This window comes from Azolla caroliniana, unplaced genomic scaffold (genome assembly GCF_043228905.1).
Source record: "Azolla caroliniana isolate FFs.n. ecotype wild unplaced genomic scaffold, voAzoCaro1.0.p SCAF_9, whole genome shotgun sequence".
NCBI lineage: Eukaryota > Viridiplantae > Streptophyta > Polypodiopsida > Salviniales > Salviniaceae > Azolla > Azolla caroliniana.
The window spans coordinates 236,637-380,815 of record NW_028230444.1 but is presented as its reverse complement, the minus strand read 5'-3'; the positions used below and the strand labels follow the sequence as shown (position 1 = coordinate 380,815).

At 39.1% G+C, this 144,179-nt stretch overlaps 9 protein-coding genes, 1 long non-coding RNA gene and 1 other non-coding gene across 17 annotated transcripts; 4 read left to right on the top strand and 7 right to left on the bottom strand.

Moving 5' to 3' along the window:
- Window positions 1-26,921: 26,921 nt before the first annotated feature.
- On the bottom strand, window positions 26,922-29,960 carry LOC147859685 (glutathione S-transferase DHAR2-like). The gene is made up of 6 exons (XM_087324843.1): window positions 29,804-29,960; window positions 29,244-29,337; window positions 28,814-28,975; window positions 28,320-28,437; window positions 27,570-27,710; window positions 26,922-27,133 (listed from the first exon to the last, which is right to left on the bottom strand). The coding sequence occupies exons 1-6, from the start codon at window positions 29,931-29,933 to the stop codon at window positions 27,017-27,019; spliced, it is 762 nt and encodes a 253-aa protein (XP_087180969.1). The 5' UTR covers window positions 29,934-29,960; the 3' UTR covers window positions 26,922-27,016.
- A 1,632-nt stretch (window positions 29,961-31,592) lies between these two features.
- Window positions 31,593-37,501, bottom strand: LOC147859683 (heterogeneous nuclear ribonucleoprotein Q-like). Its single transcript, XM_087324400.1, has 8 exons — window positions 36,830-37,501; window positions 35,501-35,617; window positions 35,265-35,405; window positions 33,871-34,056; window positions 33,567-33,774; window positions 32,764-32,948; window positions 32,295-32,380; window positions 31,593-32,033 (listed from the first exon to the last, which is right to left on the bottom strand). The coding sequence occupies exons 1-8, from the start codon at window positions 37,445-37,447 to the stop codon at window positions 31,904-31,906; spliced, it is 1,671 nt and encodes a 556-aa protein (XP_087180526.1). The 5' UTR covers window positions 37,448-37,501; the 3' UTR covers window positions 31,593-31,903.
- Window positions 32,389-32,859, top strand: LOC147859684 (uncharacterized). Its single transcript, XR_015530225.1, has 2 exons — window positions 32,389-32,674; window positions 32,707-32,859. It is a non-coding gene; the product is annotated as an uncharacterized LOC147859684 (long non-coding RNA).
- A 5,294-nt stretch (window positions 37,502-42,795) lies between the features above and the next one.
- On the bottom strand, window positions 42,796-46,564 carry LOC147859682 (GDSL esterase/lipase At3g26430-like). The gene is made up of 5 exons (XM_087324780.1): window positions 45,931-46,564; window positions 45,592-45,807; window positions 44,027-44,193; window positions 43,534-43,804; window positions 42,796-43,217 (listed from the first exon to the last, which is right to left on the bottom strand). Exons 1-5 carry the CDS (start codon window positions 46,229-46,231, stop codon window positions 42,952-42,954), a joined length of 1,221 nt encoding a protein of 406 aa, XP_087180906.1. The 5' UTR covers window positions 46,232-46,564; the 3' UTR covers window positions 42,796-42,951.
- Window positions 46,565-54,317: 7,753 nt separating this feature from the next.
- Window positions 54,318-57,505, top strand: LOC147859681 (putative protein phosphatase 2C 64). Of its 2 annotated transcripts, none has more exons than XM_087324203.1 (6): window positions 54,318-54,826; window positions 55,348-55,626; window positions 55,705-55,825; window positions 56,254-56,477; window positions 56,635-56,835; window positions 56,940-57,505. In XM_087324203.1, the coding sequence occupies exons 1-5, from the start codon at window positions 54,464-54,466 to the stop codon at window positions 56,818-56,820; spliced, it is 1,173 nt and encodes a 390-aa protein (XP_087180329.1). In that variant the 5' UTR covers window positions 54,318-54,463; the 3' UTR covers window positions 56,821-56,835; window positions 56,940-57,505. The 2 variants fall into 2 exon arrangements, with proteins under 2 accessions (XP_087180329.1, XP_087180330.1); XM_087324204.1 differs by having other exon boundaries at window positions 54,684-54,826; window positions 55,361-55,626.
- A 2,159-nt stretch (window positions 57,506-59,664) lies between these two features.
- On the bottom strand, window positions 59,665-61,885 carry LOC147859680 (beta-arabinofuranosyltransferase RAY1-like). Its single transcript, XM_087324202.1, has one exon. The coding sequence runs from the start codon at window positions 61,831-61,833 to the stop codon at window positions 59,665-59,667; it is 2,169 nt and encodes a 722-aa protein (XP_087180328.1). The 5' UTR covers window positions 61,834-61,885.
- Window positions 61,886-65,186: 3,301 nt separating this feature from the next.
- On the bottom strand, window positions 65,187-65,289 carry LOC147859679 (U6 spliceosomal RNA). Its single transcript, XR_015530302.1, has one exon. It is a non-coding gene; the product is annotated as a U6 spliceosomal RNA (small nuclear RNA).
- Window positions 65,290-87,735: 22,446 nt separating this feature from the next.
- LOC147859678 (beta-arabinofuranosyltransferase RAY1-like) lies at window positions 87,736-90,153 on the top strand. Its single transcript, XM_087324877.1, has one exon. The coding sequence runs from the start codon at window positions 87,751-87,753 to the stop codon at window positions 90,103-90,105; it is 2,355 nt and encodes a 784-aa protein (XP_087181003.1). The 5' UTR covers window positions 87,736-87,750; the 3' UTR covers window positions 90,106-90,153.
- Window positions 90,154-99,024: 8,871 nt separating this feature from the next.
- Window positions 99,025-101,673, bottom strand: LOC147859677 (uncharacterized). Its single transcript, XM_087325148.1, has 3 exons — window positions 101,263-101,673; window positions 100,761-101,036; window positions 99,025-100,289 (listed from the first exon to the last, which is right to left on the bottom strand). Exons 1-3 carry the CDS (start codon window positions 101,620-101,622, stop codon window positions 99,111-99,113), a joined length of 1,815 nt encoding a protein of 604 aa, XP_087181274.1. The 5' UTR covers window positions 101,623-101,673; the 3' UTR covers window positions 99,025-99,110.
- Window positions 101,674-127,808: 26,135 nt separating this feature from the next.
- Window positions 127,809-129,823, top strand: LOC147859676 (10-deacetylbaccatin III 10-O-acetyltransferase-like). Its single transcript, XM_087324962.1, has 2 exons — window positions 127,809-128,452; window positions 128,612-129,823. The coding sequence occupies exons 1-2, from the start codon at window positions 127,979-127,981 to the stop codon at window positions 129,539-129,541; spliced, it is 1,404 nt and encodes a 467-aa protein (XP_087181088.1). The 5' UTR covers window positions 127,809-127,978; the 3' UTR covers window positions 129,542-129,823.
- Window positions 129,824-135,251: 5,428 nt separating this feature from the next.
- On the bottom strand, window positions 135,252-139,402 carry LOC147859675 (uncharacterized). Of its 6 annotated transcripts, none has more exons than XM_087324800.1 (3): window positions 138,606-139,266; window positions 136,443-136,541; window positions 135,252-136,361 (listed from the first exon to the last, which is right to left on the bottom strand). In XM_087324800.1, the coding sequence occupies exons 1-3, from the start codon at window positions 138,781-138,783 to the stop codon at window positions 135,460-135,462; spliced, it is 1,179 nt and encodes a 392-aa protein (XP_087180926.1). In that variant the 5' UTR covers window positions 138,784-139,266; the 3' UTR covers window positions 135,252-135,459. The 6 variants fall into 6 exon arrangements, 5 of the variants coding, with proteins under 5 accessions (XP_087180926.1, XP_087180925.1, XP_087180924.1 ...); XM_087324799.1 differs by having other exon boundaries at window positions 136,443-136,553; window positions 138,606-139,265; XM_087324798.1 differs by having other exon boundaries at window positions 135,252-136,541; window positions 138,606-139,263.
- Between the last annotated feature and the right edge of the window lie 4,777 nt (window positions 139,403-144,179).

The following is a 144,179-nucleotide window of genomic DNA, read 5'->3' as shown; positions in this document are numbered from 1 at the left end:
TACCAACCCAAAATTGGTGGCCATGTGAGTTCTCATCAACCGGCGTTGCAATCAACATCCCCGCGGTGAGCTCTTGCAAATTTCCTTGCCATCTAGCTTCAGCTACTTTGGTCATCCTTGGTCCCACATAAATGTCTCTTTGTTGTGGATGGACCAAGCTGTCATTAATCGCATTTACTAGTTGCTCCGGACTTCTATTTACGCGATCATGTTGCAACAACCATGTGAATGGCGTTTCCAAATTCCAATTATCAACAGATACACAATTGTCTATAATTTCTTTCTGATCACTATAAAATACATCCCACCATGATGTGTCTTGTTGTGCGGCATATTTCTTGGCGGCCTCAATATGCTTTCTTTTTTCTTCTAAGGCTTGGAGCCATGACCGTTTTTGTTCTGATACCAAGTCGCTCTGCAACTGTCCTTTCTTCTCAATTGGCATTTGCTTAGCTCCATGGACAATTGTACTCGGCATACAAAGTAATAACTGGCAACCACCTTTAGGTTCCCATGTTGTAGAAGATGAATATTGTTTGGCATACAAAAGTGTAGAACCACTTATTCCATTTTTCTTTATCAAAAAAATGTGATTGAAACTTATATTGTTTAACTGAGCAAGCACTTTAACATTCCCACCACCCCCATCTAATATATATCTCTTAAAGTCATATACCTCCTTCAAGTGTAACACTTTTGGGCGTGGTGTATAAGCATCACAAATGACATCAAATAGTTTAGGTAAAGTGAAAGCATCATGCCGAGACAACTGTCTGGAGAATGTGCTAAACATCTGATCTATATGGTCATGTGTGTGGCCAACCAAAAGGAAATTGACTTTCACTTTCCTAAACAATTCTAGGTTGACCAACATACTTAGATAGCCAAATACAGTTGAATTTTTGTTCTCTCTAGCAGTATTGTCCAATTGAATGTATAGAACAGGGGGGAAAGGTTGTCCCCAAGACATCAAAACTCGGTGAATCACTGTAACTGTTAGGTTAGGGTCATTGTGAACATTGGGGTAAGTAATGAAGACGTGAGGTCGAACAGACCTATTATAAGCCAAGCATCCCACCAAGTGCATTTGAACAAGGCACTCATCATTGACATCTTTGGGGAGCCTCCGCATATGCGGCAAGCATGTCTTCTTCTGGTCCATGCCATCTATCATTAAGCACATGTATTGTTCGGGCCTCTTCAAACACTTCTCTCTATGATGCATCGCCTTCCTTCCTTCTAAGGATTGTGCCTCACGATGCTCTTGTAGTAACTTCTTACTTGTATCCTTTTCCATTGATGTCTTTGCACCTTTAGCCAAACTTTTAAGATTTGCACAAATGGAGCAATACCCCATACGTACTTTACGAGGAATAATAACATTTGAAAACCGAGCTCTCCATAATCTTGTGAATTGGCTATATGTGATCGACTTATTAGGTGAGCCCAGCATATAAGATCGATAGACATCATAAACTTCCCGACGTGTATAATTATCAGAAAGATGCATCCTACCTGTAGTGGGCATTACTTCACAATTTAACTAAAAGTAAGTTTTCATCCAGCCAATAGCTAGTCTTCCAATTGCACCTTTCATACTTGGAACCTCTTTACAATTGAGCATCTGATCTCCGCTAAGTAGACGTTGTTGTACTCTATGTAGCCGCATGTTACTAACACATAACGCAATTTTGAATGCAACTCTACATATCTGTTGCGCATGGAAGATATAATACTCGAATGATACTTTGATCCCCGTACATTTGTCAGATACTAGTTGCATATGTGACCCGAGGTAAGTGTCTTGCTCATCACCGGTCATCGAAAAATAGTATCGCCTTAATTCTCGCAACTTTGATTTTCCAATCATAGACATACAACCACGGGCACAACATATTTTGTTGACATCAAATCCAATCTGTTTATCTGATGTCACCAAGCTAAATCTAGCTAAACGAATTCTTCGTGGGATTCTTCTAATATGCATAGGGCTCCCAGATTTCTCTTCCTGCATAGAGGTTGGTGTAACCTTGTTACAGTCTAATTCTTTGCTGTGACCATCACCAATGTTATTCAATGTTTCCTGGGCACTTCCTTCATTCTCGGTATCTTTATTAATATCGTATTCTTCAATAGAGAACTCTTCACATGTGTCATTATTTACATTCCCTGTAGATGAGCTCAGACAATATTCTTCGATAGAATATGGTGAGTCGGTCGACAGACAATATTCTTCAATCGAATATGGTGACTCTGATGACAAACAATACTCTTCAGTAGAAAACGATAGGTCTGATGACAAACAATATTCTTCAATTGAGAACGGTGAATCTTCACTCATGGCTTAAGGTCTAGATAGGGCTCTCTAAGTTATGGGCTTAGGGGAAAGAAAAAAACTAATAAGCTCCTCTCTAAACATATACTCCTCTCTAAACATAAACTTCTCTCTAAACAAAAGCCAAATCAATAGAATGTCTATATTATGTAATATTCTATTAATACAATACATCAAAAAATTATTTTTAATAAAGTAATTGTACTTAAAATATCAATTATTATATAAACTAGATCTATATAAAGTTAAATCAAGTAACATATAAAACTAATCATTAACAAGCCATGAATATGTTGGATTAATGTTAAAATCATTGGCTAATTAATGGCACCCATTTTGATATAGAACGTCTCACTCATTGGTTCTTTAATGCTCACCATTTTAAATATTAGACTTATCAATCATTGGTTAATTTATGCCCACATCTTTAATACACAACATTTGAGAGTCATAAAAATTGTTGGTTTTAGTAATCAATCATTGGTACATTCATGAACCTCTATCATTGTCTCATTCATAACCTTTGAAGTCATTGTAGGTTGTTATGACTATAAAAGATTGATCAATATGGTAGTTTGACTTTGTAATCATTAATACAATCATAAGTTTCTCTAGTTAATGTGACTATGGTTACCAACTAACTATCCTCAAAGTTACCAACCTTGGTTAAGGTGACTATGGTTACTTTAACCAATGTGTTCAATCCCTATAAATAGGAAGACCTCGTCATATTTCACTCACCAGAGCGTACAGAGCACACAGAACGTAGAGAGCACACAAAGCACACAAAGCACACAGAGCACAAAGCACGAAAGCGCGATCTCCGCCTCCACTTCCACACGATCAAACATGTCTTCAAAGAGAATCGAGCGCGAGGACTCCAGGTAGGCCTCTGACACTGTGGACATTTTTGTAAATATGTTTCGTTTCTCAAGAACTCGATACGCCGTATCGAGTTCATGTATACAATACAAATATTTATACATGAACTCGATACGGCGTATCGAGTTCATAATTTAATTTTGCTTTTTATACAGGAACTCGATACGCCGTATCGAGTTCATGTTTAAAGTGTAGGTTTTAAACAGGAACTTGATACGCCGTATCGAGTTACGCCGTATCGAGTTCGTGTTTAAAGTGTAGGTTTTAAACACGAACTCGATACGGCGTATCGAGTTCGTGTTTAAAGTTTGGATTTTAAAAAGGAACTCGATACGGCGTATCGAGTTCGTGTTTAAAACCTACACTTTAAACAGGAACTCGACGTATCAAGTTCCTGTTTAAAGTGCAGGTTTTAAACACGAACTCGATACGCCGTATCGAGTTCCTGTTTAAAATCCAAACTTTAAACACGAACTCGATACGCCGTATCGAGTTCCTGTTTAAAGTTTAGGTTTTAAATACGAACTCGATACGGCGTATCGAGTTCCTGTTTAAAGTGTAGGTTTTAAAGAGGACCTCGATACGCCGTATCGAGTTCCTGTATATAAGAAGGCTTTGAGAGAGAAAAATTGTATTTTTGGGGTAACAAATAATTTTGGGATGGAAAAGTTATCAAATTGTCTGGCAAAATCAGTCTTTTTATGTTGGCTTTCCTTACTTTTAAAAAAAAACATGCTCTAATTATAGGTGTTTTATGACCTACTTTAGCTTAAAATAGTAGAAAATGATCCACAAATTGCCTTTACAATAGCAAATTCTCGTCAATATAGGCTTGGAATCTATATAAGTCATACCTACTATTTAAAAGAATATATAACCCTTTTTACTTATTACGATATATATTTTCTAGGTTGAATAGCCCTGCCTATAATAGATTTTTTAATATAGGACTGCTCCTGGGAACTGTTCTTCATGTTAATATACAACCTTAATCTACGTGACTACCTAACTTATGTTTTTGCATATACTTTCTTAAATAGGTCGTTTGAAAACCTGTCGGACCGACCGGTGAAGAAAATAAAGCTTCGCATACAAGGTAGCTCCTGAGACCATGAAGAGAGGAAAAAAGCTTCTCTTTAACGAAGAGACAAAATCTCAGCCACATAGTGATGTTAGCCAAAAGAAACTTGTCGCCGCAACTGGAGGTGAAGACCTTCCTGACCGAGATCTAACGGACAAGGAATGGTGTATGCAATATGTCGACTCAAAGAAAAAAGTCGTATTGTATATAGCAAAGAAGAAGGGTGAGGGGCAACTTGGAAAGGAAACCCCATTTATGTATGGCCGTATTCTACGATTTGACTACGAAGATGCAGATTCGGCCAACATATTGGTAATGATAGAGTGCTCCAAGGGGGTACGTAAAGTGTTCCTTTCAGAAGACCTTTTAGTAAAAGAATCTTGTGGGCCAGAAGTGTTCAAAAAAGCACTTGATAGCTCACAAAACCTTATTGTTACCTTGAGGCCTTATATACAAGGCCATGTAACTCTAAGAGATGAAGTGCCCTCCCCATTGAAGCCAACAAAAAAGGTTTCCAAAGTCCAGTCAAGACCAGCAAAGAAGAAGACAACGAAAATGTCGGATACGGATTCAACAAGTGAAAACGAAGAGGAGGATAATAAGGGGACGCTAGGAGCTGAGCTAGCCTCGGGTGTTTTGTCATCCGAGCAGAATAAAATAAGGAGAGAGTTAATGCAACGGAAGCTGGTCAGGAAAGGGCAAGTATTTAATTTACCTATAACACACATCCATCGGCCCCCTATTGATGAAAAAACAGGTCGAAGACCACTTGAGATTAGAGAGCCTCACCGCATGCATGTTCAAAATCTCAAGAAAAAAATGAAAATTAATCCTCATGCCACTGTGGTGCCTTTTATTGTTATGGTAGATCCTGAAGAATGTGAAACCATTGAAGATTTTGATATTAGAAAACATGATCAATATAATTATTTTGTCATTGGTGGATCGCATTCAGCAGAGGCACGTCGGCAACTTGTGAGAGAACATCCAACCACTTTCTTCTTCAAGTATGCCGAGTGCAAAATTTATGTTGGGCTCACAACCGAAGAGGCTAAGCTGTTGGCATGGGACCATAATAATGATAATGACTATAGGTAGAAAATGTCGTCCATTGAGCGTATACGGTTCTTCCACCACGAGTATTTAGATGTGAAACAAAAGTTTGGTGTGAAGTTACATCCAGGCCTTCGACGTCAATGTCTGCATGAAGTCGGCATTGTGGTAGATGATAATGTTAGGTCCGATGGTCTTCGAAAGTATGAGTCTTGGTTTCAATTGGCGTTTAGAGATGGAGAAGTATGGGACCTACAAGATCAAATCTTCTCAATGTGGGAGAATAAGGAGGTAAAGGGTCAACGACAAAAGAAATGTAGGGTTGACCCTCAACTAGAGTTAAAGTCACAAGCCGCCAAGAAAATTGACTTGACAATTGAAGAAGCGGCAGATGACATGAAGTTGTCTCTATGGAGAGCGATGCAAGGTATTAAGGACGAGCAGCTTCTTGTGTCGGTTTTGTCAAGGGTTGTGGCAAAAGATTTAAGCCTTGAAGAAATGGTCACTGAGTTCAATAAGTAAGTCCCTCAAATACTGAAATTGTAGTCTATCTAGTGTAATTCAATGTTCTAATCTTGATTTCTAATTTTACAGTCATAAGGTGTACATGAAGATCCAAGAAGTTATGATGAAACAACTTGGATGTATAACTTGGGAACAAGTGACCGAGGATTATCCTCTAACGTCTTCGTATAAGGCGTTATCAGAGTATTTTATTGCATTCAAGGATTGGGTTAGTATTCATGTTTTTTCATTACCCTTTCATCATATGTAGAGCTTGTATAATAATACCTAATGTCCTATTGCTTCTATTAGAAACCGTGTCGAGGCAAGAAACAAGGAGAAGTTAAGGATATACACGATTTCCCTACATCCTTCATTGCACATCTCGAACGAGCCAGAAAAGAAAAGGATCGTCGCTTAGTCAAGGCGTACGAAATGGAGGAAGATGGCTCCTTTAAAAAATTTAGCCACAAAAAAGATATTACAAGAGATCTTTACTACAATGTGGTTTGCGGTGATGTCATCGACTTGATCCAGAAGGTGCCAAAGAAGGAATATACGCTAATGATTGCGGATATTCCTTACGGATTTTGAATGGTTGGGTCATCATACGACGATGAACCGTTTAGGTTTAAACAATTGGAGAAGATGGTCAAGGATTTCGCTGAGCTAACGACCGCATCCTTGTGGCGAATAGTTGTCTTTCATAGTATGGACCAAGGGTACTCGGTAGCTCAAGCTTTGAGATCTCGTTGCCATGGCATTGAGAACCTTGCATGGTAAGGATTATTTATAGGTGTCTTTCACTATATTGCATTTCTTAAGGTTGTTGAATCTATTCTTAACTCGATGTATTATTTTTTATAGGATCAAGAGCAATGTAAATAGAGGGCCAACTTTTCGGTTCGTTAATGCCATTGAATACATAACGGTTGGCTACTTCGATGAAATTAAGAAACAGAGAATCAAAGAGCATTCTAATGAAGTGGGAGGTTCAAATCTGTTGGTATATCCAGCAGTGACTCGGAAATTGCGACATGTCACCACGACAGAACGGGGACTTGTCAACCCATACCAAAAACCTCAACGACTTATGATGCGCTTGATCGAGATGTTTTCTGTCGAAGGAGACTGGATATTAGATCTCTTTTCTGGCACAGGTATTTCTCGAACTAGGGTAACGATCTTGAGATAACTAATCACTTTTTCTTCGTTTGACAACTAAATCTTCTTGTTACTTACATCACAAGAACTACGTCAGCATGTGCATTGAAGCTGTTTAGAAATACAGTTGCATTGGAGAAGGACGAGGACCAAGTTATATTTATTAATATGCGGATTAAGGCTTTGTGGGAGTGCCCAGACCAGGATGAGGAGGTCGGTGCAAAGAACCTCGCCAATACAGAAAGGTTTCAACCTGCTTCGCGAGAGCCTATTCCTCCGTTAGCCGGCGAACCGGGGGAGCTAATAGAGCTTGATGATGAGCTTATAGAAGATATTTCGTTGGCTCGGCTAACAGGGGAAACCAATGCACGTATAGCCGAAGACAGTTCTACACAAGATGATGAAGAAAATGACGTTGATGAATTGATTGCTATGTAATAGACTCTATGAAGAATATGACACTGACGATTTGTTAAGATTTCACATTATTAATACAAATATTGGGTTTTACCTAGTGGATTCTATTCTTTATAATCTTCTATATGTTTCAATTTTATTTTTATATACTTGATTAGTAGATTTATGACATTGGTTTCACCGCGTGCATAGTTGACTACCAAACTTATGGAGAAACATGAACTAGTTTAAATGGAGGCTGATTTTGGTCCAAGCTAACCTTAACAGAACATGGCCCTATAATTGTTGCCATGACTGTCCATGTTGTTATTATGGATCTTTGTCTTCTATTGTTAAAACTATTATGTTTCTATTCCATTGCTGCTTAGATTGTGTAGTGTGTTGATAATGGTTCCAGATGCGTTATCGTTCGGAGTTTGATCTTGTGTGAATCACCTAAGCAATAGAGTAGACCAATTTTAAATACAAGTATGAAAGCCTAATAGGTTTGTTATTTCCACGACATTATCCTAAAGTTCACTGCCTTACATTGTGCACAATTATATACACATATGGTTTGATCTCATATGAACAAACTGAGGAATAAATTAGATCAACTTTAAATACAAGTATTGAATACTTTAATAAGTTAGTTATTCCAATCACTTATCCTAATGTGCACTATCCTACATTTTCCACAATTACATACATGCACGTATGGGTCAAAGTATAAATTATATCTCATTTTATTAGTATGGATACAAGTACACCTCATATTTTTGTAAAACTTACCTAATTAATATAAGTCTTTAAGTTAGTGTTTCCCTTGTCGCACAGTAGTGCCATATTGAGCCATAGTTGAACTTTATTATGCCTACATTAACTTATCAACATGTCTAAACTTGCATGATTTCTAATGATCTCCACTCGTAGATCTATCATGTATTTTTATATTTGCAAATTCTCATCAAGTTGAGGAACATGTGATACTAGTGCATCCAATTTTTGTAGAGAGGGTGTATTTGCTTCATTTTAAGAAGATTCTACAAGTGGAATGCGCAATCCTTCCACTTGTGAACGCGAACGTGTTCTTGCTCATTTTTCTCCATCCTCTGTCTTAAGCCTTCTCTGCCTTCTCTTCTATACTCTCTACTTTCTTCTCTGTGTGTTCTAGTTCCTTCTCTCATTCCATGGTCTCTCCGTCACTATCTCCATTTCTTTGTCTCTGTCGTCTACCGGCCACTTGTGACCGTTGGTTGTCGTCGCTCCTCTATCTGTCGCCGATACTATCCGGCCCGTTGTTTTGGCGTCAGTTGTCCAGCCTTTCTGGGCGCATTTCAGCCACTCCGACCATTCCGGCTGCATTTCGGCCATTTCTGTGCATTTCAGCCGCCTCGACCGCAACCGGCTCCTTTCCGGTGGCTGCCCTTGTTTTGCCGTCATCATCGTTGTTCCGACTGCTCTTTGATTGCTTGTCCTTCTGGTCCTGCATCCGCGGTTGTCTCCATCTACATATTGGTGTATCTCCTTCCGACCGGTTGTCGTCTCTGTCCATCTATGCCTCGTTTGTTGTTGTGTGTGTCTGTTTGGCCCTTCGTTTCAGCGTCATCTCCGATCCGGTCGTCGATTGTTCAGCCACCGCCATCGCTCTGGCCGGTTCCGTCTCTGTTTGGGCCTATCTGGCCACTCCGGCCACTGGTCGGCTATTCCGGTCGCTTTGGCCGCTCCTCGGCTCTCGGTTGCTCCGGCTGCCTCCGTTACGGACTCCATCACTGTCTATGTCGGTTTCGTCGTCGTCCGACACCGTCCGTCATCCTGGCGGCCTGTTTGCTTCCCTGACCTTGTCCGGCCCTCCGGCCGCTCCGACTGCTGTCGGTTGGTGATGACCGTTCCTGAAGCCTCTCTCATCTTCGTCGGCCCTATCCGGCCGGTCTGCAGTCGCGTGGCCGGTCTGTTCAGTCGTCATCCGATTGTCAGCCGTTGATATCTGACGGTTGTCTCTCCGTCCGTCGCTTTTCGGCGTCACTGTTGCTGTTTCGGCTTTGTCTACTCTGACGACCGCCCGGCCATTATGGCCGCTTCGGTGCCAACCAACTCTTGTTCTGGTTCCAACTTTTTCCGATCCCGCACATCTTGCTGGCCCACGCTCCACACATTGCGTCTTCCTCCGCAGTCTCCTTGGAACATGCACACGTTGCTGCTAACCGCACATTTGCACATTGTCATTTCCATTCTCGCACACTCATGTAATGCCATCCTTTTGCAACTTGTTTTGCAACTTCCTCTCATGCATTGACACCGTTTTTGTACATCTTGGCCAACATTTCTCGGACATTTAGGGCAAAAATAGACCACACAAAACATTCACATATAGAGATTAATTTGTTGTAGAATTGTGCAGTAGTCAATCTTGTCAATCTTCCATTTCTGATTTCTTCCGCCTTTTGCTGCATATCGCCATCATTACCCGGACATCTCTTACATATCATCATCACTATGCCTCACATTATCGCGTATCATTCTTCGACTCCGTCTCCAAAGGGGGGTCGCCATAGTGGTCGCCAAAAGGTGTTGTATGTTTTAGGGCTAGGGTTAAGGACGATGATAATCATGATAAAGATAGACATGGTGGTTATGATGATGATGGAGAGTATGGGATTGATGGCGAGAGAGATCATGTGCATTGAGAAGCATTGCGGGGTGGGGGGTGGTGCCTAGAATGGCTCCACCCCCCTCCCAAGGGGGTTCAACGTTAAGGGGAGGGAAGAGAGAGAGAGAGAGAGATGAAAAGAGAGATAGATAGAGAGAAATGATTCATTTTTCATTCATTCCCCATAAGGGGGTTAAATAGTACAAGAGGGGGTAGATACAAAGGGGTGTAAACCCCCTAGAGCATTCATACTGGACACTCACTCATACCTCCTCATATCCATCCACATGCACACACATGTGCATGTGTTCACATACGTATCGACTCACAATTACATTTATGCCCCCTACACATACACAACAGCATTATGATAACATTCGACCCTCGCTCATCACACTTGACTCTCCGTACATCTCGTACGAGGTAACAGTACTGACCATGATGCGGAGTCGAATGGAGAATTCGATTTCGGTTCACCGGCTGAAGAAGCTGAGGGAAGCATGGAGAAGGCCAAGACTCGGAAGTGGTCCAATGTGGTGAGAGGCCTGAAGCCGGAAGTCGAATCGGAGAGTACCGATTCGGACAAGAGCTGGAACGAGTCGGAGACAGCTGACTCGGATCAACAGATGGATCTGGACGAGTCGGATCGACTGAAGGCCAATGGGACACGGTCACAGCGGAAGTCGATGCCATCGTGGGAGAACCGATGGATCGGCAAGTGCCGAAGTCACAACAACGTGAGTGCTGAGATGGGCCTATTGGGCAGACATGCCGACCGAGAGGGTCGAGGCGCGCAGAACCAAAGGGGTCGCGGCAAACGGGACCGGACTGGACGAGGAGCGCGAGCAAGGTGGAGTGACGCCAGGAGAAGTCGGTTGGAAGAACCGACTGCCACAGAGGTTGACACTACGACCCCACCTCAGGTTGAGCTTGAGGGGGAGTGTTGAGCGGCAAGCTCAACCGTAGCTGGATCGGCTGAATAAGCCGGAGCCGGTAAGCGAGACGGATCGGGCGAAACGGATCGGTAGTACGGTGAGCAACCGAACCGGCAAGCAGTGGAGGCCGGGTGCAATCCGTAACCGGAAGTCCAATCGGAAGCCTAGTATAGGATAGACTACTAGGTAGCTATAGTCTCGTAGTAAGTGTTAGATGCTCGTGTGAGCATTGAAGTACATGGTACTTCTGTCAGTCCCAAGAGGACTTGTATAAATAGTGCTACTTAGCACAGTGTGTGTACAGAGTTTTGATATAATTTTGAAATTGTGTTCTGCTCTCTCTGTCTCTCTCACTCTCTCTCTGTCTCTGTGTGTGTGTGTTGTTCTCTGTTTTACGCTTCCGCAAACACTTACGTTCTCATTTTGAAACCCTAAATCGATTTAAAGGTACATTCTACTTCTTATATCATTTTATTAATAGTAAATATGCCAAGAGGAGTAAAAGCCAATGATGATGTGATTGAAAGCCCAAACAATAAAATGCATACTTTGTCAATGGAAAAGATCGCAACTATGTATATCTCATTGCAAGAGACAGTGATGCATATGCAAAGCGAAATGTATGCTTGCAAGGAGAGGGAATTAACTCTTCAACATACACTGGAAATGCAAAAGTTAGAGATTAAAGCTTTGCGTGAAGAACTACATGCAATGAAGAACATGACTATTCAAATGCAAGATAATAGGATGCCTGAAATAGAAAGAAAAATGTTGAGTCTTGAAGCAGAAAAAGAGATTTTAGTGAAAGCAAATGCCGAAATAAAATCTACAATTGAAGGGAAGGAAGATGTGATCATGACAAGGTGGAAAGATGTTCTCTTGAAAGAAACACCAAAAATCACGCAAAGACATTCTAATACCATGGATGTGTTAGATGCAAAGGAGCAATATGAAATCGAAAGAAGAAAGAATAATATTGTCATTAGAGGTATGCAAGAGAATGAAATAGAGAATGCATTATCTCTTGGACAAAATATTTATGAAATTCTTTGAAGATCACTTTGCTATGTGAGATGTTATTGTATATGCCGCACATAGGGTTGGCAAAAAGCAATGTGTTTAAAGTTGGTTCTCTATCTCCGGACTCAGACCACAAGCCATTGTACTTAGAGCTTGCAATTCCACATTCCACTAGATGTCGTGGAGTGAAAGACGAAAAGAGATGTATCATCCGACTGTGCTACGAAAAAGCTAAGATGTATGCAAAGGAAGTGGAGAACCATTTGTTAAATTTTTCTCGATGTTAAAGAAAATTGGCAACATTTGAAGGATATAATCCTTAAGGTTGGATATCAATGCTTTAAGAGACATGTGGGTGAGCATAAGGTGTGTAGTTTTCCATGTAATTCTTGGTTCGACGATGAATGTAAGATGTATCTCAAATGGTTTAAGTCCATAGAAGGGGGAAATGAAAAAATTGTTGCATGGCACATATACAAGAAAGTAGTGAGGAGAAAGAAAAGAAGATATTTCCAAATGCAAGAGATGAAAAAGAAAAACTTGTTTAAGCTCAAACCAAAATTAGCATGGGGACAACTCAAGGGTAAGAAAGAAGATGTGAAAGGTCACTTTACAAATGAAGAGATGCTAGACTATGTACAAAGGTTATATATGCATGAAGGTGTGACTCCTATGGTTGAGAAAATTGAAACTCCATGCACTACATGTATCGATATTGATGATGTCAATAAGGGAATAAAGAAGATGGCAAGTGGGAAAGCAGTAGATTCAACCTACGTCTCAAGTGAGCTTTTAAAATAGACAATGCCACACACTGATCGTTGGATAATGACAATTTTAGAGCAAGCTATAAAACAAGGATTTCCAAATGATTGGCATATGAATTGGATTAAACCAATATTTAAAGCCAGAGATAGGAATCAAGTATCAAATTATGGTACAATAATGGTGAGCTCAACTATTGCTAGATTATATAGCACTATTATGGAGCAAAAGATAAGCATATGGGCTGAGAGTACAAGCAAAAGAGCACTTGGGCAAGCCAGATTTAGACCAAAACACTCCACCGTGGATCATTTGGTCACATTAAGAGTAATCATGGAAGAGAGTCGACTACAAGGAAAAACACTTTATTGTTGTTTTGTTGATTTCAAGAAAGCTTTTGATATTGTACCACAAAGTGAGCTTTGGAATAGAATGGTAGACATTGACATGATGCCATTAGCGTACCAAGTTGCGGTTGCACGCCTATATGAACAAGTTAAATGCCAACTAAAAATGGATAGTGGGTTCTCAAAGCACTTCTTAAGTAACATGGGGGTCAAGCAAGGATGTCCACTGTCATAATATGGCAATACTTGAACCCATGACCTTATGTTACATGGTTCAAGCTCTTGACCATTAGACTATATGTTGTAATATAAAGGATATTATTTTCATTAGGTTTTACTCTAGAAAATTAATGTATATTCCAAATTTCTCTGGAACATTCTAGAAACTTTAGGAGTACTCCTGAGAACACTATAAAAGGAGGCACAAGGGCCTGACATTATATCGAACCAAATCGGTTCAACGCCAATCTTAAGCCTCCTAGCTACTATTGTATATTCCCTTAACATAATATATATCTTTTGTGATCTTCATTTTCTCTCTCTCACTCACTCACTCTCTCCTTCTCTCGAGAGTTCTACACCTCCCTTAGTACTAATGCTCATCTTTTAGTACTAATTCCTTCTCTGTTTTAGTACTGTTCTTGATAGTACTTCTCTGTCTTAGTAGTGCTCCTGACAGTTTGAACCAATTTTTCTCTCCTTCCTTCTCTTCCCTTATCTTCTTACTTCTCTCTCCCTTCATACTAATATCTTATTCCTCTTTTCTCTCATACTATGACCATTGTTAGCGCTCAAGAATATCAATCCGTTTTCTCAGAGCTGCAATGCTTGAAAGAGAAGTTCCTTGCTTTGGAACAAGAAAATCAATGGTTGTTGGGGGATCTTCAACCAATCTCCTTAGAAAAGCAGCAGACACAACAATAGCATGGGGAGCTAGTGGTACGCGTGCAACAACTCGAAGCAACCTTAGTAGTGATGCAACAACAAGGACCCAGTACGCAAGGGATTCATAAAGAACCCAAGATTGGCCTTCCCATGAAATTCGATGGAACACGATCGCAGTTTAGAGGATTCCTTAATCAGGTACGATTAGTCATTCAAATGCATCCTTCTCGATATCCCACCGATGCATCACGACTGGGACTAGTAAGCACTCTACTTAGTGGCACGACTTTGGCATGGTTTGCCCCCCTGTTAGAAAAAAACTCTCCCTTGTTAAATAATTTCGAAGAGTTTATTACCAAGTTTAAAGCTTGTTTTGGAGATACCGACAGTGTTAGAACAACAATCAACAAAATGTGAAGATTGCGCCAAGGTGAGCGGCCGACCTCAGCTTATGCTGCGGATTTCCGTCTTCTCGCCACCGATATTCCCTGGGATGACCAAACACTAATGGAGCAATTTCGTTTTGGCCTATGTAATGGTGTTAAAGATTTACTCTTAACTTTCCCCGAGGAGCCAAAGTCATTGACAAAAGCAATCAGTTGTGCGGTGCGATGCGATAATCGCCTCTTCGAACGACATTCGGAACGTCAGTTCCAAATGCCACGGACAAGATCGGAGCCCACCTACGCTTCAATCGTAGCAAAGCCTTTCCCAAGGGAGTCATTCAATACGTCTCCAACAAATTCTCCGACTCCAATGGAAATCGACACCACACGTCGCCGCGGACCACTATCGGAAGAAGAAAAGCAGCGATGCAGAGCAAATCGATTATGTCTTTATTGTGGTGGACCGAGGCATATTGCAGTGAACTGCCCCCATTGGCTGAAAAGGCAGGTAAATCAAATAACCGTTAGTACTAATAGTATTAAACCCGAGTCTATTCCTCTAGGTGTGTCTGATAGTCCTAATAGCCCAAGCCTTTCAAACAAATTTGAAATCCTTAGTCAACTAGAAGAAGAGTTAAACGATTAAGTCCAACCAAAATAGGAGTTGTTTGGTTGGACAACCCTAGATCTGTGCAACCCATTAGTGGTTCCATTTCCTCTAAGCAAGCTAGCAATGTGATGCAAACTTTGCAAATGACTTCCAACAACTGGAATCAATCAATATATTCCAATGTGTTGTAGACCAGCAAATTCCCGTACATACCAAAAACATTATGACACTACTCTCCTAATCCCCACATGAAATTCAGCTTCATCCCTCGACACCATCGTCACTCACCCTTGAAAAAAATCGAAAATGTGCTTTGTTTTCCACATCAACCGTCTCTTCTTTTACCACCAAAGTCCTACACAAACAAAAATAGAGCGAATATGTTGTCCTCATCCCCTCATGAAATTTTGCTTCAACCGCGGACACCACCATCACTCATCCTTACAATTTAAATAGAAAATTTGCTTTAGTGACCACATCAACCATCTCGTTGTATACCACGAAGGTCTTGTACCTACAAAAAACAAAATGAGACTACTCTCTTGATCCCCTCATGCTTCATCCCCCGACACCATCGTCACTCATCCTTGTGAACAGTTGAAAATTGCTTCGTTTTCCACATCAACCATCGTCTCTCCATTTACCAACAAAATCTTGTATAGACAAAAAACAGAATGAGTCTACTCTCCTCATCCCCTCATGAAAATATGCTTCAGCCTTTACCACCATCTTCACTCATCCTTATCAAAAATAGGAGATATTCTACATTATTCACATTAATCGTCTCTCTGATTAACACCGGAATCTTCGACCGTCTCACCAAATCGACCAATATTGATCAATAAGGAGTACTAATTAATGTTGACCTCCATCTTAAGTCATGTTGTATGCAATAAGAACGGTGTCGGTGGCGGAAACAACCAACGAGGTGGAACATAGTTCCAATTAACATCATCACCTGCATCCAACATAATAGGAATAGCTGACCAGACTCTTCAAATTCTCCTTCTTTTCCAGTTAGTTATAGTTCCATAACCCTTGTAACAATTCCCCTTTAACCGTATTTACCAATAATTCCCAGAAAGACTTAACTTGATCCACAACATTAGTTTGTTCCGCATTATATTTTTTGGAACACCTCGCTCTCCAAATAATCCATAAGGCTAAAGAGGAAATAATCTTCCAAACATAACATTGAGAGAAGAACTTGATTCCCTACAAAGAGCTTGAAGTAGCGTACACCTAAAAGCTTTTCACATGTAAAGTCAACAAAGAATTATGATGATGATAAAAAACCGTTTGTTGAGCCAACGTTCCCCAATGCGAAGATAGCTTACCTATACTTATGACCTAAAAGCCTAAGAATATGAAACCAAAAACATTTGGCCGCAACACATTCCCAAAAAACATGATGCAATGTCTCTGATGCAAACCCACACATAACACACACGATCGATCAGGCACTGGTTCCCACAATAAAGCTCCTACTGGGAATGCATAATGAATCATCAACCATAAAAAATGCAATACCTTGTTCATACATTTAAGTGACCACAACTGTTTCCAAAACTTCAACATATGAGAAGAGGACACACTACCTTCCTCCCAATACTTTTTCCCCGCATGACGGACTCTATCTAATTCAACAAAAGGTTTCTACCCAACGCCATAGAATATGTGAAGAATAGAAGAACTTTCGTTTGTGAAGTGTCAGACCTGGACATCTTCCAACCATTATTAGACGGATCCCACTGCAGATCATCAATTGGGCTAGAGTGTAAAACCCACATATGAGATGAGTAATTAGCAATTAATGGATTAGGATCTATAAATATTTTTTTATCTAATCTAGCAATTACTCGCACTGGCAGCAGCTTAGCAGAAGACATAATTGGAGACTACTCCACTAATAACAACCTATCATTATCTAGAACTTCATAAAAATAGAGACTGCCATTTTGATGATATAAACAAGCTCTTACAAGTATATTATATGTCGAAAACATACCATACCAAATCTGAAAATGATCAAATTGCAAAGTTGGCGTTGTTACCTGATACATCGTTGAGACTTGAGAGAGCATAATATTTACCCCTCTGAAATTAGACACCCTATTTTTTGGTCTTGCACTAAAGTCTACAAAAAATTTACCCAATCAGCAACCGTACGGGTTGGGCCACTATCCATTGCAACCCAAGATAACCTAGGCCGTAAACCCAAAACACATGCAACTTCATCAATAAATAAAGGATTCCATAACAACGGTTGATGTATGAATTGATGAAAAGTTTTTGGTGGCAAGAAAACAAGTGCTAGACGAATACTTTCCCATGCCCAGTGAATTCCATTAAAAAAATGTAAAGACACAGCCATCAACTTAGGCTGCGGAAAATCTGAGTTAAAGAACCATCTAAGACTATCACGTCATTGACCACTTACCGATGACTTAAATTTATATAAATGACAAATCCTTAACTCCTCCACTAGCAATAAACTCCTAACAACATGTTTAACAAGTAATGCTTTACTTTGCATAAAAGGATCAATCAAACTTAAACCTCCTTTCTGTTTAGGCTGTATAAGAACCGACCAAGCCACCTTTGCTATAGTATTGTCTACAATAGCATTTCCCCAAATAAAATTCTGCACTAGGTGTTGAACTTTAAGCATTACTAACCTAGAAAATAGCCATGTAGACGTATTAACCAAATGGAGGACAAAAGCACTAAATTAGTAACAACTACACGTCCGGCTAGGGATAACTTTTCCCTATTCCAGTATATTAGCTTATTCCTTAATCTTAACAACAAGGACACAAGCATATCTTCTACATTTAATCCCAACCCCACTCTACATCCTAAATACCTAATCGAGTGCCCTTTCGATATCCACGTGCATCCTAAGGTAGGTACATTCAATGGTAGATCTCCCGAAGCCACCCAAAAACCTGATGATTTATTCCAAGTAATCAGTGCACCCGATGCATTTGAGAAGTCATCCACAGTTTTTTGGTCCTACAACAAGTTAAATTGTGATGCATGAACATAAAGAGTTGTGTCATCAGTAAACTCACAGTCCACGCCAATAGATTCTGCAAATGGTAGTGCTAAACCTTTGATATTAACATCTTGAGAATTTAAATGTACAAAAAATGTTTCAGTTGTACTAGTAAAAATAGAAAAGGAGCAAGTGGATATCCTTGCCTTACCGATCTTGAAATAGAGAATCACCTACCAACATCCCCTGCAAATAAAAGTGAACTATGTGCATTACGATATAATGTTGAAACACCTCGTATCCATTTGTTTGGAAAGCTCATCCTAGGCAAAGTGCTCTCCATAAAATCCCAATACACTCTATCATAAGCTTTTTCAAAATCTAGAAATAACATTGCCAAAACTTGCTTATGCAATTTAGCAAAGGCCACCATTTCCCAAAAAAGCATAATTTTATACTTCGCTCTTGTATAAAACCAATCTGAGAATCATGAATCAATTCAGAAAGATAAGGTTGTAAATGTCTAGCTATCGTTTTTGCTAATATCTTATAAATAACATTTAGCAAAGTAATTGGCCTCCAATGACGAAGCTCCTCTAACTGACCACTTGATTTGGGAATCATGTATATTGAACCCTCATTCCATTATTGTGGCATATTTCCAAAATCTAAATTTTTTTGATAAGCTTTGGTTAGTGCCTCACCTATCAAATCCCAATATTGTATATACCACTGAACCCCCAACCCATCCAATCCAGGAAAACGTCCTTTGCTAGGGCCTTTGTTGCTTTAAGAATCTCTTGAGGACTGAGTGGTTGTAAAAGGCATTCTGAAAGTTTTACAAACACTCAATGTTGAATCCTTGACCATATAATATCCCGTTTAAACAAATCATCTCCAAAAAAGGATCTAGCCTTCAACAAATTATCGTAATAATCAGAGGTTATTTGACGCATCTTACTAGGATCGTTGGTATAAGAGCCGCCGGGACATTTTAAATGGGAGATCCTAACAATCGACTTATGGTGATTATGCATTGCAAAGAACAATTTATTTACTTTATTTCCCGACTCTGCCCATTCAGAAGATATATCACGGTAAGTAAATTTAGTGGAAACCTTTTCTAATTCCAATATCTTATTCCCTAATTGTATCACTCTAGAACTTGTATAAGTCGAATATGGCCTTCTCTCTTGAAAATGTTGTAAGGACCTCAATCCCCTACGAAGTCTTCCTATTTTAGTGAAAGACGCATAAAATACTTGTTTGGCCTTATACTGGAAGAGTTGTTGTATTTCAGTAATAGGTTTCTTAACACTAGATAATGCGTAGTCATAAGAATAGTCGTACTTATTCCAAATATTATACAGAATAGGAACACAATCTTGTCTAAGAAACACATGATTCGGAATTCTAAATCTAGAAGTTTTATAGTGCTCCTGCAAGACTATAACTAAATGAAGTGGTGCATGATAAGAAAAGGAAAAGGAAGGTAAAATTCCAATGGAGCCTCATTTGTCTGATATAAACTTATCAGCATAGAATATCTAACCTAGACAAATTGGTATGTAACTCTCTTCTATTTGATGTGGTGTATGCTAAAGAATCCTGCAACATTACAAATGAAGACACATGCCACAAATCCATTAATCCCAAAGAAAAAACAACCATTCCCATTCATATAATTCTGAACCAACTAGTGTATGTGACCTTCTGCCTAACCTATCACACACATCCTCCATATATTAAAGTCACCCGCAATCACCCAATGGTCCACATTAGGTAACTGTGAAAGTATGCTCTTCCATAATATCGTTCTATCTCTTGCATTATTAGGTGCATAAATATTCAATAGACCCCACTTCTTCAAGCCTATTTGAAAATTTACATATTGACCTCGACCACATGACAAAACTCCATAATGTAAGAAGGAGAACAACCAAGTATCATTTATTGCTATGCAAAGTCCCGCTTTCAAACTATTATTTCTCAAAGTACTTATTGAGCAACATTGGGATCAAGAAAGAGTTCTCCCACACTGTTTGACATATATTGATTAACTAGAAGAAGTAGCAAACCAAGTTGTGAAAAAAGAAGGATTGGATGGTCCAAAACTCATGTAAGAGCTTATTTTTATACCCCTATATGTCAATGATGTTGTATTATTCTCATATACTTTTGGATGACATGCAACACATAATTTATGTATTAGATTTTTTTTGTCAAATGAATTTACTAGTTCTTAATGTCAAGAAAACAAAAATGATGTCAATAATGACAATACAAGCAAGAGCGCTACACCACGTTTACATAGAAGGGTGAACCAATATAAGTTGTACAAAAACACCTTTGCATTCACAAGTGGAAGGATTGCGCATTCCACTTATAGATTCCTTTTATAATCTTGCGATTTTAGACAATTTCCAAAAACTTGATACACTAGTATCACATGTTTTAAATAGCATGTAAATTTTGCTAATTTTTTGAGATTTAACAAATTTCTAAATGATAATTTCTAAAATTGAATAGTTTAGGGATAATGTTTAAATGTTGATGGTTTGCAGATATGAAATGTAGTTAACTTAAAGAAAATCACAATTATGGTCAACTCAAGGCACAAGTTAAGATTAATGGTTTCACCGTCTTGAGAAGATTAAGGTTACATCTATTGTTAGACTTGAAAATGTTTTAAGTATAAAAGGTAATATTGCAATCCTTAATGTCATCATCTATAAATTAGTGCTCATTAACATCCATAAATTCACAACTCAAGAAATGTAGACAATATTCATAAACAATTTTGATAAATCCACAACTCCTAAAATGTAGACGATATTCATAAATTGTCAAACTTTAGATGTGAACATTAATATATCAATTTGAACATAACACATAGTTATCAAGGTATCTACAATGTTATAATCTCCTTCCTTATAAGAATTCCCCTTCAAAATTTGTGAAGTAAATGGCATTTGCAAAGTTCAATTACCATCAACACAATTATTAATGGTTTTCTTCTAATAAATGAAGCACATATTTACCATAAGGTATCTTGTTGTGCAACATACATCTTTAAAAACCTCTTTTATTTGAAAAACAACAAGAGTTTTAAACATGAACACGATATGTTGTATTGAATTGATGTAAAAAATAGAGTTTTCATCATAACTCTATACAATATATTAAATTCATGTTCAAAGTTTTTTTACCGGATTTAAATAATAATAATAATAATAAATTAAGCTTGAGTTCATTGAAAAACCAGATTTTTCATCACAATTCAATACAATGTATCGAGTTCATGTTTAAAGTAATTTTTTCTAATTTTAAAAAAAACATTTTCAATTTGTTTCAATTTTTTTTTTTTTTTTCAAATTTTTTTTGTTTCTTTTTGTTTCTTTTAATTTCTTTTATTTTTTTTATTTTTTTATTTTTTATGGAAAAAATAATAATTTTAAACATGAACTTGATACATTGTATCGACTTGTGATAAAAACTCAGGTTTTTACATCACTTATTAAAGCTCAAAAACAAAATTCTAAGACAGAGACGAAATTAGTACTAAGAGAGAAATATTAGTACTAAGAATAATTTAAGGTGTAGAACACTTGAGAAAAGAAGAGAGAGAGAGAGTGAGAGAGAGAGAGGGACTGAGAGGGAATGATGATGACATGAGTTAATCTACGACGTATCGAGTTCATGTTGAAAGTGTTATTTCCGATTTATTTTTTTAAAATAATTACATTTTTTCCTATTTTATTTTGGTATTTTGTTTTTTTCTCTAAAAAGCTTTGAGCTTTAATAAGTGAGGAAAATAATATTTTATGTATTACAATGTATTGTCTAATGGTCAAGAGCTTGACTCATGTAGCATAATGTCATGGGTTCAAGTCCTACATATCACGACATGAACTCGATACGCCTTTTCAACATGAACTCGATACGGCGTATCGAGTTCATGTTTAAAGTCTAACTTTTTTACATGAACTCGATATGGCGTATCGAGTTCATGTTTAAAGTTTTATTTCCGATTTATTTTTTTAAATAATTACATTTTTCCTATTTTATTTTGGTATTTTGTTTTTTTTTCTAAAAAACTTTAAGATTTAATAAGTGATGAAAATAATATTTTATTTATTACAATGTATGGTCTAATGGTTAAGAGCTCCACCCATGTAGCCCAATGTTAAGGGTTCGAATCCTAGCATATCATATCATCAACTAAGCTAACATTTTTACATGAACTCGATACGCCGTATCGAGTTCATGTTGAAAAGCTAACTTTTTTACATGAACTCGATACGGCGTATCGAGTTCATGTTTAAAGTTTTATTTCGGATTTTTTTTTTAAAATAATTACATTTTTTCCTATTTTATTATGGTGTTTTGTTTGTTTTCTAAAAACAAATTAAGCTTTAATAAGTGATAAAAATAATAGTTTATATATTACAATGTATGGTCTAATGGTCAAGAGTCCCACCCATGTAGCAGAAGGTCATGGGTTCGAGTCTTACTATATCATGTCATGAACTAAGATAACTTTTTTACATGAACTCGATACCCCTTTTAAACATGAACTCGATACGCCGTATCGAGTTCATGTTGAAAAGCTAACTTTTTTACATGAACTCGATACGGTGTATCGAGTTCATGTTTAAAGTTTTATTTCAGATTTTTTTTTTAAAATAATTACATTTTTTCCTATTTTATTATGGTGTTTTGTTTTTTTTCTAAAAATAAATTAAGCTTTAATAAATGATAAAAATAATAATATATGTATTATAATGCATGGTCTAATGGTCAAGAGCTCCACCCATGTAGCAGAAGGTCATGGGTTCGAGTCCTACCATATCATGACATATAAAAAAGTTAGCTTTTTTACAAGAACTCGATACTAACTTTTTTACATGAACCCGATACGGCGTATCAAGTTCATGTTGAAAAGCTAACTTTTTTACATGAACCCGACACGGTGTATCGAGTTCATGTTTAAAGTTTTATTTCGGATTTTTTTTTAAAAATAATTACATTTTTTCCTATTTTATTATGGTGTTTTGTTTTTTTTCTAAAACAAAATTAAGAGCTTGACCCATGTAACATAAGGTCATGGGTTCGAGTCCTAACATATCATCACATGAAAAGTTTAATTTTGGATTTTTTTAAAAAAATAATTACATTTTTTTCTATTTTATTTTGGTACTTTGTTTTTTTTCTAAAACAAAATTGAGCTTTAATAAGTGATGAAAAAACCAGAGCTTTTATCACAAGTTGATACAATGTATCAAATTGATGTTTAAAAAATAAAACAAAATCAATAAAAAACTATAAAAAATTGAAAAAAATTGAAACAAAATTGAAAACAATTAGAAAAAATTACTTTAAGCATGAACTCAATACATTATATCGAATTGTGATGAAAATTATGGTTTTCTAGATGAACTCAAGCACAATTTATTATTATTATTATTATTATTTAAATCTAGTAAAAAAAACTTTGAGCAAGAATTCAATACATTGTATGGAATTATGATGAAAACTCTATTTTTTACATCAACTCGATATAACATATCGACTTAATGTTTAAAATCTTGTTGTTTTTTAGATAAAAGAGGTTTTTTAAACATGAACTTGAATCGTACTAAAATCTTTGTTTTTACAAGAGAAAAAGATGCATATCGATAGTGCAAACAAGTATGCTGTACAATAAGATACTTTATGGTAAACATGTGCATCATTGATTAACAAAAAACTATTAATAATTGTGTTGATGGTAATTGAACCTTGCAAATGCCATTTACACGGTCCATAAAGTGTTCGTGTGGTTCTCAATCACTACTTAATGTTGATCTTTATAGTTGGAACGAATGATGACAACACAAGCATAACTCAGGTGACAAGGAAACTTGCAAGAAGTCAAGGTGGGGATATTAATAGCTACACATGTAGATGGCCATGACCTAGGGTACCAATTCTGCATTGGTAAAGTTTTGGACGTGATGATGCATAAAACCTTTGTAATACATCTATCATTGACATTAATGAGGTGGATATCATTATGTATGACTTTACACAAATAAAAGTTGGATGTATAAGGACAACAACGATATGCATAATAAAAGAGATATTAGCAAGTCTAGAAGATATCTCAGATTGAAGACGAAGAAGATTTATTGCACAAAATTTGGAGATACCATTTGGTGAAGACAATGATTTGATTGGTACATTAGAAGATGAGGAGGAAGAGTCACAATTGTATATTATCTATAGTAGTGATTCTCATGAAAAGAATGATGATAGTCATGCAGATAACTCCCAAATGTATTTGTTGTGCAACTATATGTAACAAATTTAGACAACATTTTATCGAATGGAATAAAAACGTTCATTGTTTTGAAATATTCTACTTTGATTTCTTTAAGATCTAAAAACTTATTAGTTGTCATTTTTCTTTAAAAATCCACAAAGTTACTTTTCATATTTTACCCAAATTTGGCATTTTTCAATTTTACCAAATGGTGAAAATTTCAACTTTTTCATCAAGTTTTGGAGAACATGTGATACTAGTATCAAGATGTTTTTTGAAATGGCAAAAAAACCCCCAAAATCAAACAGAATATTCCTTATCCTTCCACTTGTGCGCGATCCTTCCACTTGTGAACGCAAACGTGTTCAAAGCTATCCTATCGACAATGGAATATAGATATGAGTCTAGACTTCAAGTGGGTTGGATAGGAATGTCCCTTGTTTACATATTGTCTCATCAACAAATAGCTGGAATATATGCTATGCGTCTAGACTTCATGTGGGTTGGATAGGAATGTCCCTTGTTTACATACAAATGGATGGGAAGTGGATCGATGTTATTCAATTCTATGGTGGTGCAAGTGTTACTTTATGGAACGGAATATTACTTTGCAAATGCTAACCCTTAAGATTGGCCCACCCAGTACAAGGTAAAAATACCAGGACATATCCAACTTGCATCTTACTGCCCCCATGAACTTTGTCCCCCGAAGAGCCTTAACACATATTTGAACTCACTCACACAAGGTGTTGAAGTAGCATAATGGAATTATCACCCAAGTATGAAAATATGCAAAATTGCTATGAAAACCAAGTGCCGGATGAGTATCACTTCTCGCATGCTCAACATGATAATTTAAGTGTCATACTCAAATTTCCACAGAGATGGATGAGCACATTTTTTTACATAGAATTTACCCCAAAGAGTAGTAACCCCCCTTCTTAGGAAGGAAGGACATACAATAGCATATTTTTATTTGGTCGCATACTCAAAATTGAACTTCTTGTGGTTGATTATATTCTTTTCTATCTCTCACATGTCTTATCTTATATTCAAGGAAGAATTCCAACTCCAAAATTAGGACATGTAAGGAAAACATGTCGATGTTATATCCCAAGTGGTTTAGAGAGATGTTGGTGTTCCAAAGAAATACTGCTTGAGCACATATTTCAAAAAGAAGTGCATTATTTCTTTGTTCAAAGGAGATGCAAATGTAGGTAGTGGAGGACATGTTTCAAAACGTTGTTTGTTTTGTTCTTTGCAAAAGTCAGTACTAGAGTGACATTGTGCCACAAACAGTGATGGAAAGTTGTGTGGACATAAGGCAACATTATTGTAAAACGTTGGAATGATGAGATGGAACCACCCACATTGAAATGACAATGACTTTGATGAAGCACTCACATATTATGTATCAACCTTTGAAATGAATGATTGATTGTGTTGGGCGATACATAATATGGTTTCATAGGTCCAAGGAATTCTACTGTCATTCATAGTCCATGAAACTATTTACAAAACATCCATTCATAATAGACAGCATCAACATCTTGATAAATGCCAACTATAGGTACATCCTCATAAGTTGAGTCACTAGTGTTCTTAAGTCTTGTGCCAATACCTAGGACAAGAAAGGAGATTATCAAACATTCAACTGATCTCAAAGAATGTCAACATTGAAAAGCATTGATATCCAGAAAAGCATTGAAAACCTCACCTCTAGATTCCCAAAAAGTGGATTTGGATTATCTCGCAACACTTACATTGTTAAACAAGGTTCTACATTAATAGATTTGAATCAAAATGCTTATATCTATCTATAATGAGGAGCTCCCATGACAAGAATTTCCAATGGTGTGGCTTTCAAAGCAAGAAAGCTCATACATGGAGAATCAACACAATAACTAAGACACCAAGATCAAGATTTTATGGACCTTTGCAATGGAGTATGGTGACAAAAGAAAGTTCCGAAAGGCCAAACAATGAATAGAAAATGTTAACCTTACACGCAACAGAGCTAATTAACTTGCATGAGCAAAAACCATAATATAGAAGACAAAATATATAATATAGAAGTATTAAGTATTATATTGGAAGTGCATTATTACTTAAAGCATGTCCCAAAGTTACAAAGATTATTAGGTCATTGCCAACAAATATTAGCATATATTAGTCCAACCATAAAGATTATTAGGTCATTGCCGACAAATGTACACATAAAATGAATATAATTTAGCATGTATTAGTCCAACCATTAAGAAGCAATAAAGACTTATCACCAAGTTACAAAGTTTCATATAGAGGTTTAAGACACATGATCTGTGCATTGTGGGATGGCATATAGGAAATCTATGCCTTTAAACTACACCAGATTATTAGGTCATTGCCAACAAATGTACACATAAAACAAATATTAGCATACATTAGTCCAACCATAAAGATTATTAGGTCATTGCCAACAAATGTACACATAAAATGAATATAATTTAGCATGTATTAGTCCAACCATTAAGAAGCTATAAAGACTTATCACCAAGTTACAAAGTTTCATATAGAGGTTTAAGAAACATGATCTTGTGCATTGTGGGATGGCATATAGGAAATCTATGCCTCTACACTAAACCATATCTGTGCCTACCATTGTTTTTAGTTTCTTCTTTAACTTACTAAAAATGTACAACTACTTCAGCTCTTATGGCCTTTAGGATGATTGCATGAGCGGGACTCTCTCTGGTAGTGAGAGCTTTTTCTGCCATGAAAATATTATATCATTGTCGGGGCTATCCGTTCTCTTAAAGCTTGGTCGATTCTCCATCAACTACATCGAATATAAATAGATCATGTCAATAAGATCCATTCCTTGAGCTTTATGCTCAAATCGACGGCCATACAAATTATCGTAAATATATAGCGCCATATCAATCCATTCCAACATTTTCCTTTATATCAAAATAATAATAATAAACCACTTTATGCTCATTCCAATGCCATACTCATTATGTTAGATATGTACTGCTATATGAATTAATTAAGTAATAATTAGTTATCTAAGGCCACATGAATTAATTAAGTAATAATTAGTTAAAATAAGGCCATATGAATTAATTAAGTAATCAAAATAAATACTTAAGAGGCCATGTGAATTAAGTAAAAGAAAATTATTGACAACCAAATACTTTGGCAACAATTGGAGACTATACATTGAACAAACAACATAGTGCTTGCTTTCTTCAAGAGAATTTGTTTTTACTTACATCAATGTATTGCAAGACTGACGTCAATTCCGTGGGGATATTGAAATCCATGAAGTGGAGCAAGAGAGTTCGAGCATGACGCAACTTGGGAGCAAAATCAAAATCTATATCAGTGGGTTTATCTCCTGCCATGTATGGGCCCTACACAAGCCATGAAGTGCCATTATATAAGAATGTAAGTGTCAGCAACATCAACTATGGTTATAAACTTGATGTTCAATAATACTTCCAAGCAAGAGATGTCAAATGAACCACCACCATACGACAAAGAGCAAAACATGGTTTGAAAACTACTCTTAATTGTGCATACCAAGCCCAGTCAACTATTTCATGGATTAAGCATCCCTAACCTAGGATTACATTTTTCTAATATCTCTAGTCTGACCAATTATTGAATTGGCATACCATTTTGTTGATGAGTCTTAACATGCTTCAATGTCAACACACCTACCCTAGATAACATATTTGACTATCTCTTGTCAGTACTTATTATTGGCATGCCATACCACTTTGGTGCCAAAGTATCAGAATGCTTCAACATCAATATGTGAGGTTAACAATTTACAACAAATGATGGAAAGTGCATATTCTATTAAATTTAAGTACATATATTTCTATACCAAAGGCTAGGAAAGGAAATACATACATAACAATTTACAGCAAATGATGGAATGTGCATATACTATTAAAATTAAGTACATAATTCTATACCAAATGCTAGTCCAAAGGATAGGAATGCGAAATACATACATTCTTCTTAAGGTGTTCATTGACCTCCTGCAAAGCATGTTCATAGGCTTTCCCAGCCGGATCGTCCTTATTTTTACTCTTCAACCAATCCTTTAAGGACCCAAATTGTTTTTGTATCCTAATTTCATCAAAGCAACACTAGAAATGAGGATTGGTTTTATTTTTACTCTTCAACCAATCCTTTAAGGACCCAAATTGTTTTTGTATCCTAATTTCATCAAAGCAACACTAGAAATGAGGATTGGTTTTGTATCCTAAACATCAGACAACTAAATCTTATCATGTAATGAAAGCAAGATTTGCAATACTGACGTTAGTTTAAAGTTTTAGAGTGTTGAAATCTCGAGAACGATATTTTGGTAAATCCTATTAAGAACTTTAGCTGCATTTCACATAATCCATGTGGACAAAAGACAAGTGTGTGTGCATGCGTGTGTGTGAAGCTTACTAGATTTAAAAATAAGAAACGAAAAAGCTTGCGAGACAAATTTTACATTTGTTTTGCTCTCTCTTTGATGTCTTGTGGGGTTTTGAAAGGCTTTGATTCTTCCACATATTTAGAGCAAAGGTGGTCGATAATTGCTTCTGAATCTTGAATCCACGTTTCCCCATCTCGTAAGACAGGCAATAAACCTGATGAGTTTTTATCCAAGAACCTATTATGCAATATCAAAACGACAATATATAAGTTGAGCTCTATTAACATGAATCAAGAAACACAATTGAATCTAACATAGAATTGGCCCTAAGTGAACAGTAACATTTAATTTAAAGCAAGGAATAAAGCGTTATTGTAAGACAAGAACATCCAACTTAAATTCGCACATGATCATTAATAACATAAGATAAGGATAAATTCTTAGCAATTTTGTCTCATGATCAAGATATGGAGATGATCGAAAAAATAGGATCCACCGTCTTTACCATTTTGGTTTCTCGACAGTCTGATCAATGTATGTTGCAACATAGGGAAGCCGTCTCTCCTCCAATGCAATGAGCACCTTTTGAGAAAAGGGACCTAACATGGAAATACGAAAAATTCCCGAAAGAGGCCATGATTCATTAAAACATGATTTCTTTAGCAAACATATTTCTATCGATCTAACATGGAAATACAACAAATTTCCGAAAATAAGCCATCATTAAAACATGATTTCTTTAGCAAACATATTTCTACCGGATCACCACACTTTTCCACTACTACAATTCTCGAAAAAGTTTGCTATATTATTGTTTCACTACAAGATCATTTTCTCGCGATCGTTCTAATTATAGCATTAACTCATTAGAATTCAATTATGCCAAGTGGCTCAAGGACTCAAAGATCAAAGACACATGGCAAACCAATTTACCTAAAAAAACATGGCGTGGTGACCATTTTAACACTTGAAATCATTTACTCATAGCACGGCTAGAATCGATTTGGAAACAATCACGATTCCAATAAAGAAAACGAAGAAACTAGGAAAGAGTGTATTACATACAAGGTCCCTTGGATTCACTTGGGCTACCGCTACCCGGGAAGGCGACGCCAAATGCCTGGAGGGACGGGAGTTCCCGAACATTGCTCAATGTGGACCTCCCAGGGACGGTGGTGGTCGATGGGGGCTCCATCTCGCTAGTAGCCGCTCGCGTCGCACCTGCCATGTTACAAATTTATTGTATCTTTAAAATAATTACTACTGTTGATTTACCCCTCTTTAATTGATCCTGATACTTCGTTCTTGATCGATCGATCGATCGATCCTATCTTCCCTCGCTGTTCTTCTTCAGATTCTTTGTCTTTCTTGTTGATTGAGAATAGATAAAGAAGAATCGGTCACTCTAGAATGGAAAAGCAATTGACACTTGCCTACTTATATGCCTGCCACGCATCCATGCCTGCATGCACGCATGTATATATGCTTCTCCATGTATTCTGGATCGAGTATACATGTCTTCACCCCATATGTAATGATGTGATCATGATTCATCCAAATGTTTGGAATCTTACTATGTTAAGACTCACTGTGATTTGTGATGATCCCCAATGACAACAATAGATACGATAGGTTGCATTTGAGGGAAACTTTATAAATTAAATGCTTTATCTCATATCTTGGCCACAAAATCATAGGAACATCCTACCAATGCAATATCAGAGTGGATACTACGTGATGATGCGACCGATGCTCTAGAGCTTGTGTCAAAAGAGGTTTGCTACAATAAGTTGTTTCTGTGGATTTCCATATTCAAGATATACGTTTCTCTAGGGGTATATACAAACTTCCATTTACAGAAACATAAGAATCATTGGTAGAATTAATCTATCTATGGCTTCATCATCTCAAGGAAAACAGAACATTGAAGAGTATAGCTGCATCATTCGATATGAGCATGAACATGCTAGCTAGATTTGCATGCCTATTGATAGTTAGAAATCAGGATGTTGGATTGAAAACAATCATGCAATTCAATTCCGAAAGTTTTCTTCCAATGCATAATTTGATAAACAATATGTTAATGTCGCTCATAAAATCACGAAGATTAATTTACTTGATATACAACATTTTAATTTAGCTCATAGGACCACAAGGGTTAATTTACTTGAGACACAATATGTTAATTTTGCTTAAAGGACAAAAGAGGGCTGTGCCAACAAGACACCAATTAACTTCTTCTGATTTCTAGAATTTCTTATTCATTATGCCTTTTACAGTTTACCAATAAATTGGATTGGTTCTTCTAGAATCAAAGGTCCAAATTGCCTACTCACGAAATAATAAACATTAATATTTGCCAAGGGAATTTCTTGGGAGAGAATGGAAGTTGCAAGTTATTCAAATAAATACCATGGTCAACTGTTTTCTTGTATGTGCAACCACCAATGGATATCTTAGGCAAATGTCACTTTACTCACATTACTGCAATTATACTAGAGTTTATTTACTCCCATTATGAATTTATACTAGTTACTGCTACGATGTATTTACTCACATTAGTGAAATTTATGAATATATAATACTCGGGTTTATTCACTCACATTATTGAAAATTATCAACAAAATAATAAACTAGAAAATTTAACAGCCATTATATATCTTTCTTTGCCAAGTTCAAGTTCAATGAATTGATATTTATCAATCACGTGATTCTCTTTGTCCATGTTCTGTAGACCCAATTGTATTCCATCTAATGAAGAAAGAAAGATAAAGTGGCCATCACATTGTTTAAACATCTCAATTCAAATAAGCAAACCTTTGGAACACCACTAAAAAAAGCCTTGAACATGGTGTCCTGGATACCGTTGATTTTTAAATGAAATGTGTCCTTAGTACGCAAATACCATTACATATTCCCACTAGTATGTTCCATCCACCATATATGGCTATTCATACTTAACTACAGTTGTAAAAGCAAGTGTGCTTTTTAGATGATTACAATGTTCGCAAATCGGTTTCCCATTGTAGATTGATATCTCCATCTTGTCTCTAACCTGAAAAAATGTTGTTCTTGCTCAAAAAATGTATCTTCGTGAAAGAGCATAGAACAGATGCTTCAAGAGCAACATAGGTTCCATCAAAGATCGCATCATGTATCATGGACTTAATACGGTCGATAACGACGTGAGCCACTACCAGTGGTTCCACTGCTGTGTCTCTGAGATGGAGAACCACGACCCGAACTCCGATGATCTCTATATGGAGCTGGCATTCCTTGAATACCCGACTGTTGCCTACAAGGGCAAAACCCACGATTTATATTGATAAATAATGTGAACATATTGTGCCTCTACACATGAAACATGTGACTGTTAATGGTGTAGAGGCAAACTTATGCTCGATGATGTTGTGGTCCGGACCAACTTCAACTCATAAAGCCAAAGACTGCATAATATGGCTTTGAGATTTTATTGCACAAATATGCTAGCCTTATCAATGGCAATGAAATCCACCAAATCATTTAAATCCAAGATTATCGATATCCTGATACTTACAAGACATATCCCATGCGCCCATCCGGCAAAACCATTGGAACCATAGCCATTCCAGCAGGGGCAGGCCCCCGACCATAAATAACCGGCTGAATTGTCACCAACATATTGAGCATTTATTAGGCAAAAGCACTTTGGAACTCTTAAATAGACATTATGAGCACTTTTCAATTCGTTTATATGGGACTTAATATAGTGATACAAGCACTTTTTGACTCTTTTATAGGGGGCTTAATGGCTAATGTTTGGGTTAAGAACACTTTACAACTCTTCTTTCGGCACTATGTTTGCAATCAATTAATGTTCTGTTAAGAGCACACTTTGGAATTGTCATAGCGCAGCTTTGACATTGTGTTTGTTATAAGCACTTCTGGAAAGCCTTGGTTGAGAGAGAGAGAGAGAGAGAGAGAGAGAGAGAGAGAGAGAGAGATTAATGTTGTGTTGTGTCTTCATATTGAGTAGCAATGCATACCTGTCCATATCCCCGATTTAGGCCAAAACCTAAAGAATCCATCATACCAAGATCGGCATGTCCATAACCTCCACCGATTCTCGACTGATATACTTGTGGCAAAATACCAGCTCCAAAGGGAGTATACATCGGCATCGGTTTCTTTTCATTGTGAGGTCTTGCCAGGCATACTTCAAGCTCCCGATCTAACAAAAAAGAAGTATATTTATTCCATTAAACATTTTTGCATATTTACACCAACGTGCATGGCCCCATGGTTTTTAAAAATAGATAAACTACCCCTTGCTTTTCAATCACTACTTAAATCAACAATATAATTAGTCAAATATTATTTTGGTTGCAATCAGGAACCATTTAACAGAGTACATTTGCTTTTAATTGGCAATTAGTAGGCCCATTTGCTAGTCCAGACTATCAATCCCTAACTAATCAATAGGCATCTTAATCACTCATTAGGTGGCACACTAATAACAAACAGCTTAATATCAATAACTTATTAATCTGAATTAAATATTACTGATGCCTTGTGTGCTAATTAACTTAATTAAAACCGAGGTGTATTTTGGAAATTTTAAAACATTCGAGTGCTCTGGTAATGTTTTGAAAACCAAGGGGCAGCCTAGTAATTCTGGAAAAAAGTTAGATTATTATCTTAGAGTTTTTCCCCCAAAAAAACATGAGTTTGCCTAGAAGTCGACGATTTCCTACCCACCCATCTACAATTACCACAAATGATAAATAAAAGTCCATTAAGAAAGAAAATTAAACAAAATGTCCTACCGATTCCAGATTTATTGTTTTACCTCCTAGTATATATTTATGTGCCTTATCAATGGCTTTCAATGCACCGCTCCTATCGACAAAGTGTATAAACCCGAAATCCCGCTTTGGTTGGCCTGGACGGGATGGTGGTAGAACGACTTTGCTTATCTCTCCATGAGGCTCAAAGAGCTTCATCACTTGCTCTTGAGTAGCGCCTTCCGGAAGATTGCGTATGTATATGACCTTCACCTGACCACCAACAATTTTTCTATTAGTGTAATTAACAGGTATCAAGGATTGAATGGACTTAAATGACTTCAGTGTTATGAAAATATTTTTCCTTACCTGAGACATTGCAGTACTCTCTACAGTGCCTCCAGTTCCTCGTGCATCTGCCCAGTTGACGGTAGGCGTATTCGTTCCGAATTTGAACCCAGGCATAGTGAGCTTCCGCCTCGCATTCTCAGCACAACTATGGTTGTAATACTCAACAAATGCAAATCCTCGGTTTCGCTCACTATTTTGAGGATCCTGAAAACAAGGACAAACATGTTTTAGCCTTGATTATAGATAATAAAACAGAACAATTATACTCATTTGCTGATAGTTACTCTTATTAATCATACTCTCACTCATAACTTATGAGATCACGATAGGGATATATAAGAGACCCAACAAACACAAGCTCATCATATGTTCCACTAAATCTGTGCAAGTACGTGCCAAGGAAGGATCAACCCAAAAGTGCGACTAAGAATAGAGTTGGACAATTATTAGTCCTCCTCTTCTTTCATATGCCCATGGCCAATTTCAGTAATAACGCCAAGTATATAGGAACACATGTCATATGACCTTAACACAATGACATGGCATGCCCCGACATCATCTCATGAGCTGAGGATATGGATTGGACAATATACACATAGCTTTAGAGACAGCATCTGCAACTTTGCAATCAAGAAATTGAATCTTAGAAGAATTCATTATGCATGTAATTTCCCAGTCTACTATGAGATTAAGGAGGACATAATTGTTTCTTTACAGAAGTATCTGGACTTACCCATAGAGTGGGGAGTACAATGATCAAAGATGTATAGCACTCTTCCTTCTAGTGATAAGAATCAATAGAGAGAGCTTGCTGGGTGATTTGACAAACCTTATTGGGTGTACAAACAATATCCCAGCCAAAGTGGATTCATGACCAAGAGTGTGATACGTGCCTTCTGACATCATCAATCAATTATTTCACAAAATAAGAAAGCAATGTATCATGAATGCTGTTTGATCATATATAGTCTTGTAGTGCATTCAAAAAGTACGATACTTTTTTATAGCTAGACACACCAAGAGCTAGAACATCATTGAATGGCATTACAATAAAAATAGAGATGGACAGACAATTTAATGATTCAGAACATCATACTCTTGGTTCTGATGTGTAACTATTCTAGGTTCTCTCTGTTCAGCTCTTGGAAATCTACGATAAAGATGGTTCATGAATAGTAGAAGACATGGGAATGTTCAATGCAAAAAGACATTTTCAAAGAAAGATTGGTAGAATCACAAGAAAATGTAATTGTAAATGATTTCACCATCACTGAACTTTCACATTTTATACCCATCAATGGATACGGTCTCTTCACTCATAAAGAGAATGGCTTTCATCTTAGATATTATTGTTTCACTAAGAAAATTCTACCATAAGTAAAATGCATTAAGAAATTTGTAATACCACATACCATGAGCAGCTCTAAGTTGGTTATTCCAACACCTCTCTCGAGTAAAACTCTCTGAAGTTCATCCTTATCCCAATTCTTCGGCACATTGCCAATGAATAGCTTATTATTTGCTTGCGATGAAGAGAAACGTAGTTTCCGACCCTATTTGATTCAAAGAAAAGTTTGGAAGGAAGAGATAAATAATGAGCCTGGTTCAACACATAGAGACAGAGACTGAGTATTTAATCATGACTTACTTTCAATTCTCGTCCATTCAACGTCTCGATGGCCTTTTCTGCATCTTCTTTACTCGTAAATGTTATGAAAGCAAACCCTTTGTTGTCTCCCTTTTCATTGTCCTTCATCAAACGCAGCTGCTCATGAAAGAAACTTCTTAAGAATCAATGTTTTCAAATAGCAATGTTCAAATAGCAACCATCTTTTCAACCCATAACAACACTTCAATCTACATACTCTTGATCCTTATGAGAAATATTAAATAGTCTAGCAGGACCACCAAAAACACTTTACGCAAAACATATATATTCTTTGTTGCTTTGCTAATTACATACAGTTTAAAGAGCAAGGAAAGATGACCCCATCTTTGAAAACACTGTGAAATACATATACACACACTCTCTCTCTCTAACTAACTATCTATCTATCTATCTTATGGAAATGTTGGATAGTTTAAATGAACAACAGAAAGATGAACCCATCTTCAAAAAAATTATTCAAAATCTATGTACACCATATCAACATTAAATGGCTCAGAAGAAAAAAAAGAAAATTGAAACCACCAAAATTTGTATGCAACATTTAATACTTACAACAATTTCAAAGAGATAAAATTTAAAATGGAACAATGACCATATCTAAAAAAATTCATCACAAAGTGCAAGCCTACATACTTGCTATCCTTACAACACACACATATATATACTCTCTATTCTTACAGCAATATCAAACAATTGTAAAAAGGAAGTTAAAGATGAACTCACTTCAAAATTTTCATCAGAAGATGCAAATCTACGTACTTGCTATCCTCACGATATGCATATATATAACCCTAAAACCTAAACAAAGCCCAGCCCAACAAATGTCACCAGTAGTTGCACAATTATTCTTTATTCTTATGAAATCTATATGCCCTCACTCTTATAAGACAATGCTAATAAGTTTTAAGAGAAGTGAATTATGGACCCAACTCAAAAAAGCTCACCACAAAATGCAAAACCTATATGTACCCTACATATGTCATAAACACTCTCATTCTGTGTATGACAATGTTTAAAAAGTTTGATGACGAAAAACCCACTCCAAAATACTTAGCAAGATTTATATACTCTCCCTCTCCTTATGACAATGTTAAAAAGCAGTCAAAAGACGCAATGAGAAATATGAGCTCATTTCACAAAATCTATATCTACTCTTATGAAATTTACATTTCTCTTGATCCTTACACGTATAAATCTCATGAAATTTACATTTCTCTTGATCCTTATACGACAAAGTTTTAAAAAGCTCCAATGTTCAAAAGACAATTTGTTTAAAACAAGAGCTAGAAAAACATGAACAAACGAAACCTCATAAATGTGGCCACAAGTTCCACAGAGCTCTCTCAAATCATCTTCCACCACATCTTTGGTTATGCCACCAATGAAAACTTCTGAACCGTGAGGTGGACGCGACATCGGGTCTTCTTCTTTATTACTCTCATCTATCACATCTGCATCCACCTCATCTTGAGTATTTACGACTTCTTGTTTGCTAATCACGTCCTCTTTCCGATAGCCCTGTTGAGGTTGGTAAACTTTCTCCTCGGTTCTACCTAATGCTTTCTCATGGATATGATCCATATCAATGCTTTCTTTCTTACCTTCATCTTCCTCTTCGTTGTCTTCTTCTTCTTTCTTGTTATTCCTCTGAACGCATTCCTGTCCGAATGTTTCTCTTTGATACCTGATACCTCTGTCTCTGTTTTCATGTTCATCCTCATCATCTTCTTCAGCCATGTCTAACTCGAGACCTTCTTCTTCTATGTCTATGTCTTCTTGGTCGTCTTCTTGATCCTCTGTTACTTCGATTTCTTCTGGTTTCTGGCCCATTTCTTCGTGATTGATTATATCCTCTTCCTCTTCATCATCGATGATATCCTCCTCCTCTTCTTCGTCTCCGAATTCTACTTGATCCTGATCTGCCATTCTGAGATGAGCTCACGAAATGAGACAAGACACAGAGAGAGAGACACACACAGGAAGGGAAGGGAAGGGGAAGGGAAGAGGGGGGGGCTTTTCCCTATGCCTTCTTTTGCCTTAAAAATACCCCTCCTGGTTGGTTTTCATAATTCCTGAAATTACCCTTCCAAGATGAGCCCATCAAAAACTTCACAAAATTACCCCCCAAAAGATGATTTCACAAAAGAGAGGATAGATAGATTTATATCGCTTTAATTTCCGAGAGAGAGAGAGAGAGAGAGAGAGAGAAGACAAAGTTCCCATACAACATAAGTGTGAAAACTGCCAAATCAACTTTCCTCTTATCCTACATATTTGTTGAGATACTCCAGAAAGCCCATCAAATAAGAAACCATTCCGAAAGTTCCAAATATACCACATGCCCAAGTACCGCAAATAATCAAACACAAACTTATACTCTGGGGATGGTAAAACTGTATCACCGTCAATGAAAACCCATTGAAAAGGTGACAAAACATTTCCAGTTAATGACCCCCACAGTTGTGAGTTACATTTGTGTCGCTTTGTATTGCAACACCTTACAAGGTTGCCCTTGCCACATCGCTACCTTTGACGTAGTTTTGATAGCAAGGTTTTTTTGTATTATCATGTTGTTTTAATATAAACATACATTTACGAGAGAGAGAGAGAGAGAGAGAGAGAGAGAGAGAGAGAGAGAGAGAGAGAGAGAGAGAGAGAGAGAGAGAGAGAGAGAGAGAAGACCTTTTATCACTGCCTTCCGATGCCAAATATGACCTATGAGACCACAAATATAATAGTTTTCATGTAATACATGTGAAAGTGAATCACAGGCCTCGATGTGTCCCAGAATGCAAATGAGAGTGAACACTATGACCATGAGAGGAATTCGCGCAAAGATTTGATTAGCTTGAAAATGTGTGGAAATCATAGTTGAATGTGATCCAAGGCTAAGCATTTATGAAAGTGTGATTTTTAAACCCTTTGACTTGTGTAGGGCATGTGCATAATCCACTAGGCTTACCACCTATGTCCCAACATTGATTTATACTTGTATATATGGTTTGCTATATTAGTTATGTACTTATATATTTGTCTATTATGATTAACAAATGACCATAGCCACATACTCATGTCATTAACACGCATGCACTTGGTTGTGGTGTGCAACTAGTCTAAACTATGGGGCAATTTAATGAGACAATGTTTTGGAGTTATGCATTAGGGAGGGTGGTGAGTGATTTCTAGGAAACAATTTTGTGTGCTCGCCCATGATGAGGGTTGTCTTGTCAAGCAACTCTTGAATTTTGGGGCTTCTTCATTATACCTACCATATAGTTGTTGTGATGGCATGTGAAGGGAGAAAAGTACCTAAGTATCAAGTTTTGCAATAGGTCAATATTCTCGTCAAAGTGACCCCAAAAAAATGTGGGGAAATAACGATTAAGACAACAACAAAATAATAAATGTTTAGAGTAAACCATTGGAACAATAAGGTCAAAGGTTGGAATCGTGATATGGCTATCTAGGGAAAAAGATCGGTTATAACGTGATGCCAATGAAGTGGTAAACATAAACATGTTAGTTAACATTTTATTGGCATTAGGCGCCCATGCGAAGATAAGGTTGATTGCATGCTAAAAGAAAAGGCAATGGTGCAATCTAGAGGAGGCAGCGCTATTTTTATCTAACAAGGAGCTCCCAAGTGCTTTATAACATGCCAACAAAGTTCATCGTTGGACTCGTTGATTTGGTAATTCAAACACCCAAGGTTCAACATTAAATCAAACCCCAGGGTAGTGGATCACGAGGGTGAGTGATAAGCCTACAATGACCAAGATGATGTGGATGTCAATCATAGAATCACCATGTTGAAACTCAAGGATATCCCTAAACACTCGTTTAATATTTATTCTTCATCATCTTTATCTTTCACACTCCATGCAAAAGGGCTAACGATTGTAGAAACTGGATTTACCTTCATTTTACCCCCCTCAAATTTATTCTTACAACCAACTTAGCGTTTTTTTTAAATATATCAACTTCAGACGAAATTGATCTTCGTGTTCTTAGTGTGCCTCGACATAAATGGGGTTTGTGACAAAATATTGGCTCAGAAAACTAACCACCATGAGAAACTTTTCACTCATATTGGCCATAATCTGAAGAGATGCATAATTCAAAGCCATGCTCCCTAGTGAACGCCAATTGTTTAAGTGCCTTGATCATGTTGAGAGAACATAAATGATACATAAGTCTATTGGATCGCTACAATTTTATAATATGCTTGACCCTCATGAATTTCCAACCATCTCTTTTGTGTCTTGTGTTAGGGGGAAGAGATTATGAATGGGTGTTCCATTTTGTCCCTCTTCATGCAAGTTGGTATATTTTTATTACTTTATGTAGGCTACATAATTCTAGACAATGTCTAAGGTGAAGCCAAAGACAACAACTCTCGCCTTAGCTAAGAGTGGCTCATAGGTTTATGTGATTTGTTTAAACCATTCAATATGCTCATATGCATTGTTGATCCCAGTCAAACAAGGGACAACTTACTTATTTGGTTTGACTTGATTTTATTCATGTGATATAGAGAGGGAGTGGGTTGCATCTAGTGGTCCCATACGTTCAACAATGTTTGGACAGGGTAAAGAGTGACAACTAAATTTGGATTAGGTGTGTTAGTCTTTGGGGCCACCATCAACATGTTACTGATGTCTTGGGTCGCTGCTAGATGCCTATTTGTTAGGGATCAACCTCATTAGTTTCTCGTGGTGAATAGAGTTGCCAACCCAATTGAAGTTAGTTATAGTCATGATATGTTTTGGTGTAAAGGAATTTTATCAATTTTTGCATTCAACATTTCTAAACGCATCGGCAAACTAACATAGGACTGTGTGCACTCCACTAAGATGGATTGGATCTCTTCTCACATTTTATTTTGATTTTTCCCTTGGCTAGTTTGGTTAATGATCAATCTCTTTATCTAGTGCCTCAAGAACATTCCATTAGGATGGGGAAGTGTTGAGAATCAAACTCAACCTAAGTCTAGTGTGTGAACACACCTTTCTAAGAATGTATGAACACTCAAAGGTCAAAGGTCACCACTACTTTCTAACATTAACTATGTGTCACAAGTTCATAACTAATGAGTTTCTATATTCCCCGAGTTTCTAGAGAGAGAGTGGGCGTTTTAGTGAGAGAATGTAGAGAGAAGGTGACTTGATATACATATGTAAAGCACCCTCCTCTTGCCTTTATAAAATGGTTGTTGCTAGTTTATTTTCTTACTCCTTGTTAATATACATTTGAGTCTTTTATCTTCTATCTATCTTGTGTCGCTTCTCACACACACACAAACACACATCTAATCTATTCCGGCAAACATAATTACTCTAGGCAATTATTTATAGAAAAGAAACTATCAAATCACAATTCAATTAAATGGCAAGGCCTGGCTTGATAATTGTGGAAAATGCTATCTTAGAGTTAAGTAGGAAAATGATGGCCTTTCCGATAGACCGAAGTCAGTTTCACATACCACATATATGTGTATATAAATGGCAATCAATATAAGCATTTCCTAGCGTACATTGCTCAATTCAAGGGTTGGTGATCGAGGAACCAAGTAAATATTGGTCATTTGGCAGTGAAAAGTTGACATTTATGGTGCACACTAATGATATACCTTGGGTAAGTACATTATTGACCAAATTTGGTGATTGTCTTTACACTAACCTTTGACATATGTTAAAATTTCTTTACTCGCCAAGTAACCTTGATATCTTTGTTTGGATATTCAATCATTACCACATGGATGTTTTATTGATCGAGCTAATTTGGGAGTAGAGATTATGAGTAGGTTACTAAGTTCATGCACTTTACTTATATTGATCATTCCACAATGACCTTATCATAAGTATGGTTGTGTGTGTCACCAAAAGAACAAGGCTCAATTTTTGGGATTGTTGAGAAATGGTAGGAGCATCAAATTAGAAATTTGGACACAAGATCATTTGGTAAAGAGAGACAAACTGTTAGTAACTTAGTAATATAGGTTTAATTATACACCTACTTTGATGATCACACTTGACTTTATCTAAAATGCAAGCCTCCAAGAGAGTGCTAGTTGAAATAATGTGGGCACTGACTACAGTGTTTGCTACACTTATTTTGAAGTCAATAATTTGGAATTTGAGGTTATATGATTTTTCAAAGTTAGTTGGTTCATTGAAGTGCAACATGGCAAACTCGTTGGAAACCATGTTGGCCGATGATGGCCTCATGAAAACAAAAAAAGAAATCACATATAAATCTATATGATTATAAAATTTGTTGGAGTTTTCAAATCGATGGGGCATGTATGCCTTCCACTCTTCATGATCCTTAATTGCTCTCGTAACTATTAGAAGTTATCATGAATGCTCCCTAATCAATGTTTTTAGCCAAAAAAGATATTGGAAGAAGAAGAAGACAATCTTCATTATTACAATCTTATAGATGAAGTTAAAGCAAAAGACGGTTCCTTAATCAAAATTGTCCCGATGACCCAAAATAAATCAATTTGAATCCCTTTCCTCTCTTTTATAGCATTGAACTAGGAGTTTGACCATTTCAAATGATAGATTTAGCCATTTGTTCCCATTTAGATGCTTCACACACAATTTGACCTTCTATAGCATCGATCCCTAAGGTTGGCTATCTCCCAAGAATATAATTACCCTTTTTAATCCCATCCCTCTAGGCCCTCTTTTCTGCATTTTTGTTTTTCCTAATATAAATGCAGCCTTTTCTCCTCTTTAAATGATCAAGCAAGAACCTTATCACTTTTTGCCAATTTGATTGGTTCCAATTTGCCCTTTGTAGACCTTCCAAATGAGTAATTTTTCATGTAAGATTTCAACCTACGACATCCATGTAACAAGCAATATTCCCTAACCAATTGAGCTCTATACAATTAAAATCACTAAATATCATAAGATCATGCATGTTATGTTGAAATGTCTTCTTGGGTCCTACCAAAATGGAAGTGAAATGTGATATTGTCGTGCACAATTAGTCGTCTTGATCAACCATAATTTGATAACTATATGAGACTTCACTTCCTAAATTCTTATGTAAATAAAAACATCACTTCCTAAATTAAGACATGCTCCTATCACTTGCTAGCTAATTGATACATCATTCCACAAAGCATCTCACATGTCCAATACAATGGTAAACATTTACACCATCATGACATGCAATTATGAATAAGAAAATATAAATCCAATGCACACACAAAGACTAAATTGTAAGAATTTTCTTAAAAATATTGCTAACATTGATATAAATAGATGTTAAACCTATTTATCTAAATCAATTTGATATGTATAGAGAGCAAAAATGTTTATGTTGACCGGAAGTCAACACCATTCATTTGATTTTAAATAAATATATTCATTTAGTTGGAGAGCTACCTAACAAATCAATTAGCAAAACTACCACTTTTAAAATGGAAAAATTTGGCACATTTGATTAATGGGAAATGAAGGTTGAAAGAAATTTCCTGAGAAAATTTGGTTGGCTACATATCGATTGGCATTCTCGGTAAAATGAATACCATCCCAACTAACATGGGTAGATGGATCGGTACATGTTGAGCCTGTGACAATTTGGCCTCCTTCGATTTTACTATTAGTACAAGTAACAGTAGAATCATAGTTGTATTGACCTCCACTTCGTCCACAACATGCAGTTGTTGTGTATTGAAATCCTATGTATGACAAAATGGTTGAAGTAAAATAAATTTGATAACGTATAAATAAAGAAAAGTTCAAGGGTAAGTCAAAGTATACTTTTATCAATGAGTTTTTAATAGTTTTATGTCGTAATTATTTGGTAATTTATGTATAGCATAACCATCTAGATTTAGCTTTTCAACTTGGTATGATCTATTTGTAAATGACACACTTTCAACTTGATGTTATCGTAAGTTATTACTTGTATTAATCTAGATAGTCATTTAAAACAACTTAATGCATATTGATTAAACATAAGTTAAACTAGTGAATGTCCCATGATTCGCGTACCATTTGCTGGTCCATTTGCCCAAAGTTGATATTTGATTGAATATACGTCAACATAGATGACAGAAGCTCCATAGAGTTGAGTTTGAAGAAGGAACGATCTATTTCTCAATAGATCATTGAAGTTGGATACAACATTATTAAAGGATATTAAACAACCATTTGCATCTACATCTGTTGGGTTATGAGCAATATTTGCCAAATTTGCCGGATAACATCCCATTGGACCCAAGTTTGTTATCATAAAGAACCTTGCACCCGTAGTGTACAAATACTGCAAATGGAGGTATCATCCATAAGAATGAACATTAACTTTTATGGCAATAAATATTATCTATCTTTCAAGAAGAAAACTTCATTGATATTATGGTCATTAAGTTTGTAATGTGTGTTTTTTTGTTGTAACTTGGTGATTGCAAATAAAAATCCTTGAGCAGTATCAATATGGTCGTAGTAGAAAAAAGGAATGGAATTACAAGTACACTGTTATATATACCTGAATAGTGTTGGCAACAGCATCGACAACTTGAGGGAATATAGAGGATGCTTGATCTAATGGAGTGCCAACGGACAATTGTGCTGTCAAATCGTTTTGGCCCATATCAATTGTGTACAATGCGGATGCAAATGTTGATGGCAAGGGCAAAACATCTTTAAACCAACCTAGACAAAAACATGTTCCTAATTAGAGATATACACACATGAATTTAACATGTGAGAGCTCTAGTTTTCAAAGGAATTATATCAAGGATTATGAAATCTAATAATAAATATCATAAAAAAGAACAAGAGTTAAATTGTTTTATTAGCATACGCCACAGAAAAAAAAGTTATCAATTCATTCCTTGTGTTGTGGAGATATGACACCATTGATGTCTTTAATGATAATTTCCAGCTCATGGTGTAACAAAGTTAATAGTGCATGACATTGTCCAAATTATTTTATTGGTACTAGTTGGTAGTTTCCCTTATCCTATTCCAATAAGGGTGTAATAAATGATACACGATAAGAATGGTGTGGAATGGTTCAAAGATGCATTTCTAGTGAGGTGAATTGTTTCTCATTTGTTGAGATGAATGCTGTTTTTCTTTAGAATTCAAAACTCACCTACATTTTTAGACAATAATAAAGAAAAATTAGTTATCATAAGTCTCAAGATATCGATAGTTGTGCATAAGAATACCACATGCCTTTTTACTTGGCCATGTTCAAGGAAAAATATTCTATATAATTGCATTTAGAAGTGTCTTTAAATTTAAAATGTTTATTCTTGAAAGTGTTTGATACATATAATCAAGCTATTGTGGTGGTCGAAGCTCTCAATCCTTATAGCCTATAGGTATTGATTTATGTTTGCCATGTCTAAAAGCACATTGTAGAAGGATGGAAATATGCCCATTAATTTCAGCCATATTAGATCACGATGATGATTTACGTTCTCGTTTAATGAACATATGGCAACCATATTCTCAAAACATGAAAATGATCTAGGAACTAGTTCTCTTGTGGCATAGGAGCGTCGAGGATTAGAGCATGTGGTTTATAACAATCTAACAAAGACTACTCTTCAAGCTCTTAGGTGATATTTGTTCCAGCAAAACCATGACATGATAACTTAAAGTGGCATGGGTCCTACCTCCCTTTGTACTCTATTGATCCCATGAGGATCAAGGCTAAAGTGATCATGCCACACTATCTATGTCAAGGTAAATTTGGGAAAGGGTTAGGTCCCTTATGGTACGCAAATTAATTGACAAAGAGTTATATTCACACATAGATGTAAACCACCGATTTTTGTGCATGTGTTGTTATACCAAGTGTCCATGAGGGTCTATTCAATGTTGCCATATCCCTTATGTCTCTTACAAACTCCGGCTCGAAAAACATATGCTTCTTACAAACTCCGGCTCGAGAAGCAAAACAAAACATTCAGCTAATGTATGAGAGCCAATCGAGTATGACGTGTATGGGTCTAAAGGTCCATGTGTTTGGGGACATAACCATAGTTACCACATAATTAGTGACACTTGGAGGAGAAGAAGTGGAAGAGGCACACTCACCTTTGGAGAAGAGCTCTAGGGATTTGGATTTGAGCTCACTGAACTGGTTGAGCTGGATTTGGAGGTAGAAGGGGCTGAGCCATCCGTCGGGGCGCGTAAGTCCTCGGCCGGGCTGCAGCACTGATGCCCCGGCACTCGCAAAGTTAGCCCCACTCGTGAAATTCGACCCTATAGCTGCCAGATATGGGTTCAAGTATGGGAATCCCAAGCCCTGTGCTGTGCCCGACCAAAAGATCATCGACACGGTCATGAGGGAACATTAGCTTATGCCCTTCATTCACTTTAGATAAAGACCCCGGATCTCTTTCGAGCATGTATAGAGATTTAAGTATGATTTACCGATGAAATCGATGATGAGCCGGCCATCGCTGAAGCGCCCAGCAGGCTCGTTGAAGGTCGTCTCTCCATTCGGGCGCGAGAGCGAAGGGAATGCCGCCACGAAACCCCCCGTGTCTGAATTCGAATCTCCGAAATTGAAGATGGCCGTGAAAGGGCACATTCCATTGCTATTAGCACTTTCCACAAGATCTCCATTATAGTATTCACCCAACAACATGGTTATTAGCACTATGGATGCCAATGCCATATTAGAATGTATGCATTTACCATTATAATTAGCTGAATTATGATTGGAACCCATGATTAAAGGAATCTCTGGTTCCAATTCAACTTTGTGGGGTATTTTATATAGTAATGCAGAGAAATAGTGAGGATTGGGAGACGATTTGCTTGAAGACCCAACTGGCCCTGGTTTACAAGGCGAACTAGCTGTTAATCACAAAAAGACTTCAGCTAGATTGTCCAAGCAAAGCATTGAGGTAAATAGGTGGGAGATAATTCGATGAATATGGGGGTGATGTTAAATTAATGATGAAATTCGATCAATGATCTATAGAGATGTGAATGGTGAATGCAAATTTGAAGTAAATGATGTGGGAAAGGAGTCTATGACAAGCATCTGACTACAATGAGTTATATTTATCTAATGGAAAGAGGACCAAGGAATGGTGGAGAGCACCCATGCCAATGGCATTGTTTAGACTAGGGCCCACTAAGATTCTGAAGTTTCCTTAATAAAGTAGATTAAGGATCCATTAAGGTGCTAACTAACTTTCATCAATGAAATATTAAGTACGTTATGTACATCCAACATTGCTTACCTAATGACCAGACCATCATTAAGACACACACATACAAATGTAAAGGTGAAGCACTTTTCTTAGTAGTAATAATAATATATTTGCATTGTCCCAACAAAGGTATCACATGTTCTTGCTTCTTATAGTTTATGGTTTAGGAATATACCAGAAATGACCATCTCATATTTTCAATCATCAAAGGTTGACCATAACTAATCTGAATACTACTCTCTATTAATTACCAAAGAGTATATATACTTCCGTGTTTTTCACAAAACCCACATTAATATAAAAAGTCTCTCTCCTCCCTTCCCCCCCCCCTCCCAAAGGATGGCCTCCGGTTTGGTTCCTCTTCCAACTACTGATATAGAATTGTTCCCAAAAGCCTAGATTAGAGGGGGTGTATATGGCATACATGGATACAATTGGAAGCTATAGGTAATATTCCTACGAACTTGAGCCTATTAATGCTTCATAACATGTGCAATGATTTGGCGTTGCACTTAGCCTTCACTATTTATGTGTGATTTAGATTCATTGCGCCAATGTTTTGGTACATTCTTTGATTTGTAACTACAATTGTTATACTGAGTGTTTAGAAATATGGGTAGCTTTGAAACTAGTGGTTAGATATAATCCTTTAAATATTCAATAATCTAGTCATACATAAAACTTATTGTTCACACAAGTTTTAATATTGTAACAATAGTAAGACTTCAAGAAGTGGAGGGTTACGCCTAGTAGAAATTCTCTTATAAGTCTTGACATGTAGCCCTACTACATATAAATAAGTTAAATATGTGTGCGTACGAAAGTTGTTGTATAAATAAACAAATGATAACCGACATGTTATAGATAATTGGTGCCAGTTGTTGTACCTATAGTTTTGTGAGGTCTTACATGGTTACAACTTTCTATATGCAAGCCAAATTAGTGTAATTTATGGTTGTTGCATTGTCTATTTGCTGTTTGTTTCGAACTCTTGTGAAAACGTTACTATCATGCCAACTTTCTCAACGAGCTACACCAATAACAATTTTATGTATTTATTATTGGAAAAAGGAAAGGTGAATGTAGCATCAAAATTGCTTGACAAACAAGCAATATAAACATACCAGACAAAAAATTGGCAATGTTATATCTTGATACATTTTCAGTGGTTTTGAACCCCTTACTCGTTTCTAATCATACATATTTTGTAGATATCAAAGGGGAAACATGTTCTTTGATCAAATCCATTATTTGTGGCATATATGGTCAATATCAATTGATCATTATCTTTCACAATGTTTTACATTGTGCATTTGTTTGGAATTAAACATGATTTCCAAGTTAAGTCCTACTAAACTCAATGATGTGTTAAAAATGTTGGCTTTACAAATTGTGCAAAATCTAAAAATGTGAATCAAGTTTCCGTAAAGGGTTTGGGAATTTGGATAGAGATTGTGCATAATCTCATAGGGGTTTGGATAGTATAAAAGGTAATACGCATCAAGCGGAGCTTAAGCGTTTGGAGTTTCATGCCATTTGGAACATAGGTATATTTTATAGATGGCGTTTTGATAAGGTGGAGTGGTTCTACTCAACACCAAAGTATTTATTTAAGCTGATGGTTAGAATTTAGAAAAACATAGGGGATCGATGGTATATCTTGTATGTTTAGCCTTATGGTGTTTTCTAATACTAATGTAGTATTTTTTTTGGGAAAAAAAAAAGTTTCCGTAAAGGGATTCTCATATATTGGAGTGTCGCAATTGTAAAGGCTCACTACTAACTCATTGAGTCCCAAGGGGTCGTTTTCCTTATGGTGGGCTAACCAACAAATATTAAGCCTCATAGAATTATTAAAACCAAAGAATATGACATTATTTCTATTAACATTGACATTCTTTACATTAAATCACCATTGATATATGCAAGAGCCCATCCTTTTGTCTACTCCATTGCTTTCATATTACTTATATTCTATGTGAGATGATGGGTTGGAGCATATGTGAGGAGACTTGCCTACTATGTGTAATTTTCCATTAACACATTCAAGAGTATGAGCATCACACTTAGATACAACACTCCCCCTTTGACAACATTTGAGTTTGGTTTCCACAGATGATTATCAATCCACTCCACTCCTCACACATTCCTCCCATAGTTACAATATGCACTCTGAATTGTAAACTTCATTAGTAAAATTCTTGAACATTGAGATTCACTACTCCAGTCCACACATACTAATGACTATGTGAAATTGTTTCAATTTTGGTCCAAATATAGGTCATATTTGACCTTTTGACGTATATTATTGGGCATGTGATCAAATGCCTTACAACCCAAAGTTTGCAAGTAGCTATAAGCTGAGGTATTTCCACTCCAAAGCTCATATGCTACCTCCAATCCCTTTGATTTTCTTAAAGAGACATTAATGATATGGACAACAATTAACATTGGATATGTTTATAAACTCATGATTCATTTTAGTGTGTTGGAGAATCCATCAAGATTACTCGATCTTAGAAGTTCGATTCATCTTTTTTAGTACTCCATTTGGAACTACAGTATATGAGCATGTAAGCTCTCTATGTATTCCTCCAAACATTCATTGATAACTACACAACTTTTTTCCATACACACTATTGCAAACTACACCTTCAAAGTCAAGAAGGCTTCATCCTTGTCCTTCAAGGAATGCCCTCACAATTTCCTCATGGTATCATTAATGAAGGTGACAAAGATGTTGATCCATCTATATACTTGATAGATGTGGTAGTCTCGGTGGTATCATGTGCTGAACCTTTATATATATATATATATATTATATTATGCAAGGGTTAAGTTCTAATTGTTTGAAAGGTTGTTTTAGGGATTGAGGCAACTCACATGTGGTGACCTACGGACGTAAGTTTTCCCAATAACAAAAGGAGGAGTATAAGCGAACCATATTCGTGGGGGACATATAAACATTTCCGTTGGAATGTTGTGAGACACTAATGATGCGATGAAACTCTTGCTACTACAACAAAGTTTGATGGCATGAGATGTTAATGGTGTTTAGGACCCGTCTCACTTCCTTCGATCAAGGGTGGAAAAGTGCCCTTAATCCATTTCTTTCCTTTACTTATACGACTAATTGCTTAATCATTAGTTGTATCCTTAACATGTACACTACGTCAACCAGATTTGTGATGGATTCCACACGAACATTGTGGACACTCCTGGTCTACTTTGGAAACGCGCCAATGTTCACATAACTAAAAGCTTAGATATTTAAGGAAAAGTAAGTAAAAACAAATGGATCCAATAACACCCGATTTCTAGTTTTAAATCGACGGACCAATCGTCAATGCAACTCCACACAATCATCATCACTGATCAAATCACATACAACAACAACAACAACAACAAATGTTGCTTCCAAGCGCGTAGAACGTCAATAGAGAAAGAATCGGGTTGTTTAACGACAAGGTTTCTATTCCACGATTTTGGAAGTGCCTCGTCACGAACATTTGAAACTTGCATTAAATCGATAGACCAATCGTCTATGCAAAACTCCCCACAATAATCACTGATCAAATCACATACAACAACAACAATAGATGTTGCTTCCCAAGTTCCAAGACACATAGAACATCAATAGAGAAATCAGACCGTTTTTAACGACAACGTTTCAGTTCCACGATTTTGGAAGAGCCTTGCCACAAACATTGAAACTTGCATGATATCGAACATGGAACTTGAAAGAGATTATCGTCCGGGTGTGAGCATCATGGCAAGGTCAGTGTTAGGTCTTCCTGATTTCATGGAGGTAGTGTAGTGTCCAAAGGGTTTCGCAGGTTGTTCCTCCTTGTCACCAATAACCCAAATCTTATCAATGACAGACATTCCCATAATGAATCCAAAGAGTTCTGCATTCCACGTGATCCAAAAAGATAAGATCACCATGTATGATCGATCGACCGATCGGTCGATCCAACAGGCCCCTTCCATTGCTCACAAATCCACAAAAGGAAGTCAGATGGAATGGGATGAATTCTTCTGAGCTATATGTATATGTGGGCACTCTCTGCATCGATCGGATGCCTTCCTCGATTAGTATATGCTTGCGGGAGGGATGGTGTGATTCTGATGGAGGGAGTGAGTACACATACATGGTAGCGAGTTAAGGAATCCCATGGTCTCGTGTCAGAGCAAACGGATGAAGAGGTAGGGCTGCTGCTACTACTGCTGAGAATAACCTTAGGTTTACGACTGTATAAGAGACGAAAAAGCAGTATATCTCTTGATCTTATCGATGTGGTAGCAGGTTTTGTTCCTCAACCAAAGGGATGGATGGAGGACATAGCAACGAAGATCGGATCTGAAAGAAGGATGTTTATATGACGGGAGAAAGGAAATGGAAAGAATCGCTGCACCTGGGTTGGAGAACGAGAACGAACACTCTAAGAAAGACATCGATGCTCAAGTGGTCAGAGAAGAAAGGCATCAGGCCAATGGTGGAGCTCATCAAGGATGAGAGAAAACCCCTTGTGCTACCGTAAATAGTTCTTCCAAGGATATGAGAAAAGAGAATCTTATCAAAGCAGATATCCCAACCTTGCTTATAGAAACCATAAATTTCAAGAGAAACTGGGATGGATTTAATCCTATGCACTGCAGAGCAAGCAAAAGAAATTGTGGCGCATTTGGCTAAGCGACGACGATAGGACAGAGATATTAACCACTAGCTTAACGGCAGAAGAAGCAGAGGAGAAAAGAAATAGGTTTAAAATCAAACATATGAGAGCATTGGCTTGTAGAGGTGAGAATCAACTTGAAAAATGCAATAACAATGACCCTATGTGCTAGAACAGATTGCCCAACAAAACAAAAGTATAAAGCAGGTAATCAAACATAGGAGAGCATTGGCTTGTAGAGGTGAGAATCAACTAGAAAAATGCAATAACAATGACCTTATGTTCTAGAACAGATTTTACTGTTCAGAATGTATGAAACAACTGGGTGGATGAAGTAACAGAAATAAAAGTTCTCAGACCAGGAGTCAAGAGTGGATGAAAGCAGTTAGGAACAAATTTGATTAGACCTACATATAAAAGTGAGTAAAAAACAGCAAGATTTCTGCAAATCTTATAACAAATTGATGGATGGGCAATGCGATTGATGAAATTCAAAAACTGATGGTGAATTTTGAGAAGCATGTAATACTGCGACCAGTTTTTCATCAGGCTTACCGAGGGTATAAGCTAATTGATGCTTTAAGGCCCTCCTCCAACAGCCTAATGACACTCACTCAACATTAAGTTATTGAGAAATAATTCTCTGACATGAGATTGACCCATCTGGTTGTAGACGACCCTGTGGTTGCCCTAGTCTAGATCTGGAATTGACCTATACCTAGACTCATCTCTTTAGAAAGAGAATGCATAAATGGACACGAGCATGGAAGGGTACAACACCATGTTGTGGGTATGCCATGCATGCTTCTTCATAGATGTATCATGGAATGTTCATGTGTACAGATCGTGCATGTATCATGGCATGCTCATGGATTTTTGGATCATGGATATACAATGTGCACAACATTGAATTTCACTCGTGCACATATGTAAATACCAAACGTTGATATGGATCCAAATTCCAAGGTATTACATATCAATGCACAATGTGAAAACATTGCCTTTTTTCAAAGACAAGGATACATTTGTATGTTGGACTCATGTAGAATTTTATGCTCTCTGATTACCATCTTCTTTGCAAGGTAGGAACCTCAATTTCTCATCCAAGCATATCAATCTCAATCAGTGAAAGTCCACAAAGGATGGAGCCTAGTCAAGCATTTGTGTTGGTGTTCAGAAGCCATGCCAATTTGTATGTGCACACAAATACATTATGCATACCGTAAGGGGTATTGATGCGCATGCCTAACTGCAACTAAATAATTATTACGGGTAGCGAGGTGATCTATGCAATGGACTGTTTAGAGCATGCTTTAGGATCTGTGTGAAATATGTACAATTGGATTAATGTAAACCTTAAAAAGTGCAAGTACAATCCAGTGTGAACATTTCCATACCTTGCAAGTATAATGTTCCAGAATAAGAATAGCATGTTGAAGGTTCGGTGTTAGTAAAAACATGCTGTAAACCTTCCATTGCACAAATCACCTTGCTACCCTTAATTATTATTGGTTGTAGATAGACACGTGTGGTATTGATGCCAACAACTTATCCTATTATGGCCGGTATATTAGCCATCATGGCTAAAGATTGAGTGTTAGGGACAATAAAAGGATGATCTTTATACCTCATATAGGACACTTTAAGGTGTCGCAATAAATTATTGAGAATATAGATAGACGTCATAACAACTAAATAGTACATTACAAATATATGATCACGATAACGTAGTGGCAAACTTTGTGCTAATTTATAGCGGTGTGGTTGATTTAACATTGTGTCCATCCTAAAAACTCTTAGTCAATTAAAATTTGAGGTAAAGATCATGTGCAATATCAACTGCCTTCGAAAAGGATGGCATTGAAAATGATATGTTATTTAAAAGGTTCTACTCATAAAAGCTACATTTCAATGTAAGTGTGGGTGGCAATGGTCCTTTCCGTGATGTTGTGCAATATTTCACGATACAAAATTCACTCAATAATTCATTGCTTTAGTGTACTTCTTGTCGACATATGATTCGATTAACCATCCTATAGATAAGGTTCTATACTTTCGTTCATTAAATTTATAAACTCCATAGCTGCATTGTCCATGTGAGAATTAAGTTTGAATATTGTTTCTGCTGCAATATATGTCAACATTCAAGTCCCACATAACATAAATTTAGCACAAAAACAACAGAAAAATGGAATCAAAGAGACCATTTTTCTCTTCATGTAGAAAGCACACGGTTATGATTGATTAGTTCGTGCTCTTCAAATCCCCAATATTCAAGCAAGTCCACCTTGTAAAGGAAAGGAAAGAAAATGACTAGTGATAAAACAAATAAATCTCCAAAACTTATCGGAACACAAGAAAAAGGTCATATGTTATACTTTTACCATGAAGCTAGATTTTAGGATTTTAACATGAAGCTATTAAAACACAAGACCCAAGACTTATCATTTCTCACAAGGAGGAAAGGTCGAAGTGTGTGGCAGGAAAAAACTTGTCTTTGTAATTGTTGGTATGAAAATGAAAAAGTGGCACGCTTTGATAAGAGGGTAGAACCAGCTTAAAGCAAAAGTTTTCCGAAAAGGCAAAAAAGGAATTAAGAGAAAAGAAGGTGTCGCCTATAGGCTATACATATGTACGTGTACCTTAGGGCTTGATTCATGTGGAAGAAAAAAGCAAAGATCCGCGTGAAAGAGTTGCACAAAATGTTGATCTTTTGATGGGTGGGAGACGATTGCTTTTTGGGCACAATTGATTGATTGATTGAGAAACTCGTGGATCGATTCGACCAACTCATAATTTACATATACAAAGCGAGACGGAGGAGACACCCTATCTCTATCCTCTCTTGGGGTTGCCAGCAAGAAAATAACACTCAAGATATCGGCTTGACCCTAGTGCCTCCCTCTCTCCATTGATCAAGTGCCAATGGGCATATAACACCCTTATATATGTGGTTTCATCATGCTATCTATATTATATATGAAAACATATACTTCAGTCTTCAACACACACTACATGTTCCTGCTCATCAAGACACCACAAAATAAGATACATCATCATATGTGAATGATGTGTGATTGCATCAGTTTCTTGATAACCCCTTGTAGGGTTCTGTGGGAATATATCTACTCTAGGTGGGTGCTTCAGCAGATATCTTCTTCTTCACTTTCATCATTGTGGTCTCCGTTCCATGTATACTGGGCCGAACACGTTGAAACAAGCCGCAATGATGATGATAATGCATCATCCCACACTCAAACTTTACATCAACCAACATTTCTTGTGATCAAGGAACAAAGCAAAGATGTGAAAAGGAAGAAAAGAGTGGCCAAGAAACCTCAAGGGTCTTCTAATGGCAATCATGTTGTTTCTTTGTTCTCAAAACAGGGCCACAAAGGGGTTAACCAAGATGTCATGCTTTTCATCCAGGTCAGTTTGCGAAGACTCTAGTTACATAAATCTCTTCATCTTAAATAAAATGAAAAATGTTAAGAATTTTATCTAGATTTGGTTAGATTAAATGAATTTCAGTGTGTTCATCCTTTCATCGTTGCATCTATCCAAACCTGATGTTAATCATTCTTAAATATTTCAGTCAATTAATTTTGGACGTTTTTGGTTTCATTTATACACAATCTTGATATACTGGAAAATTTGCAAGTTTTTGATCATCTGTTGCTTAAATTAAATTAGTTCTTAAATTTTAAAGCTAAATACTTTTGAAATTCTTAGATTAATGGGTGTATCAAATGCTTGAACTAAAAAACGAAATTTTGATTGGGATTCCAAGCTATATATGGTTATCTTCTATATTTTCTTTCATCAAGTAGAGTACATCTAAGGAATGGATCTAGCCCATATAAGTTTTGAATAAAATCCATAAGTAGATTTGATGGTTTTATGTGTATGTGTGTGTATATATATATATATTGCTTTTGCATATATCCTAGGATTTTGCATCAGTGGCAGGGACAGTGTTTTGTGGAGTGTTTGATGGGCATGGGCCTCATGGCCATCTTGTTGCAAAGAATGTGGGGTTGATTCTCCCAGAGATGCTGGCATCATACTGGAATAAACGAGATTCCCAGCAAGATTTGTTGGCATCACCAGTTAGAGCTTGGAAAGATTCCTTAGTCCAGGCATATAAGACCATGGACCGAGAGCTTTTGATACATGAGAATGTGGATTGTGTCTTCAGTGGAACAACTGCTGTTACTCTCGTCAGACAGGTTTGTTGTTGCCGAAGCTTTTGCCAAACAAACCAAATTTCTCTGAGATCTATGTTAATTCATATTGTGTGCCTCTAGGACAACGATCTCATTCTTGGAAATGTGGGAGATTCAAGGGCTGTTTTGGCGACTTTAGGAGATGATGACTCTAGTTTTGTAGCCATACAACTTACTGTGGATCTTAAGCCAGATCTGCCAAGTGAGCTTGAGTCTCTCCTATATGAGTAACATATGTACGTGTAAGCATCATGTATGTATATATGTGTGTATGCATGAGTGGATGCATTCATGTATCTATACATATGTACATGCCTTGCAAGCATGGAATGCATAGATGCATGTAATATATGTATATGTATTCATGCATAGATACATCCATGCAGGCATATGTGAACATGTGGATGTACATGTGTATGTGTGGAACATGTCTATACATAAGTAACTATCTAAAACTTAAAAAATGACTAGCCGTATGCAAAACAGACCTGGAAGAACATTGGATACAGAATAAGGCAGGATGCAAGTATCACTGTAAAGAAGCATGCAAGTATATCTGGATGTATGCATGCACGTGTGTATTCAGTTATATGCATATGATAGCATTATGTGTGTGCTAATGATTGATAGGTGAGGCGGAACGAATCAAGCGGTTGAAAGGCCGTGTTTTTGCCGCACGGAATGAGCCTGCAACGAAGAGAGTTTGGCTCCCACGTCATAACACACCTGGATTGGCAATGTCAAGGGCATTAGGTGACTACTGTTTGAAGAATTATGGAGTCATATCAGAGCCAGAGGTCACTCATTGGCACCTGACAAAGCGAGACAAGTTTGTTGTCCTTGCAACTGATGGGGTAAAGCAACATTCATTGGTCGTGTTTGAAGAACTTTTGATCCAAGCAATTCGATGGATTATTAAATAAATGCATCAGGGTTAATATAACTGTCATGTCATTGGACATGATTATGTGATCGAAACTAATGTATTTGACATGTTGGTGGTGATACTAGGTGTGGGATGTTTTGAGTAATCAGCAAGTTGTGGAAGTAGTGGCATCAGCCCCGGTTAGATCCATGGCTGGGAAGGTGGTTGTGGATACTGCCGTACGTGCATGGAAATCAAACCATGCTACATCAAGAATTGATGATTGTGCTGTTGTATGCTTGTATCTAGACGACTTGGTTACAACCCAATAGGCTTTCCATCTTAAGGTATGCAAACACATTGCTCTCAGATGGCAAGTTGTTCTTTGTCCAGTTTCCCTCAACAAATGATTTATCAAGCACCAAACGTAATAGGTAGACCCTTTTTGTAGAGTCGAAGGGCAGTCAAGAGATACATCGGGCTGTGAAACCAAGGAATTGAAATGCAATAAACTTATTAAATTGGCAAAGATGTTCCAAAAACATTATTATTCCGTCTCGGTGCTCACCAAGGTCTTACAAACCATTTCACCTTTGAGGCTGGTAGTGCATTGGTATATGATATGCAGAATATACGTGATGGATGGTATGGAATGTAATGACAAATTCGTGAGGCTGTCCACACAATCATGACACCACAGCATTATTAAATTCTTGTCAATTTTGTATCCCATCCACAATTTGGAATGATGCTACACATTTTTTTCTCAATGCCTCAAGGGTTCTTTGAAAATTTTGGCTAAACACACCAATGATACATCATATTGTTTTGTCTCTTGAATTTTTAGAGCATTAAGAAAGTAATAATACAGTTGAAGTAGGGGGTATCCAGGTCTCTCTCATCATGGAATTCCATGAGAAACTCATCCAAAGTGTGTGTAACTTATTTACTAGATTTTTTTAGCATAGCTTTGTACTAAAGTACAATGGGCGATTTCAATTCTTTAATTTGATTTAATGTTTCTTTTGGCCTTTAAAAGCAAATTGATATATTACTATCGAGTGTCTTTTATCTATCAAGTGGTGAATGTGTGACATGGGTATCACCTATTCCCATGGTATGAAGAAGAATATAAAAATAAAGATTAAATGTGGATTACATGAACTTCAATGTAGCCATGCACCACTCACAAATGTCCCATCTGGGGGTCTGAGCAAGAGCCAAGCGTAAGCTGGTTGTTTTAAAGTCCCCTTCTGTGTTGTATGCTACCTTGTACCCAGCTTCATGATTGAACACTAACTATTATATTTAGATTTTCCATCACTCCTTGACATATAGATGTAGGCAGAACTATCGTGAGGTTTGACAAGGGTGAAATGGATTTTTAGAAGCCTTGTGCATTCAAGAGATAATAGAGGTCCAAAGAGATAGAGAATGGGATGGCTCATCGATTGTGTAGCCTAAGCATCCTTGGCCTACCAAGATCGACAATGGCACCCACAATTACAGGATTTAGGGGCTTGCCATGTTTGTCCCATTATTGTGGCGAGGGGGACTGCTCCCAAAGATATTCTTGTTAGTATAAAGATAATGGAATCGCGAAGGGATAGCTTACCTTACCAACACAAAACCCACAGAGAGGAAATTACCAAGAAAGGGTTTGTGCACATAAGTCAAATGTCTTGCAAACGTGAAGATGCTCTTATTGACCATTTAGTTTTTTGAAAGGAAAGACAACAACCCAAATTGACCATTGACAATAATTGTAGGGCAAAAAAAATTCTATCTCATTTTTATATTATTGGGAAGAATTTTGTTGTGTTCCCATAAACAAAATAACCATGTGTAGCTTAGAATTGACTAAGTTTAAAAAACAAGCATACTTGCTCACCCTTTTTGTTGGCGATTTTCTATGACACTTAAACTATCATGTTCATATAACAAGTCATCATACTTCTTGGGAATTGCCTTATATGCTAAGCATGCGAAAACATATATTCATCCTCCACTAGGTTTTCATCACATACTTTGCAAATCTTCATACTTGGGAGATGATGTTGTGATGCTACCTCAACACCTAACTTGTAATGATGCCATTTTAGAATTTTTACCTTTGTATTAGGGCCAATATTAAGGGTTATCATTTACAATGTAATATTCCAAAATTTGACATATGATCATCTTGCCAATTCATCTGTAGTTTCTCTTATAATCTATCCTCAATGCTATGGTAGATGTTTAACTTGCCTTTCTTTAAACCATTTAATAATGTCAAGCATCTGGCTAGATGAGATGGTTTTGAACTTATTAGTTTTTTCTACCTCATATTCTATTTTCCAAGCCTATTTTGTTAAGTTGTGATTGGGCAAATTCTTTACTTTTGGAGTATACTCGTATACTCTTTGTATGGCTACTACCTCTATGGGCCAAGCAACTATTTCTAATTACCTTTCATGAAGGATGGAGATGATTTTACCCCTAATTGTCTACCTAAGATTTTTTGGGTGGATTTTATCTATTTCATTTAATGCACTAAGTTAGATAATGCCAACCCACACCTCGACACCAGAAAGCAATACTTTGGACCACCATAGTATTGAATAAAATCAATCTCATTTCCCATCCTTTAAGAAGTATTGCTCTTGTTGCATTGATTCCAACTTGCTTGAACTATGAACCTACTTGTTTAAAGAGTGTGTGTGTGTGAGAGAGATCCCTTAGACTACAAACTTGGCCGGGTTATGATCTTGGGAGGGTCATAATTATCAATGCAATATTCAAATGGTGGTCTAATTCCATAATCAATATATTATTTTTCATGGAAAAGAAGGGAGAGACCCTCTCCATTACTATGTAACAATCATGTTCATACTTGTTGAATATCATCCCAAGAATGAGCCACCTATTTACAAGGTTATTGTGTACCTAAGATAGGAACATCCTCAGCCTCCAATATCTAATGGTCTAAAGCACATTCTATCCAGGGTCTCATGTAAAAAATATGCCCATACCCATGTGGCACTAGTTTCTTGAGAAGAAATTACCCAAAAACCTACATGTAACCCTAGAACATGGTAAGGGAAGATTCATCCACACTCACCAAATGTTCTATGCATACTTCTAACCACTACAAAATCAATTCACTATTAAAATTTACAATGTAAGAATGCCCGAGGCTATGAAGTTGTTAGATTGAGCGCATGTAGGAAGTGATCCTGGAATGTGGAGAGAGACGTCCGAGTCAGGCTCATCGGATGCCATGGTTGGATGCACATGTGATTCCTAACATCGTACGACCACATCCCGTTTATCACAAATCGTTTCACCTTGCTATCCTTGCCTAGTATGTAGTTGTTGTGAAGTATGACACACCCCTTGCTCAGGCAAGACATCGACACATTCTCCGCCTCCCAATGCCCGAACACATTCCCATTTGGGTATTGCTCATGGCTCAGGAACATGATCCGCAACCCATCGGCCCCAAGGCTACATTGCCTCTCCCCGATCCTATTCTCACCATTGACCCCACACAAGACATCATAGAAGCTGGGTTGCTCGGTCATGTCAGTTCCCATGGCATGCCCGACAATTGCACGGAACGCATTAATGGTCTTCTCATCAGATCTTGCTAAGTAGAACCCAGAGTTGGCACCCCGTATGCTGTTCTCGGGCTTCGATTCATCCGGCTCGTCGCTCTGTATCGGCAATGAGCTGGGTCCGAATGCACACAGCTGTGGCAAGGGATTCTTGAACCAGAAGATGTCCATGTCACTCCAGAGCACATTGTATCCCCTCCGAAGCACCCTCAAGACCGAGCTCGATTTTAGTTTCGAAACCTGTTTAAAGCACTCAGAAGCAAACATACACTGGCCATCGGCCCCAATGAGAGGTCGAGCATCCTCAGACGAGCTTTCCAGATAGACTGCCAAGCCTTGCATGTAGGCAAATTGAAAGAGTGCCTCATCAAAGGCCGCGATGAGCACCGTCTTGATGCCCAGGCTCTGGACTCGGCATATGTAGCTCAGCAGCATCTCCTTGTAGTTGGAAGTGCCACCGACCATAACCACCACATTGTTCTCGTCCACCACTTGGGGCAAGAGCTCATCAAGGCTATGTGGGATTCCAGGAGCAATTTTCTTCCATGGATGCAGCATAGACTCATAGCTTGGCAAGCCCAATGAAGGAGATAGGGCTTGGACATATAGCTCTTTATGGGTCGTCTTAATCTCCGTCAAACTCTTCTTCTTCTTCATCATCTTCCTCTTCTCAGCATGATCCTTCGTGCTTCGGTAGTGGTGGTGGTGGTGGTGTTGAACCATACAAAGATTATGAATCGTAGGCTCGGCACACCGTATCAATTTCCAAGGGGCAGTGGATCTATAAGGTACATTCGTCTTAGCCGATGTCTCCAAGAGTCTTGTGTTGATGTAAGACTCCCACATGTTATGATTACTTTCAGGGGTACCCTGGTGGGTGCTCCTTCGCCGCAAAGGTGCAGGCAGGGCCTCGCTAGCATCGACAACAACCCTCGTGCCTGACTCAATGAGATGGTCAATAATCCAACGCTCATAAGTTCCCCCTACATGGGAGAAAGGAGGAATGGGGGTAGTGAGGAGTGGTACCTCCTTCATGCCATTGTTACTATTCCATGCCCAATACTCGACCTCCTCTGAACCCTCGTTACCATCATCGGTACCACCATCATTCAGCCTTCTACTACTAAACAACACCCAGTCTTGATGCATGTGGAGGGTTTTATACACCCCATCCAAGAAGCCTGGATTGACTAGAAATCTAGTATCCATGACAAGAACTGAGATATGATTGTGGTACCATGGTGATGGTGAAGAAGATGCTCTGGCGAACATGCTATGCACATGTGGAGTCCCTCTGAAGTTGTAATCAATATTTGCCTCCACAGAGACCCTGGTGTCATTGGCATGGACAGAAGGGTGGATATTCCTGCCCATCAACACAACTTTGGCACAGGGGATCAACTCCAGCCATGAATCAACGACCTTCTTCTGCAAGAGAATCTCGTGTGGCTCTGCTTCATCACCGTTGGAGCGTCTGCTACCATTTGTCGATATCCATGGCCGTGTGGGAGCTGCTATGAAGATGGTGAAACCAATCTGGTCATTGCTGGTGCTCCTGATGTCTGATGGGGAAGACCAAGACCAAGACCAAGACCAAGATGATGGAAGGATGATGGAAGGATTGATGGTGAGGACAAGGGCGAGGAGTGGGAGGAGGGCTGCAAACACGAGGATCGTGAGCAATGCAGATAACTGAGGGTTCTGTTTCACTCTGCTTCTGCTTCTGCTTCTGCTGCTGTTGCTGGCCATGGGCAGGGCAAAGGGTAGGAGAAGGAGAAGGGGTTATGGCTTCTTGCTTGCATTTGGAGTCTCACTCAGATAATAGAAGAAGAAGCAAGAAGAATGGGTCGGTGGGTGGGTTGCCCATTGGATTAGGTCTTCTTTGTCTTTGTCTTTGGGTGTCCATTGAAGTGCCTAGCACCACCACTAGGTCATAACACCAACCAAGTCAAGCAAATCCACCCCTACTCGTAAAAGAATGGGTGGGTGGGTTGGGTGCCCATTGGATTAGGTCTTCTTTGTCTTTGTCTTTGGGTGTCTGTTGAAGTGCCTACCACCAGGTTGGTCATAACACCAACCAAGTCAAGCAAATCCACCCCTACTTGTAAAAGAATGGGTGGGTGGGTGGTTTGGGTGCCCATTGGATTAGGTCCTCTTTGTCTTTGTCTTTGGGTGTCAGTTGAAGTGCTTGGCACCACCACCATGTAGGTCATAACATCAACTAAGTCAAGCAATATCCACCCCCACTTGTAGAAGAATGGGTGGGTGGGTGCCCATTCCATCACATCTTCTTTTTCTTTGGGTGTCTATTGAAGTGGCACCACCATGTCATAACAAAAACTAAGCCAAGCATTATCAACCCCAACTTGTCCTTCCTTTGTCACTTGCCCAATCTCATGGTCATCATAATACACACTACGGATTCAAATGCTTGGCTCCATACTTAGATCAAGATTTAGTACTATCATTATTAGGGCCATTACAAGTAGATCCGTTGTCGCGGAAATCCATGTGTAGATGTGAAATGTTGAGCAAGACCATTAGGGTCCTAGTCTTGGGAAGTCAGATTTGGTGGCGTTGGCAATTAAGGTTTGCAAAAGTCAAGTGGTTATATTGACACTTGGTTGTGCTTATGATGATCTCTCCTCATCAACTCGTACTTGCAAACGAGCTTGTTGTGTGTGTTTATTTTGTTGTATGCAAAGTTTGAAAATATGTGAGAGTTGGCATGCGTGTGTAAATTGCACGTGCATCGTGGGTTTATGATTTGATGAATCTATGTAAGCATGAGAGTGCATGTGAGCATATATATATAACCTATATTGTGTGTTTACACGTAAATGTAGTTGTAGTTTGAAGGTAGTTTGCTATTAATATGTGTGCATGTGTATTTGAGTTTGTGTTTTGTTCTGAATCTATGTGTTGATTTGTATGTGTGTGTGTGTGTGTGTGTGTGTGTGTGTTGGAACTTGCTCACTTGTCTTTATCTCTGCTTGTATCATACATCAATCCATTGATGCACAAATTACATTCCCAATGCAGCCTTGTAGCCTTAGCAACATGCAATGTGCTCTTGCGAACACCCTTTAATCCGGAAGCGCCGACATAACAACAATGAATTACCTATCCTCCAACTTCCCTCACCATATTTCTCGACATGTCACATATATCTAAGTTTTATTGTCTGGGTATGTGTTCTATTATGTGGATAGACTTTAGGAATGTGAAGGGTAATTAAATATTTGTGTTTTTTATTGGAAGAGGAGGGTATTTTGGGAACATAAACCACCCTTTCTATGTGATTTAGGGAAGAAACCCTAACCAGGTGTGTCTAAAAGGAAGGGAGGGAAGGAAGTAAAGTTAGCATGGAACTTAGGCTCAAATTGTCCTTATCTAGTATTGATAAAACATTGACCCTAATTTAGTAGGGCAAGAATTAGATGGGTGTCATGCCTATCAAAAGCCATTTTGACCATAAAAAACACGCCAAAAAGGTTCATCAAGTGATATAAAAGAATTTCCATTTTCATGTGAAAGGTCCCTAAAAATTATAAATGTCATGCTAAAATTCTATTTTCCATGTCATATATATGTATATGCTACATATAAATATAAGGGAAAAGTACCAGGATGCCCCTGGAAGTTCGTCTATTTACCAAAATGCCCCTGGAAGTTCCAAATTTACCAAACTACCCTTATGTCCAAAAAATTACACTTTATAAAGTAATTATACACTCAAATCTTTGGTAAATAGGGCTAGTTCGGATCCATTTCTTCCATATTTGGTAAATAGGGCTTGTATATTTGAGTGTACAATTACTTTATAAAGTGTAATTTTTTGGACATAGGGGTAGTTTGGTAAATTTAGAACTTCCAGGGGCATTATGGTAAATAGGCGAACTTCCAGGGGTATCCTGGTACTTTTCCCTAAATATAATTATATATAATGATATATGTATGTATTACGATGTGTGCAGAATAATATATTATATGTGTTTGTACAATACACTTAAAATAATATTATGTAACGATTCTATATGTTCTCAAATATTTATTCTTTAATTCTCTAGGCTCCTTACATATGTAGTTACATTCTCTTATTTATTTTACGATATACATAATAAGCATTTTTTTATGTTTTTGGGGCTTTAAGAAATGTATAACGATTAAGTATTCAATTTGTATGATATTTTGTTTGATGTTGATTGTATCCACTTTGCAAGAATGAATTATGATTATCAATACATATCTTGTTCTTGCTTTGGCTTAAAAACATATTAACACAATATTTATTTTATGTGTTTGATTATCTTTGTGATGTAGTTACGGTGATTTGTGTACCTTTGCGTACTTTTTATGGTAATGAAATGTATAACAACATAATAGAGCTTTTCATTTAAATTTTTTTATGTTTTTGTACTCTATTGTCACGTACATCTTTAAAAAATGTCTGTCAAAAAACTTTAATACTAACTTGTCAAATTTAGGCCCTAACCTGGGCTCTAATGACAATTTAAGGTTGAACCTCGATATTGGTGAAACACTTTTAGGATTCGGATTTTAGTGCCAAATAATTTGTTCGGGATCATTGTGGGAGTGGCTCGGTGGTAGATTATTGAATACCTATAGGTGTGGCTTCAAACTTTGCTCATGAGTCCCCACCAAACACTCAAATAATAACCATGGAAAATGAGTTTTTCACAACTTTCAATCATGGGCATATCAATGTGGTTCCTCCATTTCTTAAATTTGCACCATGCACAAGTTTTGCAATTCTTCAACATGACTTTTTACAATATTTGAACCATTCATAGGGTGAGAATGAGTGTTGGGAAGATCCATGAGTTTCACGTTGATCATTGTAGGCCTCCCATACACCCTCATAATTTACTACCCTACTATGGAGACCTAATACAATAGAGAGAGTAACAACATAAAAAACAAGACACCCTATCTCTCTTTTTTTTTTGGGTAAAAGCACACAATTATATTAATTGTATGTAAAATCCACATCCTCTCTCTCTCTCCCTCTCACTTAGATTTCGCCTAGGTCAAATTTCGCCTCACCATGGAGGATAAAACATGTATTCTATTCTATTCTTCTCTCTCTCTCTCTCTTCTCGATTTGTGCGTGTCATCCTTGCGCAAGGGCCATGCTAATCTTCTCTGTATCGTTCCAATTTTATCATATGTCCCCGAAGGGACACACTCTCTCCTTGTCAACATTATTTATATTTTTAATCATTTGTTCCTTGAACATGAAAATAAGTAAAACTTAAAAAGACGGCCAAGTGAGAGCAATATTGTTAACGAACCTCTTATCTTTATAGTGTACATTAGTTGGATCATGAGTTCATATAGGATTGAGCACAATATTATTTGAGTAATAGATTCATTAAATTCATATAAACAATTAAGTATGTTTTTATACAACTCTTAATAAAGTTAGTTATCGAATGATAACACGACATCCAACGATGGGATATTCCAATTTTTTCCCATATTATAAGAGTTTGAGTATTATCATAATAAGATGTAGATCCTCCAACCAATATGAGATATGGAGTGGAGTTGTAGCCACCCTAAAGAGCCAATATGATGGCCTCACGGGCAAATTTGATGGAGTCGAAAGACAATGATTAACCTTCATCCAACAATGATCACACTCTCTCTTTCTTGAGTCAGTGGGCCACCACATAAGATAGAACATCCCCTCCCTACTAGGATTTGTATATAACATTCTCATCAATAAATTTTTATAACTAATGGAAGGAGTTTTCTTTTTGGAAAAAAAAAGTGAGAATTGATGTGCTAAAATTGAAAAAGGAAGGGTTAGTGCAATGTTATATTCTCTATGCATTGAATCAAATAAGCAATCTATACAAGCATGCATGTTTGGGGATGTGTATAATAAATGTGTCACAGAGGCCGTGGTGTGTGCGCACATGCATAGATATGGCACATATTTTTGTTTTCTCATATAGAGAAATTGTACCATTCCTTACAAGTTATACTTAAATAGTCTTATAAATTGTAAGAGGATGAAACAAGATGTAATGAAATTCATAACAAAACCTTTTCTTGTGAAACAACCTTTTCAAGGTTACGTTACTTTTGGGTGTTCATTTTACGAAGGGTGGAAATGAACACACGTGACACACGTGAAACTTACAAAAGAGCATTTCGTGTGACACACGTGAAATGTTGTTGAAGAACAATAACTTTCCAAGCATGAGCAATCCATGATTAAATGCATGAACAAGCATGTGTTATAGTTTTATCTTGAAATTTTACAAAAGAGAATTGCTTGTAACACACATGAAATGCCGTCGATGAACAATAATTCCATGCATGAACAATCTACATTAAAATGCATGAACAAATCATCTAAGCAATGGATCTGGTTGACACTTCCCTCTCTTTAGTTAAATAAGAGTTACCTCTCTAATTTGTTATCTTGAAGACCTTTAATCAACATAAGGGAGCTAGTTAAATTAATCATATATGGACTCATGTGAGAGTCTAATGATTGTTCAATCCTTCAAAACATTAAACATATGTCTGGCAAAATTGGAGTTGTGCTTTATTAGCAAAAATATGATGTTTTTAGTTATTGTTTTTGACATTGAAGCATATTCATTTAGTGAGCAAGTGGTCGGTAAGCATTTTTTGTATTTTGGTGAAGATTTGTGATTTTGATCAAGGTTTATGAATGCTTAGAAGTTATTTTTAAAATCTCTCCATGAGTCATCCATGGACCATGCATACATGATCAACAGATTACCATCCATTAGTGTATATAACACATGGCCATAGGCTATCTCCCTTTGGTGTGCAACTGAATTCTCTTAATGATATAAATTTCATGAGTTGTGACCAATCCATGTCATCCACGAGTTGTCTTAGTCATAAATCTTCATCATAGATCCTTTACACATTCGTAATAACCCGTAGCATCTAGATACTATACCTTACATGATTCCATGTCCATCATTTTAAGAGTCTTCACCATAAAGGTTCCCATTTGACATATTGGAACATACCAATAACATGAAATTATCGCCGTCATATACCATTGGCAAAAACCATCGTTGCCATACCATAAACAACAATAACAATGGGCCCGGTTTCAACTCAAACCGAACCGAACCGCTAAGTCGTGGCTTAATGGTTTATCGGTTCAAAGTTAAATAATTAGTTTGGTTTGGTTTCAAAGTATACTATTTGGTTCAGTTCGGTTCGGTTTTTGGGTTTCATGATTTAGCGGTTTAAAGGCTTATCAGTTTATCGGTTTCTGTTTAAAGGTTTGGTTTTTAGGTTTAAAAATAATAATCCTAAAATTTCCCTCTAACTTTCGATTTCTAACTTCTAAGTCTTGACTCGTGACTCTGTTTCTGCGCGCCTCCATAGTACATACTCTCTCTTGCTCTACCTCTGCAGACTACTACCTCCTCCTCATCCTGACTCCTGAGTCCTCTTCCTACTACATTCTACTATAACACATTACACATGTATGATTCTTGAAATAAACACACACACACACACACACACACACACACACACACACACTCTCTCTCTCTCTCTCTCTCTCTCTCTCTCTTTGCCGCGCTGCCGTCTCTGACATCTGTGGCCGTCTGCTGCCGTCTGCGTGCTGGACGACCTGCTGCCGTTCGTCATTGTCCGTCGTAGTCGCCGTTGCCGTTGCCATGTTCTTCTCTTTCTTGTTCTTGACGTTGCCGAGTGCCGTGTTTCTTTTCTTGGCGGCGCATCCTTCCTCTATGGGTTCTTTTAGCGTGCTCGTCGCGTGCAAAATGCCGATGTGACTGCGACATACACACAAACCCGGCTAAGTCTCGAACCCATTTATTTTATCTTTTTTTCTTATTGACAATACAATGTCTAAACGAAAGGAACATAAGGACACACAAGACGAGGCTATAAGTAAGGAGGACTCTTTAGATATGTTTAACAAAAATAGAGATGGATATGAAAAAATGGGTGAAAGATGCCGAAACCCACAAGAAAAAAGATAGAGAGGAAAAAGACGCCCTCAAGGCCGAAATAGAAAAACTTAAAGAGGAAAACACAAACCTCAAACAACAACTTAATGACATCGAGGTATCCCGAGAGGACGGTGAAATATCCTCCATAGAGGATATAAAAGATGAGATCAAAAAAGTTAAAGAGGAGGTTAAAAATAACATAGAGCTAGCAAAAACGGGTTGGGTAGATGTGGTTAAAAGAAACATTAAAAAAGAAATAAAAGATGAAAATATTGTTAATACCACCCTTGAAGAGGAGAAAATGCGTCAGGCCCGACGCCTAAATGTGCGTGTCACTGGGCTCAAGGAAGGTGCATCCCCAGATGAGGATGCACAAACACTCGGGAAAATGTTAGGGCACACAACGACCCTACCTATCACCAAAGCTTGAAGGGCCGGACGCGACACAACTAGGAAGAGAGCCTTAGTTCTTCAATTTAAAGACTTAGACTCTAGAATCACTTTCTTTAAGAAGAGACCAATTCTTCGAGGATTGGGTGGGGACCCTATCTATCTCGATGAAGACCTCACCAAGATGCAAATTGAGCATCACAAGAGTTGTATGCCAAAGGTTATGCAAGCTCGTAAAGAAGGGCATCGCGCCTTTTATCGAGATGGGCGAGTGATCATAAATGATCGCACTACTAATTGACGGCGTGTGGTCCATGTGACAGAAAACACACTTAGGATGACCTTATGGAATTGTAACGGCGCACTCTAGACACACCCCGACTACCTAGAGGAGATATTAAAGGAATAAGATATAGTTTGCCTAGTAGAAACACACCAAAGCCCAAATAGGGGACTCCCACGAGTCGAAGGATTTCGTTGGGAGTCGGCTTTTAGACAAACCTCACGTCGATGCACTACCAGGGGATCTGGAGGTGTCGCAATATTGTTTCAGAGGGAGCTACATAATAGGATAGAAATACTGAGCATAGACCCAGAAGCTCGTTTTATGTGGGTGAAAGTCTCCACAAGCGAGGACAAGGCAATATTTTTCGCCATTTGTTACTTCTCCCCGAAAGGCTCTCGTTATAATCTGGCTGGTGAGGCGAGATTAGTTGATGAAGGAGTGCCACATGGGCCTTCCCCATATGAACCTCTATCGGATGACATAATCCGATATTCTTCCCAAGGAGAAGTATTCCTTGTAGGAGACTTTAATGCGAGAACCCAATCCCGGCAATGCACAATATTTCAAATGAATAGAAACCTAAAAATGGTAAATGTCGATCCTTCAGACATAGGTACCACACATAGATCAAAGGATCAAGGTGCGGACACCACGAGCTTTGGCCATCATTTGCTCGAACTTGGCAGTCGGCACCAGATGGTCATATATAATGGTTTTGACGTGGAATACGCGGATTAATCTCTGGCCACAACCGAAACGTAGATCACTTGATGACAATCAAAACACAGACGAAATGGGAATGGAGGTAAGTCGACAAAACAAAAAGAGAATACACAAGATATTAACGTGGAAAACCCTAAGAGGGAAAAACCACGGGAGTCCACATATTCCAGACTATCACTATGTAAAGTAATACAATAGGGAGCACAGAGGCAACGACCTCTTGCTCACAATCTTCGCCTAACGACGGTTACAACAGAGACACAATCTCTGTATGTCGCTCTCTCTCTCTCTCTCTCTCTCTCTCTCTCTCTCTCTCTCTCTCTCTCTCTCTCTCTCTCTTACGCACTGTACAGAGGTTACACCAATAACTCTATCATCATAACTATTAAGTTTGCCCTAGGTCATATTTATACTAATATGACTTTCGGGCTATTTACAAATATAGCCCCAACGGGCTCTCTGGAACATATTTACATATATGTCCCTTCCATCCGATGTGAGGTTCTCTCCGGGCCTGCAACATCTGGTTCTCACCGGGTCTTCCTTGCCGAGTACTCGTCATCCGGTTCTCACCGGGTCTTCCGTTGCCGGGTACTCCACATTCGGTTCTCACCGGGTCTTCCGTTGCCGGGTACTCGTCATCTGGTTCTCACCGGGTCTTCCGTTGCCGGGTACTCCACATCCGATTCTCACCAGGCCTTCCGTTGTCGGGTACTCCACATCCGGATTCGGACAAGTTGCTCATCAACATTGTTCTTCTCACTTCCCATCTGGAGGGACCTGTTTCCTAACAGGTTTAGCCAAGTGGCCAGGTTCGGAAGAGCTCACATGTTTCCCACATGGAGGAGAGGAAAGCACAATTGATTATCTAATAGGACGCCCTGAAGCGACCCACATGATTAACTCCTTCCAAGTGGCCCCATGTCCTATTGGCGCGGACCATAGTTTCTTATACTTCGAGCTCAAATGCGATATCTTGAACGCCACCAACTCTAGTCAACCACACCATGACATCACAATACGTTTCACACATGAGCTCTCTGACATATATGCTCGACATGTTCAAGCCCATCTCTCCTCCCTTGATCCCTCCCTACCTTTAGAGAGCCTTAGTACGAAACTCACACACATCCTTCACTCTACAACAGTTAGCAGTTTCCCATACACGAAACACTCCAATCAAGGTAAAGTAGGATCTATGCCACAAAATAGATGGTATGTTGAGGATTGTAGGTGCTTACATAGACAACTTACAATATCACAACTCAGTGGTAGTATTACCTCAGTACAAGCTCATAAAGAAATGCGCAAGATGACACGTCGTAAGAGACGAGCATGGGAGGCATCCCAATATTGGGAACTCTACCATATGCTCATGAGTAGCGATTGTGCCACTGCATGGAAGAGATTACGGGAACCAAGACCACAAACACCCATTGAAGATCCCAAAACTTGGCACACCTATACAGAGAGACTTTACCAAATCCCAAACCAACCACCCATTCCAATGGCTTCTACACCCCGACCTACTGTGGGGACACTCTTCACGACCTCTAGGGTCACGAAGGTCATAAAGAAATTACAACATAGGAAGTTCATGGACCACACAGGATTGCGAGTAGAACACATCATATATGCGAGAGAGTGCCTAGCTCCCTTGCTAACTCTAACCTTCAATCGCGCCCTCGTAGTGGGTTTTCCACCACAATGGACCATGAACACAATGGCCCCCATACATAAAGGGGGGGCACCCCATGGACCCAAATACTTATAGGACCATTATGATAGGTAATACCCTTGCTAAATTATATGGTGCAGTAATGGAGGCAGAACTTAGCGATTATATGGAGACCTTAAATATTCGTGCACCTGAACAGGCTGGCTTTAGACGAGCCTTCTCCACTATTGATCATATCTTCACACTTAGATGCTTAATTGACCAGACTAAGGCTCGCAAGAAGAAACTATATTGTTGTTTTGTGGACTTCCGCAAAGCCTTTGACACGGTCCCTAGAGAGCGGTTGTTTGATAGGCTGAAGAGCTTGAGGATACTAGATGACATGGTTTGGGCCATCTACACACTATATGAACAAGTGTTCGGGTTTGTTCGATGCCCAGGTGGCATATCCGATAGTTTCACTAGCACTATTGGTGTAAAACAAGGTTGCCCTTTATCTCCGACTCTTTTTGGGATCTACATTGATGAGATCTTAGATTTTATTGCTCGTAAGGGAGACAATGGAGTAGTCCTTGGGGATACGCAGGTGCGTATCTTGCTCTATGCAGATGACATTGTTTTGCTCTCTAAATCCGAACATGACCTACAAAGGCACCTTAATGCCTTAGATGACTTTTGCACACAACGAGGATTGGTAGTGAATCTAGGGAAAACTAAAGTCCTTATCTTCCACACGTCAGCCCAAGTTAGAGCTAAGTGTCACCTAACTATCTCCCATAGCCCAGTTGAGGTGGTTGGATCATATGTCTATCTCGGAGTCACTTTCAGTGCCTGCTCAGGTAAATTTTTGATGACACAAGCAGCAAAGGATAGACTTACAAGAGGACATGCATCCCTCTCACTCCTCAAGAGACAAAGCCACCAAGCATACTTCCAAGAGCCACGAACTAAAGGGTGGCTCTTTGACTCATTAGTGACTCCCTCTCTCATGTATGCATCGACGGTTTGGGCTCTAGGACTACCATCTTTCATGTGGACGCAATTAGAGAGACCATTGGTGATGATGTTATCACGCCAACTCCGAAGCAAATCGTCGGTCCCACATGAAATTATTAGGGCTGAGTTCACTCTACCCCCTATGTTAGTAGAAGCACTTTTTCAACTTGTAGTCTTTATCCATAGGATACATAACCAACCACTTGATAGAATATCTCATCAAGCCTTTAAGGCTTCTCGAGCACTGTATGAGTCCGGCTATACTAGCTCATGGTATGGCATGATGGTGAGTTGGCTTCTTGTCAACGGTCTAGACATTAATAACCTCCCCCCCCTTAAGTACAACCACACGACTGATAACACTTTAATCTCTCATGAGGACCGTAATAAAGTAATACACCAAGAAATATGGCAAATTTATAATCGGTATAAATGGATCACCCCACTAGAGCCACTCCCATCTAAAATGTCGTACTATAAGGAACACTTTTTTGCACTTCTCTAAGTTAGGTTTTATTATGCGGCCAAGATATCTAGATGTATTCTTACCACATGCACTAAGGGTTGCCATTGGTCAACTCAGAATATCATCTCACCAACTTGAGATTGAGAATGGACGTACTAATGGAGTCCCTAGGGAGGAAAGGATATGTAGGTTATGCCATATAGAGATAGAGGATGAGTACCATTTTACATGCAAATGCCCCACCTATGCCGAGATAAGGGCAAAATACCAAGACATACTTGGTTCCTCTCCCACCCTCCCTAAACTATTAGATACACTAGATATAAAGAAATTAGGTAGATACATCTTAGAATTGAAACAACACAGAGAGAGTAAGTTACAAAATGTTGATAATAATGTTGCTAATGTTTACCAACATGTGACAAATGAAGTTTTTCAGGAACAGGGGGAGACAATGAATGTCGACACACCTGTACCACTCGGGCTTTTCCTTGATGAAGCAGAAAATCAAAGAAGAACCAAACGCCCTTGGATGTCGGGTTTCAAAGCAACTCGACGAGATGTAGAAGCAATAAAGAAAATAAGGGAACGTAAACTACACTGCCTAGAAGCCATGGCTAGGGCACTCTATACACCGGGACCATGGGTCACACCCACACCAAAAACTTTTGACCTCCCACTTCTTTTTGAGAGACTTGGGTGGAAATGAGATTAGGCTTAGTGCAAAGTTTTGTACACTACTAGAACTCTCTTAGCTTAAGTTATTTTCTTTTATTTTAGTTTTGATGATTGGATAAACACTCATTTTTGTTGTAAACCAATTGTCTCATGGGCCAAATTTGGCCTTAGAAGACGTTAATATCTCTCTCTCTCTCTCTCTCTCTCTTACAAGTATCAACATGCTCATATCTAGAGACTAGAATGAAGATTCAATTTGTGGTACATGCTTATAACTTTATAAGCATGCTTCCAACAATGACATCAGACCTAAATCCCTTCTTCCAAGCATCAAATTGTATTGCTTGGCAAATCTTGACAAGAATAGTTCATTTTGTGATGGTCTCTCCTTACCATATAGAATCATAATTCATGGATGAATTTTGCTTCAATCAAAGGATGCCTGTGGTAGTGTGAAGCATTTTGCGTAGTGAAAAGAAGCATGTTGATGTCTGTTTCTTTCTAAATGAAGTATATGAACTCAGTGGGTAAGAAGATAGAATAAATATAATTCATACAACAACGAGGGGATGCATGATTGTAATTTACACTTTAAACTGAACTACTCCAGAGTGGAGAAAACCATTGGCAAACCTAATAAATAACAAAAGCTTATGTTACAGGGAAATGTCCAAATCTTGTTTCTTCATATAGATCTATCCTCACCTATGTCGTTGCGTTAACATTTCTATTTTCTTCTCATTTTTTGTTCTCAACATTTGATAGTTTGTGCATGATTGCCTATCTAAGAGGTGTGAGCCTGTACAAAAGAAAATGTACTTGATAATATAGAGGGCAAGGTTTAGGAGAATGAAGCTCAAATGGTCTACTGGCAAAAGTATTTGCCTATCTAAGAGGTGTGAGCTTGTACAAAAGAAAATGTACAGTAATATAGAGGGCAAGGTTTAGGAGAATGAAGCTCAAATGGTCTATAGGCACCAGTATTTGAAAGTTGTGGTTTCAAGTATGGAAGTGTAAAACGTATCCTTGTTTTATGTGTGCATAACAGTAGCCAACCTTTGATGTCACATAGATTCTTGCCTCAAACCCTTTCTATTAAGAGTCTATTACTAATCAATAGACCAAATCAAGTAAAAAGGAAGAAAATAGATTGGATAGAAGAACCCGTTCCACCCGACCACCCCCGAGCTATGATCTAGACATAGCCAACCTACCACCGACGTCCCATACCGCCGGATATTAGGATGACTAATACCTTGGAAGAGATAAACACGATCGTCGAGACGAAAGCCTAGCCCGCACCACCGGTGTCTACGACAGCAGCCTTCCGACGTGATTCCTATGAGGGTAGCTAAGCCTCATATTTATACCTTTTCCTAGGCCCCTTGAATAGATGTGCCTTTCTAAAAGGCTCTCTATTCATTGGTTGTCTAAATCATGATAGTGCATGCACATATCATTCATTCTATCCAATCATTAGTCCCCTTTTTAATAATAGTGAACATACCCTTCACTAATGTAAATATTAGTGACCTACCCTCACCAACGTTATGTGTACATAACATACTCCCCTACTTCAAAAGATTGCACTCTTGCAATATAAAGTGAGGAAATTGTGCCTTAAGCGAATGCTCGCGTTCCCATGTGGCATCATCAATAGGTTTATCCGTCCATTTGATCTTGAATAGCCGAATCTCTTTAGAACGTAAACGTTTAGTACGAGAATCAAGAATTCGTTCAGGAACATGAGGTTTGTAAGAAAAATCCTCTAATGTTACAAGATCTTGGATTGTGATGGTGTTATCACCAGAGCCTAAAAATGGTTTTAGACGACTGACGTGAAAAACAGGATGAATACCAACGTTACGAGGTAAGGCAAGGTGATAAGCAGATGACCCAACTCGCTTAAGGATTTCAAATGGGCCACAATATCGTGGGGCTAACTTAGCGCACTTGCCCGTAGATAATGACGTAGAATCAGTCGGGACACGCAAAAAAACTTTTTGACCAATAGTAAATGCACGAGGACGTCTATCCTGATTAGCATAAAATCGAGCAAGATCTTGAGCTGTCTTGACATTTTCTTTGGCAATATGCAACATTTGGTTCATGTCTTGCAAAAAATTGCGTGTACTGTCTAATGTATCATGATGAATCGTGACATCAACTGGGGCACGTGGCTGAAAACCATACATCAACATAAAAGGACTATATCCAGTGGATGTATGTTTAGAGCTATTATAGGCAAATTCTAAGATAGGAAGGTATTGCTCCCACTTAGAAGGGGTTTTTGCTACATAAGCTCGAAGCATGTCCTCAATAATTTGATTAACTCGTTCAGTTTGTCCATCAGACTGAGGATGATCTGCGGAACTCATGCTCAACGTAGTTTCTAGTTTCTTAAAGACCTGAGTCCAAAAGTCACTAGTAAACTTGGAATCTCGATCACTAACAATATCCATCGGTAATCCATAAAAATGAAATAACTCATCAACAAATTGATAAGCCAACTGTTGAGCGGTTACCGTGGTTTTTGTAGGAATAAATCTAGCTAATTTTGTTAGCCTGTCAACGACAACCCATATGGCATCATGACCCCTCTGTGTACGAGGTAAACTAACAATAAAATCCATCGAGATACTTTCCCATTTATTGTTGGGAATATCTAAGGGATGTAAAAGACCAGCAGCTTTAAGTCGTTCCGACTTATTAATCTGACATTGTAAGCATTGAGTTACGTATTTATGCACGTCAGAGCGCATCTTAGGCCAGAAAAAAGTACACGAGATGAGAACGAGTGTGCGTTGTATTCCAGGATGACCAGCAGATGGTGCATCATGACATTCATGAAAAATTTTCTGTTTAACATTTGGTAAATCTGGAACACAGACCTTTCCACTACGGTAGAGCAAACCGTTTGTAATGTGAAAGGTCGCCTTCGAGGGTAGGGTGCTAGTATCGGCATCTAAACCAGATTCGGCTTTCGTCCAGTATTTTGAGAAATAACTGTCATCAAGGTATTTCCCTCGAAGGTGATCTAAAAGATCAGATTTTATTTCCGTGAAGCTAAGCATGTTAACTTCTTTAATGCGACTAAGAGCATCAGCAACGGTGTTCATAGAACCCTTGCGATATCGTATGGAAAAATCAAAATCTTGCATAAGGTAAGCCCACCGGCCTTTACGACCAACAAGATCGGGCTGGTCACAAAAATACTTTAATGATTGATGGTCTGTTGTAACCACAAATTTATTTCCATAGAGATAGTGCCTCCATGTTTTAAGTGCGTGTATTACCGCAAACAACTCTTTCTCTTGAACCGAATACCGAGATTGAGCAGCATCAAGCTTCTTACTTTCAAAAGCAATAGGGTGACCACCTTGATAAAGAACGGCACCAATAGCATAATCACTAGCATCGGTTTCAATTGAGAAAGGCTTAGAAGGGTCTGGTAATAGAAGAGTGGGAGCCTGACACACATGCTCCTTGAGTGTCTCAAATGATTTGTCAAGTTGTTCATTCCATGAAATTGGTTTGACAGACTTACGTGGATGACCTTTTAAAAGGTCAGTTAATGGCGTAATCAATTTGGAATAGTTACGAATTGATTTTCGTAAAAATCCAACAAACCCTAAGAATGATCTAAGTTCACGAATATTACGAGGAATGGGCCAAAGTTTAACCTTTTCAATACGAGAAGGTTCAATTTCAACGCCCTTTTCTGTAATTAAATGACCTAGGTACACAATAGATTTTTGGAAGAAGTCACATTTTGAATGTTTTGCATAGAAAGAGTTGTCACGCAACTTTCGCAAAACAAATCGAACATGTTGAACATGATCTTGCAAGGTACGGCTATATATCAAAATATCATCCAAGAAGACGACAACAAAATCACCGAGTTGATCTCGGAAAACATCATTCATCGCTTGTTGGAATGTGGCTGGAGCATTAGTCAACCCAAACGGCATGACTAAAAACTCATAATGGCCATAGCGCGTACGAAAAGCGGTTTTAGGAATATCATCCTCGGCGATGCGAATCTGATGATAACCAGTTCGTAAGTCAATTTTCGTAAAATATCGAGCCCCGTGCAAACGATCAATCAAATCATCGGCACGAGGTAATGGATATGCATTCTTAATTGTCATTTTATTCAAACGGCGATAATTGATACACATTCGCCACGAACCTTCCTTCTTCTTGACTAATAGAACTGGCGCACCCCAAGGTGATTTACTATACCTAATGTGGCCCATACTCAAGTATTCCTTAAGTTGTTTAGCGATCTCATCCTCTTCTAATCGACTAAGTCGGTAAGGTGGAATGCTCACAGGAGCAGCCCCAGGGATGAGTTCAATTTGATGGTCCACATTACGTTTAGGTGGTAAAGTAAGCGGTAATTCAGTAGGAAACACATCTTGAAAATCCTCTAAAATAGAGTCGAGTAATCGTTGCTCAAAATGTGGTAATTGTGTGGCGTCAATATTAAAATAATAAAATTGAACCGCAGGATCAATTACACACGAATAAATTAATGAACTAGAATACTCACTTAAAGATTTAGAAGACACAAGTGAATGAGAAGGAAGTTTGGAACATTGAATAAAATGTTTACAATTATTAAGTTCAAATGTGATTGAGTGATTAACCCAATCAATGGACAAAGAAGGGTTTTTATTAAAAAACCAAGGATATCCTAAAATGACATCTGCGGATTGTAATTTCATAACATGAAAGTCAAGCTTCTCCAAATAAGTATCTATTTGAATTGGCAGTTGACAAACAATGCCACTGATGTATTGAACGTTTCCATTTGCCATGTGAACTTGATAGATATGATCACTTGCGTTTATGTGGAGCTCCATTTGCTGCACAAAGTGATCATTAAGAAAATTGTGAGAACTACCGGAATCAAACAAGAAATGTGCTTGTGTTCCATTGATATATCCGACTGCTCGGAGTAAATCATTAGGTCCAAGTAAATGTGAAGGAAAAGTGCATTCACATAAACTTAAGTGATTGGTATGAACTTCAACAATATCAAAAGACTCACTTGTGTGACTCGTAGATTTGTCTTGAGGAGGGGTGTTCATTGACTTCCTCTCAAGACGACGACAGGTATCCTTTGTGTGGCCCCACTTCTTGCAATATGCAGAGAAGAGGTTCGGTTTCTTTGAGTCGCGGTCAAGAGTGTCACTGGATTGCTTACGTTTCCCAATGAACTTGACATTCGGAGTTTTGGCGAACTCAGGTTTATTGTGGTCTTTCTTGGAAGTCCTATGGTATCGCAGCACAATGTTGACGGCTTCCTCGAAAGTTGTGGGGTCCTTGTCATGGACAATCCAATGATAATCCCCATTGGGAATACCATTCAAAAAACAAGCGACAAACCATTTCTCACCCGTAAGTCCCGATTTTTGGATCTGGGTCCGAGCGTGATGCACATAATCCTCGAGAGAGGTAAATGGCTTACTAGACAATGTGAGCAAGTGTTGCGCTTGTTCGGTTTGAGAAGGTGGCTGCAAGAATTGTTTCTTAAAAACATCAACGAAACCTTCCCAAGTTGTGGGTAAGTTTTTTGCGGTCCTTAGGCCACGCCACCAAGCAGCAGCTCGGCCACCTAACTCACGACCGACATAACCAATTTTTACTACATCGGGCTTGGGATGAAGCTCAAAGTGAGACTCCCAACGACCAAGCCAAGTGCTAATGGCCTCCTCGGTTCTTTCTTTCTTATCTCCCTTGAAAGGCGTGACTACGAAGGAAGGTTCACCTTCTTTCTTGGACTCAATAGTTAATTCTTGGAATTTCTTTTCCAATGCCATATTGGCCTGTCTCATTTCGGCCAATTGATTCAAGGTAGTAGTGAGCAATTGCTCAATAGTGATCTCAGCTTGTGTGCGAGATGCGGATTGGGGTTGAGAGGTCTCACTTGGAGAGATCGTTCCAACTGCGTTCAAAACTTGTTCCATGATGCACGCTGTGGGTATGCAATAAAATAAGGAGGTTCAGAAAATACACAAGCAAAATGAATGCTTGAAATTTTGATTGAAAGAACTTTATCCAAGAAAGTATCTTATGTCTTTACCCCTCTAGACATATGAGATGTGATTCGAGATCCGATAACTATGGTAACACTATGGTGTTTTAAAAACCATGGGGGAAAACATAGCTAAGATGTATTTCTCGGATCTCTATCTTGAGTAATCATGGCGGCTCCCTGAGGCTCAACCATGGTTCTTACATCAATGAAATTTCCTAGATAGCCTTATATTAATGCCAACCCATCATGTATTATATGGTCGAGAAAGTGTATTACGTGAAAAAACAAGTGCACTCACAAGTAATATTCTAGTCTTGCGAGCAATAAGCAAACGTGATGATAAAATGATAAAATAAGGCACTACTCATAAGAGTTAAGTAGTGACGAAAACAAGGGTAAAAAAAAAGAACCCATGTGTTACCTACGAAAAAAACAATGTCACAAATAAATGGGAAGTGCAAGGTATGCACATATACATCCCAATATGATTGTTATAACTTGCACAATTGTGACATAAGCCACAAATTGATACAAGTGATGACGGTGTTGTGCGCAAAGATGTAATACTCAAATCCATGAGTAAAACATCAATAAGGGAACTCATATGGTTTTACTCGTTTTCTAAGGCTTGATGATAAGAGTTAAACCTAGATGACCCGTTGAAAAAAAAATCGTTCAACAAGCCACTCCATACGAAAAAATAGTCTACACGTAAAGGTTACATTAAAAATAAACAATGTAAATACTTTATACATGAAAAGGAAGTGGAAAAAGGAGAGTTAATTGTGGGCGGGTAAATAATAATTACTAGAAAATCATATAAGTGAAACAATACTTATGAAATTAAAATTTAATTAGAATAATCAACAATTAGGTGTATGGAATCAAACATGCCCTAAGATACGAAACCCTAGGGTAGTTGACATGCACCTCCTCAAGACCACCACATATCCCTAGAATCGGCCAAGTAATGGCTAATTAAAGAGGAAAGTGGCATAGGTAAGTGACATATACCTCGTCAAGGCCACATCATCCCTTAGAATCAGCCAATTGATGGCTAATTAAAAAGGAAAGTGGCATATGTAAGCTACATATACCTTGTCAAGGCCACAACATCCCATAGAATCGGCCAATTGATGGCTTAATAGAGAGTAGAGTGGCATAGGTAGGCAACATACACCTCGTCAAGGCCACATCATCCCTTAGAATCGGCCAAGTGATGGCTCAATAGAGGGGAAGAGTGGTATACTCAACATCATATGCAAAACGGCCATGAGATAAGCGTGTGCGATTAGAGCAAACACGCTCGACCCAATGCACAAGAATAATTATTATCGTAAGAGTTCAAGAGAGGAGAGAGTGGGATATATATCGCAATATGCAAAAGGCCATGAGTTGAGCGTGTGCGATTAGTGCAAACACGCTCGGCCCGATGCATAATAATAAGTAAAATCGTAGCGTAGTAGGAGGTAGAAAGAAAGAGAATAAAACGTAATATCAATTTGATTCGACCATAAAGAACGCATAATAGAAAAAGAGAAAAGATCAAAAAAGAAGAATACCGGGTTTAGAGTGTTGTTTTGATCCTGAGAAGAGCATGACGAGCCTTGTTAGATCCCCCTCGCTCACACGCAAAAAACATCAAAACAACAAAAAAATTGTTAGTAAAAGCTCTGATACCACTGTTAAGAGTCTATTACTAATCAATAGACCAAATCAAGTAAAAAGGAAGAAAATAGATTGGATAGAAGAACCCGTTCCACCCGACCACCCCCGAGCTATGATCTAGACATAGCCAACCTACCACCGACGTCCCATACCGCCGGATATTAGGATGACTAATACCTTGGAAGAGATAAACACGATCGTCGAGACGAAAGCCTAGCCCGCACCACCGGTGTCTACGACAGCAGCCTTCCGACGTGATTCCTATGAGGGTAGCTAAGCCTCATATTTATACCTTTTCCTAGGCCCCTTGAATAGATGTGCCTTTCTAAAAGGCTCTCTATTCATTGGTTGTCTAAATCATGATAGTGCATGCACATATCATTCATTCTATCCAATCATTAGTCCCCTTTTTAATAATAGTGAACATACCCTTCACTAATGTAAATATTAGTGACCTACCCTCACCAACGTTATGTGTACATAACACTTTCCTCCGAGCATCAACATGTAGTGCTCGACCAATCTCTAGTGATATCAGTCTGGTTGATTCTTCCTTCATTGCCATTGTTGTTAAAAAACGCGTACTTTATAGATAGAGTACATTTTAGAATACCCACGTGTATTCTAAACGTATTCAACCTTTTGGAACTTCCATTTTTTCTAAGCCTAAATTTGTAAATAATTTAAAAATTAATTTTCTAAGGCTTTTTTAGTAGAGAAAAAGAAAATAATTATGTAAATATTGAAACACCATTTATCCATGGGCAATAAAGATAATTAGAATTTACTATATAATATTCAAATTCAAAGTATTTTTGCATTCAACATCAATGATGTTAAGTATTCGATGTATTCAACGTACTCAACGTATTCAACGTATTTTACCTTTAAATACGTATTCTAAGAACTTATAAATTTTTTTTAGAATACTTATAAAATACGTAGCATACGTATTGTATGCGTACGATATGCTACGTATGTTACTACCATGTTCATTGCAAGGCTAGCACATGCTTGAACACAGGCCACAAATGTCCACTCATCTCAGGTATGCTTTCTTCTTGCATTTGTGCACACAATTTAAAAGCATTATGCTCGTGTTGATGCTTAACATACCTTGAGAGCATGGCATTCCAAGCCACAATATCAGGCTCTAATAATGCAACAAAAACACGCTTCTACAATGTCATCATACTTGTTGTACATGCTTATAAGCATGCTTCCAATAATGACACTAGACCTGAATCCCTTCTTCCAAGCATCAAACTGTATTGCTTGACATATCTTGACAGGAACTGCTCGTTTTGCGATTGTCTCTCCTTACCATACAAAAGAGAAATCAACATACTCATATCTAGAATGGAGATTCTTACCTACATATGTAGATCTCTAGTGTCATGCTCTAGCATCCCCCTGAACACATTCTCTGTTGTTGGTATGTTCCAGATTTCCCATACATAGTTATAAGGGTATTGCTCACATAGATTCTTGTCTCAAACCCTTTCCTTTGAGCATCAACATGTAGTGGTTGGCCAATCTCTAGTGATATCAATCTAGTTGTTACAACAACTTACCATTTGCAAACCATTACGTGGCAACATCATTGAAATAATTCCAAACATAAAACAATAGTGACAAACATTAGTCTTAAAACACATTTTTTGTGAATGTTGTTCATAGTTAAATTAAACATTGAACCACAACTATCATTGGATTGCTCCTTATTTTTTAAAATAATAATAATAAATGGTTTCTTTTAGGGAAAAGTACCAAGATACCCCTAGAAGTTCGTCTATTTACCAGAATGCCCCTAGAAGTTCCAAATTTACCAAACTACCCTATGTCCAAAAAAATACACTTTATAAAGTAATTATACACTCAAATCTACGAGCCCTATTTACCAGAATACCCTTCAAACACAAATTTCTTTACTTAAGCGATTCTTTGGGTCCATTGTAGTTAACATTGTAGTCTTTCTTTTCTTTCTTGTTCATTGGGTTGATCAATCGTCGTTGTGGAACATCGTTGTGGAAGCTGTCGTGGGAAAGGACACAATGCTCCTAGTTGTAGGGCCCCAATTTAGTGATGATTGTGCATTATTAGATACTTTGTTGAGTCAATAGATATATTTGATTTTGTGGATATTTTTGGAATTACACATTTTGTAGATGGATAAAAATTAACATGAGAGCTAATTGCATCGTCTCTCACAGCTTGTCGAAGCTCCTTCAAAGAGTCAAACTGCCTTCCCTCCACCAAAGTTGTTACGGGCATGACCATATAATATCCCGTGGTGAGAATTTACCGTAGTATTCTATACACGTGGATAAGTGTGAGGGTTAAACGAGAGTGTAAAGAAGGGGAGGATTACTTTTAATCCTCGGGATTGAGACAACCCATTAAGCTAAGTGTGAACTTGCATAGGGGCCTTGGGTCTTGCAATAAATATGAGGCCTAGCTACCCTCATTTCATCAACTCTTAAGTAAAGAAATTTGTGTTTGAAGGGTATTTTGGTAAATAGGGCTTGTAGATTTGAGTCTATAATTACTTTATAAAGTGCATTTTTTGGACATAGGGGTAGTTTGGTAAATTTGGAACTTCTAGGGGCATTCTGGTAAATAGATAAACTTCCAAGGGTATCTTGGTACTTTTCCCTTTTTTTATCTGTGAGAGCTTTTGCATTCACCTAAAAGGTTGCAACACCCCCCTTATATATTAAATGGTCCTTTAAGTTTTAATTTAAGCTTTTAAAGATTTCTTTATTTCACGGATTTCTATTTTCATGGTGGGCATGTATGGATGACCAGTATTATCAAGGTTACATCCCGAGCACAACGATACATTGTCTTCCCTTGTACAATGGGGAAAGTAACCAAACATACATATTTTTAAGCATAGCAATGGAAATTGGAAAAAGGAACCAAATGGCATTTTAAGCATCACTATACTAAGTAAATAGAAAACTATTTCAATACCACATGATGAGATAATACGAGGTTTTGTAACCCCTAAATGATGTGCACCATAAAATATTAATAAATTGTTATTATTTGTTACACCAATCTTTCTATACATTTTTTTTATTTTTTTCCAAAAAAATTCTACTTCCATTAGTTAAGAAAACGTACATGGAATATATATACAACTCATATGTTACAAGCCACTTTGCAATGGCTACAACAAAACATCATGTATAAATGAAGCAACTAAGCCTCATCACATAATTACTCGACATACGCCATCAACATGAGCCTCACACACCCACATTTAGCAAAGACACCCGCCAATCACGTCACAATTCAGCACCTACCTCTATGTTTGGTACCCTAGGAGGGAACAACCATTGGGGAGGCTGATATATCCACTTTGCATTGCCATCCACCATCTGTAACATCGGGGAACCTCTCCATTTTAGAAGGAAGCGGTACCTAGCTTCTTCACTCGCATTAGAGGGCCCTTGAAGGCTATCAAACTTACCTCGTAGCGTAGAAATAAGATTAAACCAATCTTTCTATACATTTACCAAGCTCCCCTAATGTTTGAATCTATGCATTTAGAGACAATGTCAAGAAGTTATTTGGTTAAGGTGAAAAACTTTAAACAACATTATAACTCGGCCTATAAGATGCTTATGAAGTCATTTAGGATGTTTGAGCAAATATCTTGCATATGTGTATATATATATAAAGAAAACAAAAGATGCTTAAGAATTGGATTGCAAACAAAAGGTATCCATGAATGCTAAGAATATTATTTTGGGTGTTTGTGAGGTGAATAGTTGTCTTACAAAATTGTACTAGTTGAGTTGCATGAGATAAAGTCTTAATAATATCATTATAATGACTAGGAAATACAATTAGCATATTATATGATAAGGTTAATTGTGCATGTGTGAATATTGAGCTTTTGCATAATAACAAATATATAGGGTTGTGGGCACACACTGTGCTAACTAACCCTTGGTTGCATCATCTCAACAACTTTATAAGGGGCAACACTCGACCAACATATTTTGCACGACCTTCAACAATAGTATAACAAGACATCCCCATGAAATCCAACACTATATTTCCATGTGCACCACAAGAAATCTAATTTGAAAAAGCTCAGAGCTCTTAATGATATTGATTTTTCTTTACAATATCACACCTTTATAGCATACATGAGTAGGATGATGTATTCGCACATAATTGAGTATGTGTTAAGTTTTTACACTACAACTGTTCAAATGAGTTTTCATTATCGCAATTCAACTTGACTACATATATATAAATAAGAACGCATGACTTTTTATTAAACTCTTTGGTGAGTTATACTACATTCGGTTTATCTAGTATGTTGTACATTAAAAATACTTAGGTATGAATAAAGCAAAATGTGGATTTGCATCATCAGGAATAGTACATTAGACTTGTTGATGGCATGCTTTCTAAACATTAACGAAGGTCTCTATGTTTGTAAAGGCATGCATGTGGCTATGTCCATCATATTAGAACAATGAGGACATGCCCACAGCATTATTGCTTAATTGTGTGGATCAAGATCATAACCTACTTACACTTCCTTTAAACTATGATCAATAACAATTTTCTGAGATGACAAAAGAAAATGTAAGGGAATTTTTAAAGAAACCTTTGCCATGAATGTCTATCTCACAAATCACGATAGATGAATCCTTTGACATTCTATACATATGAAACATCCACAAGGTTTGCATTTTGCTTTCTGAAGAGTTGCAGGTTTTTTCATTGAAAATGAGGAGGCAATAGTCTAGGAATCTCTAAAAATACTTAACAAAATAGATGGATTATATTTGTGCTTAAACACATGACCATATGCTAAATACATTTACTTTTGTTGTAAAACCTTGGTGCAATTTAGATTTATATTTTTACTAGAAAAGGGGTAAAGATCTGATGTGTCGATACGCGTACATCTATAGTGGTTTGGTTGATATAATAAGAGACAAAAAGGTTTTTAAATAGAAAGACAACACGATGTTCACGAAATAACATGCAAGATGTCTACAATTACTTTTAATTACCTACCTACATTTTGTGGGGGAACCACAATGTTCCATCTCGTTTCTCCATCACCTTTTAGGGAACCTCCCACCTATATAGTTAAAATTGTCATCCTTTGGTAGGCCCCAACATTATCATTGTGAGTATTGAACTGTTTTTTCACTCCTTGGGTGCTCATCAAACAACTTGAACCTTAACTTTCTACAGTATACGAAGACTCGATAAAATATTGTGATGCAATGATAATCTAATATCATGATCCCTCATATATGTTCCTTGTTTCAACATACATTTTGAGGTAACATATTAAACTGGATACCTCATGGTAGTTGATGTACTTGGAGTCTTTGATGTAGCACAAAATTGACATAAATGGGGGAACTCACACAAGATATACGTTAACAAATATGGGATGTTACTATTGCAACATAAGACAATTTCAACAAATTACATTGTATGCAATTACCACAATAGAGACACTTTGATTGAACCCCTCCCTTGCCGATAATGTAGCTCGAACTAGAGGATGATTCTACTTGCAATCACACTTTTTTACTTATTCACCATGCTTTTAAATTCTCCAAAAAGCGAAGATTTTGTGTCTATATTGTAATGTTTGGGGTTTACTTTAACAGAAGCGATCACCATGTGGCTAAAAAACGATAGCATTCACAAGGATGTTGTGCACACACAAATATGTCTTAGAACTTAAAGACTATTTATTTACGCAAGCAAGCCATTCACTCAAGGCAATTTAGGTGAAGGGCCCAACCACAGAGCCTATGCTTTTTACAGATGCTTTGAAGTAGAGATGAAAAAGAAGGAGAAGGCATGCTTTAAAGTGTGAATGTACATTTACATCACGAGTTCTTAACATGTGGAAGCGGAAAGGTATTGCCATGGAAATTACCATGAGATCTACGGGAGGGAAAGGCATAGAAAGGTTATGACTTTGGAAGCCAATTTTGATTTGCCAATCAATATGAACATAAGACTTGACTAGCAATGGTTGGCAATTGCCCAACAATGCCGGGAAAGGGTATCAAAGTGAGCGGAGATTCTCAATGCATCATGAGACAGGTACTGAAATCGGGACATCTCATGGCAAGGGGGGCCGGGGGGAGAGGTGGGGCAAAATGAAATATAAAAGGCATATGATTAAAGTGGACATATGGGATTTTTCCTTGCTTCCAATGAGATGAGCAAGAGGTAGAGATAGGGGGAACGTTCGTCTCCTTCTTCTTCACGTGCCCTAATCCATCATCGTTCATGCATGCATGTCTTCATTCATTCATAGTTCAAATAAACGCTTTTACACATACATACATACGTACATACACACATATACATACATACATACATACATACATACATACATACATGCATATACATATGTATGTATATGTACATACATACATACACACACACATATACATACATACATACATACATATACTAAAACATATGCATATGCATATACGTACATACACACACTACATACATACATATCTTAACGCAGTTACGATAGGCTTTTTGCTTACTTTCTGTCGCTAATTCTAGTCCTAAACGTTTCCCCTCCCTTGTCTCTTCTCTTCTGTTCTTCTCTTCTTCTCTCATCGTCATCGTCATCGTCATCGTCTTGATTCACTGCGTGAAGAAACCGGTTTACATACATACATATGCATAATATATCAATGGAATGATTATATGAGCTTTTTGATTACTCCCTTCCCTGTCTCTAAATTAAGTCATAAATCTCTCTGTCTCTCAGACTGTATTTTGCTCATCATAATTCAGCATAATTCATCATCATCATCATCATCATCATCAGATGATAGATCCCTCCTCGATCCCAACACCATAGCTATGCATCCCCTCTTTACGCCGTTGCCTCCGCTTCTTTTATTCATCGTGGGATCTGTTACCCTTGTAAGCGTAGCACTGTTCAGCCTTAAGATCGATCCTCCCAATGGCTTCTCCTCTGATCGCACCATTACGGCTCCATCAGCATCTCCATCATTATCAGATCGTATGAACAAGCAAGATGATCATATTCGGTTCACAATCTTTATAGCGGTGCCCGCAACGCCATGGATGTTGAAGCACAGCAATAGAAACTCTAGTGACAGTGACGGCGATGAGACAGGCGAAGACAGAAACATCGTCCAAGCTCATGTTGGGTCATGGCTAGGCTTGATCCCCTCTGCCAACGTGGTTTTGTTGATGGGGAGGGATACTCTCCTCTCTGATGTATATATCAATGACACCAGAGTGACTGTTGAGACCAATATCGACCACAATTTTAGAGGGACCCCACAGGTGCACAGCATGTTCGCAAGGGCATCATCATCATCATCATCTCAACAATCACCATCGCCATCACCATCATCATCGCCATCGCCATCATCGTATCACACACACATCTCAGTGCTTGTCATGGATCCTGGCTTCCTAGTCAGCCAAGCCTTCTTAGACGGAGTGCATAAGACCCGTCTCATGCATCAACACTGGGTCTTGTTTAGCAGAAGACCGATTAATAGTGGTGGTGGTACACATGATGATGGTAAGGAGGAGGAGGATTCAGAGGATTCAGAGGATTCAGAGGAGGTGGAATACTGGGCATGGAATGATGACAATGACAGGACGAAGGATGTACCACTCTTCAGTAGTACTAGTACCCCCATGCCTCCTTTCTCGCATGTCGGGGGTACCTACGAGCATTGGATCATAGAGCATCTGCTCGAGTCGGGCGCGAGGGTCGTGGTCGATGCCAGCGAGGGCCGGCCACCGCCCGAGATTGCCGAGAGCCATACGAGTAGTTCCGCCGACTATAGATACTCTTCCTCCAACAGTAAGAGCAACTTGTGGGAGCTTTATATCAATGCCAAGCTCTCCGCGACATCTGCCGAGAAGAGATCTGTCGCCCCTTGGAAACTGATACGATGCGCGGAGCCGACACTCCACAATCTTTGCATGGTGGAACAACCAGAAGGAAAGAAGAAGAAGAAGAAGAAGAAGAAGAAGAAGACTACTTTGAGGGAGGCCAATGAGGAGGTACATGCGGGAGCTCGATTCCTTTCATCAGCCCTCCATCCATGGAAGAAGATGGGTCCGGGGATCCCGCACAGCCTCGATGAGCTCTTGCCCCAAGTGGCTGACAGCAACAAAGTGGTAGTCATGGTTGGCGGCACCTCCAACTACAAAGAGATGCTGCTTAGCTACATATGCCGGGTTCAGAGCTTGGGCGTGAAGTCGGTCCTCGTGGTCGCTTTCGACGAAGAGCTCTTCGAATTCGCCTACTTGCAAGGCTTGGCGGTTTACTTGGAAAGCTCGTCGGAGGATGTCCGCCCCGTCATCGGGGCTGATGGCCAATGCATATTCGCGTCTGAATGCTTTAAGCAGGTCTCGAAGCTCAAGTCGAGCTCCGTATTGAGGGTGCTCCGCAAGGGATACTCGGTGCTCTGGGGTGACATGGACATCTTCTGGTTCAAGAATCCCTTGCCCCAACTGCGCGCATTCGGGGCCGGCACATTGCCGATCCAGAGCGACGAGCCAGACGAACGGAAGCCGGAGAACAGCATTCGTGGCGCAAATTCGGGTTTCTACCTGGCGAGGTCGGACGAGAGGACGATTCGCGCGTTCCGCGCGATCGTGGGGCACGCCATGGGGACGGATATGACCGAGCAACCCAGCTTCTATGATGTCTTGTGTGGGGTCAATGGTGAGAAGAGGGTGGGCGAGAGGCAATGTAGCCTCGGAGACGATGGCGTGCGGACGATGTTCCTGAGCCATGAGGAATACCCGAATGGCCACGTGTTCGGGCATTGGGATGCATCGGACGTGTCGGCCTCATGCAAGCTCAAAGGGTGTGTCATACTTCACAACAACTACATACAAGGCAAGGGGAACAAGATGAAGCGATTCGTGGCGAACGGAATGTGGTTCTATGACATGGAGAATCGCATGTGCATCCATCCGTGGCATCCGATGAGCCCGACTCGGACGCCGCTCCCGCACTTCCGGGCTCACTTCCTACAAGCCCTCAATTTAACCATGTTATGATGATAAGTACTAAATATGGGCATGGACTATAGTATCATATGCCCCCCCCCCCCCAAAAAAAAAGCACATGTGTACTGCTAGTGTGTGTGTGTGTGTGTGTGTGTGTATGTCCCAGTTCATTTATACACAAACGCTAGTGGTTACCATTACATATATCATATATGTATATACATTCTCATTGTTACTACTTGACTTACCACAAGTCCATGTCACCATGGCAACACTAATACTAATACACACACACACATACACACACATGTGTGTGTTATTATGTATACCCTCATTTGTTATGTGGTTCACCAATTATATAGAAAAGTTCCTTACAACTTTATATCCTTGTTAATTGGCCAAGGATCTCTTTCGTCAACATGTAAGTCCAAGATGATCGTATTGGCCCATCTCGGTATTTGTATTTGCTCTTTCTTTTTAAAGACAGAGTGAAACACATTGACTGATATTTGTTCATTGAAAGAGTACAAAGAACAATTGATCACCACTAGGGCTGTACTTTGATAGTCACATTTACCCTTCACGTCTATCTATATATATTCAGTTTGACGGGTCTCCAACTTCAATATGCCATTCGTTTTTTTTTCCATCTGTTACTATAGAATCTGCCCTTCATTTTCACAATCTTTTGATGGAAGTACCCTTCATTTAGAAAAGATAACAAAGATAAAGTTATCTATACAAAAATGAAGTAACATATGAAAATTTATACAAGTGGCGTGAGATATTGAGAAGATAAAGTTTTTCTTCTTCTTTGTGTGCTTTAAACAAGTTACAACTATTGGAAATTGGAATGAACGATATGGAACATTCCGCCATTTCGATACAAGGATTTATTGGCTATCAATTTGTCAACTTCTCAGATCGCATTCCTTAATAAAAAAAATATTGAAGATCGTTGTATCATGCTAAAGCTCTTTCTTTGTAACTTCATGATGCAAGTTCAAGTGTTACGGAAACAACAACTTGTCACAATCCTTAATCTAAAATGTTAAAGTTGGTGTGTTGTGGTAAAGCTTTTTCTTTGTAACATGTAGGTGCAAGTTCAAGCGTCAAGGAATCAACAATTTCATTTAAAGTCGATTTTAAAAAAGTTTATATTTCCAGTTTGAAAAACTATTGTCTCTCACAATATGGGTTCCCTAATGGCTTTTCTAGAGTTGGAGGGTTGAAAATAAAACCATTCCACATCTACTTGGCTTCAAAAAAGTAGCTAACTTTGAGGCAAGATTGTAGAGAAACAATTTCTCTTGACTATTCCACATTAACTTCTTGAGAACTCTAATTGTGTGAAACGCATGCTTCTCTAGTACGTATTATTGATTGATACAATGCAAATGCATAGAGGTAGATGTGTTAGATTATCAATTATAGTCAATTTATGGAAGCAAAAATAATGCATGTTTCGAGGTTTAGACAATTATCTAGTTCTAGGTTTCTATGAATGTTCTTAGGCATTTTTTGCTTTATTGTGATACATTTGTATCTTAATGTCAATATAATTGTGGAGTTTCCATTTCTTCGTTGGAGTAATATGCAAGGATCTAGACCTTAGCACTCTAGTTATATTAGATTTAAGTTGAATATTCTATTTCTCCTATACATTCCTAATTTGAGTTATATGTAGATCACGTATGCGTGGCATCAATGGAGCAATTCAAGTCCTCAAAATCATGTGCAATAATTGTTCACTATTCTCTTTCTATTCCTCTATCATTTCTATAATGGAAATCTTGTACCAACCAAGACCCCCACACATAAACAAGTTAACCGTACCAAACTAAAATACTCACGAGTGCTAGATAGGTAGGTGCTTATAAATTGAATGAAAAATAGAATATGTACTTGATTCCTAGAGAACCCACATAACGGGGGAGATTTCAAAATATATGTTGAAATCACGATTAGAGGGTTTCAATATAGTAACCCTTGAGAAATTGCACTAGCCATTGAGCCAATCAACTTCATGGAAATGTCATCATTAGTTGCCATAATTATATCAATTCAATAAAATACAATTTGAAGATTGGTTAACAAAACTCTTACATTGTGAGACAAATCTATCAAATTGTTTATTTATTTGCATAACTTCGTAATGTATGCTTCCTAAAGTATGTCAAATACGTGCCCATGTCGACACCATTTTCTCTTTACTATGTTTGTAGCACTTCCAAATGCATGATTTCTATGTGTCAAATACGTGCCCTATGTCGAAACCATTTTTCTATTTCTATATTTGTAGCTTAGCAATAATGTCAATTGTTGATGTTTTTTTAATACATACTAGTGTATATTCTATGAATATACAAGATATAATAAGCTCTTGACTGAAAAACCATTACAGCAAGGGTATGCTAAGTTACTCGAAAATGGTATGGAATGTAAATCCCATGAGAAAATTTTGGCTTAGAAGCATGTTATAACATAAGCTATAAACTTGCTCCTTCTAAACTTGAGTTGGTTCCACCGTAATGAGATGACACGACCTTCCCAAATGTGTTCTCAAACTTACGTTCAAAGCTAAAGATTATTAATTTGCAATATTCTTTACAAATAATCAACGTTGAAACATTCTCTTGATGCACTTATACTCAACCCTTAATGCATTTAACTACAAAATATTACAACATTGCAAAATCTAGAGTGCAATAACAACTCAAACCAAGACACTCAAAAGAAGAATTGCACATTATATTCTACATGTAGTACTGGATATGAAGACATGCCTCGATTAGTTAAAGGGATATCAAATAATATTCATAGTTGTAACCAAGAAAAGATGTTAGATGTAATTAGAGCAAGATATAAAATAATACGTGTCTCAACGTACGAATTGGTCATATGTGGCTCATATAAAATGGTTCAAGATGACAATTTCCAAACGTGTCAAATTCCACTAATCATGTAATGATAACTTAAAAATACTCTTTCAAAACAAAATGTTCAAATTTCAAAACGATGGTATCCATTAGACTTTCAATTCTAAAACTTCACAATCTTGACTCGACTTTGAACTTTCGGTGTTTATCCTGATTATGTCTTCATTTTGGATTAAATCTAAGACAATTGAAATTTGTTTCCCACTCATTCAACATATTCGTTTGAATGGTCTAGTTTGATCAAGTTAATATGAACACTAGTTCTTAACATTGCTTTTCTTCCAAAAACTTAGATAGAAGGCAAGCTAGACTAAAGGCACATAATTTGTAGTCAAACAAAACCAACAAACACAACAAACACAACACATACCCAATGTTGTTAAAGCTAGCCATTTTTTGGCCCATCTTTTTCGTGACAAAACTAGTGCAGACAAATCCTATGTCAAATAAACCAAAGCAAGCATGTATTCAACGTTGTTCATAATATTTCTTCTGACAATAACTTTACATTACTGAACTACTGTTTTTAGACAAACAAAACAAAGTGTACACATACTTAACGTTGTTTGCAATATTCGTTTTGCCCAATAATTTCCATGCGAAGTGTTGAGCACTCAATACTTAGTCAAACAAAACAAAGTATGGCCAAAATCAAAATTGTTCACGATAGTTATTGTTTTCATTTTGGAGATCTTGTCGGCTCTAGGTTTTGTATCTTGTTTTCTAGCCATTGGATTCAAACTAAACAAACAAACAAATGGAAAAATTATCAATAATAATTTATGCAAATAAGTTATGAGTAACCATAAGCTAATCTTATATGGTTCATGCTCGATGTAGTAGTATGGTGACACTTACACGATGTTTGGGCCTTTGTCCCATTGCTCAATAGCTATTACATGTACTTGGCAAATGAAAATGTTATGTTCAATGGAGATTAAGATTGATACCCATATGAGACAAATGAATATTGCTTTGGAAACTATTGGCGAAGAACAATCCAACATTAAATTGGATGCATTTTACTATATAATTTCTATGATAAAAGAATGTTTCGAAGAAGCAATAGAGAAGGGTTCACACTATTAAATGACACACACTTTTCGTGTGATAAAATTTCGAGCGAAAAAGACATAAAGGGTGCTCAAATATCTACATATTAAAATATTTAGTGAAGGTGAGCACATCTTACCTAAAATCTTGAGGGGAATTTCTTTAGGTGAGTAAGTGTTATGTGAGCTTCTTAATTGAATGGTGAGCTGGTCTCTCTGATGGCGACCTTTTAACACATTGATGAGATATATAAAGTTTGATTTTCCTTCTCCATGACCCTTGAACTTGACTAACGTATACATAATATGTGGATGATAAACATATGACCCATCCATGATGTTAAACTAAAACTTCACATTGTATAACATCCAAATTCCATTCTTAGGTGTGTAGTGTCCCCAATGTTCATGGCTAGTTTTGTATTAACGAGCTCATCCAAATGATAATAACGAAAATTATATATTAAACTTAGCATATTAAAAGCTCACATTAATGGTGAGCTCATCCAAATTATATATCAAAGTTCACATATTAAAAAACTCATCACATTTCAAATGTAATAAGATACACAAAAGCTTCTAAGTCTAGCTTAACATGAGTAAAAATCATCCAAATTAAACTGTCAAAGATTTATAGTAACATAGTGAGTCGAAGTGGAGTTTTATGCACCAACAAACCACATGCATATTGTCAAGAGGATGGGGCATAGTTGTGTAGTGAATAAAGCTAGTAGAGTTAGTAAGCATATACATCTACAATGACACACTAGTTGAATGGGGCTAAGGTGATTGTTGCATTTCAAGCCATTGTTATATATATATTTGGTTGTTTCAAAGCACATGAGAATATCTCGAATGTTTTATCCATCTACTATAATCACAATTTTCTTCACGATTCATATGACTAAGAGTAGGATTATGTAGGTATTTTTCATTGAGAAAAATAATACTCTTGGAAAAGTCAAACATGTCATACGATGACTAGGACAAATTTGAACTAGTTCAAGGTTATATGTATGTATTTGAGAGGTAATAACGACGGACGCTTCCTCAAGAATTAGTTACTATTGGAATTAAATGGATTTGCAAGAACTGATGAAAATCTATACATACCCTTGGAGTAAAAACATGGTGAAGGATATGGATTGATTATACCCAAAGGAATGGAACACCACGTGTCCTTCTATGTTGAGTTAATTAACAACATTGTCTATATCCTTAACCGAAGTTCACATGGAATGTTGTTGTGTAAACGTGCGTGCTTGTTACTTAAGTACGACAATTCCGTGAGAGAAGACCTAGAACCCTTCGTGGGTAGGGCTCGTGTAATTCCCCCCTTTTGAGAAATATCTCTTTTGAGGATTTCGATTTGGGGAATCTTGGTTTGAAGAAACTTGGTTCTAGGAAATCATGCTCAAGGAAGCATGGTTCAAGGAAACTTGGTTTGAGAAATTCTTGGCTCAAGGAAATCTTGCTTACAAGAATTCTCTACCTTGAGGGTACATGTTTTCATCTACATTGAGAATCAACCTCCCTCACTCTCTTACCCTCCACTCCAAATGGTTACATAAGGATAAGGGGGATTAAGACTAATTACCTAACTCTTAGATTAAGAAATCACGCACCAATTTGTTTTCAAAATATTCCTTTTTCTGAACAAGGCGGGACAACTCCCAAAACAAGTTACTAGAGAGAGGGAGAGATTTGCTATGCTCCTTAGAGCTGAAATGGTGAATCAAAGAATGAGTTACAAATGCGGGATGATCCTCATTATATAGGCAAAAGATGGCCTATGAGACTACCCGTTGGGACTCAGCCCCTTGGTGAGTCACAATTCAGATTGGGAATGTGTCCTAGTTGGGACAGGGGACAAAACAGAGACACCACACCATTGTGCATGTGTCTATGGAATAAAGCCACCTAAATATTGATGTATAGCCACGTAATAATAGAAATAATCTACATCAAGGAGAAGAACTTGAGGAAGATATGGTGCAATCGATGTATAACTACCTAAAAAGACAATTATGATACACCGTCCACATCTGCCATATGCCAAATGTACAATCACTCTACGAACATGTACATCAACATCGCTTGTGAGAGAGCCCATATGTTACCATCTCATCAATGAACATTCATGATATTGTTTAGAGGTCGCGGATGTGCAAACCCAAAACAACTAAGATAAGGTACGAATTGAGGTTACAAAATGAAGTTTCAAAATGTGTCATTATTATAGCTGAGGACCAATGATTTCAATTCTATTGATTTTTGTGTAGTCAATTGCATTGCTTTAGTGCAAAGTATGTATATTGTGTCCTATGCTAAGCTTATCCAACAATTCACAACCAACAATGGTTCGGTTCGGTTTGGTTCGCGACCAAATCATATCGAACCACGGAACCTATAATTGCAATGTTAAAACCAAATTGGTGGCGGGATTTCCAAGCTCAAACCAAACAACTCAAGAGATTTACAAAGCATTAAGTTGTTGAGCAATGGTTCCTGATTCCATTTTGGTACAAAGTGTTAAGCCGTTACACAATGGTTTCCGGGTTCCATTTGGTTCAAATCAAATTGTCACTACCTTTACACTCAGAATTTTTGAAAGTTTTATTTTTTATTAACAAATGCTTTCATATTTTTAAAAAACCACTTAAATTCATTAAACTGTTAAATAATAGATCAACTAGATACTTCATATTGAAATACCACTTAATTTCTGAAATGATTTAAAGTTTAAACCACTAACCAAATATGGAGCATAAAAAACATTAAAATTTATGTAAACTTAAAGATTTTGGAAAATACAGAGAATCATGTGATAAACATGGATAAGAGAGAAAAAGAATGAATCTACAATGTTCAAACTGTAAATCCAAAACCCTAAATTGAGAAAAGAGAAAATATTGAACCTCAAATGTAATAACTTATTATATTAATAGGCTTTTAAGTTCTTAACCAATACTTTATGAAATTATTTATATTTAATACATATTTGAAAAAAATGCTAAAGTAACCGAACATATAGAGGTTCAAACTGAATCAAATTGAACCGTTTACGTCATGAAATCATTAAGCCATTAAACTAGTTACATGTGGTTTGTGTAATTTAATTAGGCTCAAAACAAATTGTTGTCGATTGCTACTAACAACTTATAATGGAACTTGCATACTAATTCGAGCATCTCCTCCCTAATAATCATTTATTGTAACTCAAATTTCAAGATCATGTCCCATGGGCCATGTAACTTTGAGATCAAACTACATTTATATTTTGCATATTGGTCATATTATTGTCTCTAATTTGTCCTTGTTGTGGAATCACAGGGTTAGAGTTTGTCTAAATATGTTGTTATTGGCTTATTGTACACTTGCTAGAGCACTTGGTCGAATTTACTATGGCCTATTGTACACTTACTAGAGCACTTGGTTTAATTGACCATGACCTATTGTCCACTTGCTACAACACTTGGTTGAATAAACCATGTTTTGATTGCAAAAGTTCTTTTAATGTCTTTGGGGAACATCCTCTCTTTTGATACACAATGCGCAATTGTGTGCATTCCATGGTGTAATCCCACTTATGTACGGTGAGATTCACCTCCCAATCATGCTCATAGGTGATTCAACAATAGAAGTTTGGCACGGCAAATGCTAAGCTACAAGTGACACCTCTTTCTTACCAATAAAGCGATATTCTTGACCCCTATATCCTAAACTTCAAGCCACTATGCGTCGTGGTAATTAGTTAGTAAGAGAATTTTGATAACCCCCCCAAATACTTTTTTGCCAGCTTATAATTGACAAGATTATGCATTTGCTTGTCATCACCAACATGTGAACACAATAGTTATTTGTAATACAATGAATTTGAAATTAGCAAATCATGAGGAGAGGAAAAAATCTTTAATGCTTTTAATGGAACATGTCGCATTATGTGCATCGCCTCTAGTTTGCTTACAATGGCTTTGCCCTTATGTATTATTATTTATCCAACTAAATATTTCTAGGGATGCAACCCCATAAGAATAAAATCAAAACGTTGTTTTAACTACATTTTCATATTGTCTTGGAATGAAATATCTATAACAAATGTCATTTGGTTTTTTAGCAATTCAGTCCAAAGGAGATATTTTGTTAAGTTTACCCTATTGGCTAGGTTTGTCTTCCACTAAATAATTATCCCATAGTCTAGGTTTTGTCTTCTACTAACATAGTTTCTTTCTCAAGATCATATTTGACTTTTTTGGGACCCCATGAGCACAATATCACATGCATAAACAATGCACAATGATATTCAAAATTTGTACAAGCAATGTTGTAGCATCTCTTCAGAGAAATTGGCCCTAAACCCTAAACCCTAATGGATTGCCAAATTACATGTTTATTTGTACCCTATAATAAAATGGGCAATTTCTAAAAAGTCGTATACAAAAATTTTGGATCCTTATTTGAATGTAGTGTTTTTATCAGCATTGGTTTTTTGGCATTCAATCTTTAATTTTGGATCCTTATTTGAATGTAATGTTTTTATCAGCATTGGTTTTTTGGCATTCAATCTTTATGTGTTCGTCATGAGCAGCCAAAGTTTGAGAGAATTACTTCTCTTTTTTCCCTCTAAATTCCACACAAGTATACACCCAGGGGCAGATGTATATTCTTATTTATTTCATTTACAATGCTGTCTTGACAAGAATGGTCGGGTATCAAGAACAGAGCATATCCTATAAGCTCCAGCACACAATACAAAAGATGTTTTCCATTTAGTATATGGCATCAGCAAGCAAATCATTCACATCAAGTAAATGCATGTTCCAAGCATAAGGTGATAAATTTCACTCCGTGTTATAATATGGAGGGAGAGCCACGATAATCCAAATTTACTTGCCAATATATTGGCTCACAGGAGCCTTTTTTTTTTACTTTTCTCACGTAACGTCATTACATAGAATTTGCATACATTGAAGCTTTGGACCAAATACACATGTATTGGAAATATGAAGCGATGCATCAGTGCACATATATTTCCTAAATCTGGATTTTGATGCGTAAGAGCAGCTCAAAATATTTTCCCAGTTGCTCCAAAGGACATAGCAATCTGCATACTATTGTCACAATGGCAAACATGCAGTGCAAAGAATTTCGCGAGCTGATGCCCAACATTCCATAAAACAAGAGATTTCCCTGCTGGAATGAGCAGAGTGGAAGGAGCTTGGATTGTGTCATTAGAAGGAAGTAATTGTAAAAGCTGTCCCTCCACCACAAAGACTATGACATCACAATTCTCAGAATTATCGGGGTCATAAGCTTGACCAGTCACCAATGAAATGGTTTGCCCTCCAGTAGGATGGGTCAAATAACATTCGAAAGACGGTATATCGTTCTCGAACTTTGTGTGACCATTCTTGAACTCTCTTATACTAGTATTCTTTTTGTCATAACCAACCCATGAAAATGAAAGAAAGGACGTTTCCTTTCCTAAAGGCATGAACGCATGAGTCAAGTCTCTCAATAGTAGCACTGCACTACCTGGTCTAAGCTCCAACAGTTCCCAATGACGAAGTTTCCCATCATTACATGATCTGAAATATCGCATCCCATGTCGTGACACTACTAATGCTTGTTTACCATCACCAAAAACCCTATCGAAATCGACCTGCAGATTTTTCTCTGACAGAAGAAATTGTTCTATTCTACCCATTTCAATTAGCGAGGTTCTGATTTCCCCTACTTGCCGAAACATCCAAACACTATGCTCATGCCATCCTACTTGCCGAGTACTGGAATCTATGAATATCTCAACTTCAGGTGATTCTTCTAAGAGATCACTATGGTTGCTCAGTACAAGTTTGGTTCCCAATGGTTTGCTTGTATCCTCATTTTCAAAGTCGATGTTCAACCTTAGTGTTTCATCCTTTGCTAATGAGTGGCGAACATCATTTGGAGCACTTAGATTATTTGTAAGATTCCCTGATACTAAGAGAACTGGTGGCATATAAAGAGAATGGCTAATCCCATGTATTCCCCATACATGATTTCCCAAATGTCTCACCTTGCAATCGGATGAAACAAAATGCATAAGCAAGCCTTCATCATCATCATCATCATCATTCAACCCTGCACCTATACGATAGATTGTTCCTCCATGAAAAAGCACACCATATCCTTTTTGACCCATCAAGTTCTCGAACCGAACATCGGCATCCCTTACGATCCTCTTTACTCTCGCAGTGAAAAACTGTCATAGAGCACTTGTATGAAATTACTGTTTGACCAAATTGAGTAAACGAAATTTTGAGAAGTATCAAGGGTTAAGACTTTTAATGTTCAGAGATATGCATTGACATGGTTAAGAATAATGAAATTTATATAATTTTGAAAGAAATCAACCATTACATTTTTTAGCATGTAAGAAATGAATGCTGAAGTAAACATCCACCTTATAATGAACAATTTCTTGACCAAACTTTCCTATATATCTATATAGCCATCTATATTTATTTCTATCTCTATGTCTATATATATCTATGTCAAAATAGTTTGTGCTGAGAACTTATAAATATATCATTTTGTGAAACATCAGCATGCTTTTATAGTATCTAAGCTCAGATGCAAATGTAATCAATATGCCATTATTATGGACCCCCCTCCTACAAGGACAATATGTAATTCCCTAAAATTACATTAACTATGTTTTATTGTTTTATACCTTTTCAAGGATGGTTAGTTGCTCTTTCTCTGCCGTACTTCTTGATGATTCTTTTTCAAACTGGTGCAAAATTTTCAACATGATCTGCGACATTCGTTCGGTGACTTTATTTGATTGGCTGATAAGTTGAACAGTGCGTCCCAAAATGAAATTCATGGATTTCTCACAACCTAAACTCTCCAAGTCTTTATGAAATGTCTCCATAGGATCATTCCTACCTTTCCAAACTTTCATACCATAGAGCAACACATTTGGTCCAATAGCTTCTTCAACAATCTAACAAATGTGTACAAGGAAGAATTTTGAAAAATCAACACAAAAAGAAAAGAGGAAAATACCAAAATATCTGTTTGTCGTAGTAAATTCTAGAATTTTTGAAATGTATTTCCTTGTATTAGAAGTGACATTCCTGTAATTTTGAAAACTTAGGGGGTTCTTTGGTGAGGTTTTAAAGAATCAAAGAACCAAAGAGAAACTAGATGTGAAGACATAGCACTCTTACTTGTATAATCTTCTCATGCTTAGCCAAGAGATAGCATTCCGGTAGCCAAATAAAACAGGATTTGTCCCAAGGTTGCATAAGACCTGTTCTTTCAAAAGTTCCCTTCATTGAAGTTCTGAATTCCCTCCAATCTTCATTGATTTTCTTCAGCAGTTCGAGCTCACTATCATCAAACGCTTTAAAGGGCCCATGGAACCTTATAACATTTGTGTCTTGAGGTATCACAATCTCAGGAGAGGAAGAAAGAAGAAAGAAAGCTATAGGAAATATCCAAATAAGCTGACAGAAAAGTAAAGCTAGGAAATTGCTCCTCCTCCTCCTCCTCCTTCTGTTCTCTGCTTCTTCTGATAGAGGTGGCATCGTCACATTTTCATGAGATCAAGAAACGAACAATCGAGTTCTCATCAGATCAAGAAGTGAAAACGTAATTTCAGCTGTTCTTTCTTTCATCAAATCAAGAAGTGGAAATTTTCTTCATCTTTTCTCTCTCATAAGATAAAGAAGTAGAAACGCTAACTATTTCTGCATATTTTCCTTCCTCATCAAACCAAGAAGTGAAAATTATGAGCGATTTCTTCGTCTTTTCCCTTTTCTCAATAGATCCAACAGTGTAAAACTTTGAGCTGTTTCGTCATCTTCTTCTTTATGTTTCTCTCATCAGATCAAAAAGTGGGAAAAAACCAAGAATTTTTTTATCTTCTCTTTTCCTTAGCAGATCAGGAGGTAACGACATTGGGATTTCCGTTCTTTTCTCTTTCATTCTAAATTATGAATCCTGAGAGAAGGTGACAGGCGGGCGTCTAGCTTATGTTCATGATTTTCAAGATTAACCCTCTCCATTGGGAACAAACCAGAAATGGAACGTTCTTGAAGGCATCAAAGCTTCCACAGACAAAGAGAAGAAGAAGAAGAAGAAGGAGAGAGAGGCACAAGAAGATAACCTTTCAGAATGGCGCAATACAAAGCAGGCTTAAGGGAACGCAGAGAGCAGCAGCATATGTATATGCTCCATTTCCAAATGTAACAAGTACGATTCTGGCTGCAGGAGAATGAATCAGCGTTTTCTGGAACATTTCGAAAACCATGCAGAATGAATGAATGAATGCATGAGGTTTTGGGAGTAACTCTGTATGTAACTACTTACTATATTCACTACTACTACTACTACCTAACTACTACTAACTACATAATCTCTTTGTAGTGTATTATGTGTATACATAATATGTATATAGTGTTAATGCATAAGAAGAGTAGTAGAAAGAAGGAAGGGGGTGGAGTAAGGGGGGGTAACCCACGGAAACTCTCTCATCACCACATGGCCATCAATCTCGAAATGTCGCCACTTCTAGCGAACATCTTCTTCATTTGGAGAGTGAGTATGTTTGTGGTCCCTGGCTTGGAGGGAAGGTGGTAGTTTTTGGGATTAGTTCTAAAGAGACGTACGACTAACAACATGCAATTGCTTGTCTTTGCTCCATGCTTCAATTTCATATCGCGCTGTCTCGATTTTTGGGGTTGCATTTCCCAGAATTTGGCATGTTATTTGGTGCCAAGACAACTATGTGTGTGCACTATTCCCATAGCTTGAGCTGGGATCATCATATGGAGATTGTTTTCCTCTTTCTAAGACATCGAGGATTGTGTTGTAATTGGGATATGCTTAGTACCCTTGTATTTGATAGTAGACATGGAGTTAGACTATATCTATGAAAGGTGGAGGGAGTATTGATATGAGAGAGAGAGAGAGAGAGAGAGGATATGATGGCATGTCTCTTATGCACTTAAAGCTTAATTGAGGTACATTTGGAGGGCATTGTTTCCATTATAGAGTTTATTATGACATTTTAAGGCTAAGTGTCCGCAAAGAGGTAAAATTATGGAAAATAATACAAGAATTACTATGGCCAAAACTACAGTGGAGAGAGTTGAGGAGTCACGCCAGAATTATAAGAACTCAAAGCTACCAATTGGTGGAACAAACAAGATAACAACTGGTGTTGAATGAGAAGAGTAGGAAATCAACGGAGGAGGATGAACAATGGGTTGTAGTTGGTCCAAATACCAACAAAAGTAGTAAGGGTGGGGCATTAAACCCAATGAGGAAAAGATAGTTCCAAGCTTGGAATGTGATTTTGTGTAAACTAGGCCATGGGCTCTTGATGAGGAACTTCCTAACACATTGTCCTTTGATGGTAGTGGAAGTTTGCATACGCCATGGAATAAATAAAAACATCAATGAAGTTACATTCTCATTCAAATTCTTATGCAATTCTTGTGGAATTCACTTCAAATGTTGGCATAAAAGGAAATGGAGTTAAATAGGATTAAAGAAAAAAATAAAGCTTGAGGATTAGGACTTGTTCCTGATTCAAAATGCATTAGGTGTGGAATGTAGCACTAAGTAATGTGTGGGATGCTTTCATTTTGCATTGGACCATATGGATCATAGTAGTGTTGGTGTAGTCATTTCCACTATGGCTATACATGCTATGCACATAGAATTCATCATGCCTTTAGAAGTAGAAGAAAATTTAAGTTGTTGAATGATTTACTAGATAAGTGTAACTTGTTGTTAAGACATTGTTTAACGTATGATAATTTTTCAAAATTCAAGAGAAACTATCGTCTACTTTGATTATCTCAAAGTTAAGAATTATCAACAAGCTAGAGTGATTGGTTAAGACAAAAACCTTAGGATATTAATTTTGTCAATTGCATGAGTTCTTCCATGTTCTTCATGAATCATATGCTAGATTATGTTGCAAAAGCAGAAGAGAATGTGTAGATGCATATGGATCCTCAAATCATAGTGGCTAAATGAGTGGAATAATTCTTACAATTGCTAGATGTAGAAGGTCATGTTGATGACAATGTTAAGCATACTCGAAATGTCGTTTTGGAAGAAGTGATGAATCATGGATCGCATGAAATTGTGGAAGTCTTAGATGTAGATATTTCAGAAGATGATGTGGAAAGGGTGACAACTCATCTTGTAAATTATAAGAATCCAAGGCAAGATGAATTAACAAATGAGTTTGTTTTAGAAATGTGTTTAACATTTGAAGGGACCAATTACGATGTTGTTTGAGAAAGTTTGGACATCAAGGGATATACATGGATCCTACCTTGTTCAATACATGAAATGAGAATGGATTGATGCATGTTTATCCTCAACCCTAAACTCTAAACAAGACATCTACAGAATCCAATCGGCATGGAGAGCTCTCGTGTTAAGTTTATTTATCGTGTGCCTAAAAGGCTTGAATAGAAGTTTATATATTAGAGGTCACAACATTCGTGTTTTCATGTGAGACTTAAGGTCACATAATCAACTCGATACCCATGCTTTCATACGATCTCTTGTTATTGCCATATGGTCAAATAAGGCTATTGAGAAGGTGGTGGTTCCTTGGAATCATTGTAATGGAAGAGAAAAAGGGAAACCTACTAATTCTTTGTTGATATGGAATCAACACTTGTACTCCTAAACTAATTGTCAAAATGACACTATTGAATTGTATGATCGAAGGGTTTCATTGCTTCGCTTTGTGTTTTGAGGTATACAACCTTAAGCAAAATTTGTGGTGTTCTTTATTGGAAAGACAATCATAAATCTAGGAAAGTTGAGACAAATTGGTGGAATGTGGCTAATTCTAAAAGAATTATGATGTGTCAAAGGCCTCTTTTTCTTAATCATTTAGCAGCAGCTTGGCAAGTGTCTTGAGTGTATATCGTGGCATCCTTCTCCAAAGAGGGTGTGTGTTACATTACATTAGGCGAAAAGAGTTTTTAGCAACATTAAATTAGGCGAAAAGGAAACTTTTTTGTCCTAATCAAAGGGGTTGATTTGGATGCATTATAGTGCAGGATGCCATGGTGGTCAAACAAAAATTATTAATGGCTTTCAGAATAACATGATTGACATTCAATGCTCCAAGAGGGAATATGCTTATCTCGGATAACTTGTAGGGGTTCTCAATATTGCAAGGCCCAAAGCTAGATTCGATGAAGGATCATGAGAGCTTGATTGGACACTTGTTAGGAATAGGAGGCTTGGCAAAATATCAACAAATGATGTTTATCATAAAATAATTGTGTGACATATGCGGGTGGAAGATAAAGTTAGATTCCAAAAGCCTATATCTTGGTGGCATTGTGTGATTGCAATCTCGATTGGCATTGAAAGCTAATATAGTCATTGGAGGGACTAGCCACGCTAACAATTCATTTAAATCTAGTGGATAACATCTACTTTTGAGTCTTGGATGGCAAAAACTCAAAGTAGTTGTGGAAGAAAGTAACCAATGCATATGAAAAGAACATCACTTTCTATTAGGATCTACTTGATGTGGAGGTTGTTATTCAAGATTTGGATGAAGGAATCTCACCTCTCACATCAATCATCATTCAAAGTTGAAGGGGTTGAAGATGCGCCATGCAAGTCATCATGCTCATGTTCACATTGTCCAACTCATGGGACATAATATTCAACACAAGCTAGCAAAGGGCACATTGGTAAACATAAACGTGTGCATAAAGCTTCTTGGGGAGGAGATTAGTCAAAACACAATGGTGACTACACAAGATGGTGCATGTGACAAAGTGTGGGATTTGTGCAGGAAGAGAAGACCCACAATTAAAGCAAGTTTACGATATTAAGGACGGCGACATGCTACACCTACCATAAAAAGGGTCACTATCCAAAAGATTTTCAACACCCAAAGAGTGGAATTAGGAGCACTTATGATGGGTATTTCAAGTAGTTGTTGGTCACATACTAAGTTATAATGATGGAAGAAATTAACGTCCTATCAAAGACGGAAAATCCTTTACATGATAGCGGGAGATGTTCTCTTGGCAAATAGGTGTCACATGCATGGTTAAACTATTACACATAGTTCATGTGCCCAATGCATGAGACCCACCTAACTTGAGATCGTGCAACTCAAAGACTCACCAGTGTGAAGTGATTGAAATTGCATCCATAACTCTTGAGTTACAAGGTGGGAAGAAGCTCATGCTAGATGAAATTCTTGACGTACACGAATTGGTGAAGATTTTCCTATCAATGGGATAGATGGATAAGATTAGGTACCAGGCAATGCTTGTGCAATGGTAACCTTGTGGTTGTAAGAGGGAACCGGTCTACATCATTATACTTGCTTTACGTGTCCCAAAGGTAGCATCTCTTGGCGGGGAAAAATCTTTTGTTGATCACATGACCACATAACATATCACAAGAGATCTTGAAAACTAGAATGAGAGTGTTATCAAGCTATGATTATTTTCCCACCTTATTATATTTTGATTTCTAATTTTACGAAGAGTATGTTGTTATTTTTTTCCCCTAAAAAGATACGCCTTGGTATTATGAAATCATAAGAAATACAAAAGTTGTGTTGGATAAACATAAGAAGAGTGTGGTGTTAGAAAATAGATAAACCTACTAGAGTTGGTACGCTTTGATGTTTGTGGTTCAATGATTGTCCATTTGCTAGGCACAACATGGTTCTTCATAACATTTGCTGATGCTGCCACAAGAAGGTTTTGGCACACCCATTGAAGAACAATGAAGAGATCTTTGTTATGTTTACGATATGGTTGGTTGTTGTGAAGATGGGAAACGATATGAAACTAAAAGCTCTCAAGTTGAACAATAGAGGGGAATTAATTATAAATTACTTTAAGGTGTTCCGTGAAAATCGAGAAACGAATGAGAGTTTATGGCCACATATACATTGCTCCTGAACAATGTTACATAACAAATGAGCAAACAATCCAAGATTAGATTGTTTCAATGTTTCAATACTGAAACATCCCAATAATTTTGGGTGGAAGTATGTATGCTTAATTCACATCATCAACCTCTCCAAGAAAACCCAGGGTTTCCCCCCCTAAAGATTTCCTTCATTAGTATTAAGAGAAGCGCCAAAAGGCTACAAAATGTACAATCAGAAACTGCTATGTACGAAAGAGATGGTCAGGACAAGAACTAGGGGTGATGGTATTTCCAGATCGGTCCTTGAGATGAAACCGTGAATAGAGGCAACTTCCGCCATAATTGCAATATTTTTTCCTTTTCTTAAGAACAACCTCCAAAGAGCCCGACATAGTGTCATATTGCCCACACACTCCGAAGAGCCCGACATAGTTCTGAAAATATATCTGAGAGAAGATGAGTTATGGAATCATATCGTCTTTTACAACGATACTTCCATAATATCCATAATGTAACCATTGATTCCACACATGCACACACTTGTTTGCGAGGTTGTTGAAAGGGGGAGACAGAAATTAGATGTCCATTGATGACTGTCATAGCCCTAGAGCATCATCTACCTCATATAGCAAGAGACATGAATGGAGAACCCCCCATACCGTTGATCCCCAAGAGAAGAGGCAACCTGCATTAATTTTCAGGAATAAAGAAAGAACTTTATTCCATACCTGATGGGCTAGTGAGCAGGACTAGAGAGCATGCTTGTTAGTTTCCTACATGTCACTGCAATAACAACATTGTCTAAGAATGGTGGCCACATCTCCTTTCAATATGCAGGATCTCACTGATGTTGTTGGCCTATTATCAAGTTTTCCCTAGGCAAGAGGAGTTCTAAGGCCCAATACATTTCCAACAGAATCCCGGATGAGAGAATTAACCAGAAGAGGCTGATTCATCCAACCATCTCACATTTCAGGCATTTATTTGTGTAGGAAAATCTTGATTACATCCCATGCTCTGACTATTCCCAGGAGAAATCTATTGGATGTCAGATCCGTCTCGGTGTCTATACCAAAGAGGTTAAAGTTCTAAGGCCAAGTCCATTGACCCACTAAACACTAAATGAACAACAATAGTCAAATCTCTCTTATGGAGTTTCAAATTTGTATATGGAGTTTGTAGAGTTGTGCAAGTTGCTAGGTTCCAAATTTGTTGATATCCTCATATTAAACTCCTTGAGTTTCATCAACTATCTAAATGTATTCCATCTTTATCAAAGATGTTGCTTCACACAAGCTACTTGCATATCAAAGAATATATGGACAAGGTTTAGATACATTAATTTTAGGATTATAATGATAGAGGAAAGTGCATTCTCTCATAATCACCGTTAATTTATATAGAAAAACTTTGAAATACCCAAAGTTTTTATGTATACTCACAAATGCCCCTAATTTCCAATAATTCTAGAAATGGTCTTGGTTAACCTTAAAAAGGAGAGAAAAAATTGTGGTGAATTGACCATATATTTTTACATAATTAAAAGGAGATGAATTAACTAGCATATTTACCAGGAGCAGCAGTGGAGGAGCAGCGCGCCAGTCAATTGGAGAAGTGGGTCCCCCCCTCCAATTCGAGAAGTGCCCTCCCCCTCTAGTTCAAGAAGTGGGCCCCTAGTTGGAGAAATGGGTTCGCCCCCCCCAATTCGAGAAGTGGGTCACGACCAAACAGAGGGTTGTTGCGAGATATGTTGCAAGCTAAATTTCATTCACAACTACGTGGTATAAAAGAAGTCCAACCGCTTGGTAAAGGCTTCTATCAAATCATACTAGAAGACACGGATTCTGCAACGAACCTCATAGCACTATCTCCCTGCCAGGTCCGAAACACATGGTTGTTCATGCGTAAATGGACACATGGTTTTAACCCAAAGAAAGCCGCGCAACAGGATGATTCCATGAAAAAGGTAACAATGTTGTTTCTTGGATTATCCTTAGAATACAACATGTTACTTCCTACTATTGGCAACTCCTTTGGTGTAGGACATCAATAAACTTCCCTCCAAGATCCTCATTCCCAGGAAAAACGGAATGCGGATTGAACAACGCATAGAAGTGATTGGTGCACCGGGGCAATGTTTTGCATGCAAAAAACTTGGTCATATTTAAAAAAATAACTGCCCCACAAGAGGTATTAATGATCCTACAAAGGAGACTCTAGAAGGTCAAGACACCATAGGACATCAGAAGCCTCCCCCACCACGACCGGACAAGGCTGTGATGGAATGGCGAGTGGTGGAAAAAACCCATGTCCTTCGAAAAACTTCACCGGCACAAAATCCTCCATCACCTATGAGCCCCAATCGATTTGATCTACTACAAGAGCTCCCCCCCACAGACAAGCATTCCCCTAGTTCTTTCTTAAGCCCCAAGGAACGGCCTAAGGTGACACCAAGCCCACAAGAGAAAGTTCTCGTTAAAGCTTACAAAACAGGGAAGCGAAGAAGAATAAGTCATGTTAAGACCTTAATACAAAGCTTGAGTTGAACGACACCCAATGCAGAAGCAACAAACCAAGGCAGAAGTTTGAATGTCATGCCTAAGATCATGGTCTTCCCGGACACAAATTGTTGAGAATCAACGCTCCGATTCGCCTTCACCGTCCTCGGCCACAACCGAGAAATCACGAATCAATGCAGCAGAAAATAGGAAACACAGAGAAAGACACGATAACACAGGGGTTAACGTGGAAAACCCTATACGGGAAAAACCACGGGAGTGCAAGACTCCAAACCAAGACTATGCACAGAGAAATATACAATGGCGAGCTGCAAGGCGACGACCTTGAGCTCGCTATCCTCGCCACAGGCGGCGGTATTACACAGAGGCGTCGACCTCTTCCTCTCTCACGCTCTATCTCTCTCACGGCTGCTCTCTCTTCACTCCTCTTGAGTGGAAAAACAGAAAAAAATGAGTAGCAACATAAACTGTTTGCCCTAAGTCATATTTATACACATATGACTTTCGGGCTATTTACAAATATAGCCTCAAGGGCTCTTGACAAACATATTCACAGATATGTCCCCGCATCCGGATCTCTCTCCGGGTACATTCGTCATCCGGCTCCGTAACCGGGGTCTTCATCATCCGGTTCCGTAACCGGGTCTTCATCATCCGGTTCCGTAACCGGGTTTGCCGTCATTCATCTCCGGTCATCCCATCCGGAGGGACCGATATCCCAACAAACTCCCCCTTCACTTCGGCATGGGATGTCTCTCCAATCCGATCCTCTTCTGGCATGCCTCCAGCTTGTCGGGTGTGAGCACCTTGGTTAGCATATCCGACCCGTTCTCGTCCGTGTGGATCTTCGTCAGCACGAACTCCTGGTCTTCTATCCTTTCCCGGATCCAGTGATATCTACGCTGGATGTGCTTCGTCCGGGAGTGATAGGCCGCGTTCTTCGCAAGGTGGATGGCACTCTGACTGTCGCATTAGAGTCGGTACTCCTCCTGCCGGATACCAAGCTCTCTAATGAAGTCCTTCATCCATATTATTTCCTTGCCGGCTTCAACAGCCGCCATGTACTCCGCCTCCGTGGTTGACAACACAACCGTCTTCTGCAGCCTCGACTGCCACGAAACAGCTCCCCCTGCATACGTCATCACATACCCTGATGTGGACCGGCTGGTATCTGCGTCAGCCGACATATCCGAATCGGTAAAGCCGTCGAGTTCGGGCTTACCGGAGCCGAATCGAAGGCACACGTTTGCCGTGCCCTTCAGGTATCGGAGTATCCACTTGGCCGCGTTCCAGTGCTCTTTGCCGGGATTGCTCATGTACCGGCTCACCACTCCGACTGCATATCCTATATCCGGTCTTGTACACACCATTGCGTACATCAAGCTTCCGACGGCAGAGGCATATGGTACTTTCATCATGTCCTCCTTCTCAGCCTTTGTCTTAGGGCTTTGCTTGCTGGACAACTTGCAGTTTGCCGGGAGGGTCGATCCGACCGGTCTTGCTTCCGACATGTTGAACCGTTGAAGCACCTTTGTCACGTACTTCTCCTGTGACAGCCACAACTGCTTCTTCTTCCGGTCCCGGATGATGTGCATCCCTAGTATTTGCCTCACCGGACCCAAGTCCTTCATTGAGAAGGTTCGGTGAAGAGCCTTCTTCAGCATCCGTATCTTGACCTGGTCCCGTCCGACGATCAACATGTCGTCCACGTACAGGAGGAGTATTAGAAGGTCTCCTCCTTTGAACTTCTTCACAAACACGCAGTGATCGGACTGCGTTTTGTGGTACCCTTCGTCGGTCATGAAGGAGTCGAACTTCCGGTACCACTGCCGGGGAGCCTGCTTCAATCCGTAAAGGCTCTTCTTCAACTGGCATACCAGGTGCTCCTTTCCTTTCTTCTCGAATCCTTCCGGTTGCTGCATGTAGATCTCTTCTTCGAGGTCACCGTGAAGGAATGCCGTCTTCACGTCCATCTGTTCTACCTCGAGGTCCATGCTTGTCGCTATGCTCAGCACCGTCCGGATGGAGGTCATCTTCACTACCGGGGCAAATATCTCGTCGAAGTCGACGCCCTTCTTCTGCTGGAACCCCTTCACCACGATCCTGGCTTTGTATCTTGGGGGGTTTTCGGCATCTCCCGGTTTCAGCTTGAACACCCACTTGTTTCGAAGTGCCCGTTTTCCTTTCGGCAACTCCACAAGTTCATATGTGTGGTTCTCATGCAGGGAATCCATCTCCTCCTGCATGGCACTTAACCACCTGCGGCTATGGGTGTCGAGCTTTGCTTCTTCAAAGCTCTCCGGCTCCCCCTCGTCGGTTAGCAGCACGTGCTCTGGTTCCGGAAATCTCCGGGGGGCCCTTCTCTCTCTTAGAGGATATCTCCGTTCAGGAACTTCGGTAACCGGCTCCTCCGTTTCCTCTTCATCCGAATCCATTCCGGGATCGGGGCCGGTTCCGGTATCAGTTTCATCTTCCTCGGCCGGTTCTGTTTCTTCACCGTCTTCGGCCGGATCCTCGAGTGCTAACCGGTCCCTTGCCGGTCGGGACTGCTCCTCGTGGAGTTGATCCTCACCGGTCGACTTGGAGCTCTTCATCTTCTTCTCCGACTCCCAGTCGGCGAGTGTCTTGTCCTCCATGAAGATGATATCACGACTCCGGAATATCTTTTTGTCGACCGGGTCCCATACTCGATAGCCGAACTCGTCATCGCCGTAACCGAGGAATATGCATGGCCGGGTCTTTGGATCTAGCTTTCCTCTCCGGTCCTTTGCCACATGCACATATGCGAGACACCCGAACACCTTCAGATGCCGGTAGGATACTTCCCTACCGGTCCACACTCTCTGCGGCGTGTCTCCGTCCAAAGGTACTGAGGGTGATCTATTTATCACGTATGTCGCCGTCGACATTGCCTCAGCCCAAAACCCCTTGGGTAATTTCGCATGTGCCAGCATACTCCGGACCCTCTCCATTATGGTCCGGTTCATCCTCTCGGCCAGCCCGTTCAGTTCCGGCGTCTTCGGCACAGTGAACTCGAGCCGGATTCCCATCGAACGGCAATACTCCTCAAATTGCCCTCGGTATTCTCCTCCGTTATCCGCTCGTATTGCTTTCAGCTTCTTGCCGGATTCCCTTTCCACTCTCGCGTGGAGTTCTTTGAAGACGGACAATACTTGGTCCTTTGTCTTCAATGGTGCCGTCCACAGCTTCCGGATATGGTCATCTATGAATGTTACGAAGTAGTGGGCTCCGCCATGTGACTTCGTTTCTACCTGACACACGTCAGTGTGCACCAACTCCAATGGTGCGCTACGTCTCGTCGGTGGCCTTGAGTGGAAGGAGGTCCGGTTTTGCTTACCGGCCAGACAGTCGGTACACTTCCCCAAGTGTACATGCTTTACCGGTATCAGGTTGTCTTCGGCAAGCCTCTTCATCCCCTTCTCGCTCATGTGGCACAGTCTCTTGTGCCACAGCTCACCGGCAGTGTCGGCTGCCACGTTCAACTCTTCCGGACACAACCGGGTATTCATAAGGTACAGTGTGTTGATCTTCCGGGCCCGAGCCACTATCAGGCTCCCTTTGCTGAACTTCATGACACCGTTCCGGATGCTACCCGTGTAGCCTTCATCGTCTAGCCTCCCGGCCGAAATCAGGTTCAATCGAACCTCCGGAACGTGTCGAACATCCTTCAGCAGCATCTTGCATCCGGTTGATGTCATCAGCCACACGTCTCCTATGCCGGCAATCCGGCACGTACCTTCATTTCCCATCCGGACACAGCCGTGCTCACCGGCTGTGTAGGATGAGAAGTATATCTTCTCCGGGGTCAGGTGGAACGACGCTCCGGAATCGACCACCCAGGTCATCTCTTCACCGGCAAGGTTCAGCTCTGTCTCTTCGGTAATGAGCATTATCTCTTCTTCACTTGCCGCGAGTGCTGTCGTTCCTTTCCGGTCCTGCCCTCGCCGATCCAGACCTCTCCGGTCCGTGGCTCCCCGGTATGCACCGTTTCTCTCCGGTGACTTCTTCGAATCGGTGTCGTCGGCTCCGTTGTCCTTTCGGTAATGCCGACAATTCTTCCGGAAGTGCCCCGGCTTCCCACAGTGGAAGCATGTGGGTCTTCCTCTTGACTGCGACCGGGTCCCCGACTTCTCCCGTCTTTGCGGACTCCGGTACCATTGTCTTCCCCGTTCCGATTCGGTAAGCAGCGCCTTCGAGTCGGTGGCCGGTTCTTTATCTCTCCGACGCGCTTCTTCATTTAGAATACTTGTCTTTACCGTTTGTAGAGACAAGTTATCTTCGGTGCAGGAGGTGCTGAGAGTCACCACCAAGTTCTCCCAGCTTTCCGGCAATGTACACATCAGTATGATGGCTTGCATTGCATCCTCCAACGGGAACTTGATCGCCGCAAGCTGGTTCACGAATCCCATGAACGTGCTTACGTGTTCCACCATACTCTCGCCGTCCCGGTACTTGAGGTTCACAATCTTCCTCATCAGGGAGGTCCGGTTCAACGCATTCTTCCTCTCGTAGAGGCCCGACAGCTTCCGCCACATCTCGTATGCGTTTGTGTCATTCGCCACATGTTGTAGAACGCTCACATCGACGTATTGCCGAATGGTTGCAACGGCTTTCCGGTTCAGAAGCCTCCATTCCGTCTCAAGTACCCCCTTCGGTATTTCCGACCTGTCAATCGGTTCGTACAGGTCCCGAACAATCAAAAGATCCTCCATCTTGATCTTCCAGTCGGCGTAATTCTGCGCATTCAGCACCATCATCCCCGGCTGCCCGCTGCTGTCGCCTTCCATTTTCTGCACTGCCGTCGCTCTGATACCAATTTGTTGAGAATCAACGCTCCGATTCGCCTTCACCGTCGTCGGCCACAACCGAGAAATCACGAATCAATGCAGCAGAAAATAGGAAACACAGAGAAAGACACGATAACACAGGGGTTAACGTGGAAAACCCTATACGGGAAAAACCACGGGAGTGCAAGACTCCAGACCAAGACTATGCACAGAGAAATATACAATGGCGAGCTGCAAGGCGACGACCTTGAGCTCGCTATCCTCGCCACAGGCGGCGGTATTACACAGAGTGTTGCGAATCAACGCTCCGATTCTCCTTCGCCACTCGGCCACAACCGAGAAATCGCGAATCAATGCAGCAGAAAATAGGAAACACAGAGAAAGACACGATGACACAGGGATTAACGTGGAAAACCCTGTACGGGAAAAACCACGGGAGTCCTCAAACTCCAACTATCACTATGAACAGAGATGTACAATGGTGAAGCTTCAAGGCAACAACCTTGAGCTCACTGTCTTCGCCACAGGCGGCGGTAATACACAGAGGCAACGACCTCTTCGTCTCTCTCTCTCTCTCTCTCTCTCTCTCGGCTGCTCTCTTCACTCTCTCTGAGTGGAAAAACAGAAAAATGAGTAGCAACAAAAACTGTTTGCCCTAAGTCATATTTATACACATATGACTTTCGGGCTATTTACAAATATGGCCTCAAGGACCCTTGGCAAACATATTCATAAATATGTCCCCGCATCCGGATTTCTTTCCGGGTACATTCTTCATCCGGCTTCGTAGCCGGGGTCTTCATCATCCGGCTCCGTAGCCGGGGTCTTCATCATCCGGCTCCGTAGCCGGGGTCTTCTTCATCCGGCTCCGTAGCCGGGGTCTTCATCATCCGGCTCCGTAGCCGGGGTCTTCATCATCCGGCTCCGTAGCCGGGGTCTTCTTCATCCGGCTCCGTAGCCGGGGTCTTCATCATCCGGCTCCGTAGCCGGGGTCTTCTTCATCCGGCTCCGTAACCGCAACCGGGCTTGCCGTCATTCATCTCCGGACATCCCATCCGGAGGGACCGAAAATCCCAACAAACTCCCCCTTCACTTCGGCATGGGATGTCTCTCCAGTCCGACCCTCTTCCGGCACGCTTCCAGCTTGTCGGGTGTGAGCACTTTGGTCAGCATGTCTGACCCGTTCTCGTCCGTGTGGATCTTCGTCAGCACGAACTCCTGGTCTTCTATCCTTTCCCGGATCCAGTGATATCTTCGCTGGATGTGCTTCGTCCGGGAGTGATAGGCCGCATTCTTCGCAAGGTGGATGGCACTCTGACTGTCGCAATAGAGTCGGTACTCCTCCTGCCGGATACCAAGCTCTCTAATGAAGTCCTTCATCCATATTATTTCCTTGCCGGCTTCAACAGCCGCCATGTACTCCGCCTCCGTGGTTGACAACGCAACCGTCTTCTGCAGCCTCGACTGCCACGAAACAGCTCCCCCTGCATACGTCATCACATACCCTGATGTGGACCGGCTGGTATCTGCATCAGCCGACATGTCCGAATCGGTAAAGCCGTCGAGTTCGGGCTTACCGGAGCCGAATCGGAGGCACACGTTTGCCGTACCCTTTAGGTATCGGAGTATCCACTTGACCGCGTTCCAGTGCTCTTTGCCGGGATTGCTCATGTACCGGCTCACCACTCCGACTGCATATCCTATGTCCGGTCTTGTACACACCATTGCGTACATCAAGCTCCCGACGGCAGAGGCTTATGGTACTTTCATCATGTCCTTCTTCTCAGCCTTTGTCTTGGGACTTTGCTTGCTGGACAGCTTGCAGTTTGCCGGGAGAGTCGACCCGACTGGTCTTGCTTCCGACATGTTGAACCGTTGAAGCACCTTTGTCACGTACTTCTCCTGTGATAGCCACACTGCTTCTTCTTCCGGTCCCGGATGATGTGCATCCCTAGTATTTGCCTCGCCGGACCCAGGTCCTTCATTGAGAAGGTTCGGTGAAGAGCCTTCTTCAGCATCCGTATCTTGACCTGGTCCCGTCCGACGATCAACATGTCGTCCACGTATAGGAGGAGTATTAGAGAGTCTCCTCCGTCGAACTTCTTCACAAACACGCAGTGATCGGACTGCGTCTTGTGGTACCCTTCGTCGGTCATGAAGGAGTCGAACTTCCGGTACCACTGCCGGGGAGCCTGCTTCAGTCCGTAAAGGCTCTTCTTCAACCGGCATACCAGGTGCTCCTTCCCTTTCTTCTCGAATCCTTCCGGTTGCTGCATGTAGATCTCTTCCTTGAGGTCACCGTGAAGGAATGCCGTCTTCACGTCCATCTGTTCTACCTCGAGGTCCATGCTTGCCGCTATGCTCAGCACCGTCCGGATGGAGGTCATCTTCACTACCGGGGCAAATATCTCGTCGAAGTCGACGCCCTTCTTCTGCTGAAACCCCTTCACCACGATCCTGGCTTTGTATCTCGGGGGGTTTCCGGCATCTCCCGGTTTCAGCTTGAACACCCACTTGTTACGGAGTGCCCGTTTTCCTTTCGGCAACTCCACAAGTTCATATGTGTGGTTCTCATGCAGGGAATCCATCTCGTCCTGCATGGCGCTTAACCACCTGCGGCTATGGGTGTCATGCTTCGCTTCTTCAAAGCTCTCCGGCTCCCCCTCGTCGGTTAGCAGCACGTGCTCTGGTTCCGGAAATCTCCGGGGGGCCCTTCTCTCTCTTAGAGGATATCTCCTTTCCGGAGCTTCGGTAACCGGTTCTTCCGATTCTTCTTCATCCGAATCCATTTCGGGATCGGGGCCGGTTCCGGTATCATTTTCATCTTCTTCGGCCGGTTCTGTTTCTTCATAGTCTTCGGCCGGGTCCTCGAGTGTTAACCGGTCCCTTGCCGGTCGGGACTGCTCCTCGTAGAGTTCATCCTCACCGGTCGACTTGGAGCTCTTCATCTTCTTCTCCAACTCCCAGTCGGCGAGTGTCTTGTCCTCCATGAAGATGATGTCTCGACTCCTGAATATCTTCTTGTCGGCCGGGTCCCATACTCGGTAGCCGAACTCATCGTCGCCGTGACCGAGGAATATGCATGGCCGGGTCTTTGGATCTAGCTTTCCTCTCCGGTCCTTTGCCACATGCACATATGCGAGACACCCGAACACCTTCAGATGCCGGTAGGACACTTCCTTACCGGTCCACACTTTCTGCGGCGTGTCTCCGTCCAAAGGTACTGAGGGTGATCTGTTTATCACGTATGTCGCCGTCGACATTGCCTCAGCCCAAAACCCCTTGGGTAATTTCGCATGCGCCAGCATACTCCGGACCCTCTCCATTATGGTCCGGTTCATCCTCTCGGCCAGCCCGTTTAGTTCCGGCGTCTTCGGCACAGTAAACTCGAGTCGGATTCCCTTCGAGCGACAGTACTCCTGGAACTGCCCCCGGTATTCCCCTCCGTTATCCGCTCGTATTGCTTTCAGATTCTTGCCGGATTCTCTTTCCACTCTCGCGTGGAGTTCTTTGAAGACGGACAATACTTGGTCCTTTGTCTTCAACGGCGCCGTCCACAGCTTCCGGCTGTGATCATCAATGAATGTTACGAAGTACTGGGCTCCGCCATGTGACTTCGTTTCTACCTGACACACGTCAGTGTGCACCAACTCCAATGGTGCACTACGTCTCATCGGTGGCCTTGAGTGGAAGGAGGTCCGGTTTTGCTTACCGGCCAGACAGTCGGTACACTTCCCCAAGTGTACATGCTTTACCGGTATCAGGTTGTCTTCGGCAAGCCTCTTCATCCCCTTCTCGCTCATGTGGCACAATCTCTTGTGCCACAGCTCACCGGCAGTGTCGGCTGCAACGTTCAGCTCTTCCGGACATAACCGGGCATTCATCAGGTACAACGTGTTAACTTTCCGGGCCCGAGCCACTATCAGACTCCCCTTGCTGAACTTCATTACGCCGTTCCGGATGCTACCTGTGTAGCCTTCATCATCTAGCCTCCCGGCCGAAATCAGGTTCAATCGAACCTCCGGAACGTGTCGCACATCCTTCAGCAGCATTTTGCATCCGGTCGAGGTTGTTAGCCACACGTCTCCTATGCCGGCAATCCGGCATGTATCTTCATTTCCCATCCGGACACAACCATGCTCACCGGCTGTGTAGGATGAGAAGTATTTCTTCTCCGGGGTCAGGTGGAACGACGCTCCGGAATCGACCACCCAGGTCATCTCTTCTCCGGCAAGGTTCAGCTCCCTCTCTTCGGTAATGAGCATGATCTCCTCTTCACTTGCCGCGAGTGCCGTCGTTCCTTTCCGGTCCTGCCCTCGCCGATCCGAACCTCTCCGGTCCGTGGCTCCCCGGTATGCACCGTTTCTCTCCGGTGACTTCTTCGAATCGGTGTCGTCGGCTCCGTTGTCCTTTCGGTAATGCCGACAATTCTTCCGGAAGTGCCCCGGCTTCCCACAGTGGAAGCATGTGGGTCTTCCTCTTGACTGCGACCGGGTCCCCGACTTCTCCCGTCTTTGCGGACTCCGGTTCCATTGTCTTCCCCGTTCCGATTCGGTAAGCAGCGCCTTCGAGTCGGAGGCCGGTTCTTTATCTCTCCGACGCGCTTCTTCGTTCAAAATACTTGTCTTTACCGTTTGTAAAGACAAGTTATCTTCGGTGCAGGAGGTGCTGAGAGTCACCACCAAGTTCTCCCAACTTTCCGGCAATGTACACATCAGAATGATGGCTTGCATTGCATCCTCCAGCGGGAACTTGATCGCCGCAAGCTGGTTCACGAATCCCATGAACGTGCTTACGTGTTCCACCATACTCTCGCCGTCCCGGTACTTGAGGTTCACTATCTTCCTCATCAGGGAGGTCCGGTTCAACGCATTCTTCCTCTCATAGAGGCCCGACAGCTTCCGCCACATCTCGTATGCGTTGGTGTCGTTCGCCACATGTTGCAGAACACTTACATCGACGTATTGCCGAATGGTAGCAACGGCTTTCCGGTTCAGAAGCCTCCATTCCGACTCAAGTACCCCCTTCGGTATTTCCGTCCTGTCAATCGGTTCGTACAGGTCCCGAACAATCAGAAGATCCTCCATCTTGATCTTCCAGTCGGCGTAGTTCTGCGCATTCAGCACCATCATCCCCGGCTGCCCGCTGCTGCCGCCTTCCATTTTCTGCACTGCCGTCGCTCTGATACCACTTTGTTGCGAATCAACGCTCCGATTCTCCTTCGCCACTCGGCCACAACCGAGAAATCGCGAATCAATGCAGCAGAAAATAGGAAACACAGAGAAAGACACGATGACACAGGGATTAACGTGGAAAACCCTGTACGGGAAAAACCACGGGAGTCCTCAAACTCCAACTATCACTATGAACAGAGATGTACAATGGTGAAGCTTCAAGGCAACAACCTTGAGCTCACTGTCTTCGCCACAGGCGGCGGTAATACACAGAGGCAACGACCTCTTCGTCTCTCTCTCTCTCTCTCTCTCTCTCTCTCTCTCGGCTGCTCTCTTCACTCTCTCTGAGTGGAAAAACAGAAAAATGAGTAGCAACAAAAACTGTTTGCCCTAAGTCATATTTATACACATATGACTTTCGGGCTATTTACAAATATGGCCTCAAGGACCCTTGGCAAACATATTCATAAATATGTCCCCGCATCCGGATTTCTTTCCGGGTACATTCTTCATCCGGCTCCGTAGCCGGGGTCTTCATCATCCGGCTCCGTAGCCGGGGTCTTCATCATCCGGCTCCGTAGCCGGGGTCTTCTTCATCCGGCTCCGTAGCCGGGGTCTTCATCATCCGGCTCCGTAGCCGGGGTCTTCATCATCCGGCTCCGTAGCCGGGGTCTTCTTCATCCGGCTCCGTAGCCGGGGTCTTCATCATCCGGCTCCGTAGCCGGGGTCTTCTTCATCCGGCTCCGTAACCGCAACCGGGCTTGCCGTCATTCATCTCCGGACATCCCATCCGGAGGGACCGAAAAACAGAGGCGTCGACCTCTTCCTCTCTCACGCTCTATCTCTCTCACGGCTGCTCTCTCTTCACTCCTCTTGAGTGGAAAAACAGAAAAAAATGAGTAGCAACATAAACTGTTTGCCCTAAGTCATATTTATACACATATGACTTTCGGGCTATTTACAAATATAGCCTCAAGGGCTCTTGACAAACATATTCACAGATATGTCCCCGCATCCGGATCTCTCTCCGGGTACATTCGTCATCCGGCTCCGTAACCGGGGTCTTCATCATCTGGTTCCGTAACCGGGTCTTCATCATCCGGTTCCGTAACCGGGTCTTCATCATCCGGTTCCGTAACCGGGTTTGCCGTCATTCATCTCCGGTCATCCCATCCGGAGGGACCGATATCCCAACACAAATGAGTGTGCTTCCTCTAGCCTAGACCTTGAACCACCCCCGCAAAACGCCTTGAAATGGTTAGGTATAGGGCTCAAGACAGTGGAAAAAATAAGGGTACATGTATTAGCGGTACACAATAACGGAGTTCCGATGACCTTAATCTCCTTTCCACTCTTGCTTCCGACACAGGAATATTGGTCGAAATCCAAGATTAGAGATACGTTATGTAGCCAAGTAGCATGCTTTGGAGCAAAAATAAGAGATGAAGAGCTCATGAACGAACTAAAGCAGCATTGGCATAACACTGAATTCTAGTGCACCATGGATGAAGAGGAACCTCATCTTCGCCACATCCACTTGCGGACTATCATAGACGCCCAACTAACTCCAAGCTTTTTCTTTTTCTATGAGAAGCATGAAGGGGCGATTGAAGCCCACATGATAGCCCACAAACTCCACTCATGGATGTGGATCACTATTCCACCCCTGGAAATGACTGGATGTCTAAATGGTGAGTGCTCCCCACTCACGACCTGTTGTATAAAGCACCAGGAACAACTGGCAATCTCCCACCCCATTCCATGAGTATAAAGATTATAACATGGAACGTGCAAGGGCTCAAAAGTAGACTAGACCAACAAAACAGATGGAAATAGAGAAGGGATCTTGAAGAATATTTACTAGGGAGTGGTGCTAACATCATCATGTTGCAGGAACACCACCTCAATAGCACGCAGTTAAAGGAAGTCGGAGACCTTCTACTAGGTTCATGGCGAACGATTTGGGAGTCAGCAATTGGGGAGGATGGAAATCATGGTGGTATTTGCACATTGATTTGGGAACATCTAACCCAAGGCTTAATACACCAGGAATCACTTATACCCGGTAGGGCACATTTTTGCAAGTTGGCCATCCAAGGACAACGATGGAACTTCATGAATGTTTATGCTCCAAATAGTTGAACAGAAAGGGCAACATTCTGGGACCGCATCCGCCTACAAGTAGCGGGTGCAGAAGAGCGGTGCATTGGAGGGGATTTTAATATGATCGAATCCATTCACGATAGCTCCAACAACAACCCCATAGTTCTACAAAGAAGGGAACGTAAACAATGGGAGAAGTTATGTGTCCACCTAAACATTTGGCATTCTAACAACTTCCAACGAAAAAGGGATTCTCTCCTATTCTCCCGATCAGACGGGTGGAATAATGGACCCACCCTATCTCGCATTGACCGCATTTATGTGGGGGAGGCTCTAGAAGCGAAGGGAGGGTGGTGTCGCATAACTCCAGGCACGACTTTCTTTGACCATTACCCGATAGCTGGTAATTTTCAATTGCACCAAAAATGGGGCCCATTCCAGACTTGCATCCCACACACTATTTACACACTTATAGTCATGAAGGACCAACTATCCAACCAATGGTCATTACCCGTTAATGGCTCATCAGTATCTGACAAACTTCTAGCTAAATTAACAAGAGCTTCTACTCTCCTACATGAGATTGTCAAGACCAGAAGCAAGGATGCTCAAGAGAAGCGATAGAGGACAAAACGGGGACTAATAGCCTTACAACGACTCCAACAGAGATACCCGTCATGTATTTGGATCACAGGACAAGTTGCCACGGCCAAACATGAACTTAGCATGGTGGAAAAGGAAATATATGACATGGAGTTTCATGGAAGCATGGCACGATGGATTCAAGTAGGGGACAAAACCACGAAGGAATTCTTCCGCTCCAAAAGCCCGAGGCACACTAGAACTGTGATGCACAGCCTCAACCGAGAGGATGGAACGACCACTGAGGATGGTGACGAAATGAGGAATATTGCCACAAGTTATTATAACTGCCTACTTACCGAAGACATTATAGCTACATGGGAAGAAATAAGAGAAGATATTATCCTCCAAAGCATACCCGAGAAAGTCACGCCGGAAATGAATACATGGCTCGTGCGTCCCCTATCAATCATCGAGATATGGGAGGCCCTCACTGATTTAGAGGCCGATAGTTGCCTCGGAATTGACGGCCTCACCCCGCACTTTTTCACATGCCTTTGGGACACTATTAAAGAAGACCTACTCCAGACATATGAGGAGATCATCACCTCTGGAAGCATGCCAGAGGAATTTGGACAGGGGATGATACATCTCATTCCTAAAAGTGGTGGGCATGCCAACGACATTAGCAAGTGGCGGCCCATAACTCTTCTCAATACTATCTATAAGTTGCTCGCAAAAATCGTGGCACGTCGTTTAACACCACTTCTCCCTCAACTCATTCATCCATGCCAGACAGGTTTCGTTAGAAATCGGAGCATCCTAGATAACCTCTTCTCATTCTGGGAAGCAGTAGCCCTTGCCAAGCATACCAACAACAAGGTAGCGGTGGTGCTACTAGATTTTGAGAAAGCATATGACAGGGTATGTTGGAACTTTCTAGAAAGTGTGATGGGGAAACTCGACTTTTAAGAGACATGGATCAAAGGCATTGCAGGACTTTATAGGAATGGCAGCAATTGCATTTCACTGACAGGTGAAAGGGGCCCCTTTTTCCGAATATCCCCATCTGTACGGTAGGGATGCCCACTAGCTCCATCCTTATTCCTATTATATGCCGAAGCACTCTCTTGCTTTCTCAACTCACGACATCTCAACCTACGTGATCTTCCCGTACCTCATTCTCACCAAAGCATCATGGATATAGAATTTGCAAATGACACAATAGTCTACATACAAGGGGACTTGGAAAACCTCCAAAAGCTAAAAAGTGGGCTAGCTGTATTTTGCAAGAGATCCAATGCCATGATCAATTTGCACAAATCCTGTGCAATATGGCTCTCTTAGGAAACACATCCGACGTGGCACCCACATCCCGCTTTCAAATGGATCAATAAAGGAATGAGCACCAAATATTTGGGTTTCCAAATTGGTTTCAACATACCGCCAGAGACTATGATTGCACCCGTTATCCATTCCATTCGACAAAAGTTGATACATTGGAGCTCGAAAAAACTGTCGCTAGCGGGTCGCATCATAGTGGCAAATCAGGTACTACACACAACAACATGGTACAGTCTATCATGCTGGACAATCTCCAAGGAAAGTATACATAAGATTCAACGACTGGTCCGCAACTACATTTGGTTTGGTAAGGAAGACCATGTAGCTCACGCCAAGGTGGTGTGGCCTATACTCACAACACCTAAGTCGAGAGGGGGATTGGGTCTTATTGATCCCCTTTCACAATCGAAAGCCCTACTTGCCAAATTTGTGGTGCGAGGACTCCAACCAGGAAATGATTGTTGGAAAATGCTACTAAGGTTACGTTTCGCTTACTTTAGGCCACGAAAAGGGGTCAATTGGGCCCCCCAAATGGGATGGATTCTAAACATGGATCTCAAACCTAGTTTCTCCCGCCAATTAGAGGATAGATTCAATGCATCCATGTGGAAGGCATGGTGTGACATTCGTCAAGGGCTCAAGTGTGATCAACCGAGATCCGAACCTGCCTGGCTCATTCAATGTATCCTATGGAACCCATGTATCAAGGATGAATCTAATCAACTACTGGGATCACGTACGGGGTTGTCATGGGGATATATTGCAGAAGGTCCAGGAAAAGTATAGAATGCTGGCGATAGTTTATGGCACTACCACTACAAGATCAGGCGAACATACTCCATGGAATCAGGGGCGGTTGGACTATGAGATCGGAAATCATTAACGCTCGACTGATCAGGGAATCCGCTACTCAAAGGACGACAATGGAGAAATGGATAGGCCACGAGGAGGAGGGATCTCAGATCCCGAGAGGTAGGGGACCACCAGACAGACTCGAAGGCTCTGAATTGCGAGACACTGAGACACCAACACAGAATAACGCAATTCGAGTACTCGCGTATACTAGTCATAAATGGATTGTAGATCCTGTTCCGATCAAAGTGCAACCCGATTGGCACATATGTACTCATGAAAACACATGACTACGTAAGGTCAGTTGGGGCCCTTTGCAATGGACATGGCGTGAGCCCTACGCGGGGCAAGGAAGCAAACCCATCACTTTCTTCCAATTCACAACTAGATTGGGTCGCCACATTCTAGCTGCTCAAACCACTCGAGATCCGGCTACTGCGAAGGTTTGGCACACATTTCAAGTTCCTCCCACAATAATCACCAAGTTTTGGCAGAAAATCTGGAAACAACAACACGCGAGGCGAATTACCACATTCCAATGGCTATTAATACATAAGTCCCTACCGGTGGGAGCATGGCAACGTGGGAACCTTAGCTCTCCTAATTGTGTAGAGTGCCCACATGCAATAGAATCAATACGACACGCTCTGTGGGACTGCCCAACGTCCCATCGAATATGGCGGGGGGTTGGCTGCTTGTTGCAATTATGCCAGGTGAAAGGCTCAATCAAGTGGGGAAATATATGTTGGCTATCATGGCAGGCCGCAATTGGCAGATATGAGCATTAGGAGGAGGGGATGACTTTGGTGATAAAAGCACAAGAGGTCTTTTTCTCCACCAGCGGCAATGTCCACTCCACTCCTCTTAATGACAAATCTCAAGAGGTGTTGGAATTGGTAAGCCCAATAAATCTTTGGATTCTATGGAAACAACGATGTAGGCAAGTCTTCTCCAACCAAACCACACATCCAACAAGGTTACTGCAAGAGATATGGAGTGAAATTGTCGTCACTCTAAAGAGCCAATATGATGGCCTTTAGGGCGGATCCGAGAGACTTGAAAGACAACGAATAGCCTTCATCCAACAATGGTCATCCTCTCCCTTTCTTGAGTCAGTGGGCATCCACATAAGATGGAACTATCGCGTCCCTTCGGGGATTTGTACATAATCGTCTCATTTGCAAAATTTTATAACTAATGGAAGGAGTTTTCTTTTTGGAAAAAAAAAAACAAACTAGCATATTTACTCTTCCAAAGCTTGTCTAAGGGCATTTGGGAAAATAATGAAAAATGAAGGACATGTGGGGAAACTTAGGGTATGACAAAGTCTTCCCCTAAGATCACCGCATGTGAGTGTATAAACTCCTAGTGGGTTTGTCCCTTATCATTCTGATTTAATATGTGTAATTTCTAAACATTAGTTATTACAAGTGAGGTATTGTTTGGGGTCCATCTGGCTATCACCATAGATTATCTCACATGATAAGTCATCAATTCCTACAGTATGAATTGCTCAAGATTTCAATATATACTTGCTAGATGGTTAGAGATCATTATTTTAGTACAAAATCTTGATGTGCTTTATTACAACAAAAAGTATGAGGTCACACAAAATTGTTGGCAATGTGAGCCTACAAAGATTGAGAATGATAGCATTTCCTTTCGATAGGCAATGTTAGCACAACTTTGTATGCGGATTTTACGAAAAGGGATGACCTTTTCATAGATAGTAATTTGCATGTAATCATAAAGCACATGTCAAGCAGTGCATGACAAATTTTATTTTATTGTGAAATGCACATAGAGAGGACAAGAACCAGTCTGTCTTGTTTATTCCTTCCTACTTAATTTATAGCTCATACAGAGGTACCCTTTTGGGTTAGTTTGGCTACCAAGGTTGGTATGCTTGCTAATCTTGGGTGGCTACTAAAAGGTGGCACAAATCTAGGTAGGGCAATTAGGTGGATCATAGTAACACCACATCACAATACTGCAAAAAATTATCTATATAACGTTTATTCATAATTCATAATGGCATGTGTCACAAGTGATGAAAAGTAAAAACATTTCATACAAAATCATTGCATAGACCACTTGCGATATTAATATGTAGGACACCATTAGTATCATTAGGGAGATGAATAAACAAGATATAATGCTTGCACGGAATTCTAATGCGTTAACTACCATTAAAGCAACACACAATGCAATGCATGCTAGAAAAATGTCTTCTTCCCAACGATTTTTAACACATTTGCCATGGAGTGGGTGTAAACAAATATTTGGGGTAATGCCAACAAATTTTAAGCCTTGAAATTCCATTCTTTTTTTTCTAAAAAAACATTTCTACTTCCATTAGTTAAGAAAAAGTACATAACATAATATACAACTCATATGTTACAAGCCACTTTGCATGGCTACAAGAAAACAACATGTATAAATGAAGCAACAAAGCCTCAACACAGAAATACTCGACAAAATCCCCACAACATGAGCCTCACACAACCCACATTTAGCAAAGACACCCTCCAATCTCTTCACATGGGTACCAAACATAGAGGTGGGTGCTGAAATTCCATTCTTTCTATAGATTTTAACGTGATTTTGAAGGGATTAGGTATGGTTCAAGAGAAGCAAAGCGTACTTGCCTTTTCATACGCAAAGGAGGAATATAAAACGAAGTTATATTGATCCCCTAGGGTTGGGATATTTGTAATACAAGCAACATTACCAACATTGAGTAGAGAAGGAAAGAGCCTAAGATGACATTGCATGAATGTTTTGCCCATAGATAGATTTCCAAAATACCTTGTTAATAGAGTAAATAGTATTATAACCTTTGGGTATGCATTTTTTTTCTTTTATTTTTAAAAACATGCACATACCTTTGTAAATACTAATCTTTAGTTTATATCAAGGGCATACTTTAAACTACATATACAACTCACACATACATTTGGGGTTTATGAAGGTGTGGTCTTAGTTTAAATTATTATGAATTGAATTATTATTAGTTTATGTGAAAGCCTATGACATAAAGTTATGTATTAGGAATATTGTTGTAGGTATGAGTGTGAGAAAATTTTCATCTCATGAAAAATATAAACCAATGTGCATAGGTACATGTCTATGGAGTTGTAAAAAACAATATTAGGAATTTAGCTTCTTTAAGCAATCCCTCAAAACAACTTCTATTCAAATTGTATACAACTTATGGATGTCTCACTTCAAACCTACATTCTTTACTTTGAGTGTTGCTAAGAACTTTAGTGTGTACTCCCCACTTTGTACATTTGTTGTCATTTTTTCGTGGGTTTTCACCTCACATTTAGAGTTTGCACTTGTAAGGATAGGAGAAGTGTCTTGTAAATGTGGTAAAAGAGAGTGCCTCTTTCTATAATCAAAAGTAAAGCATATATTCAAGAAGTTAATATAGAAGGCAAGAGAGGGCCTTGTGAAAGGGCATTCAAGAGAAGAAGTTTGGAAGAATATAAAGTGACTAAGGGAAGGGATAGGAAGGTGATCAATATAAGTTACTCTTGAAAGGAGAAACACAAAAAGGGACATAGCAAGTTGAATACAATAAGGGCTTGAATTGATAGCCCTAATCAAGGCATGGAACATTACAACAATCCATTTGAGCCTATTAATCTTTTGGTGGTGGTGAGGAAGGCACCGAGGTTAGTTGTGCCAGCTTTAGAGACACCAAATAATGTATTGCATATATCTACGGAGAATGCATGTATGGCATTTGGTAGTGTTTTGAGTTCACACATGTTGCTCTTCGAGGCAAGTCAACCAATTCATGAACAATATTCGAAGGTGGGTCATTTACCAACATCTCATGGGCTAGCTCGATCATTAGAGAGGGTTTTGGTTGCTTACTACCCATTGGCTGGCAGACTTCGTCCAGGTCCTACCCCCACTCAACTCCAACTTGCATGTAATGCCCAAGGTGCTATTTATGTGGATGCCCAAGCCAACATCTCCCTTGCTGAACTCAAGAAGCTAGATAAAGTCTATTGGTCTGATCTCCAATATGATTTTGTGCCTCATGCCTCATTGGAAATTCCTCCTTTGATAGTCCAGGTATATGCTTATTTTCCTCTTTAATGGTCTGTTTCTCGATCTAAAGATAGTAAGACAACCTATTAACTACTTAAAAGGAAGTTTTATTCTACCCTTGGTAAAAATCAGTTAATATATTTAAGTTCTACCTATTAACCCAAGGAATAATTGCATATCTAGGTAACCACACTCACATGTGGAGGTTGTGTGGTCAATATCCGTGTCCTTCAAGCATTGTGTGATGCCGCGGGCATGTTGCATTTTCTACATGCATGGTCAGAGCTAACAAAATTTGATAAGAATTATTCAGTTTTGGCAACTCCCATTTGGGGTGGTATCATCCCCACAAAAACATCTCAATGGCCTCTCAAGTTGCATTACCCTAGCTTAGAAATGACACACTTCAATGTTATTGAGACTACAAATTTGAAACATCTAGAGGTTCCCCCTATTGTTAGTTACGAGCATGTCTCCATGTTAGGGCTTGCTAATATATCTGTCCGCATTGATGAGCTCATCAATCTCAAAGACACCGTGAATGTGAAATGTAACAAATTTGAGGCGTTGGTTGCTCTCTTTTGGCGTGAGCATGTTCGTGCCCTCAATTTGCCATCATCCACGGACGTTGAACTCTTTTTCCCAGCTCCCGTGCCACATGATACCCACCTAGCGTTCTATGGACAATATGCTTTCAATTGCATGGTGACAGAGCAAGTGGGTAATCTACTACAAGCCGATTTGACAAAAATTGTGCAACTAATCCACCATGCCAAGGTGCATCTTGATGACAACAGTTTTGTGAGTTGTGTAAAGGAATTTGGGCGGTTGCATTGCACCTCAAGGCGAGCACCACCACCTCAAGTGCTCCTTTTTACATTGCTATGGGAAGGTGTTTCTGAGGTTGACTTTGGATTTGCCACTTCCCCTTATGTTCTCGATGCCGTTCGCCTCCACTCTCCCGTCAATGTCATTGCCATCACCGGAGGCCTTGAAGACACCATCGAACTCGTCATGACTAATGTCCCAGGTTCCATCGTCACCAACATCCATCACCACCTCCATCGTACTGGTCATTTCCAAAACTTCGACAACAACACTAGCAAACTCTAAACATACATATAATTGCTCTGTTAGAATTCACCATAAATAAAACCAATCTCCCATACCTACGAATTTCACATTAGTTTGGCTTAATGTTTTTCTTGTTTTTACATAATGCCAAGTTACTCACATAACGTAATTCCACTCCTTTCTCTCATTATTTCAACCACTTCAAAATTGTTGTCATTGTGTTTCCAACGGTGTCTCCATCTAACACCTAAAATATCAAGTGTATACAACCCTTACGCTCATTATTTCCATATTATAAGGTTTAAATTGTTTATTTATCAATCACACATCTAAAATCAAATGAATGCTAATGTAAGTCTCGTTTAAACTACACTTTGACAAGGAGTTTTTGAAGCTCATTGTTAACTCAACAATATCATTTCTTTATTATGCCTTCTATGAGATTCTTATATGAAATATTCTAGATATTAGCTAATCTTAGACATTTGAGGAACAAGTGAACAAGATATACAATGTATTTGTTTTGGTCTAATAAATAAGTAATGTTGGCTTCTTTACATAGAATAATATACTTAAACTTTAAATATTCAATGTATACATATGGAGAGGTCTTTGGTATTTTGCAGCTCTATGATGTTAACTTGTAAAGTTATACCTTAACTCATCATCATTCTTTACGATCATGATATAAGAATTAATACACTTGTAAGTTGGCTATTGAGGATGTGATTTCAAGCCCTCACATCACATTGGTTGTTTGTCTATCAAACAATCGCAAGGAGTTTTTTTCTAATGAACTTTCTTTTGCATTCATTTGAGTTTCTAGAAACCAAAAGAACTTTGAACAAGTAAAAACATGTTTTCGTTCTCTGGTATAATCAACATTAGGACATCTCATTATGCCCAACTGGAAAACAAAGTGCTCAAAAAGGACTGAAAATGATTTTGGATTTGTCGTGACGTTGGCCACTTCATAAAAACTCTCCATAATTTGTTTTCTATAAAAAGGCAAGCACAATTTTGCTTATAAAAACACAAGGTTTCAATGTACAAACATCCACATTGGTTTTCATAACAAAAGGGGTAAAACTAAAACGAAGAAACATTTCAGATGTTTATCATTGTTTTGTAGCAAACCTATTTCTCATACTTGTATAACCTATAGTCTACCAATAGTTCCAAGAATTCGATGTGCGTATACAGAGTAATAATCACACAATTATTTTACATATTCTTGTTTACAAACAAGTATCATTTTATCGTCAAAATGAAGAAAGGAATAGACAACCTTTCATTTGTCTATATATAAAAGTTAGGAATACAAAAGTTTGCATTTTTTGGCGACTTTGATACCTAATGTTATCACCTCTACTAGCAATGATTTGTTTTTGTGAGTAAAAGTGGACTTAATCTTCAGTAACTTAAAGAGATGTCCAATGCCACCAACAACAATGAAAGTGAATTTGAAATGTTCTTTTCTTATGGATGAAGTCTTTTTTTTCTACCTAAAAAGAATATACTCCATTAGTAAAATATACACAACTTAGATCCCTTTATCGGGTAGGCCTTACCTAAACTATCCTAACATTCATGAGTGAACTCACTTACTTATCTTACACTTTCGCATGGGTCTCTAGCCAAACTTTCATACACATCACCTGCATTCAATACCCCCCATGACATCTCGTTCAGACCCCTCTTTCAACTAATGGGAGGGGGGGATAACCAATTGGGTACTACATATTGCCATCGTATATCCATTCCATTTGTTGTGGCCATCGGTGTATTACACCAATGTTTTCTGAAATTCAACCTCATTAATTCCGAAGCATCATTAGTACCATCAATCCACTCATATTTAGCTCTCAATGTAGTTATTGTTGTGTGCCATATTAACTTAATTGATTCAACTAGAGGGTGTTTGTTTGTTGAAAATACCCTGGTACACCTTGTCGTCCATGGATGCACCATATGGTAATGGGTGCAAGCATCATCCATAGATCTTCAAAAGTTTTGCTTCTACGTAATAACTACGGTACCCTATTGTCAGTGATCAGCTGAACAATTCTATTCTCCCCTTTGTACATAGCTTTGCATGTGCTATCATATTTCGCCACATCATCCTCAAGACAATTCCAACAAGCATGTCCCCAGTTGAGGGTGAACGAACTAGAGGCATACCAAAGCAAATGTAATGCCCTTTTCCAGACAGTCGTTGCCTCGCAACATTCCCATAGACAATGGGAAATGTTTTCTAACTGTCCACGTGCAATACATCTGGGGTCTACATTGGGGCCTTTACCCCACGTCCCTACCGGCAAGGCTTTATGCGCAATAAGCTATAAACACATCATTATCTTACGGTCATTACTGTCATGCCATATTATTTTCTAGAATTTATCTAGTCTCCTTTCACTAGTGCCTTCCTGTATCCAAAATTTATGTGCTACAATCTTGTTGTGTTCTTGTTCTAGAATAATTTGCCTCCAAATTTTCGTGTTGTACCTGAAAAATTGAACCATATTTGCCCTCTCAATTTGTCCTTGAGTTCTCCAGAAATACATCGCAGGGTCCATGATAGCTAATCCAAATGTCATTCTATTGGCCAACACATTGTCATCGGTGTGATCTCCCTTGGCTTAGGGTCAATAATCATACACTTTCCATTTTTTGCAATAAGCCTAATCGGCCTTTCAATTTGATAGGTTGGTTGTTCACATCTTGCCATTTCGTGCTCTATTTTGTAGTAGCAAGCTTCATTCGATTCTGCTTTCACTCCCTTAATTCCAATTACACGATTATCAGCATCTATAAGTCCTGTCCATGCAGTTTCAGAGGTAATTATATCTTCCTCTTCCAAAGTATGCATGTTGCATGCAATGGCATTTGTAATTCTCTTGAGCATGCCTTTACCTTTGCTTATTCTCCATATTCTAGCCTTTCCAGTGCCCACATCATTAGACAAAAATCTCTGCCAGTCCACTAATGTATTCCCTTGGGCATTGATTGAGTTAGCCCATTTGAAGCTTGCTTTTTATCCTATCATCAGCCCATCCACATCTCTAATTAGTGGGCATTGATTAAGTTTGCCCTTTTGAAGTTTGTTTTTTGTCCTATCATCAGCCCATCCACATGCTTTTTGAAGCATGTACATTCGAGTATATGCATCACTTCTCCACCTACATGTGATCCCCTTTTGGATTCCTTTCCATGCTTTCATAATTCCAACAGCATGTAGACTCTGCATACTTCCCCAATATTTGGGTTGCATTTCTAGCACAAAACCCCAAAAGGGGCTGCTTGGCCAGCTGTCACCTTGTTTCAGCAACCACATCTTCCATCCACGTTTCCATAGAATTTTCCAAGGTGCCTCAGGTGGTTGTAAGCTCCTGACCACCAATTTGCCTAGCAAGGCCTTTGTTTACACCATGGGATCTATCAATCCCACCCCGCCTTCACTTTTCCCTTTTATAAGTGTGCTCCAAGCAACCTTTGAACGAGCTTGTTTTTTCTTTTGTGCTTCCCCATAAGAAATTTCTGCTAATCCTTTTTATCAATTTCATCGACCTGGGCACGATTATCCAACATGCAGCAGTATGCCATATGGTGGCCATTAGAATTTGATTTGCAATCACAATCTTACCCGCGAAGGATAGTTTTTTTGCATTCCACCATATTAGGTTCGCTTTTATTTTGTCCACTAGTAGATTGTAGTGTTCTACTCACTCGATGTCCATACCAATTTTGAAGCCCAAGTATCGAGTAGCTTCTCCTCTCCTCAGCCATTTGAAATTGGGGTCAGGGGCCCAATTTTCTTATGGATGAAGTTTGTAAGTCCTCACTTGATGACAAGGACATCACTTATTTTTGCATACAACTTCTGGACTGAAGTGGGATTATGTCTTACCTTCTTTTATGTTGCGTAAATGATAGTTATTGCTACACTTGTTTCAATTTAGGACATCATCAACTTGATCAAATGCTTATACTAGCCTTTGTATCACAATAGAAGTGAGATGAAATGTCTCCTTTTGTTTTCTCTATGTACACTTCTCAAGTAATATACTACAGTGCATCTTTCTTTAAAAAACAGTCTTCATCCAATGAGCTAGTATCAATTGTCTTTAACTCTATATCAATTGTGTCAAGTCAATGCTTTGACGTTATGTTATTATGCACATTGTCTTTCTAGGCTTACAAACATGATCCAAACGAATCAAAAACTTGCTTCTCAAGAGGTCAATATGCTAAACTTTCCCAATTACCTAAATCATCCTCGTAGATTGTTCCCTTTTTAGTTTTTACTTGGAACATATGTTTGATCTTCAATCTTCTCCTTTCTTCAATATGCGTTTTTTATTCCAATATTAAAAAATTCCATAATTTTGCCACTTCATGAATTGCACGAAATATGTTTTGCATTTAATTTAATACGTCCCAAAAGATAGGTCATGACCACATGTGGAAGGAATGACTTTGCCATGATATGTTCGGATGCCATTTGTTGCACGTCCACAATTTGTATTAATGATGTGTATACACAATTGATGGGAGAAATGCTAATGTTTCACATAGCTAAGAAGGGAATGGTGCAAGGACCAAATGCCTCTAATTGGGTTTATATTTTGGCCTCTTCATTGACAACAGATAGCTAGATTTATGGTTTATATTTAATTTAATATATTTCCCAAAAGGAGATCATGACCACATATGGAAGGAATGCCTTTGCCATTACATTATGATACCATATGTTGCACATCCACGTTTTGTAGCAATGATGTGTATCAGCATTGATTGGAGAAGTTGTAATGTTTCACATAGCTAAGAAGTGAGTGATGGCAAACTACAAGAACCAAATGAACCATAGTGGTTCATTTCAATAGAAAACAGAGGAAGGCAGTGATCAAGCAACGTGGGAGGTGTCCCATAGGCATAAACGAGGGGAATGTGATAAAACATGTAAAGGATGAATCTAGTATATGAGCAAGAGATATTGTGTGCCACCAAGAACGAGACATGGGATGTGAATTTATGTATTAAAAAGAATGACAACTTTGAACTTACTTGTTTCGTTGGGTAATGGTATAGAGATGGCATCACAATAACTTTTGAATCCTATCACATGTTAATGCTAATAACAACTTGGCATTGTGTATTTTTGGAAACATATTAATTAGCAACACCGTGTAAAATAGGTCTATGGCAAATAAACATGTCATGAAGCAATCCATGCAGTATATTGGCTCATCCATTGCATGGTTTATACTTCCAATAGCTTGTCGATCTTGTTATAGACTTGCTTGTAATTTGCAAGATTATACATCACTTCTAGGCATAATTGTTGATAGTACATTGTCATTCCTAACATTTTGCTACCCATTCCCAAAATGGCCCTAGTGTATCCATGCATCCTCATATCACGTTTGAATTCACTCCATATCACATTTATATTGTCAAATGCCAATATTTTGTGTAGTGGTAAAAGTATGCAAAATTGTGGATTTAAGTCTAACGCAATGGGCCTAAAGCTATGTGCATCATGAAAATATATAAAAATCATATCACATCATCACACTAACAATTAATCAACTTAATTTGGCCCTCATTCTTCCTGTTTGGAAGTTGTTGGGAGTTTTAATAGCATGTGTTTCACAACATGCTTTGAATGGATTTGTGAGATCAATAAAGAAAAGTAATCCATTTTAATCTACACAACATGCAATGTACAATTTTGAAATAGCAAGAGAGAAAAAGGAATTCAAAGTTTGTCTTTTAACTTTCCAATAAAAACATCCTAATTAATACTCAAGGAATAAGAAGAATGTATAATTACAATTTAGGGCAATGTAGTTGGAATATAGGGCAAGGAAAGAATGTTGGGAGAGGTAGAAATACTATGATTGAGAGATTAATGTGTAGCATTACAAATTGAAATTTTGTACTTGATGGAGACAACATCATTTAAGTACACATACATATGAGAAGATGATAAGGAGGATGCAAAGTGTGAAACCATGGATGTCGGGAGGTAGGATCTCCATGTAACATAGTGTTCCCAAAATAAGAAAGGAGACGCACCACAAGCGGAATGACATCATATGTTCCATTGCTTGCTCCACATCCAAATTTTGTTGAAGTTGTTCTAGTCTAGTTTGTATACAATCGATGGGGGACATATCATTGGTAGATGTAAGCATTACGAAAATGGTAGCAATTCCAAGAAGCAAAACGATAACAAGACTTAATGGCAAGAACATGAATATGGCAATCAAGAAGCATATGAGGAGGAATGGGGCAGTGTTGCTCCTCAAGAAAGGTTCGGGGCTCTTTGAAGCATAAAATAGGAGGAATGTAAGAACCATGCAAATGAAGAAGCCGATGTAGGAGTTAGAGGTGTAGGATGCCACCCAAATAACACAAGGAATAGAAAAAAATGCATTGAACAAAATTATACCCTTGCAATCCTTGATCTCCTTAACAAGTGGTGTTAGAAATGATAGGACCTGCATCAAATATTGTGGCATGTTATTATAATCTATATCACTTTGGCTTTGTGTCTCATTTGCCAACAAGGCTACCAACCATGTTGCTAACAAGACAGCTATGGCAAACCATCTTGGCATGAAGTAACACATGCAGCACATGCTCATCCACAACGCACTTTGTGTTGCCAAAGGCTCATCATTAATGAGATAAACTTGCCCCTCATTGATCAAGACATCTCGTGCACACATTACTTGAAGAGTTGTCAATGAGTACACTATCATTTCTTGAGATTTGCTACACCCCAATGGCACCATGGTGTAACAGAAGCTCACCCATGCCATCCCTAGCTCCCAAAATGCCGCTTCTCGCAATCCTACCATCACATTTCTATTGTCGATTGCCATTATTTCTGTATATTTTTGTCCACCAAGCAGTAGTAGACAACTTGTCCAACCTCCCCCAACTCGTCTTGACAAAAGAAAGGAAATTGTAATTGCTATGAATGTGAGCAAAGCTCTAAACAACATATTGGGGCCATTGAGAGGCGGTGGCACTGCAACATGTCCTTAATTCCATAAGATTGAAATGACCACAATTGTTAGATGAAGTTAATTAATGTAAATTCCAAAATTTTATGAAGATTTGTTTTGGTTATGGCTCTCTAACTAGGCTTCATCAATCTATGAATGTGAGCAAAGCTCTAAACAACATATTGGGGCCATTGAGAGGCGGTGGCACTGCAACATGTCCTTAATTCCATAAGATTGAAATGACCACAATTGTTAGATGAAGTTAATTAATGTAAATTCCAAAATTTTATGAAGATTTGTTTTGGTTATGGCTCTCTAACTAGGCTTCATCAATCTGTTCTTTGTGAATCTATGATGAAAAGTTGTTATAACGCCTACACTATGAAAAACGATTAGTCATGTTATGTTCGTATTTAAAATCAGGTTTAGGCATTTTTGCAAATAGAGCAATTAGTATTTATTTATTTTATTAGCATAAGAGACATCATGTGATATTTTTCGATGCTATGGATATGATTTCTAGCTTATCGAGAAGAAATGAATGTTTACAAACACGTGCTTTGCCTCTCTCTCTTTTTCTTAATCTTTGCAAACAATGTAGGTCTGATAGGCAAAGAAATAACACATATAACTAAGTGTGGTGGAGGGATAAGATGTTGATATCTTGACCTTCTAAGGTTTGTCACACCTCGGTTTCTCCAATGATCACTCATTAGGTAGGGTAGCTAGTTGGCGAACCTCTTCTAGATGCTTTACATATTTATAAGTGATCCTCTCTCATGGCTTGAAGTGACCCATGTGTTGAGTTTGAGCCTCACATTGACATTTGAGCGTTAGAATTGGATAAGATTAGAAAACAAAACTTTAGAGAGCAAGAAAAACTTTGTGCATGTGCATGGATTAAAACCTCACCTAACCAATACACCAAATGTGTATTCACACTAACAAAAGAGCCTTTTATTGGTTTAACATGAACAAGAAGATTATATCAGAGAATGAGTTATACATCGCCATGTTAGGATTGGCAAAGTGAGATGTGTACAAATTTTTTTACCTAGGAAAACATAACCCTTGATTGGACTTGGACTTAATGGCGTGGGCTTCTAATCCCAATCAGGAGAATAAGTTCTTACTATGGACTAGTCATGGTGCAGTTAGAAAGCCAAAAACATTGGAAAACAATGAATTAATTCATTCTAGGTGTGGGGCGAGGGTTGAAACCCTTTTCCATTTCGACTTAAAGAGCATTTTCCAACATATTGATGTTTACAAAAGGATTATGCAAATGAGCAATATTTCATCATTGGTTTGCATGCAACCATGAGATGGGTTTTGCCTCCATGCAAAATCCCACTTTAGTTTGTGTTGACACATACCCAATGTCAAAACTCAAGTTTCTACTTGGAACATACAAAAGAAGTGCCCTTGGTTGACCGTCCTTCCCTTAGAGTTGAGGCTTAAACATTGACCCATTTCTCCAAGCTAAATCTAGTATCATTTGCCTTACTTTTATAAGCTAATATACAACTTGTCTCACTAACATAAACTAATGACATTATTTTCCCTATGATTCAACACCAACAACTCGTAAGATATTGATATTATCTCAAACACCCCAAAAGATGATGACATTATCATGAGAACCCACAAGACGATGATCTTATCTCAACAAGACTTGGATCCTATTATGACTTCATTCTTAAAATCCATCTCTATTTTATAATTATGGTGATGTCCACATAGTTATAAAATTAATATCTAGCTCTAAAATTGTATATTCCAAATCAAAAATGGAGTAAGAAAAAGTTATAAACAAGGTTTAATTAACTACAATTGAGTAGATCTAGCCAATCCAAATATTTGCTTAAAGAATAACCTAAGGATAACCCAGTAAATCTGTTCTACATATAAATTGATCCATCAAGTATAGTAGCCAAGACCCATTGATTAGCGTGGGTAATTCATGGATCCATGAAGAATAGGAAGAAAAAACCATTTAATTAATGTGGGTAATTTATTTAGATCCATGAAGAAACAGCAACAAAATTCATGATTAACAACATTGGTATTGTTGAGAGAGAACTTACTTGCGGAAGAGATGCTATTAACTCTGAACCTATCCACGGCGACATTGAGGACCCGGATGATGTATGGGTGCCCAAGTGTGAGAAGCCCATTAGCGAAGGGGCCGAAGAAACCGTCCACAAGGTGTGAAACCGCATCCCCTATCAAATGCCCATCATTCACATGCCTTCCTACCTCCATCTTTGCAGTCTGCCTAAAGCTTGAATGGATCTATTGAATACTAACGATCAATCTGAATACTCAGTATTCTAATTACTTCCTTCCCATTCATTTCCAAAGGTTTCGGCACACTTCGATGATGATTATTATCTCACTTCTCTACATATATATGTGTGTGATCATCAAACTGTAAGATGCCACTTGCAACTCAAATTTTCCAAATGCTTGAGAAACAAAGGCCTGTCAATGAGCCTTTAGCACTTGGGTTGTTGGGTAATGTGTGACAATAATTAGTCGACATAATTGTAGGTCCACAAATTCCCAATGACTTCAATCATTTTGTTTATAGAAGTCCCACTTTTCTAATTAGTTGACCCGTATTACGCTTCCCCGAAAGCTTGAATGGCTCGTGTTCGTATGAATTGGACGAGAAAAGTTCACTTAGTGATGAGATTAATGTCTCGATCCTATTAACTTTGACCAAACATTGGTAAGATCCAAGAATAAATAAGCTTTAAAAAGTCAATGATGATATAAACAATTATCTTGAAGATTGTCTCCTACTATCATACATATGACACACATATCCTTGTATGAAATAATTAAAACAATCAAGAAAATGCATTCCAACAAAGTTTAATGTTGCATAAGCATCAAGCTGTGTTGAATTGTATTTCTCAATTGGTTTGATCAATTTGAAGGTTTTCTAGTAGTTTGTGCTCTAGAGTGATGTATAGTTTCTATTGGCTTGTGGAAATGTGTAAGAATAAATCACCAATCAACACAAGCTATTGTCCTAGGTAGAAGTTGAATGTTAATCCTAACAACCCCTCTCATGTGGAATCAGAATGAAAAGAAAACTTAGTGCAAAAACCCAATGTGAGAACCACAATCGACCAAAGATATTTTTTCAAATGCTTTGTGGACATGGACTTATATACCTTGAGTGATATCTAAAACATGATTCACACAATGAAGTTTCCAAAAGGCATTTGATGTTGATGTTGAGTTTCTATAATGGTAACAACAATCCATAAGGACATTAGTAGTTTATAAGAAAATCCATAGCTCATGCTTTCAAGGTTCCAATGTAGGTATATATGTGAACAATCAAACTTTGTGGTAGTGAAACTATGAGGACTAATGTCACATACTTGACTAGGCTATTTAAAATCGTGAAAACATAGTCACTCTCTTATGAGGCAAATGGAACATTATGGGGCACATACACCTCAATGTTTGTTGGCACATGTATGAACTTTCAGAATGAATGAAACAAAAGTTGAAACTCACTTGAAGTTGTTCACCTTTGGAATGTATCTACCTTAATTCACATGTGGGAACCACTCTTATCTAAAAGTTTTTGTTATTCGTTCACGTATAATGAGTAAAGTAGTCCACTACATGAAAATATCATCCACAACTTTACGATCTATAACTTTACTATGGTCTAGATTTACTTTCCTTGAACGTTGTGATAGAAGGATAAAAAGTGTCCTTACATATATTGTGAGGTTTGCAAAGCAAGCATTGCTAAACCACAATGTTTTATCGTGATAATATAGCACAACATATCATATGAGCAATCTTAGTTGGCAAGGCACTATTATTGCAGGCATCTATGTGTATTTCATGCATACAAATGGTAATTTTACTTATAGATTGCCAATTATTCCGTGTAGATTCTAAGACTTATGACTTATCACGCATAATAACAGTTCATACGATACAATGGATTTTAGTTTTCATGGGCCTAATTCTATAACCAATCATAATATATGAGGATATTAGAAACACAATGTTCTAACATTCATGATTTTGTTCATAGATAAAAAAGATATGGTTGAAATAGCAAAAGTTATGTATAGTGGATACACGGACCAATCATTGGGTATACACAATGTCTAATGATGTGTCTTAACACATGATCACGCTTTTTTTTAGAAGTATCAAGTTACCTAAACACTTACTTATTCTTTTTTATTATTGTTTACTCATTGAAAGGTTTGGTAGATTGAGCATATACGACAAATATAGAGCCATATTCGAACTTTATAAACAAAAGAGAACATGTGGAAACGTCAATTCATAGTAAAGAAGTTCCCACAATAATCTTGTGTTGTTATTATATGTGTTTCATTTTGCATATATTTCTTTTTAAGCATTCTAAGGTGTCACATTTGAAAACCAAAATTATGATTTGTGTTGCTCAAGAAAGATCGGGATAAACGATATGGTCTTTAAAAAGAATTGGGGAAAATATAAAAGGTACCCCTCATATTGGCGGTAATATGAAAATGATTCTATTAATTTTGAAAATATCAAATCTACCACTGGTCATGGAGATAATTTAATAATAGTGTGGTCACAATTTCTAAATCACTCTCTATAGGCGTCGTGGGCTTCGAAATTCACTCTCTTTATCGTTCTAAAATCACCTCACTATCTCCCTTCTTAAGTAGAAAGAACATTTCACCTCTAGAGTTGCCAATCTTGGAGAGAGAGAGAGAGAGAGAGAGAGAGAGAGAGAGAGAGAGAGATGTTTTATTATCATCTTCAGAAGTCAAATATGACCAATGAGACCAAAACTATTACATTTCACATAATACATGTGACAGTGAGTAGTCATTCCCAATGTTCAAGAACTTTACCAATGAATGTTGCAATTGAGAGTGCAAAATTGTGATTGTGGGAGAAATTCGTCCAAGCATTGGGTTTGGTTAAAGATGTGTGGAAAGCATAGTCGAACGTGATCAAAGACAAAGCATTGTATCAAGTGATAGTTACACTCCCAAACTTATTTCGAGAAAAATGTGCATAATCAACTACTCTCATTACTCATGCGTCAACGCCCTGTCTCACATTGCAATGTGTGTGAGCCAAGTCACATGGAAGCAATGGTTTGGATGGCAGACAACATGATGGGCTCTAACATGTATTGATGTGTATGATTTCCTCGTTCAATGAAGAATATGGTTTTGTAGTTAGGTGCAACATATGCAATATAAAGTGTGAAGCATGATCTTCCACATTTCCCCCTTGGCATGATACATTGACATGGCAAAAAGGCCTCAAGAGTGTGGATAGAGTGTTCGTATTTGGTGTATTAGGCACTAGAACACTTTGGCAAACTTTCACTCAAATTTTACTCGATAAAGATAGAAATAATGAATCTATGTTCAAGCAAGAAAGTGTATGTTTTTGTTGTGTGATCACATGAGCATATTCCGGTATTTTCTCGGAAAACATCATGACATGTGTAAGTGTATAGAAGTTGGTTTAAGTGTAGTTGCAGTTTCGGTGACCTGTAGCCGACGGGATGGTGCGTTCTTCTTTCTCGTCGGTAAATCGCGACAAAGAAGCACACATAGTTCCTCCTACTCCTTCCTTCGGTCTCTCTCTTCGTTCGAACCTAGGCTTCAGACCTAGGGACACTGAACCTAGCCACACAGAGCCCTAGGTGCGGTATGTCCTAGGTTTCCGACATTGGAACGAAATATCGTAGGTTTCAACTTATTCTTTACCAAAAAACATTTGCCCTTTTCCCATGTTCACTTTGACGCAACCATCTTCCATTGTTTCGCGAGAGATGCGAGTTTGAGTCCCACCCCTCATCAATTTTCGTTGTTTAGCATAATTTTTGCTTAGGTGCTAAAATTTCCAAGCCGAAAATCCTATTGCGAGCCTCATAGTTTTTTTAAAATAAAACATTCACCTTGGTATTAATGGAAAGATGTCCAAAGGCTACAAAAAACTCATACAAGAAAACATAATCATAATACCCTCATCAACCAATATGTCGAGTAGCAAAAGCCCTCACGCATCTACTTGAGCATGAAACTTCTAAGACGGGGGGCGGAAAAAGCCATTTTGGTGGAGCATATCTCCACTTTATTCTCTCCTCAAAAGAGGTGAAGACCTTTGCCTTTTTCCACATTTCTCTAAAATGTTGTTGCTTACGAAACACAACACCATGCTCACCAATTATTGCCTCATATTGATCTCTTAGAGTATGCAGAAACATCAACCATATCTCCTTGACTAACTCAATTGCATTCTATTTGACTTTTTGAAATCCTGTTGCGAGCCTCAGAGATTATGATCGATGATGATGGATAGTTTATTCAAATTTTGGATTTGAAATTCCACCTTGCCCAAAATTAAACAACTTTATACATAGATTCTTGCTTGGTATTTGGAATTTCAATGAGAAAATTTTCATAGTAATGTTTGAATAAGTACCTACTACCAACCATAAGGAATCATAACAATCCTTTCATCAAGAGCAAGTTGCTAATACATAAAAGTGGGATATTTCCCCGCAACTTACAAGAATTTCCTAAAGAAATTGAAATCAAGATACAAATCCTTGAATTTGGTGTAGTGAGTCTACCATTGATGACCATATCACCTTTTGCCGTCATAGGCCTCCTATGTGCCCTCATTACTCACTACCCCCGTGGTAAATTGTATTTCAACTAACTGTGAACCTTCAATCCCAAACAGACCATTCCTAGAAATTGGCTCTCTTCCTCCTCTACTCCATGGCAAATTGTATTTCGATAAAGAGTGAGCCTTGAATCTCAAAAAGACCATTCCTAGGAACTAGATCTCTTCCTCCCTTTTATAATTGTTAAGAGCCCTCTCACCAAGTTCAAAAGTTCCCTTTCTAGCATGCATTGTCACTTGTCCTGATACTTGACTTTTGCAAAAAGCGTGTTGCTCATTTTGTTTTTATCGTAAACCTCATTCTTATATCTTGTGCAATGTTGACCACCTTTTCCCTTATGTTTCCCCTAATGAGGCTCAAACTTCCTTGTCCTTATTGTTCAAATGGTTAGCTTTCACCACTTGAGCTATCTTTGTTTGTTGGTTTGACCATCATCTCTCTCAACTCCTTTACTACTTCTTTAGCAAGATCCTTAACTTTTTATAAAACTTGGGTTTTAGGCATTTTTCTCCCTTCACACAAGCCAACCATGTCACGGCAAAATAACATATGTATCGTCTTTTGGTCTCACGTTGGATGATCTCGTCGTCACAGATGAAGTAAATGGTTTCATGTATGTGAAAGGAGATGTTCTTGATCAACTTTGCAAGGTGAGACACTAGATGGAACTCCACAGACGTACTCATCACACTTGTGTTACAGGCATGACCATATAATATCCCGTGGTAAAGTGTGAGGGTTGTACCATAGTATTCTATGCACGTGGATAAAGTGTGAGGGTTAAACAAGAGTGTAAAGAAGGGAGGATTGCTTTTAATCCTAGAATTTGGGACAACCCATAAGGGCCAAGTGTGAACTTATCTAGGGGCCTTAGGTCTGGTTATAAATATGACTACGTCAAGACTCTGTTTAAGTGGTGATCAAACTCTTTTAAGCAAGTGTGCCAGTGCCACGATAGTGGTATGGG

Coding starts and splice junctions, on each gene's coding strand:
- LOC147859685 (XM_087324843.1), bottom strand. CDS start 29,933: ATGGAGCCCCCATCGACCACCACCGTCCCTGGGAGGTCCACATTGAGC. Junction 29,338..29,803: donor AAGTGAATCCAAGGGACCTT/GTATGTAATACA, acceptor TTTCCATGTTAG/GTCCCTTTTCTCAAAAGGTG. Junction 27,134..27,569: donor CAGTCTTGCAATACATTGAT/GTAAGTAAAAAC, acceptor TATTCGATGTAG/TTGATGGAGAATCGACCAAG.
- LOC147859683 (XM_087324400.1), bottom strand. CDS start 37,447: ATGGCAGATCAGGATCAAGTAGAATTCGGAGACGAAGAAGAGGAGGAG. Junction 34,057..35,264: donor CCAACTTAGAGCTGCTCATG/GTATGTGGTATT, acceptor CCTTGTTTTCAG/GATCCTCAAAATAGTGAGCG. Junction 32,381..32,763: donor TAAATCGGGGATATGGACAG/GTATGCATTGCT, acceptor GTGACAATTCAG/CCGGTTATTTATGGTCGGGG.
- LOC147859682 (XM_087324780.1), bottom strand. CDS start 46,231: ATGGGTTCCAATCATAATTCAGCTAATTATAATGGTAAATGCATACAT. Junction 43,805..44,026: donor CTGTTGCCAACACTATTCAG/GTATATATAACA, acceptor CTCCATTTGCAG/TATTTGTACACTACGGGTGC. Junction 43,218..43,533: donor GGCAAATGGACCAGCAAATG/GTACGCGAATCA, acceptor TGTCATACATAG/GATTTCAATACACAACAACT.
- LOC147859681 (XM_087324203.1), top strand. CDS start 54,464: ATGATGTGTGATTGCATCAGTTTCTTGATAACCCCTTGTAGGGTTCTG. Junction 54,827..55,347: donor ATGTCATGCTTTTCATCCAG/GTCAGTTTGCGA, acceptor CATATATCCTAG/GATTTTGCATCAGTGGCAGG. Junction 55,826..56,253: donor TCTTAAGCCAGATCTGCCAA/GTGAGCTTGAGT, acceptor AATGATTGATAG/GTGAGGCGGAACGAATCAAG.
- LOC147859680 (XM_087324202.1), bottom strand. CDS start 61,833: ATGGCCAGCAACAGCAGCAGAAGCAGAAGCAGAAGCAGAGTGAAACAG.
- LOC147859678 (XM_087324877.1), top strand. CDS start 87,751: ATGAGCTTTTTGATTACTCCCTTCCCTGTCTCTAAATTAAGTCATAAA.
- LOC147859677 (XM_087325148.1), bottom strand. CDS start 101,622: ATGCCACCTCTATCAGAAGAAGCAGAGAACAGAAGGAGGAGGAGGAGG. Junction 101,037..101,262: donor AGCATGAGAAGATTATACAA/GTAAGAGTGCTA, acceptor CACATTTGTTAG/ATTGTTGAAGAAGCTATTGG. Junction 100,290..100,760: donor AACTAACCATCCTTGAAAAG/GTATAAAACAAT, acceptor GCTCTATGACAG/TTTTTCACTGCGAGAGTAAA.
- LOC147859676 (XM_087324962.1), top strand. CDS start 127,979: ATGGAACATTACAACAATCCATTTGAGCCTATTAATCTTTTGGTGGTG. Junction 128,453..128,611: donor TTCCTCCTTTGATAGTCCAG/GTATATGCTTAT, acceptor TTGCATATCTAG/GTAACCACACTCACATGTGG.
- LOC147859675 (XM_087324797.1), bottom strand. CDS start 138,783: ATGGAGGTAGGAAGGCATGTGAATGATGGGCATTTGATAGGGGATGCG. Junction 136,554..138,605: donor TAATAGCATCTCTTCCGCAA/GTAAGTTCTCTC, acceptor TATGGAATTAAG/GACATGTTGCAGTGCCACCG.